The 107,322-nt window shown below is 40.9% G+C and overlaps 2 protein-coding genes across 3 annotated transcripts; both read right to left on the bottom strand.

The window, feature by feature from the left end:
• Nucleotides 1-3,721: 3,721 nt before the first annotated feature.
• On the bottom strand, nucleotides 3,722-6,541 carry DLX1 (distal-less homeobox 1). Of its 2 annotated transcripts, XM_049888988.1 has the most exons (3): nucleotides 6,063-6,541; nucleotides 5,224-5,423; nucleotides 3,722-4,058 (listed from the first exon to the last, which is right to left on the bottom strand). In XM_049888988.1, the coding sequence occupies exons 1-3, from the start codon at nucleotides 6,373-6,375 to the stop codon at nucleotides 3,804-3,806; spliced, it is 768 nt and encodes a 255-aa protein (XP_049744945.1). In that variant the 5' UTR covers nucleotides 6,376-6,541; the 3' UTR covers nucleotides 3,722-3,803. The 2 variants fall into 2 exon arrangements, with proteins under 2 accessions (XP_049744945.1, XP_049744946.1); XM_049888989.1 differs by lacking the exon at nucleotides 5,224-5,423 and having other exon boundaries at nucleotides 3,982-4,058.
• Nucleotides 6,542-11,514: 4,973 nt separating this feature from the next.
• On the bottom strand, nucleotides 11,515-98,380 carry METAP1D (methionyl aminopeptidase type 1D, mitochondrial). The gene is made up of 10 exons (XM_049887437.1): nucleotides 98,306-98,380; nucleotides 29,438-29,595; nucleotides 27,237-27,386; nucleotides 25,708-25,856; nucleotides 25,078-25,120; nucleotides 21,282-21,445; nucleotides 14,390-14,487; nucleotides 12,971-13,018; nucleotides 12,023-12,101; nucleotides 11,515-11,893 (listed from the first exon to the last, which is right to left on the bottom strand). The coding sequence occupies exons 1-10, from the start codon at nucleotides 98,343-98,345 to the stop codon at nucleotides 11,815-11,817; spliced, it is 1,008 nt and encodes a 335-aa protein (XP_049743394.1). The 5' UTR covers nucleotides 98,346-98,380; the 3' UTR covers nucleotides 11,515-11,814.
• Between the last annotated feature and the right edge of the window lie 8,942 nt (nucleotides 98,381-107,322).

The raw sequence follows: 107,322 nt of genomic DNA, 5'->3' as shown, positions 1-107,322 counted from the left end.
GTAGAATTGCAGAGATGGCAGCTCGCACCTATTTGATTTTTTTTTTTTTTTTTTTTTTTTGCTTTTCTCAATGCACAGCAAATTTGGCTTTCAGTGCGTTATCTCTTTTGTTAATGCAAAAAGATTCCCTGGGCGAAAAAATTGCTCATAATTACCAGAGAGATGGGGAAACTGCATTAGAATAAATAAACCTGAAATTACTGTAATTATGTTGTGTTTGATGGGCCCGGCTTGTAATCAAGAAGAGAATACAGTGAAATGATGCTGACCCTCTTGGGTTTGCAGCTGTACACGCACTTTGGGGTCTTTTTTTGCAGAAAAGAGTCATTTTGATAATCATTAAGCTGTGTGTAACCTATTTCAGAAGTGTTTTAAAATGAGGTTCACATTTTTTGAACAAGGGCAAAAAATCCCAAAATTGCATTTTGCCATTACAGACTCATACATAAGGTAAGGTTGTGTTTTCTAAGTGACAATTGCTAAGACATAATATTCAAAATCAGTATTTAATCATTATAATGAGGTATTGTTTAAATATAACCACCTTCAGATTATTCATAGTTTAATTAATATACTCATTATGAAAATCTTTGAATCAGATATTTGATGAACTACTTGTCAGTAACAAGGCAGCATTAATTAGGCCTATATTGAGATTAACATTTTTTAAAAGTACAACTGCTTATAATTATAATACAGCCTAACTAACGACCGCCTTCATTGAGCTAAAACTAATAATTTCTCTATTTGAACTGTTAGCAAGAGATTATTAAATTAGTATAAACTAATATCTCAAAGTATTAAAATCTGCTTGACCAGACAGATTTTGCCCGTGGCTTGAGGCTTTGGCCCGGCTGCCGTCTGGGGAACCCTACTCAGATGCGTGAGAGAAATTTCCCAAAACCTCCCCAGTGGCAAAGCCACACCTCGCAGGGGAAACTGAAGTTAGAAAGGCCCCCTCTCCCAGCTCCTCGAGTCCAGCCTAGAAAATCAGTTCATTTTCGTGTTTGAGGCCCATCCACTCGCCCGCATCCCAGTCTCCGTGGTTTGATCTCCCCTCTAGGGCTCCTGGTTCTGGGGGCCTGCAGGAGAGGAAAAGTCCCAATTCCTGGCCCGCAAGGTCCGGGACTCCATCACCTCACCACCTTCCCGGACCCCTTTGTCACCCTTCCCAGCCACTTCCTCCGCCCCTTTCCAAAGGGCGTCAGAAGGGCCCCGCGGATCTGATCTTCCACCAGCACCAACCGAAAAATGGGTGCTTGTCACAACACAGTTCACTACCATCCCTGCTCTGCGCCACACTGCGCGCCGGAAGGGGTCCCCCAAAAGGCGGAGGGCCAGCCCCCGCGGGAAGGCGAGTGCGGGAGTAGAGGAAACCAAGCAGCACAGCCTGTCCCGGACGGCAGCTTTCCTAAACTGCCTGGGCTCAGCTGACGGGTCTGAGGTTGGAGCTGGGCAGGGGTGCAGGGTCCCAGGGCGGAGAAAGGAGCCACAGCTGGTTCTAGCCGCCCCGGAGCCCGAGTTCTCTGCGCGAACTGACCAGAGCGCTCAGCTGGAGGTGCCCCATAGAGGCCTGGTTACGAGGCGGCTCTCTCGGGGTAGGAGTTCCAACGAGTCAGTCGAGCATATCCGCCCCTCCTTTGCCACCTCCATTTCTCAGGGAAGCAGGGAAGAGCCTGAATCCTGAGGCGAAATGGGCCTCCCCCTGGTCAACGGGCCCGGGTGGGGTGGGAGCAGCTACCGAAGGGCCGAAGTGAGATCCTGGACTGTCCCCCAGAGCCGACTGATTGATTGGGGGTTAGCTTGACAGGCGTGTCCTTCGATTTCTTCCTAGCCTCTGGTGATGTCCTTTCTGCTATGGGATACAGTGCCCTCCCGGAGAGCAAGAGCCAGGAGGCCTGATAGAGGCCGGGGCTAGGTATAAAGGCAATTGCTTCTGCTTCCAGACCTCGCCTGTTGTGGTTAGACGTTGGGGGTGCTGAAGTCTCCCAGACCAGCTGCCTTTGAACGCTGCCTTCATCCCCTCTCAGGCCGGCCTTGACCCATCCCCTGGGTTCCTGAACCCCAACTCTCTGCCTGTCAGACACCTGTTCCTGACCCCTCTTCTCCAGTTCCCTCCCCGGGTGGTCTCTCTCCAACTCAGGTGCGGATCAGACCCCTTGGGGGGTCGGGGGAGCTAAGTAAGAGGGAGAGGCCCAGTGGGGCTCAGGGGTCCATATTCTAAGGTGTCTAGGGCCAGGTAATCCCACTCTGGCCAGGCCACAGTAGTCGCCTGTCCAGATGCTACTTGTCCCCAGTGATAGCCCTTTGTGGTCCCTGGTGCCCTCTCGCTGGTACACAAGACAGCAGCTCTTTCTTGAAACCATAATTTTACTGTCTCAAAGAAACTTTATAACTTATTTACAAAGTTCTTTTTTTTCCCCAAGATACAAAGCAATAAGTTAACATTCTCAATATAAAACTAAACTTTGACATAGAGAACACAAAACACGGTTGATTTCAATTGATCACATTTTCCAAATTTCACAAGTAAAATGTCAAGATTCTCATTTCACAAAGCATCGGGTTTTACAGCCACACACAACAGAACGGAAAAAGGCTAAGCTTGTGCAACATGTTTACAGAAAGATAATAATAATTAATAACAATAATAATATGTACAACGATTAAATCCTGCACTGGAGACTGCGTTCAGGGTGGTGACTGGCATTATCCTGTGGTCGAGCCTCTGGGGAGTGTTTTAAAGCTGCTTTTGTCTTAATTTAAAGCCCACTGGATTAGGGAGCTCTCTCATGTCTGTCTGTTTTCTCTCTGCTGCCCGTCAGTCCTCTCTTTCTCCCCACGGAGGGAATAGAGATTTTCCTCTTTGCCCAGGCAAAGCGACCAAGCGTGTTCCTCCGGAGATGAGAAAATCATGTTGGCTTCATTTTTCTTTCTTTTATTATTTTTTAATAATACGGACATGTAAAAAATGCAAATCACTCGGCTCCAACCTCTCCATACCGGCGAAGTACAAAAGTTACTGTAAAAGTTAAAAATCACCATGTTCTCTTTATTCGTCCGGGTGAGTTTAAAGTAAAACGTGCGTTTGGACAGTGCGCTCCGCGCGCCCGGCGGAACAGCGAACTGGCGGGCACTCTGAGCCTCAGGCGAAGTCCATTTTTTAATAAATAAAACCCCTTCCCTCCAATGTCCCCCAGTTCCCAAACAAGCTACACAGGTGTCCAGGTAGAGCCCATAAGAAGGCCCGAAATGACACAACATCCTAGTATTCCCGAGCTGGGCGTCCCAGCGAACTGTGTACCCTTCGATCCAATGACTATTTGCAGAGGCCAAAGAATGAGGACGGTGAACCGAGGAGGACCTTGACTTCGTCAGCGCACAGACACAGAGCGAAAAGAGACAAGAGACAGGACAGAAAAGAGCTTTTGCTTTTTTCGACGTTGCTTTTGTTGTTCCTGATAGCCCCACAAATGCTATGGTCGGCGGGTCGGGTCGAGCGGGATGGTCTTGCCGCACCGGCTGTCTCCTCGCTGTACTGCGAGGCCGCTCTTCCTTGTCACCGCGAGGCGCAGGCCGGAGTTGGGACGAGGACACGGGCCGAGGGCGCCAGGGAAGTAGCCGGGCCGGACCGGTTGGGGCTAGGAGGCGGCGGGCGTCCTGCCTTTACTGTCCCTTTTTCCTTCCCTCTGGGCCCTTCTCCTTCGCACCCAGGGCACGCAGACAGGGTGGATGGACCGGGAGGCGGGAAGGGCCAGGCTGGGGGAGACAGGAAGGAGGCGGGCGGGTGCGGGCAGGCCACCTCACATGAGCTGGGGTTGCTGCATAGCTTCTTGGTGCGCCGAGGGGTACCACGAAGTGTAGCTGGGGATGTAGGAACCCGCGCTGCCGCCCGAGCCCTTTCCGGACGAGGAGTTGGGGTTCCAGCCCGGCGGCACGGGTGGGGAGCTGGCAGACAGGGCCCGGCCGTTGGCCAACGCACTACCCTCCAGAGCCGCCCCGCCCTGCTTCATCAGCTTCTTGAACTTGGAGCGCTTGTTCTGGAACCAGATCTTGACCTGCAAGAGCGGACAACAACGTGACTGGGGCTAGGGCCGCTGGGCCTAGCGAGGTTTCGGGGAAATAAGAAAGGGACCGCGGAGCGCCGGAGAGACGAGCCTCCGAGCCTCCGCTGCCCCGCTCGATCTGGAAGCTCCCTGAGCGCGGAGCAGAGACCCCCCAATAAAAGTCAAAGGCGCTGTGCCCGGGCCGCCAGCGGGGCCAGCAGGGGGGCGTGGTGGTGATGAGCTCAAGGCGGCCCAGGCCTTCGCTTGCCAGGGGCTCAGCCCCCGACCCCGGCGACAGTATGCAGAAGACGCAGCGCCAGCAGAACCCCGAGCGCCAGCAATTCCAATGCGTACACCAATAAAAGAATCGAAAACCTAGGAAGGAGTGGAGAAAATTTATTTGCAACGTGGGCTGCCTTCTCTTTGCACCGTCCTTTCTGCCCTTGAGTGAGTTGCGAGCTGGCTGAGGAGGCCACAGGGTTTTGTTGAACTTTTTTTGGACTCAAACCAACCTTTTCTTAAGATCTGTTTGCTCTCCCCAGCTCTGCTCCAAATCCCGGGCTGGACGTTGGTAACCCACGCCAACCGCGACCAGGGCACCCACGGGTCTCAGAGAAATCCGGGAAAGAAGGCCCCATTTCTCCTGCAGGGTCTGGGACTGGGAGGTGAGAGGGCGGAAGAAAGACCCTCCTCCCTTGCCCGGTGAGGAGGAGGAGGAGGGAGACAGGCGCTGGCCCTGAGGCCCCAAGTGATTAGCCCCACTCTTTAAAGGAAAAGGAGGGATTAAGCCCAGCGTCTATTGTTCCAGTTGTTCCGGCACGTGTGAACCCAAACAAAACGTCCCCAAACAAGATGTCCAGGGAAATCCTTCCTGTGCCCTAATCAGATTGTCCAGCGCCAGGGTGGGGAGGCCGGGTGACAGGCAGCGCAGAGTACAGGGCGCAGTGGCAGAGCCAGGGCACAGAGAATGAAGGAGGAAGAAGAGATGCCAGGGGCGAACGCATGTGCGTGTGTGTGTGTGTGTGCGCGCACACACACACACACGCACATACACACACACCCGCGCGCACACGCGCGCACTGATAGCCCAACCCTGAGGCCCAGGCAGCAGGAAATGAAGCCTGGGCGCAGGCCCGCCGCGGGAAGCCGGCGTGGTGGAGGGGCAGCAGCGAGGTACCTGTGTCTGCGTGAGTCCCAAGGAGGCCGCGAGCTCCGCCCTCTCGGGCAGAGCCAGGTACTGAGTTTGCTGGAACCTCCGGTTCAAAGCCTGCAACTGCAAACTGGAATAAATTGTCCTGGGTTTGCGGATCTTTTTCCCCTTGCCATTGAAGCGAACTTCACCGCCTTCCACCACCGTGCTCTTCTCGGAGTCCGCCCCTGGAGGGACAGCAGAAGCGGGGTCCTTTGTTAATGCGTGGGGCCGCTGTTAGTGCGGGAATCCGAGAGCTAGTGGCTACCAAGGGGTGGCGGAGGCAGGGGAGGGAAAGAACGCTCAAGAAATTCCGAAAGCCAGAGAAGGGTCCCGCAAAGTCCGAGGGCCCGCACCTGGCCGCTGCAGGCGGGCTGGGGCGGTTCCCAGGCGAGCGGCTCCTGCCTTTGCAGAGAAAGTTTGCTATTTTTGCAGGCGGTAGTTGAGGTTTAATTACCCTTAATTGCATACATTGTTTATAGCACTACGCAATAAATAATTACCGAGACTAATACGTGCACATGTGGGTTTCTGTTTTCCGGCGGGGCATTGTGTGCTCTGCGCACAGAGCCGCCCAGAGGCCCAGACAGTGCCAGGGGACGCTCTCGGATTTATCCTTGGCTGGATAGTTGTGAGTTGGGTGATTTTTTTTTTTTTTTAATTTCTGTGCTGTGACAAGGACCCAGAGGTTGATACCCGAAACCTCCGCTGCTCCCGCGCCCTCCCCACCCCCACCCATCTCTCTCTCCACCTCTCCCTCCTCTCTCTCTCATTCCCTCTCTGTCTTCGTATCTCCTCCTCTCCCTCTCCCCGGCGGGCGCACATACCTGGGTCCTCCAGGCGGCTCTGGGCCAGGCTGGCGCTGCCCGGGTAGGACTGCACGGAACTGATGTAGGGGCTGGACGCGTGGCTGCTGACCGAGTTGACGTAGGGGTAGCCCAGCGGTCGGGAGAAGGACGAGGCCGAGCTGTAGGCGCCGTCGGACTGCGAGTGACCCGCCGAGTGTAAACAGTGCATGGAGTAGTGCCCGTGGGACATGGGAGAAGGAGACATTTGCTGGTTGGGCGGCCCAAACTCCATAAACACCGCCTTGCCCGACACAGGGCTGTTGAGACTTTCTGGCATGGTGGTCATGGTCATCTCTTCTCGCGGGGTCTGGGTGTGGGTCTCTCTCTCCTCTGCTTCCCTTTTGGGGGTCTCTGTGTTTCTCAGGACAGGAAGGAACCCAATTTAAGCGGAACAGGGGTTTTCACTTTCCATTCATAAGAAAATGGAGTTTGTCTCTTTGAAAAGTCTAAGCATGATGCTGCCGAGCTCCCCAAACTCGCTTCAAAGCTTTGACTCAGCCAAGGTCATAAATATTCATAAGTTGGCGGAGCTGATTGGTCCGCTGTCTTGCATAATCACCGGGGATTGGTCCGAGGTGCTCCGGCTTGGCTGGACTAGAGCAAACAAGGCGGCCGGGCCTCGGGAGAGATGCGTCCACACTTCGCGGCCGGGGCTCTTCTGCAACAGAGCGCGCCTTGCGGGGCGCACAATGGGCTGCGGCGCCCGCGCCGGGACCTCCGCGGCCCGCGACTCTTCAGCCTCCCGCCTTCCCAGCGCAACTTCCTCCCCAGAAACCAACAGGCTGCTCCGCGCCACCACCCTCCCTTCTACTGCCCCCCCCTTTGCCCGCCCCCAGCGCGGAGAACCCGGGGCCGCTTCTCGCTGCCACCCGGCCGGGCGCTGAGCCTGGAGCGGCCCTGGAGAGTGGCCGCGGCCTCCGGAGCGGGGAGTCACGCACTGGGGTACGCCCGAGGCGGAAAACAGAGCGCTGTGATGTGGAGGGTCTGGGGCCTCGCGCAGCGCCCTCTTGGCCGCGCCTCCCTGGCCCCTGCCGCTCCGCCACATCCCTGAGGTCGGGTTTTGGGGCCCTACCCGCGAACTCACTCACTCGGTCGCAGAGCCGCCGACGCTCCCCGAGGCCCGCTAGCATTGCTCCCGGCCCAGCTGGCCACTGCAGCCCAAGACTGCACCGGTCTGATAAAAGCACTGCGCGCAGAGAGCCAGAAACCCGCGCTTCTCCTCCCAGGAAAGGCGGCCGCACCGCCTCCCCCCAACACACACCCCCTGTTTCCCTCCCAACCTTCCTCCGCCTCCCCCGCCCCTCCCCATTCCCTCTGCGCCTAGTGCCCCGCGCAGACTCGCCCTGAGGGTGCGGCGCCACGTGGAGTCCGGGGTTGGCTGGCTCAGTTCTGCTTGAGCCCGGGACTCCAGGTGGTCATTTTCCGGACTCTTGGGGTCAGGTGAGGGTGCCCGAAGTTTAGGAGCCCCTGGGGGACACCAGTAAGGAGCCCTGGTGGTCAGTGGTTAAGCGCTCTACCGCTAACAGAAAGGTGAGCGGTTCGAATGCACCAGCCTTTCCGCGAGAGGAAGATGTGGCAGTCTGCTTCAGCAAAGATTACACCCTTGGAAACCCTATGGGGGCAGTCCTACTCTGTCCTGTATGCTCACTATGAGTCGGAATCCGACAGCAAAGAGTTTGATTTGGGGGACACCGAAATCCGCGGCAAAATCAGGCCTTTGGTAGGCTCGCACATCTAATATGTAGACATGTGTCTCTTTGACGCCCAGCATCTTCCCGCCAGTGGCCCAAGCGGGCGCCACCGGCTTTGGGGGCAGGGCTGGTGGAGGCAAGAGCTGCCCCAGGGCCTTCTATCTTCTGGGGCACAAGGTACAGCAACGCACACAAACCCCTGCCCCACACACATACACAACCGCACCACCACCCCTGCGCGGTATGGCGCGCACCACGCTGGCTGGTAGGGGCTGTTGGTTCCCCATCCCGCCAGCCCCACCGTGAATCCCAAATTACTTTGTTAGGCAATTAGAAAGTGTTGATCATTATATCTTTCATAATTTAGCGGTGTGACTGGGAACAGGGAAATGATCTTGTGAAAGTTCACACGTGCAGATGTATTAGTTACCGATTCATTTGATTAAATGGTAGTCTCAAGTGCTCGGATCCGCAGCTGAAGTCTCCCCATTAGCATAACACTGATGTTTAATTTTCATACGCATAATTAGCCATATATTTAACACTAATAGCAACATGCAGCCTTTCAGCGTTAAACAGCCCGAGATTTGATCTGGCCTGAGCTGAACCTTCGTCACCGCACCTTCCCCTGTCTGGAGAGCGCAATGATCACAGTACAAACCTCTGTAATCAAGCACATTTTGGCAAACAGGGAACACCAATAAAAATGAACATTCAAAACAAATTACATCGGTGCTGTCGTTACAGACATTAGTGGAGGGGGGCTTCTCTCTTTTTTAACTTCAGTAAGCAGCTGCTGCTGCCCACAGAATTCCTCTTTGGCTGAAGGGTGCGATTCTGGTGGCAGAAATATTTCAGGGAGCGTGGTTGGAGCAAAAAGGAAAACAAAAGTAACGAAACAAAACAAGCAAGCAAACAAACAAAATCTTCCAAACCAATAACGGGTTTGCCAATATTTAAAGGTTTCCCCCCCTCCCCCCTTAATCACCGAACCACACGGCGAGGCTTTGTAGCAACAACCAACTAATGATTTCGCCACCAGACAACCCCCTCCGCTCGTCCTGATTTCCTGGTTGCGCTTGTGGTTTTAATTGCTCTTCCTAGTGCCTGTTTTGGGGTGTGGAGTGCCCTGCGGTGCGCCCGGCCCAGCCGTGCAGATGCCGCCCGGGCCCCGGCTATTCTGCACGCTCTTCCTGGGCCCTGCTCACGTAAGTGATCGTCTCGGCGGGCTCCGGGTCGGGGTTGGGACCTGGCTGGCGACTCCCAGTGCTCAGGGCAAAGCGTGAGGAAACCCGAGGGCCTGGCAGCTCAGGGCCAGTTTATTCTCAAGAATTAAAGGGCGGGGGAAGAGGAGAGAGGCGGCTGCACGTCGCGACTCCCCGGGCGCTCCGTCCCTGCACATCTGGAAGTGGGATCCAAGTCTTTCGCGTCGCGGGGGGCACGCCTGGCTCCTGAGCACAAAGACCCCCCATGCACCCCCTCGGTAGAGAGTTTCAGAATCTTGCTTATTTTTGGAAGTGAATTGAGTGTGAGCAAGGGAGTATCTACACTCCTGAATTATTTCTAAGCCCCGGAGAAGCAAGTGTGGGGAGGGGCGCTGAGCCGGGTTCCCCGGGGCTCCGAGTCTCCCCGCGTGGGCTTGCTACTCCATGCACGATCTTATCGCTCCTCTACCAGCCCACAGTACATTGGCACCCCCCTCGCGTTCAATGAGAGGACACCTGTTCCGAGACGCCGGCTTGCTTTGGTCTTTGCCGGTCCGAACTCTGAGAGGAAACAAAACTCTCCCTTATATCCCGCTAGCTCCGGATTCGGAGTAGGACTGTTGGAGACACTACCCAGGACCCTGTGCTTGGTGGTGTAGCTGTAGCCAAGTGTGGCTAGAAACCCGGCGGCCCCGGGGTGAGGTCTGGGGCCAGTTCAGCTGGCAGAGGGGGTAGGGAGGTGTGTATCAGGTATTTTTAAATCTGCTTCCTAATTTTAACCTCAAAGCATATTAAATGGAGTTCATTCTACTTCAAGTTTGTTTTCTACTGCTGCGTATTGGCTGGTGCTGGTGGAATATGTTTGTGTGCATGTATGTATACACATACATATATAAACTTTGTTAGTCACTTTAACAAATGGGACTATAAACATGTCCTACAAATATCCCCACCTAGGAATAATTGCTGCACAAGCAGCGTTTTACTCCAGCATTCGATAAAATCCTGTGGTCTCAATAAATTTGTTCTTGAGGAACCTCAGAGTAAACATATCTGCAGATAAGATTGGGCACTAATCGTTACAATCCCATTTTCCTTGGAGAGAAGTGAAGTCATCACCACAAATCTTTCCCAAGGCCAGCTGGGCCCTGTTCTTCTCTAGGGAATCCAGAGTGCTTCAGGTGGTCCCAGTCAATGGATCTTGGCCAACTCCTGAGCACCCCAAAAGTGTGTGTGAATCCCCAGCCCCTTCCTTGTCTTTTCCAGCTCTTAGACCCACTGTAATTGGAATCGCCGTTGCCCAAAATCTACATCCTTGGACGTAGAGAAACCGAGCTGGACAGTGTGGGGGCCGCCCAAGAAAAGTCCCGCTTTCAGGGTAAAGCTCAAAGTCGCCACTTTTCCTAGTGCCTTCATTGGCCCCAGTTCCTCCATCTCCTTCCTCACTATTCTGTCACAAAGATGAGCTGGCTGTAAGGTCTCCAATCACCGATGCCACCTGTCTTGGCAGTTACAGGTGCCCACATTTCCTTGGCATTTCTGCCCCCAAGCTGTTTTTAGTGGATGGCAACTTTGCAAAACCTGCTTCAGTAGAAACAAAATTTCGCATAACCACTGACCGCACGGACATTCACAGGACTTGCCCCTAAAACCACAGCCAGAGAGGGAAGTCTTCCCTGAGGCCAGCTTCTCTTCACCCTTGATCCTGGGTGTGAACAGATGCTGGGGAAGGGCGCGGAAAGGAAGGAACTGGCCATGAGAGATGCAGGGTGTGGGCTCTCGGGTTTCCTGCTCCTGAAGCGGGTTGGAGCTGCGGTTAAACTCGCCAGTTACAGCCTCAGTCAACTCGGCCCTTGCCCTCAAACGGGCCCGAGTCTCCTCTTTCTGGGATCCTTTGAGTCTCCAGAAAACCCAGCCATCACGGCCCTAGCAGCGTCCGGGTGCAGGTCAAGAGGGCCGGCCTGGCGGGGGCAGGGGGAGGTGGGGGGAGGTATCGGATTGGGAGCTAGACTGCCCGCTGAGCTGCCGGGCGCCGTTCACAACTGGGAGGCTGGGCTCACCCGCGCGTGTGGGGGAGGGTGAGGGGGAGAGGAGGGATAGTGTCTTAAATTTAACTTCTGCGATGGTCTTGCGAGGCTGGATGCGGCGAGAAAGGAGGGAGCTGCAGGGACCCCGGAACATCGCGCCTCCGGCTTGTGAACGTCCTTTGGAAAGGCCAGGCCCAGGGTTCCCAGCCAAAAGGAAATGTTTGTAACCAACGCCTCGGTTCGCGGGCGAGGATGTGGAAATGAACGGAAGGAATGGCAAGCAGGCGCTGACCCTCGCGAGCGCCCTTGGGCGGGCCAACGTGGGAACCCCACGGGGGAAAAACGATTTAAAAAAAAATTCCCAGCTAACAACGAGGCTCGGGTTTTTCTTTCGGTGCGTGCATGCGCCTGTGGAAAGTTCAGACTGAAAAATTAACCACCCACCCTCTCCCCCCAAATAACTGTCAGAGACACAAAAAGCGCAGGCACAATGGGTTTAAGAGGTGAACCTTTTTACTCCGGCAGAGTCAGGACAAGAGAAAGAGAGAAGACTACCCCACCCCTCCCGAAAACCCTCATCTCCAAAAGAGGGCGTCCCATTCCCCTGCATGGCCCGGGCGGGGCTTCAGCTCTGCGTCCCCAATTGTCCCTACTCCCCATCGCATTTGTCAAAGACGCTTATTAGGCGCCAGGTAGGTTACAGCCCAAGCCGCCGTTCGCCCGTGCCTTCTAAAAATTCTCCCGCTGGATTTCAACAATTTAGGGAAAAAAGGCGTCAGGTGGCCGCGCCCTTTGGGCAGCGCGCGTCTCAGGCCTCGTGGGGCAGTTTGGTCAGGATCTGCGCGCCCCCCGACGTGATGAGAACTGTGTGCTCGAACTGGGCAGACCTGAAACATACACCGCGGCAGTCAAGAAGCGCGAGAGCCCCGCGGGCCGGGAGCAACAGCTCTCCTGCGCCGCTGGGCGAGTCTTTGCTTCACATACAATTGAAAAGCAACAGGGCAGAAAGCAAACACCTTTGATCGTCTAGGGAGACCGCAGTCCATGCATCCTCCAGGACTTTAAATTCAGGGGATCCCTCGGTGATGATTGGCTCTGGAAGAGGGAAAATATTTACTGAGTGACCTCATCAGGTTCTTGTCAAACATTATTTCGGCTGATTATCAAAAAAGAGAATAAGAAGTGCCCCCCTCCCCACATGCTTCCCCCACGGATTCATGTTGTCATCTTGTAAGGGCTGATAGCTGATGTTGCTTACACAGTATACTACAAACCAAACAGTAGGAAGAGGAAACACTAAGGCATTCAAAAATGAATGAAGTTGCCTAGTTCGTAATTTTTTTAGAGAAAGAAGGGCATTTTAATCAAGCCTTAATTAGGACCCCGTGGATAACAACCACCCAAACACCAGTCCCTCTTATAAATACCAGCCAGTTTTTTTAAAAATTTGAATTTTTAAAACATACTCAAAATGTTCATTAATCAGCAAATAACAATTTTCTTATTTCGCTGTAATTGCTTCTCCATTAAGTCCCACAGTCAGAAATATGGTGCCTTCGTGCCCCTGGATGATTGGAATCTGGAGGTGACACCAATCACGCAACCAGCCAGGAACAGGAACGAGCGGCCAGAGCGCACAGACTACTTGCTGACAGGGAGCAAGGGACATAATCGCCACTAGTTACTAGATATTAAAGAAAAAACCCAAAACACAAAAAGTAAAACACCACATTATGCTGGTAACAGAATTAGAGGTGGGACAGCCGCCGTCTCCCAAATGTGTCGGTAAGTATCTGATGTCGGAAGATGGGCTCCAGGGTATTATATAATCAGATTTACTATGCATCCGAATTATTTAATTATGCTGATTGGCTTTATTAGTCCTCCACAGGACAGCCTAGCCTAGACCAGTGCGCCGCTTCCGCTTCAGGAGCCACCGCGGATGAGGCACTCTGGGCACTGACCTATGGTGAAGGCCATGCCCTCCTCCATGAGCAGGTCGTTGTCGTTTGCTGCAAAACAGAAGACATGGGGTGGGGAGAATGGAAATGGAAAATCAGGAGACAGAGAGAAACAGAAGGGAGGGTTGAGGTGGCTCAAAAACAAACAAAACAAAAACAAAAACAAACTCATTTCTTTTGAGGAAACCAGGAGGTGGAGGCTTCTAGACTTCTAAGTGGTGGTTACCACTGGGGTTAAGCACAGAGCTTCTGAGCCTCAGCTGCTGCCTTGTTTGCACATGGGGTCACACATCCTGGGAGGGGCCCAACAAGGCAGTCAAGGTCAGTTTAGGTGTTTCAGATACCTGCTAGGCGCCCCCCCACCCCCCCACCCCATACACACACCACACACACTGGCCTCACTGAGTCCTCTGTCTGGCCTCAGCCTCACCACCCACACCCCAAAGAGAAAGAAGTCAGGCTTCTCCAAGGCAGTAAATGCAACCTGAGGGCAGCCTCCTGGGTTCAAGTTAGAGCAGGAGGCAGGGACAGAGGGTCTGCAACTTCTGAAATAACCCCAGGCTTTGGGGCTGGGTAGGAAGCAGGGCTGAAAGGCCCTTCCTGCACTCCTGCCTGGTCAGGGCTCTGGTCTGAAGGGACTTCTGACCTGCTGGGTCTCCAAAGACCCTCCAGGGAGGGGTTCTAGGCAGTAGTTCCTTTAGGAACTGCCTTCCACACCACCAATGGATGGGTCTGTTTAGGGAAATGACTGACCAAGCCTCTAGGTCAAGGCGCAGGGACCAACTTTCCTTTGGTACCTGTCCAAGTCTGCCCCGGACCCCTTTAGGGGGTACTTCCTAGAGCTGCTTCCTACCCTAACTGAATCTTCCCACCCCTTTGGCTCACCCCTGACTTCTCACTGTAGGGGTGTACACCCAGGCAGTGAAAAACAGGAGGTTCTGGGGAAAGGACACAAGGGTGGGTATAATCTAGACATCACTAAAGAGTAAAAAGAGTACATGCTGCTAAATACATCAGCTGTCAACGCTGTGTAGGATGTAATGAAGTTTAACCACAACAGTCAGCGGTTAGAAAAGGGGGTAGAAGGTAGAAAAAGAAAAACAGAAAACAGTCATATGTACATGCTGCTGGGACATTGATGCAGTGGTGTTTTGTTTTCAGTAACTTTTTCTAGACAAATATCCCTTGTGCTTTCCAGCCACGCACCCTTCAGGAGAAGACAAAAAGCAAAATCTTATTTTGGGATCGAAACTGCTGGGCTCTAATCCAGTAACAGTAATGTGCTGGTTAAGATTAAATAGGCCTCCCTCCCCCCACCCTCAAATAATAATGTAGGCTCAAAGCCAGAGGAAGAGCTTCAGGAGTGAAACTGCTTTATCCCGACGCCTTTCAATAAATAGTTTCCCAAATTAACTTTCTTACCATGATGCCAAATTTCTGGATGTCCATGAAAGTAAGATCCTATTCCATGTCCAGTGAAATGTGGACAGACTTGCAAACCACTCTGATGAGTTATGTGGCTTTAAAAGTGACCAAACAAAATATTTAGATAAGCTTTTCATGCATGCTTATATAAAACAAAATCACTTTAAAATATTCTTTGAAAAAGAAAACTCAGATATAGTCCGATAACATTAATATGTTTTCATTATTCTGGAATAATTTTATTTCTGCTATCGTTTTAACAACTTCCTTTGGATTTATGAAATAAGAAGGTATGTGTTTAACACAATAATTTGCTTCATTTATCTTAGTACAGTATTCAGACCAGGCCACTTTTACACAAAAAATGAGCATGCATGCACACGTATACAGACACATATAAGCATAATGCAGGTCATAAAAACCTGCCTAGTTTTTGTGGGGTTTCACAAAAGGACTATGCAAATTACGACTGACTTGGGAGCCAAACAGAAAAAAAAATCACAATCTAGAAATGTGACTTCCTACTACTATGGTTCCTTTTGTTCTGGTTTATTTCAAAACACTGTACATTTTAGAAACAGACACACTCACATAGAAGATCTAATCTTTGCCAATATTCTTGAAACTCCAAAACATTGTGATCATTTAGGAGTTCTACTAAGAACTGCACCATTAACAAAACTTATAAAAAATGCTTTTTAATCACTATCGTACTAAGAGAAGCTAGTGTTTTGATTTCTAATTCTTAATGCTTCATTGGTTATTTCAATATGCAAATGTTTTGGGTTCCATTTATTGAATGAAATGAAATGTAGCACATAGCGTCCCACCCTAGAATCTTCACCTACAAGGCTGAAAAGCTGTTTTTGAAATCAGGTAAACGTGTTTATTTCTGGGAGCATTGGAAAGATAAGAATATATATACCATCACCCATTTATATTTTCATGTGGATGAAGGGCATAGTGCCCCTAACACTGACCATAACAACAGATCGTGATTTACAGGATCACTATTTTAATTCTGAACATAATCAAAGTTCTTAGATCCAAAATTAGAGTTTCTAGCAGACCCTAGGTTTAGTTTACCATGGACTCAATGGTTTTTAGCCAGCATCTCTGTATTTGTGTCTACATATAATTTTCCCTAAACATTTTTAATCTTCATCTACAGACCTATAAGATACTTTCACTTATACCAGGATATCAATATAACCAGCAGATGGGCAGCCTCTCATTTAGATTTAATTGCCATGTAACTAACAGTGCAAAAATAGGTAAACTATGCATATGTTCGGGACAGGAATGATGAGTCCTGTTTTTATCTCTTAAGTTGCCCTATGTGGTTATGGTTATTTCTGTGAGTCTTTGCGCTCTGGGTAAGAAGTATAACACCTTTTCCAAGGTGTTCTAGTTGTATCACACAATTTCTGATTATAAACTGAGGGTGGAAAGTAGATAGAAGATGGAAGAGGTATTAAATAAGACATAATCTCTATATATATTTGGAAGAATGAGTTCTACCTGAACTGTAAATTATGTTTGTTCAGCCCCAACAAACCTCAATGATTCTAAGAGCATTCAATATAAACGGTTCTCCTACTTTCTTTTCTTTAAACAAATAACAAAAAACAATTTTTTTTTTAATTATCGGTATTAAGGACTTAACTGATAGAGAAGGACATCATGCTTGGTAAAGTGGCAGATCAACAAAAAAGAGAAAGACCCTCCATGGGATGGACTGACACAGTGGCTGCAACAATGGGCTCCAACAGCAACGATTGTGAGCATGGCACAGGACTGGGCAGTGTTTCATGCTGTTGTACATAGGATCACTATGAATCAGAACTGACTCAATGGCACCTAACAACTGATTGGCAGGCGTCACACTTATATCTTAAATGTGTGTTACAACAGCAATCTTCATTTTAATTTCCGAAGAGAGGAGAGAAAGAAAGCCCATTCTGAGAAATGCTCCCCCCTCGTACCTCTCGTTCCTCTTCATAAAGGAACCTATGCAGTTACTAGGAGGCTAAGATATGAGTCCATTCTCCTACAGCAATTTACTCCCTGGAACCTATTGGAAATTTTGGTTATAAGAGTATCATAGAATGTATGTGTCAGAGGATTTCACAGCCGGGTGGAAAGAAGAAAAGCACAGGACACGGTTCCCTCAGTTCCTTGGCTGAGCACCATCTGCCCATCTCATATTTACTAAAACTAAAAGGCATAAAATCTCATTAATATTCCTAATTACTGCTTCAAGTCATGTCCCTTCTACTATTTTGGGACACTTGGGGAGCACATGATTCTTTACCTGATTTTAGGGTTTAATCTTACTTCATAGAGACAACTCCAGAGACTTGTAGTAGCAAATTCCAGTCCTCTGGCACTAACACAAGTATTGGTAACACTACTTCTGGCATGGAAAAGTAGGGCATACATGCCCCTCTTGGCTGGCATGGTGGGGAAAATGCGAACAGCTGAACAAGCAGGTGTACCCGAGAAGTACTCCCCAACACCAGCCATCGAAGCCATGACTTGTTTCTGAGCACAGTGGTCTTCTTGCCCTGGACATTTCTTTGATGAAATCTGCCCTCTTTTTTGCTGAAATCTACTGAAAAGAGCTCTCCAGGTATTAACTCTTCTGTTCTGATTTTCCTTAACTAAAAATTCTCTAAGACAGTACAACACCTACCTAGGAGCCTACGCACATTTATGATGTGAACCCCTTCATACAGAATACTTAGGGAGAAAGAGGAAAGGAAGTAGATACATAAAGGTAGTTTATAAACTAACTTTTAAATTCTATTGTAGTATTATACATTTCAGTTTTATTTATAGTTGAAAGGAAAATCTTTTAAGAAATTTCATCCTGTCCTGTGACCATTTTTTTCAATTCGTCCAGTGACCATTTTCTTGAGTTTAATTCCCTTTCAGGAGGCAGTTATATTCAATTGGAGTGTTTAGATAAATTAAATTACTTAGTATATTTCAACTACATTTTTATGACTAAGGATATGTTTTCCAGAGGAGTACTATATTTAAGTACATACTCTTATAAAGAAGCGAAAATGTACACAGAAATAGTTTTATTATTGTTTTTACATGAATCTCAAAGAACGCTAATCTCCAAATGGATCGCATCTCTAACTAAAGACTCTCGAGAGACATCTGACTTTGTAAGTTATGGAATTTCACTTTAAGCTTTCCAGATTTTTACTCTGAGCAGTAGTTTTTGACTGAAGGAACTCACAAGTTCAGGAATTCCTTCTAATGACAAAGAATGTTTAAGTACAATTAGTAATATTTTAAAGCCAACGACTGTTTTCCGAAAGAATGGTGCATTTTTTTTTGGTTGTTGTTTCAAACTGGATAAAAAATTACTGTATTTTTCTTACAACCGTGCTGAACTTTTATTTGAGGTTTTCTGTTTTTGAAAAGCAGACATGATGGATTGAAATAAAAGATAATTTATTGCAATGCTTACTTTCATGTGCTGAGAGAAGCAGTGTAATTGTAATTTACAGTAGCTGTCAAGAAAAATCCATCACAGATGACATTAAAATGACTTATTTTGCCTGAGCCACTTATTGTTTAAATGTGCATAATCTAATAGAAAGAGATTATTTTTTAAAATCTACTTTATATTGTTCTAAATTAATATCAAAACATACACTTATGAATTAAACATTAAAAACCATTTATTGATACTTTCCTCATGACATTTACAACGATAAATTTAAATTATTTTTGATGGAGCTGTCACATATTTGTGATGCATGAATCCACACATCCACAGTATTCTCACATGTACAAATCTTATCATCTAGAGATAATTACAAAAATACAGATTTAGAAATGTTTTAAAGCAAGTGGAGGTATAGCTAGTGCCACTGTAACCTACAGATCACTAGCCATCCCTCATAAAGCAGAAGGGCACACAGAAAACTCTTTTCGTTCAACTATTTTCACCGATATTTATTTCTTCAGAGGCATCACCCTATCTTTCAGGTTTCAGAGGAGAATTTCAAAATCTCCTGTAAAGCTCTCAAGGTTGTTGGCAACATAATAACACCAACAAAAGATGCTTGAATGTTCTTTTCATGGTGTATCAGCAGAGAAAGGCTATGCAAAAGATGGGGAATATCTTAAAATAAACTAGACGGAGTTGAAAGGTGTTTGTAAACCTTCAGTTTGTAATGATTCCAAGCACTTTTGGCTTAAAGGTGCCAACTGTTTATTTACTCACTTAAGATTTTGCCTGAATAAGAAAAGGCAAAATAATAGATGTCCAGAAACACTTGCTTTTAACATATCAGAACAAACATTTGTTAGAATCAGGGCCTGTTTCCTCCCAACGGCAGACATAAGCCGTTTAAATAATGAAATGTATTAGGGTAGAAGTAAAAAGTTCATTGTCTATTATTTTCCACATAGTGTTTGTAAGTGCAGTTGTTGAGACTGAGCAGGTTTTCAAAGGAGCTTGTACATGCAAATTTGTACTCCGTGAAAACTGACCTTTGCATCCAGATAGCTAAAATCCAATGTCACTTTCAATTCCACTCTTCTTCTTTCTTTCCTTTTTTTTTTATGTAGCTAGAATTAATGTAGTGAATATGTAATGAAATGCATTATCCTGCATGGAGATTTATCAGATTTTCTGACTGAATGCTATGCTTTGCTAGTACTAGCTGGAGTTCACCTGCATGTTGGTGTGGCGTGTGGCTCTTTTTTGTAAAGAGTTAAGTCGTACACAAAAAAAAGGGAACAAAGGTCAGCACCCAGCCGCCACTTGAATGTGAGATTTTTCTTTTTATTCCCCTTGATGTATACTAGGCTCTGTGTTATTAGTCTTAATGATGGAAAATTGTAGTGTTGATACAAATCTTTTTTTCAAAGTAGTAGGCGGGAGCTCCATTTGTTAGTAAGTTTTTTTGTGACTAAAAGCCACGGACAGTACATTTATGTAGCAGTAAAAGGCCTAGATGCTCTTTCCATAGCAGAGCTAATTATTCCTACTGTGACCTTACTGATCCAGCCTGTTCCTAGTACATCTCATCTGCACGCCTGTTCCTCTGTGTAGATGGTGTCAGAGAATATGAAAAACCCTATAATGAAACCATTTTCATGATGGAGAAAGGCTACTGGAGTTGCACTTGCTACAAAGAGGCTCAATTATATGAGTAATTGTGATAATTTTCTACATTCATAGCCTTCAATGGGGAAAAAAGAATGAGAGCCACAAAGGAAAATTACTTTAACAAGAAAGTACAGAGAGTAAAAATGGAAGAAGAGACAAAAAGGGGAAAAAAATAACCAGAAAAAAAGTTTAAAAAATAGATCTGGAGGGAGGAATAGCGAGACAGGGAGAACAACAGAAATGCTCAAAAGCCCATGTGCAGCTGTGTTGCACAATTAAATTGAATTTTTTTTTCTGCAGTTGATGAATGTGACTACTGCAAATGTGCCTCTGTAGTTAGCTATCATTTGTTGTTCCGTGACAGGAAAAGGATAATTACCTCTCAGAGAGAATCAAAGGCTGACATGCCCTTTAGACACAGCCATGAATGCAGAGCTCGATAGAATGCTTGAATAAGAATCTAGTGTTCTCTGCCCCCTTCGACTGAAGAATAAATTTTGTTAAAATGCAAGAGCACCACCAGTAAATTTGTTGAACCCTAGGTGTTCAAAAATATGAGGTGCATCTATCGACTCATCCCATTTGCAAAAATAAAACTGCATTTTGAATTCATTTCTATTATATTCATGGACAGTAAGATAGTGAGATATGCATTAAATTTCTTTTCCCAGTAGGGGTCTGATTCAACATTTCCTATGAAAGAACAGAGAGACACTATCCTTTTTTCCCAGGCTAGTTAGCCTATAATTTAAAACTGTCAAAAACACAATTTTGTTCAAAGTCTTCAATAAAAGCTTCTCAGATATAACCCAAAGAGATTTTACTAAAGTTTGATTCAGATACTGTTACAATATTTTTAAAGCTATAAATACATTTAACTGATATTTTGCTGCCTTTTTTCTTAAAGTATTTGAAGGCTTACGGGGGGGAAGGCAGCGTCTTTTCAAGGTGACTAAGCCTTCCATCCTTCAGGCAAATGGGAAGTATTCAATGATTCATATTAATGAGAACAGTACTTTAAAGGGAACCAATGTGGCCATCTTTAACAAAACTCTTTACATGCTTTTAAATGAAAACACACACTCTACATGTCTACTTCAGAAGAGTTATAGAAAAAACAAATCTTAGATAACAGATTACAAAGAAAAATCTTGAATTCAGAAAATACACATACACTCAAAAAGCAAGCACGGGCTATTGTGTGGAAAATAAGTGTAAACGGTAGTTTATAAGAAAAATGAACCAGAGCAAAAAATTTAAAAAAAGATCACTGTTTCAGACTGTTTGCTAATATACTAATTTGAAAAGTAGGCTTGCTTGAGCTAAGATTTTTTATCTTTGTATCACAGGGATATATTTTGCTTCATTTATTAAAATTTAGCTTTCTTCCTGTCTTACCATCCGAGGGCTGGAATATTTAGCCCCTTCTTAGGTATTCTTCCAGATTTGGTGTGATTTCAAGGAAAGCTGGTACACTACAGACCACTGTGTTGAGCTAAAACTAAAGCAGCCATATAAATATTGCTTGCGGTTCCTATAAGCTTTTTTGCTGACCCTGGTATAATTCACTTTTTTAAAACCCTTTTTTTTAACCTAGCTAACAACACTGCAGACTGGCAGTTCACATACTGATATCAGACTGAAATGATGGTTCTGAATCATAAAACATGTCATCAACTTTATACCAAGCCGCCAATAACCTTTGTACCATTTGCCAACCCTCCCTTTACTTGTCAGTGTAAGGCTTACCTGATTGTGTTTCCAATTACAGAGAAGGGAGCCCCTGCTCTGCAAGCTGCAATCGCTTCATCTCTACACCTCCTGGCAACCTCCACCAACTTTTTACCACAGTCATCCACATTGCCCACCAAAAATGTTTCAGACGTGTCTCCATGGTAGCCATTGTAATAGACCTAAACACAGGGAGAAACTTAAAAATATTCCCTTGTTTAAAACTCTGCTCTTCTAAAGTATAAAACTGTGTGTTCATTTATATATTTAGTAAATTCATGTGTTTCATCCTCCCGGGATTACTCTCGAGTTTACCTATAATAAAAAGATGTAGCAATACTGAAACCTGGCAGAAATTAAAAAGATGAAACCATGCAGTGATCCTGCAACATTTTTAAAAACAATGACTAGTATGGCTACTGCAGCATTGTGATTGGCAACAATACTGTAACGTTTTGATTCCTTACTTTAGTTTTCATAGACAACACTATACATGCAAAAATTTGTGACCAAAGATATTGACCTAGAATTGCCACAAGAGCTTTGGGGAACCAAGAATTAGTTAACATAGTAAAATGTTTCTTCAGCATCATGAAAGTTTACTAGATCTTTTATTTACCAGTTCTACACTTGGAAGTGATTTATAATGATGAGAAGAACTAAGACAGACATGTCAGTATTAAAACAGAAGAACTGAGGTCTAAGAATTGAAGTGGCTCAATACAGAAATGAAATATGTTAAGAAAAATCCTATGTCTAGAAATGAAATCTTAATCAAATGTTCCAGATAACAGTGTTAATAATAAACACTATGCATGGATTTTTATAGAATTAGAATATAACAAAACAAGCTTATGAGTAATTTTATCAATAATTTAGATCCTGGATAAGAATCAATGATTACCACACACTATAATAAATACAGAAGGCAGAGGAGACTGGTTGAGTATTGATCCTTGGACGTACCATGGAATTTGCTATTATGCATATTCTTCGTATCTACTTATTTTTCATATTTTTTCTTCCTCATGATATAGAATGCAGAAGCTCTTATAAAAATATATTTATCTGAGCTTTTGTCTGTTTTGATACTAAATTAATGTCTTAAATTGGTAAACTATTAAAAAATATCTCTGTGAGAAAAGTAGGGAACATCTTTATTATATCTTCCTTTTTTTTTAAATTTCATTGTGGTAAAATATATATAACACAACTTTGCCACTTTTAACTATTTTAAACGTACAATTTATGACATTAATTATATTTGCAATGTTGTACAACAATCACCACTATCCATTTTCAAAGCCTTTTCATCACCCCAAACAGAAATTCAAGACCCTTTAAGCAATAACCCCTCATTTCTCCCTCTCCCAGCCCCTGGTAACCACTAATATACATTTGTCTATTCTAGATACTTCATATAGATGGGATCGTACAATATTTGTCCTTTGATGTCATATTTTACTTAGTCTAATGTTTTCAAGGTTCATTCATGTATGAGAACTTCATTTCTCTTTATAGCTGAATAATATTTCACTGTATGTATACATTTCGTTTATCCATTCATCTGTTGATGAACATCTAGGTATACCATTAGAATTCTGACTATTGTGAATAACACTGCAGTGAACAATGGTGTATAAGTATCTGTCAGAGCTCCTGCTTTCAAGTCTTCTGGATATATACCTAAGAGTGGAACTGCTGGGTCTTATGACACATTTATGCTTAACTTTTTGAGGAAATCAAACCATTTTCCACAGTGGCTGTACCATTTTTACTTTCCCACCAGCAATGGGCAAGGATTATAATTTCTCCATGTTCTTGCCAACACTTATTATTTTCCATTTTTCTGATTGTTAGAAAATATTTTCTAAAATCTCTATTTGCCTTTTCATATTATTTGCTAGTCTTCAAAATGGCTACTTGGAAGATTCAAAATATATATGAATACAATATTTTCAAAAGTCTGTGACAGTTATCTGTGCTTACTGTTTGTACCTACAACCTATTCTTGTTTCGCACTTCATCTGTTTAACAAATATTTATTGAGCAACTATTCTGGGCATCACACAGTCTTTTTTTTTTTTTTAACATTCAACCTTCAGGGGGGAAAGAAGCCTATTTTCTTGGGATATAAAAGAAACATAAATAATTATAAAATGTAATGAGTATTTTCTGATAAAAGTATAGGATCTGATAATGGAGTCCTTCATTTAATAAAATATTTCATAAGAAAGACACTTCATTAAGCTACTGACCTACGTGTTTCTTTGACTCCTTTCTAGACACTTGAAAGTATTTTACTTTGCTTTTTGAGTTTTGCAACTGCGAAATCATCTGGATGTTAAAAATGAAATTGTTCATTAAAAGCCTTTAGGAAACATAGAAAATTGAATAGAGTATTCTCTTTGAACACACTGGAAGCAGCAGGGAAGAGTATGATGATTTCATTCAAAGCAGTGATATTTTATTAGGTGGTGATTAGGTGAGACAATAAAGGTAAAACCCTAAAATCAAATACAATCCAAAAGAAAAGTATATCATGAAAGAGACTTTATTTCAGGTATACTTCATAAAATACCTCCTTTGACATGAATTTGAGTTGGAAAGATACCAATAAGACATATGTAGAGCAAATGTTCAAGTATTCTAAGTAGGATAAAATGATACAGGAAATATCAGCAATAAAAGAATCTTGGGCTATACCTTCACACAAAATGATATGATGGAAAAAGGTTGAATTAATTTAAACAACTAAAAATCTGACTGACTTCAACTATTCAGTGACTATTTCTACCTCATCCCCACCCTTACTTGAGTTTCATGGTTTAGATACAAAATAATTATTACTAAAAATATGTCCTCATTAATAGAAACTGTAGTCCTTGAATGCTCCATCACAGCTAATTCTCATCAGATGTTTAATTTTTATTTATTTATTTAAAAGCTATTTATTCATCAACAAATGTATAAAATTTATGATCTACATACCCAAAGGCACAATTACAATTTAAAAAAAACAAAAACTACCAAAGCACAGATAATCCAAGTTTGAGAATGATGAAAGGCTAAGAAAATTAGAAAAGGTTAGTGCTTCTACAATGTGAAGTTCCTATGTAAAATTACTTAGGCTTGTTATTTAAAAGAAAGGCAATTAACCATTTGGTGAAAACTTAAGTTCACAGAGAAAACCACTCTGCTAGCATGTGTCGAGTTCAAGGCTCTCTATACCAGAAATGGAACACAATGTTACCTTCAGGGATTTTAATAAATCTAGGGAACACTGCTAGCAAAAGAGCTGCTGTCCAAATAGACTGACACACACACAGGCCAATGTAGCCCCTAATGACAGAGTAAGATAATGACAGGCCCCACTCAAAATCAGCAGGAAGAGGAAGATCAATCTTGGCAGAGTGAAGGAAAAATGCTGGCTTTCTTCATGTTAGCTCATCTCATACATATCTAGCTTCAGCAGCTGCCCAGTGCTGTGGTGCTCTGCATTAACTACACAGTGGATCAATAACAATTACACCTTCTCAAAAACATGACACATAGCAGGATTGGGTTGACATTTCACTTAGGCCAACATTGATCTCAGTGCATCTGATTCCAGCCCTAAATTCAACTCAGGCCTGGGTTTACTTGGAATAAACACAGAGTTAAAGACAAAAAAGGAAACCAGCTGCTTGCGTCTGGGTCTAGAAGTAAACAGCACTTCCATCGGTGCAGTTCACATTTTCAATCTGCTCTTCTTCCTGTTGCTACCAGCAATTCTGAAGTTGATCAAAGACTATTTTTTATATGATTTACTCACCGTGACATCAATGTTGATAATATCGCCATTCTGAAGAGGTCGACTGAAACATAAACAGAAAAAAAATGGTGACAGATAGACCTCAATAAAAGGAATATAAAAATAAAGGCCTAATGACCATTATCACAAAGCCCAATGAGTTCTCAATGATAATTTGGAGTGGAGGAGGAAAAAATGGGATAATCATGTCTAATCTTTAACTTTTGCTAGTCACAGTCATTTTTATAAGAAATACATAGTACAAACATACTGCCATTGTTTAAAAATCTCCTATTCTTAAAAAGATGTACTTAGTAGTTGCCTTAATTTTGCAAAGAGCCAAAACAATAGTTGATGACCAATATTTGCCAGCATTTGGATTTTTACCATTCATGTGGTTAAAATCAAGGAAGGTAGAAAAAATATTTAATGCACAACCATTGTTTTTGGATTACGTACTACTTTAAGAAACATGAAATGGCAGTGTTATGTCCACTTAGAAGCAAAGTGCCTCAAAATTTTTGCTTTACCGTAATCAACTTTAGAAGTTTGCAGGTGGGTTTCAATTAAACTGTCTTTCAGCATATGTTACAGAGCTTAGTTTCATGTTTTAGCTTTCAAAGGAACAATATATTATTAAGAAATGAATACCTGTCAGGAATACCATGACATAACACGTTGTTTACAGAGGTACAAACAGATTTTGGAAAACCTCCATAGCCTAGAGGTGAGGGATAGGCATTATGACTGATGATTTCCTGATGAACAAGAGCATCTATCTCTTCAGTTGTCATGTCAACCTAAAATATTAAATAAAGAAATTGTGTGGCGACAGTTGACACTTTCTATATTTATTGACTATGCTTACAGCAACAGCACTTCTGGATAAGATTATATAAATTTACTGCAATAAACGTGTGGACAGTATCTTAATTAATTATGATTAATATTAAAATCCTATATTGTGCTTTTTTACATTTATTTGGGTATATGATGGTGTTATCAACTATTAGGAAATGGACATTTCAAACTCGAGGGTCATTAAATCATCTGTGAGTCATTAAATGACATGACTGCCAATTTCAAAAATACATTCTTAGGCAATTCCTTCCTCTTCATCAGTGGTTAGCACCCTGGGCTACCTAAGGAATATAAATAAATGTTCAAAAGATACTCAGTTTAGATGAAAAAGCTTGAAAGTAGGTCAATCTATACCTATTTTCTCCATGAAACATTAACACAGGTTTTGCAACAGTGACGTGGAGATTATAAATCATTACTTTTAAAGCTGTGCCTGATACATTTTGTAGAGATTTGGTTTTCACTAAACTTGATTTCTTTAATGTCCAAATAAAGAAGGGAATTAAAAAAAAAAAGATTTTCCCCTCACTAGAATGTATACAATTGCCCCCAAACTAAAAGAAAATTAAAATAAAATTTTATGCAAGCATGAAAATTATGTCCATAAACTCATAAATCATTAAAAATTCTAAAACAAAAATAAACCCTTTTATTTAAAAATTATTTCTTCAATAATTTCCTTTGTGTTTTTTTATTTTCACAGTATGCTTAGCTATCTTGCTCTAACAAGTTTATTACACAGATGACCCCATAAAGGATTTCATCTTTGAGTCTCACTTCCTAAATCCTGCCCACTTTTTTGTGACTGCTGGCCATATCTTCTTTTCTGAACTTTATGTAGCAGGGTCTTTCAGATTAATTGTGAAAGAACTAAATCTTGTTGCACATAATTACGCTGTTATACTACCTACATCTCTGTGTACTTGGTCTGATCTTCTTTGCAGACATAAGGCAAGAAAGCAGGTGATAGAGGACGAGGTAGAGCAACTCTCCAGGCACACAGAAATAATGCAGTGAATAAAACGGAAGCTACAGGCAGGAGTAAATGGGCAAAAGTCAAAGCCGTCTGCCACTGATCAACTTGGACAGGCTGACTGAGCCAAAAGTTATGTCTAAAATTCGGTTACTTAAATTTGAATTTAGTACCACCTCTTGAATATAAATATAAAATAATAAAATCCCTTTTCCCTCATCCCAAAGCCTTATTTAATTTTTAATAGATTAGATGCACATAAAAGCAGGGCTAAAGGGAAAGGGAAGAAAAGAAGAGGGTTTGTTGTCCCTTGTGTAAGTTCTTCTGAGGCTTGGTGAAACATCACCTTTAAATTCTTCCCAGCCAGGAGGAGGACATGACGGGCCAGCTGACAAGCCTGACGAAGCCCTTGTATCTGATCTTCATTCTTAACTTCTATGCTGTCTCCCCAGTCGGGTACAATGCCTGTCGTCACATAGTCTGGCTTCTTTATGTGCTTGGGGAAAAAGGATTGAAAATGAAGATCAGAACCCAGTGCACGACAATGGGATCATTTTCTCGGACACGGCCTCCTGCTTCATGGAGCTCTGCCCTTCCTGCCGGAGCACCGACCTCCTTAAGCCAGCACAACAGACCCTCCAGGCTGTCCCTAGTTCCTTCCCCTGCCCTTTTGAACTTAACATTGCCTGTTAGTGCTGTCTCTGGATGGTCCCTTAACCCTACTGTGCTTTGAGTCAAGTTGGACTGAAGTAGACTTCTGGGTCAAAACAAACAGTATTTTTCTTTTCTTCCTCCTCCCAACCCCGTTAGAAACATATTGCCATTGATGAAAAATAGGGCCAAGCTTCCAAACTGCCAAATGGCCAATTAAGGGCACTTTCATCTTCTTACCACAAAGATGAAATTTATGCAAAAGATCACTCACAACACCCTCTCTGAATGAATATATGTAAAAGGGCTGGCTGTCAATTGAAGCCTATTACCCACACACTTTTCTTACACTTTTGGAACCATACCCAAACTAAGGGAGTGGGGGGGGGGGAGGGGAGATGGGGGTAGAAAGACTGAAAATTAAACAGCTTTCTTTTTTTTTCCAAGTACATCAAACTACCTAGAACAGTGCCATCATTTGCCAAATACAAAAAACAAAACAAAAACACCAAAACATTCAACTCTGATCACCCTTGTAGAATATTCTATACTACTTACTTAAATCCTTGGGCAGAATTCAGAAAACAAATAATATCTTATACACAGAGCTTCTTTCAGTTCCAAGATTTTGCACAGCTCTTTTTCACACTATTTATAGAAACTGCTACCCAAGCATTGTTGACTCGTACACAGTAAGGCTACACAGTAGTTTGGGATAGGAAGCTGAGGAAGATAACACTATTCAGAAACATCAGAGAATTCCGGAACGGCTGGGGTTAGGGATCTCGTCTTTGTGAAGCGCATCCTGCAGGATTTGAAGGCCTTGGCTTATTCTCACGTTCAGATGGGCGTTTCTGACGCTGGTACCGCCATAGCCTAGCTTCCCACAGCGCAGGTTGCCTCTCCAAAAGCTTCACCTCCAGAGCTCATCCCCTGAAGAGTCGGGTACACTATACTCAGCAATCTGGCAAGGTTATAGCTACAGGCAGAGGGGCTGTTGGGTCATCACTGAACTTCTAAAACAATACTTCGTCATCTCTCTGGACATTGTTTTTGCTTTTTGACTAAGAAAATAAATGTCAATTTTGTGAGTAATACCAAGTGCTGGCCCTCAATCTGATGGCTGGACCTCAACTGAGCAGGAATGTGCTCTGGGCTCTGGTGGCCCTTCTGCTTGTCAGTCTTTGCCATGAAAATGATCCACTCACCTTCAGAGAGTATAACATACTTAATGTGGGCTCACTGTAAAAAACCAAAAAGCTTAAAAAGGGAAAAGTAGGTAATCTTTTGTGACAAATTCATATATTTTTTAGCTATTCTTGTTCTTCCCAAATAATTCACACACCTCCTTTATACTGCATTTTGAAAAATGGACAGACTGCCTTTCTACAGAACTGTAAGCTCTGAAAAAAAATCAAGAATGCTCTGAGACATTTTATTTAATTTACACTAAAGAACGATTCAAAAACAGCACCATCAATAATGTGGAAACTGTAAGCGCAGACTTTAGAAAAATATCTAGTGTGCTGGTTTCAAGTAATCTCTCTTGAGAAATCTTAATTTTCCTCCAAAAAAGTTAGGAAACTACATATGCGTTGCTTTATCTTCATGTTAGAAATTTCATAAAGAAAATTTCATGATAGAAATTTTAATTCTAAATGGAGCTAAGCAGTTGTAAGCTCAGCCTTATTTTTTTATTTTGTAAAGAATTAATGTTACAGAATTATGGGATGTTAAAACTTCTCATATCAGGTGTTTGTGTTTTAAATCACAAACCAAATTTAAAATTCATGATTCAAATGCCCTAGAAATCAAAAGCGCAACAGCATTTGATTGCTTCTACAGTAAACCTTTATACCGGCCAGAAAAAGTAGCAGATAAGAGGCAATACAGTACCTTAGGGACTGGATGAGCTGGAGAAACTGCAGCTGGCAAAACTATACTGTGTGAAATATCTCTTTGTCTCCGGAAAAAGAAATTTCTTCTTTGTTGGCTGCCTGACTGCTTGTGTGAGTAGATGTGATTGAGTGCTGAAGAGAAAATTCTGTGACAACCTATGAGCAGAAATAAACATATTTTAAGTAAAAAAAACCCTAATATAGTGCTGCACTTTAAGATGCTGTGTTGTTACCTATTAAATTATTATTCTAATCCTTTACTGGCTCAAAAACGAAAAGCCCAAATATTAGAAAGGAAAGCAGTGGTATTCTGAGTTCTAGTACAATAGTAGCACAGCTTATTTATTAGCTAATACTATGTTTACATGAATGTTTGGCAACGGGAAACTCAACTCTAATGGGAAACACACATATAGAAACATCTGCTAAGCACTAGGTCTGTAAGACAAAACAAGACAAAAACAATTTCTTCTGTGGTACCTTACGTGGCAATGTCCAAGATGACCCTGGATTCAGGGCACTGTTTTGATGGCTTTATACTTTTTAAAGCCGTTTTCTTTTCAAGAAACATGGACAAATTGCCAGCTGCACTTTTTGCCCTCCATAGGATTACTACTCTGTGTTAAGTTCATGTGCAGTGAAGCATTATACTGAAATTCATTGTGATGAATGCTCAAGTGGGATAAAGACCAAATGGCAAAAATGTAGGGTGTAACCCCAAAAGAAAATGAACACAGGGTACTAAAATACCCACAATGGGAATTTAGAAGTATCTATCAAAATTTTAAATGCACATATCCTTGATTCAGTAATTCATCGTCCAGACTTGATCCTGTGGATATTATCATGAATGTGTGCAATGATGAATGTGTAAAGATGTACCCTCAGTGCAGCACTGTTTATAGTAGGAAAAAAAGGGAGAAACAACCTAAATGTCCATCAGTAGGGAACTGGTTGAATATATTATGCCGTACCCACAAAACAGAAAACTATGGAGTTTCTAAAAATAAGCTAAATCACATCTCTACGTATTGATATGGAAAGAGGTAACAATACATTGTCGGGGAAAAAAGGTGTTGAGCAATATGTATAAATAAGCCTACTAATATAAAAAAGGTCTACACAGTTATATAAGCTTGTATATGCCTATACAATTTCCAAAAATCAATATTCATCAACAGTGATTATTTTGGGAGCCTGTGATCAGGCTGGGTGTTGGGAGACTTTTTAATTTTCTTCTATGCTGTCACATTTTTTTAAAAACCATCTACTTTCACGACTTTTATAATTAAAACAATAGTTCAAAAAATTTTCAACATGCCACAACTGCATGACAGAACAGTTTGAAGGCAGATGGTCTAGATAAGGGGTCAGCAAACTACAGACCAAGGGCCAAATCTAGCTTGCTGCCTGTTACTGTACAGCCCATGAGCTAAAAATGAGTTTTATATTTATAAATGGTTGAAAAGCAAATTTTTGTGACATTATACTAAATCCAAATTTCAGTGCTCATAAATATAAGTTATTTGGAACATAGCCACACTTATTCACTTACAGCTGTCTATGGCTCCTTTTAAGTTATTGTTATGGATTGAACTGTGGCCCCCCTCCCCCAAATGTATGTCAACTTGGCTAGTCCATGATTCCCAGTATTGTGTGATTGTCCACCATTTTGTCAACTGATGTGATTTTCCTAAGTGTTGTAAATCCTACCTTTATGATGTCGATGAGGTGGGATTATGGGCAGTTAATGAGCCAGGACTCAATCTACAAGATTAGGTTGCATTTTGAGTTAATCTCTTTTGAGACATAAAACAGAGAAGCAAGCAGAGAGATGCGGGACCTCAAATCATCAAGAAACAAAAGGCAGAATAGTGCGCCCTTGGACCCAGAGTCCCTGCACTGAGAAGCTCCTTGACAGTGGAAGATTGATGATGAAGACCTTCCTCCAGAGCAGGCAGAGAAAGAAAGCCTTTTCCTGGAGCTGGTACCCTGAATTCGGACTTGTAGCCTCCTAGACTGTGAGAGTAAATTTCTCTTTGTTAAAGTCATCCACTTGTTGTATTCCTGTTACAGCAGCACTAGATAACTAAGACAGCTATAATATTAGGCAGAGTTGAGCAGTTGTGATGGAGACCATACAGCCCACGAAGGGTAAAATATTTACTATCTGGTCTTTTACAGACAAAGTTTGCTGACCTCTGGTCTAAAGAACTGGTTCTCAAAATATGGTACTCAGGCTGGCAGCATCAGCATCACATGGAAAAGAGATTCAGATACTCAGGTCCCTCCTTGATCTATTGACCCAGAAACTCTTGGTGAATCTGAGCTTTCACAAGCCCTCATGTTAATGCTGATGCCCACTCAAGTTTGAGAACCACTGGCCTAGAGTAACATTTCAGCTGTGAAACATAATGGGAACAGGCACTGCAGGTGAGTACTGACCCCCAAACTCAAGATGTCTAATTGAATTGGAAAAAGGCACTGACACAAAGCCCAATGATTCAGTGTCATAAGTTTCACTAAATTATGTTCTTCTGTAAAGTTGAATGTAACAATATTGAGTCAAACTTACAGAGGTGTTTTGGGTATCATTTTAAACAATTCTAAACGTCAGACGAAATGCCAGTAATATAATTGCTTTAAAAAAATTAATTGCTTGAGAGAGGCAGGTACATATTCCCTGAGGCTTGCGGAGTACAATACTTCCCTAAAGAAAACATCACCAGGCGAAGAATTGTCAGGTGGTACATGAGGGGCAGGCTGGTGTTCTAGGGAAAGCAGATCAGAAAGCAGAAGCATGGACTCTTGGCTCATCTCTACCCCTTGTTATCTGTGTGACCCTCAGCAAGTTTCCTCTTTCAAATCAGGTAAGAATTAATTGGAATAAGGTATGTCAAAGTGCCTCACATTTCGTGGTTGCCCAGTAAATGATAGTTTCCTTAAGAGTATTTGAGGAGTAAAACGGAGAACATGGCCTTCACTATAGTTTCTACTACTGGGCACATATTATGTGTCAGTTACTATACTGTTCTCTACAAACCATATTACTTTTCTCACAGGTATGAGAGAAAATGAGCTAACACATATAGAAACACTCAGAAAATGTAAAAAGCATCATAAGACGATTAAATTGCTATTATTAAATTGTTTATCCCAAAGTGGTGGTGGGTTGACTTAATCTATCCATTCTCTCAAGCCAAGCTCCCTTTGTTGACCAAATGCATGCCTCAGCAAGGTGGCTGACAGAAGCTAACAGGTCTGCAGATATGGAATGGAAAATCTGGGTCCCAGCTAAGGCAAAAGAAAGACTTACGTGAAATCAATCCAAGATTTGGGGGTGGGGGGCCCTAATTGCATCTCTAGGTAGGAGCATATACATAACACAAACTCAGTGTTTCCATTACAAGGGAAGTGCATATTATGATTACTATTAATAATGATAATAATAAAACTAGCAATGATTTAAAAAAAAAAAAAAGAAAGAAACCCTGTTGCCATCAAGTTGATTCAGACTCATAGCGACCCTATAGGACGGAGGAGAACTGCCCCATAGGGCTTCCAAGGAGTGGTTGGTGGATTCAAACTGCCGACCTTTTGGTCAGCAGCTAAGCTCTTAACCACTGTGCCACTAGGGCCCCAGTACAGAGAATAGTGGCTAATATTGAAATAGACACTTTCTTCCTGTTAAGCACAGTGCTAAAAAAATAAAAATAAAAGCCTAACCCACTGCCATCAAGTCGATTCCAACTCATAGTGACCCTATAGGACAGAGTAGAACTGACCCATGGGGTTTCAATAGCTGTAATCACAGTGGGTAATTTTTACAGAAGCAGGCTGCTACATCTTTCTCCTGTGGACAGGCTGGTGGGTTCAAACTTTCAACCTTTAGGTTAGCAGCCAAGTGCTTGACCACTGTGCCACCAGGGCTCCTAGCACAGTGCTAAGTGTTCTCTCTATATTATCTCTGGTCCTTACCAGCCCTGCTAGGTAGGCAGGCATTGGTTAACATCACTATTTTACAGATGAGGAACTAAGGCTCAGAAGAGTTATGTGAGTCCCCAGACTCACACCTCTGGTGAACAGTGAGCCCGCGCTCAAGCCCCCTAAGTCCAAATCCAATGGAGTCTCTGCCATTCCAAGCTGATTTCAACATGGTAGAGGGGCACTGTAAGGTCTATTAGCTAGCATGCTTTGCTGTATAATGAATGTGTTTTTTCAGGGATTAAATTTTGATCAAAAAATTTTTCTTCATCATGCAAAATGTAAATGCCATGGGACCAGCTAACATTTAGAATGAAGGTACTTTTCATGAAAATTCTTAGAAATGATCTAATTGGGAGGCATTGTGGTAGAGTGAAAATACCATGAGCTTTGAAATCAGACAGGCCTGAGTTACCAAGCCTTCTGAGCTCCACTTTCTTCACCGTTAAATAGGAACAGTAGTGCTTTCTCCACCACTGGCTACTGCAAGTGTTAGCTGAGAATACAAACGATATATGTAAACAATCTTACTCAGTTTTGATTCCAGGCTAGCGCACCTCACGAGCAGCCAGCACCCATCTGTCAATGGAGGGTTATGTGTTGCCATGAAGCTGAACAGGTTTCAGTGGTGCTTCCAGACTAAGACAGACTAGGAGGAAAGGCGTGGTGATCTACTTCCAAAAAATTAGCCAATGAAAACTGATCGTGGGGATGGTGCAGGATTGGGCAGTGTTCAGTTCTGTTGTGCAGGGGGTCACTATGAGTTGGGGGCTGACCTGATAGCAGCTAACAACTACAACATCATCTTAAAAAAAACAGGTGCTCCATGAAAGTTATTTTTTTTTTCCTTTCCCTTCTCAACTCCTCAATGCCTTTGCCTGTGGAGCCTCTAAATTTGTTCTTTCACTCAACGATGGCTTACTAACTCCTACTATATGCCATGCTCTAGACGCAGGGAATACAGTGGTGAACAAGATGATAAGATCCCTGCTGTCACAGAGCTTATGTTCTTTGTGGTGGGAGGCAGACAATAAGCAAGTAAACAAATACATCAGATTATACGGGATGGTGATATGCGTGATGAAAAAGTGCCACAGTGACATGGCATTGCCTGGCATCTTGGAGCCAAGGTTCTACACCTGGTCATTCCAAGAGCTAAAGTGTGTGGGCTTGAGCAACAACAGTGAACACTGACTGAAAGCTTACTGGTGCCAAGTTCTGTGCTGAGCGCTTGGTAGACCTAACTCACTGAGATACAGAAGGGTTAGGAAAATGAGGGAGTTGGACTTCACAACCTTTAAGGTCTTTTCTAGCTCTGATGTCCGTGCTTTCACTCAGCAGTATTTGCTTGAATATGCTACATCCCAGGAAATGGGGTGATGTAGCCTCCGATCAATTTCAGGACTCAGGATTTTTTTCAATGCGGCTGATTACATAAAAGAGAGATCCTCTTTATCAGTATTATCAAGTTCAAGTACACAGTCATTATAGGGGGAATCTTTCTATGTATTTAAACTTGAGGCATGACATCATCAAGAATCTACTAGGATATCCGGATGAGGCTTTTGAGACATCACTTTTAGGATGAACAGTGTTGCCAAGGTACCTGTCCTGCCAAATGAGAGACTCGCTGCTGAAAAGATGCAGGCACACCTACAAATGACTGGATGGCAACATTCTAAACATCAGGAATACAGCTTGAACGTATTCAATCTGTTGACAATTATGTTTCTGTAGTGTACTCAGCAATTCCAGTTTCATAAGATACTTTTGTATTTGAAGTGAAATCTTTTATTTCAATCTGATAAAAGACACCCTACAAATGTTGTCACAAGGTAACAGGATAATAAGGTACCACACCGTGTTTATTCCACTAACTATTCATTACAAACTGGAAAAAAAATTCTAATGTTTTCACAGGTGAAATGAAGAAATGGGCTTAAATCAACAAATGCTTTTACAAGATAATGGTCCTCTAATTAACCTGGCAAAAAAAAGGGAGGGGTTGGGGTGGGGGGGACGCCCTCAACCCTGTTTATCATATTGTCATTAATAAGTAGTAATTAACAAATTTTCCAACCACAGAGGGAGCACAATTAAAATCCCCAGTCCCCATTATATTCAGGGACATGGAAAGGACACCCAAATGGCTTCTAGGAAAAGTCTTTGGGTTTCCTATGCGTTTCCTTTCTTTATAAAAGCACTACCTTAGGAGTCCCTGCGTGGCGCTAGACTACTAACTGAAAGGCTGGTGATTGGAACCCACCAGAGGTGCCTCAGACAGCAGGCTTGGCAGTCTGCTTCCGAAAGGTCATGGCCTTGAAAACCCTACACAGCACAGTTCTACTTTGGAACACACGGGATTGCCATAAATTAGAATCAAGTCCACGCAATTGTTTTTTTTTTTTTTCCTCCTAGTATGTGCTTTATTATAACTACATCTAACTTCCATGTTGTTACCATCAATGTTACAACTTATTTGCTGCACCATGTTGATCATCAGAAGTGGGAGCACCAACCAGGCTCCCAACTGCCACATGGTAGTCTCTCTACTTCTGCACATCACTCACCCAGAAGCCACAGCACACCTTTTGTTAAACCTGTTTTGGGGAAACCAGACTCAGGTGTGTACTAACTACTGCAAGGACAAGTTGACTAATCCGAGTTTAGGTGACCCTGGTGGGAAATCACCACAAACCTCCGGAGAGAAAGAGAGCCCTGAGCAGCAAAGGATTGCTTTGTACTAATTTGCTCTTCAAAGAGATGCTCGTAGTAAGCGTTGTTACTGTTGATTATGTAACAAAAACTCTGAATAGGGTTCTCTCAGACAGTAAATCTATATGTTATTTGTTATGAATCCTACAATATTTACTGTCACCAAAGGTAATAACAAGAATTATTTTCAGTGTTGCAAAAATTCTATCAGCGCTTAGTTTGAGCCGAACACGGAAAATTATAGGCAACTGCTTCTCTCCCTCCGTGGAGGAGCACGCCATGCTGCCTGCATGTCTTTTTAAATTGCTATATGTCTTCTGGATCCTGCAGCAGATATTTCATAATTCCAATTTGTATTTGTAATGCGAATCTAGGGTATGGTTTTAAATATTTTCATATTCAACTATAACATCCATTTCTAAAAGCTGCATTTTATTTCCCTCCACAGATTAGGCCTGAAAGGTGGGATTAGAGATTTCGAGTAGGATGGAGGGAGGAATTCATTTTCAATAACTAATGTTGCTGCACACAACATGCCCTGTATTTATTGGCCTCTTACTCAGGGTCCACTTTAATTGTTATCTGCTCATGCATTCTATACCACATAATGAACCGCTTCCATTTCACCCACTGAGCACTGGCTTTTTATGTGCACCTCTACTAATGACCCTTAATTAAGTCAATTTTACCCTTGAAAATGCGAGTTTTCTTTTCGTCAACAAGTATTTTTAAGGGAGAGGTCTGAAGGAACTTTCAAAGAGACATTTAAAATGCTTATTATTTTAAGCAGTTGTAAAACTGAACAAAGTACATTTGTACTCAAGTGTGAGCTACCAACTCCTATATTTTTCATTGTACGTTTCCAGGGAGGCACTTTCCCCCTGCAGTATGTCATCAGTCCTCAGATATGCCACATTTCAGAGGTATCAAGTATCTCGGTAGAAAAACCACACAATAAGGTAGCCTGGCACTACTTTACGTTAGCTAACAATGTCAACCAGAGATAATATGTAATTTAAAAGACACTCTGTAAAATGTCTCGTTGAATATATTTTTTCGTAATGATCAGCAAATGCCAAAGTCTGGTAACAAAACTATTATTTATAGCATATTAACATCTAATTGATTTTACAAATGGAGGCAATTATTTTGGATGAAGGGAGGATTGCCTGCCAGATTTAAATGATTTATGATTACCAAGAAAACAACAATGTTCTGCTAATTCATTTTCAAATATGGTTCTTACACTCATTGATGATTTTAATTTTAAACCAAATGACCTGCTTAAATAATACATTAACTTTAAAAAAGGCAAATTTGTAACAACAATCTGAGATATTCTTAACTGCTTAAAAATGTTGCTTCCTACAGTAGGTTCAGAAGGGACCACATCACAGGAATACATTTTCAAGGTGCCGATTTAGAACCATGGAAAGATCACACTTCGTGAACTCCAGCCGATGATCCAGAGTGGGAGCGCAGGCTCTTACAGCACCGTCTGCCTCAGGACCAAAAGCCGTCACTGCAAACGCATCCACGCCTTCTGTTTCCTGACCTAAAACGTTGACTGCCCGCTTGATAGGTCTGATAACTTGCACGAATTAATAGTCTGCATCATTCAAGATAGCTCCCTTATTGATTTTTATAATCTACTACTAAGATGTACACAGTTCAAAAATAAACGAGGAAGATTGAAGGTTCCTTCCAATTTCGAGGAGACTCTAAAGCAGAAGAGAAGCTCGCATTTCACAAGAAATAACCTGTGCGTTTGTGGAAGGAGAAAAACAACTAGAGGAATGCCCCAGGCTGAAGCAGATACTGACTGGGCAAAGCTAAAGGACAAGGGCCCTTGAAACTAAACAAAAGCAAATTCAGTCTGTTGACAGATGTTGATTACATCAAAGCAACAAGGAACTCTCCCAACTCCCAATTTTTTTAAACAATTAATACCTCTCTCCAATCTACACAGTGAGGACAAAGTAAGATTTTTAGACCAATCATAATAAACATTATTAAGCTTGTTTTTGAAAGTTTCAGTTCAGTTAAAGACTATTCTAGTGTATTTTTTGCTATGGGCTTCTCCAAACAGTGGTTTATTCATTCCCATGGACATGTCTGGGAAGCCAAGCTGGCCATGCCATCAGCCCCTTACTTCCAGGGGTTAACTACTCTGGCTGCCAAATAAAATACAGAGCGAGCCATGTAATTATGGAGACAGTCAAAGGGCAGGCTCTATTTTGAAATCTATTTGCACAGACAAGGTCTTCCAATTGAGCTTACAGGAAACAAGCTGGTAGAGAGTCTCCTTTTCCCCAGATGCTTTCCACACTTTTTCTCCAATTCAGGAAATCATGGATATGGACACCATTCACCACTGCTTCCTGGATTTCAAGCTAAGATGCCATTACGGAGAGAAGAGTAGATCTGTTTCACAAACTATATATTAAAAAAAAATTTTTTTTTTTCTTTTGCCTAATTAACAGCATTTGGCAAGAACCCCTGGGTGATAAAGCTACAGTGTTTATCAAACAACATTTCTAAAGAGGATGCAGGCCCAGTTGTTAGGCACGTGTTGGAAAACAGACCATTTTCTTTAACTCTCAAAATAAAGTACATAAGTCTAAAATATACTGGCATAAATATTTGTCTCAAATACAGACTCTACTAGACATCCAACAGTGCTGTCCTTCAAGTTTTTTACAGCCAAGACTGCTAAAACAGTAACAAAAATTCTATAGAAATAAAAAGGAAATGTGTAAAATATTGTAAGTGGCAAAAAGAGAGTCATAATTCACTTTTATGCTGAAATATGATGAGTTACAACTTGTCCTAGTCGCTAAATTCTCTGAGTTGGCAATTTCTGAGGCTGCATCATTCTCAAATTAAAAAAGGATTAGGCCAGTACTACTTACAAAACTAAAAACTCAAATGAAGGTGCAATAGACACTAGTCTGTGAATGTCAGAACTCACCATCAAGCCAGAAACAAAAGCCTGGGAGAGTTCTGGTTCCAGAGAAGATGGGCTGCTAAGTCAGCGAGAGTCAGATTGCTTCTGGGGAGAGGATGGAAGCCTGAGGGCACCCTCTTCCAATAATAACAACATTCAAGACTGGTGCCCAGGTCACAGCAAAACACGACCTTCCCCCAGGCTCCATCAAGAAGCTGGCTCCATGTTACTCCTCCTTGTCTTGAAAAATTCATCAATAGCAACGGATAGAGTATAATGTCAATGATAAGTTCAGAAATGGTTTAGGAAGATACTCCATTTTGCTTTGTTACAAAAGCTAAACTCGATAATATGTGATTATTCATTAATGTACACCTCTGTACCCAGGGATCTGTGATTTAAACAAAGAGCATTCTCTACTTCTTGGGAAATAAAATCACCCCAAAATACTCTACGAACATAAATAAATGAACATATCTACTTAAGAAAGTAGATTCACGTTTGTGGTCCTAGGACAAAAAGTTCCTTTATGCTGGCCCAACTACAGCCAACTATAGGGGGGAGAGGTGCCAAAGATTATAGTAAGAACCCCAAAAATCTAACATCAAAAAAAGATCATTTTGTGGTTAAGTGGAAGTTACACAGAAATGATTAATTTGTAAAAAGAAATAGAGCTATTGTATGAAATGTCTCTATTTAAGATAAAAAATGTTTTCTTCAAAATTTTAAATCTAAATCCGTCTATATAATCATGAAAAAGTGAGTCATATTGAAATAGTATATGCTTAGCAAATCTCATTGTCTCTCAGCTAAAGTTTAGAGAAAAGCAGCTTTTTAGCACTTTAACAATACATATACTCAGGCAACTTCTTGGACAAAGAAATACTGTATCCTTCCAAGGGAAATAAAGGAGCTGTTTATTAGGACCGCGGTTAAATGTAATAATTCATTCTACTTGAGCCCTGTGAAAAATGTCATCAAAATATCATATTCTTTGCCAGATTTTCTGGATGCCACACTATCATTTAAAAACAGAATAAAAGACAAGTTCTGATGAGAGTTGCAGCACAAAACCAAACGCTCCATCAAAATAACAGGAATGCGTCTCACACAGCCCAGCTACCCAGGGAATGCGCGCTTCTGGGTTAACACAGAACATCTGGCAAATTTCAGCTTTCCACAGTTTCGCAAAAGAAAGATTCCTGTCACCTCACATGCTTTGGTTAAAAAAGAAGAAAACTGAAGATTTTATATTAAAGCACACAAATAAGTACCAGAAAGAGCAATTTCACAGAAATCACACATGGAATTTAATGTTAAGGAAAATCCATGGTTTGTTTGATTTTTTTCAACTGATATAGTAAGAAAGTTCTTTAATTCTTAAAAAAAATACTATTGTTATGTAAAACACTACTCAAAATATTATTTGTTTGGATTATTTGGACTAAAATACCTAATAACAACAGAGGATGTGGGGTTTATAGTTATGATCAAAAGCACAGCTTTAATATAAATATTTTCCTATTATATTAAAGTGTTTGAATATAGCTAGCATAATTTTAGTCTTCATCTTATCTTACAATAGTGTCAACTGAAGTCTATATACCAGCATGCTCTAGTTATATTGTCGGAGGTATTCCTTTCTTTCTTTCTCTTTTTTTGATGAGCCAGTTAAAGTTATTTATGCAAACAGTTGGTATAAAATAGCTCAGAGCTTTGACCAAAACTGCAGTATGGATAAAACAAACAAAAAAAAACCCCACTATAACTTAATACTTTCCTGAGAATGTTTTCACTATACAACTCTAAGCAAAAGGCATGAAATAAAATGTTTGCATATAAATCTTATAGTGGTATTTTGACAATTGTGGGAATTTTGTCCCTGCCCTGTAACCAGGCGAGAGGAGTGGTAGGTAGGTAGGTTGGTCAATAATCACAACCTAAAATACGAAAGCTCATCAGGAAAACAATGTATTTCCAAGCTTCTGCAGTTGAGACTACACAGATGCAAGACAATAGAAGCTCGGATCACTCACCAAAGAGTTATTTTCACAAGAAAAATAAAGAGAAAATATACAGTAGCCTCTTAAGTAAGAGAAAAAGCTCCAGATTTTTGAAGGCAGCTTTTTGGACTGACATAGTTACATTGCCACAAATAATTTTATATTCAATTCAACTGTGTAGATTTGGTTAACTATGCAAATGAGCAATCCCTTACTCCATAGCTTTAGCCATTAAAGCAAAAAGTATAATGCATTAAAATGGTACAGGCTTAAAAGGAGAGTCTTATGGAAGAAGCCTTCTTAAGTCTGGCCAATGTTATCTTCTTTTTTTTTTAACATGGATTCTCAACTATAAAGCTGTTATTTTTTTTGTACTAAATATTAAAAATAAAAATCAACACCAGCAACAACAAAACATGTACTCTTATCTGTATAAAACAAGCTGTTTCTCATATCTAACAACACAATTTCATCTGAAAACCTTAGCTAAAATGGGAACCTAATTTGCTGTGTAAACTTTAACCGAAAACACAATAAAATATTATACGTAAAAAAAAAGAGAATACTTTAGCTGACCAAGTTCAGTCAATTAGTAGAAGGACAAATTCACCATCTCATTTTTAAAGTCTTCAATATATCCACAATGCTGAAGTAATTGATGTATAAAATGTTTTGAAACATATTTATTAACTAATGTGAAATATATTGGAAACCCTGGTGGCACAGTGGTTAAGTGCTACAGCTGCTAACCAAAGGGTTGGCAGTTCGAATCCGCCAGGCGCTCCTTGGAAACTCTATGGGGCAGTTCTACTCTGTTCTATACGGTCGCTACGAGTCGGAATCGACTCAATGGCACTGGGTTTGGTTTTGGTTTGGTGAAATATATTGAATACTTTTTGAACTATATTTCTACCACAATAATACAAAAATAAAACTAACAACCAGATGCCCCCCAAAAACATAACTAATCTCTAGATAAAAAGGAAGTACTATAAACACTGGGTTTCTGGGGATAATGCAAAATGGTGTGAAATTTAAAAGAATTTATATTTTGCTTCTGAATGCACCATGGGATTTCCCTCCAAAAGATGTGCCTCCCTAATTATAATTAAAAAAAAAAAAAAAAATTAGTTGAGTTTAAATTGGTTTTCCTTCTCTGAGCACTAGTTGGTTTACTTAGACAAGTTAGTTAAATTCACTAAGCCTCAGTTCTCTCATCTGCTAATAGGGATACTTGTTCATCTGCTAATAATACCTTTCTCATGGAGTTGCTATGATTATATGACATGATGTATGCAAAGTGGTAAAAGGTAAGCACTCAATAAATGGCAGTTACTAACATTGGTTACCTGATGGTGGGAGGTCACTCTAAAATAAACTAACCATCATCAGTAGGTAGATACCAACATGAAATTTCAGAATGTGCCTTGGATAACCCACAAAACAAATAATTCACAAAGTAATGAAGAGATTACTCTAGGTTGGGTCCCAGAGCTGCTACTTACATACCACACTGTCCAAAGCATTTTGTCTCCCTACCTTCATCACAGGGCTACCCTGAACCACTGAATGAGATTAAACCAACCAAAAAACCAAATCCATTGCTGTTGAGTCAATTCCGAGTCATAGTGACCCTATGAGATTGCAGATGTATAAATACTTTACAAACTGGACAGCATCCTACAATTGCAGTGCACTAAGAGAAGGCTTAAAGTCAGTAGGATAAATCATGCACAGCCTAGGTTTGAGCTTTTTCTGAGAGTTCTAGGTGGGTCCTCTCTGGTACGCAGATAGCTAATGATGAGGTCTAAGGAAAACCACTTCCTCCATTCATAGGCATAAAAGACCCTGGCTTTTTTCAAGAATCATATCCTTCTAAACACATTAGTACATAGACTAGCCATTGCATTTGTACAAGGCATGGAATGAGAGAAACCACGTTATAGAAAGATTCTACTTTTTGGTGAAGACATCCCCTGTAAAGCTCGCTATCACAAAGAATTTTAAGAGTTAGATCAGAATTCTACTATTTTTATTCTGTTACTAAAAAGTATGCAGTCAATGTTGTGCTTATTCATAAATCGTTGCGTTGTCCTTGGTAACCTCCATAACTTAGAGTTTGTAACATATTGTCTTGGTGCACAATCTGTTTAATAGAAACAGTCTACCATTTACCATGCCTTATTGTTTAAATGTACCAAGAAGTCACCTTTGCATAAAAATTCCTGTTTATTAAACAGTGATACAGGAAGAGTTTATTTACATTTCAAGCACTACCAACATACATCATTTATGACAAAAAAGGCAAGCACTCCATAAGAAATGCTCAATCACTGTCAATCACAAACACTAAAATATACATAAACCAAAGCATGCTGTGTGAACTGTATTAAATTCAGCTAAACACAGAATTACCAACGGAACAAACAAAAAAACAAATAATTATCAGTGACTCACAGACCTATTTACCCAATATACAAAATAACTTGGAAAGGTGTAACCATGGAAACCTGATAGCCTAAATTCAGTGCCTTTACATTTTGCATTTACTTAAACACTATGCAAATGCTGTCTTTATAAATTTATTTAAAAAGATGTCAAAACTTATCTTTGTTATCTCATCATTGATCAAAATAGTTTCAACTAAAAATTAGTTGTCTTTAAAATTATTCAGAGACCAGTTTAATGAAACCATGATAAAAATATCAAACAATTTTTTAGCAAACTGTTATTTTCACAAATACTGATTAACAATTGAAAGAACTCAACTATGTAATAATAAATCCCCAAATAGTCAAGCAGTATTAAAACATGCTTTGACAAAAAGACTTTTCTAAAACTCAAACTGTTACATGCCACCACCTCCATTTCCTCTAATTAACTGCTAAAGCAGGAATGCTATTAGATGGTTCAGTTTGTAGGTGATTTTCATTGACAATTACCACTTAAATGGTTTAATATTTAATGCTATAAAATAGTTAGTCCAAATGTCTTATATTTTATTTCATAACCTAAATTAGTAAAACATTATTTTGTCGTTCACTGGCTCCCACACTTAAGATGTAATGTTCAGTGTGTATTTCATTATGTAGATGAGCAATGGATGTTGTTTGACATGACTTAAATGGGTCAACAGTATTTTCCTAGTCACATTAATCATTCAGACAGCTAGAATGAAAAAAAAAGGCCTTGAAAACTAAAACTAGAGAATCTATTCACACAAATGACACTCACCATTGGCGGGTTATCTAGGATGTGGTTAAGGAGAAGGAAGAGTTACAGATTTCAAACACATGTTTCATTATTTATTCAGAAACCACTTCAAGACTCTAGCTCTATTTTCAGAATCCAAGTGAACACCCACAGAGACAGATTTCTGAGATACCAAATTGTAACAAAACAAAACAAACACATATGCATTAGAAGGAAATCTACGAAAATTTTTGTCATTCAAGAAGAAAGAATAAAGTTTGGGGATCCCAGCTTCAAATAAGGCTGAGCCTCAAGGGTAAAGTCAGGACTACTGTACCTATAACAATATACAGCCACACAGATGCAGATACAGACCTCACTATGAATAACAATCCCGCCTTCACCTGCTAAGGAGTCCAAGGAAAGAAAAAAAAAAAAAGCAGGATTGTCTCTTAGAAATAGCTGCAAATCACCTTGCTCCAGCCCTGAGTCAAAGGAAATCATCTTATGAGGAACACAGAAATCAACAGATGTGAACATCTGAGAAATTTCAAAATCCACGAACAGCAAGCCTACAGTTTCCTTTTCCTTTCATTGTCATGACTGACTTGTACATTGGGTCTGATGGAGGGATGATTTGGTTTACATAACTAGTCAACATGCCCAAATACTATTCTGGACAACCATCCTACCACTTCGCTCCACACGAATCAGGTGCTAACAGCAGTTTCTATTCCCAATGATACCTATTTCCCTACATCCTCACATATAAAGGTATATATAATTGTGGTAAATATATAAAAAAAATTTTTTTTATTTGCCATGACAACAATCTTTACATATGTATAGTTCAATATTATGTTTACCATATTGTTCAACTATCACCCTTGAACCAATATTATTAATGTTTAAATCTTCATCAGACTGCTAAATGAAAATGGTATCTCAGCCTACTTATTCCACTCCTACATAAACACACACGAGACTTAAAAGTGGGGACTCAAACAGATCCGTGTACCCCAATGTTCACTGCAGCATTAATCACAACAGCCCAAAGGTGGAAACATCCCAAGTGTTCACTGACAGATGAATGGTGGTATATACATAAAATGGAACGTTATTCAGCCATAAAGAAAAATGAAGCTCTGGTACATGCTACAGCATGGATGAAACTTGAAAACATTAGATTGAGTGAAATAAGTCAGACACAAAAGGACAAATATTGTATGATCCCACTTATATGTACTATCTAGAATTGACAAATGTGTAGAGAACAGAGTATTAGCGGCTTACCAGGAGCTCGGGGGAGGAGGGAATGGGGAGTTACTGCTTAGGGGGCTGCGTTTCTGTTCAGGGTGATGAATATTTCTGGAAATAGTGGTGATGGTTACACAACATGGTGAAAGTAATTAATGTCATAAACTGTATACTTAAAAACGGTTAAAATGGCAATTTTTTGGTTATATATGTTTCACCCCCCCCCAAAAAAAAGATCATTAAAACTATAGCTCCAGAGCTGCTTAGAAATAACCACTATCAACTTGTTAGTATATATCTTTTTGCCTGTTTGCAATGATAAATCATGAAATCATACTTAAAAAAAAAATCTGATCCACAAGTAATAGCACAAAGGAGTTTTTTTTTTATCTTTGAAGATTTCAATAAGAAAATGTTTAAAAATTATTTGATCTACTACTAAAAAAAAAAAAAAAAAAAAAGCCTGTCCTAAATAATTCTAAGAAATGTAAGAGGTAGAAAGTTATTTTAAATCTGGAGCACTGTATTATGTGTATGTGTGTTTTCTGTTGCCACAGTGTCGATTCTGACTCGTAGCAACCCTATCGGACAGAGCAGGACTGCCCCATAGGGTTTCCATGGCTGTAATCTTTACAGAAGCTGATTCCCATATCTTAGTCCTGCAGATCGGCTGGTGGGTTCAAACGGCCGGCCTTACAGTTAGCAGCCGAGAGCTTAACCACTATGCCACCAGGGCTCCAACCCGACTACTTGCAAGTTTTAGTCACAAGTAGCAAACTGACATATATACATATATATATATATGTATATACACACACATATATGAACAGTCGCAGGACTGTAGCTGTTCAGTGGTGGAAATCGTAAAGTTATTCACACTATTCTAATTTGCAGTTCACAGCTACGTGTGCCTCTTGGGAGTAGTCCTGTGGCCCAGGATTTTAGCTGTTTGTACACTATGCAAGTCAAACTTGTGGCACACACTAGAGAACAAGAGAGAACTGGTTCTGGGTGCTTAAATGTTTGTGACTGCAGTATGATTTAAGGTGCTAGCTGGAACATGGACGTGTTTTGGGTTTGACTATCATGCTGATGTACAGAGGCAGGAAGCCTTCATGGAAGTTAAACATTGGAAGGGCTGGAGAAACACTGCAGAGTGAGTCAAGTTACATTCCCACCTTTGCTTTATAAAACCTTTGGTGGCAAGTAGATTTTTGCAGAAGGGTCTACGGTCCCTCTGGTAAGTTATTTTGGGGGTAATATATAAGTTGGAATTGACTCAACAACGGGTTTGGGTTTTATTGGTTTTTGGTATAAAATAGAAAGGCTATACATCCAGTAAATGGACAGACTATACTCATAACTAATGTTTCCACATTACCAAACGTACCCTGCTCTTAACTTCATTGGTGTGACTAGATGATGTTGACTTTATTGGTTAATTTGAAAAGCTGGCAATATTTGGGTTTGGTGATGACTAGCTTCAGAGCCTCAAAATATTATGTCACCCTAGTCTTTTTGCCTCTAGCCAACCAGAATGCCTGCAATTTTTAGTCACAAGTGGTAAACTGACATTGGCAATTTATGAGTTCTGCTGTATTAGTAATACGTTTCCTTTTAAATTATTCTAGCCTGTAGCCTGAAGCAGATTATAATTTTCATTCCTTTTGCCACACAAGTTTGTAGATCTACAAGTGATTCAGATAGCTGCATTAATATATTTCAAAGTTTTAGGTGGGTTGGTAAATAAAAGCCCTAGTTTAGTTCCACATGGGGCAAATGAAAAACAGATGAATTTTTTGTGTTGCTAAAATTTTAAACTATCTTGGCTAATTAAAATTTGGTTCTCATCACAGTGTGTCCATAGAAAATTATCTCCTATATTACTAGAGAAGTTTTTCACTTTAACCATCAAAAAATAAATGCAAATTGTACAATTTACTTGGAGCAGAGTGTTCAGGTAGCCAATGAGCTACACTATGGATAAAATCAGTTCCACACTAACAAAAATATATGGTGTTAGCTGTTGGGAACGCATTTTTTCTATGCAAACCATGTAGCTACGTTATCAGGCTAGCCCAGTAGCCTATAATACAACTGAAAAACTATGAGTTTGCAATGAAAATGTCTGGGTTCTATTTGCAAGCTAAGCTAAGAAACAATTCAGCTGCAGGTACTTAATATTTTAGCTACATTATAAACTTCCTGAGCTAGCCTGGGAATATTGCTGCCATTTATAACATGGTTTGTAAAAGAAAATGTGTTCCACATTGTTGGAGGATTACAGAAAGTGAAAATACCAGGGAGAAAGTCCATTTTACTCCCTCCTACCACCCATTCCCAGCCCCTTCCACTCAGACCCAACTGGGGGAGAGGATGGAGGCTGCGAATGTTCCTGAAAATACTAGAGAAGGGAAGGAGGACAAGTCCTGTCCCTTCCCATAATGCTCAGACCAGCATCAGAGCCCAGGATTGTCACGTACTTTCAGCTTCCTCGAACTTCTACAGCAAGTGAAAGAAAGCAAGTCTCTGTGTTCAAGTTCATCCAACCCACCTTACCTAACAGCACCAGAAAGAACATCTCTAGCCCTACCTAGCACAGCCTCTTTGAGACGAAACATGATGGCTCCGGAGGACTACTCTTCCTGTATCTAGAGTTCGCCAGTATGGGCAGGAAGTCTACATACTAAGTGTTATAACTTAGATGGTGCCAGTGGTGCTGGCCCATCCAGGTTTAGTTCTGGCTCTATGATCCAGCAAATTACTTAATCTCTCTCTGCCTCAGTTTCCTCATCTATAAAACGTGGAAATAACAATAGTAAAGATTGTTGTAAGGATAAAATGAGTTCATATGCATTCAGTGCTTATTAGCACAGTGTCTGGCACAGAGTGATTAATAAGTTGAGCTATACTCATTATAAGTTTAATATCACTATGAATGGACAGGACACAAAAATGTTCTTCCCTTTTTAGAGCTACATTATTTTTTCCTGGTCTCCAGAGTAGCAGTTATTAGAAAGATGCAATTTAGCAAGTAGACATCAATACTGAGTTTATGTACCTCTTAAATACCCTTCTACACATGCACACACAGACACACACACATACGAAAGAACCCAGACATTTAAACTACAAGTACATATGTAGAAAAAGAAATATGAGCAACAGACAACAGTAAACATTTTATCTATGCTGGTTTTACTAGTCATATTTTAAAAGAAAGCATTTTAAAAATCTGACATAACAAATATAGGTGAGCATGTGGGGCAACAAGAATGCTCACATACTGCTGGAGAGTCAATTTATACAACCACTCTGGAAAACTTTCTGTCAGTATGAATCACTAGTTTACTTGTAGGTATACATCTAATAGAAGTCCATATACAGGTGCATCAAAAGACATGCACAAGAATGTTTGTAACAGAAAAAAGTGGAAACAACCCAACTATCTACCAACAGTAGAATGAACAAATTATGGTAAATTCATAAATGAAAGAAGATGCCCATTTGCCCACTGTAGGAAACAACAACAAAAAAAACCAAACCCGTTGTAGTCAAGTCGATTCCAACTTATAGTGACCCTACAGGACAGAGTAGAAATGTCCCATAGGGTTTCCAGGAGCATCTGGTGGATTCAAACTGCCGACCTTTTGGTTAGCAGCCGAAGGCTTAACCACTGCACCACCAGGGCTCCAAAATGCAAGAATATTCAGCAACCAAAATGAATGAACTACAGCCGTAGACAACAACATGGATGTATATTTAAAGTATAATATTGAATCAAAAGAAGCCAGAAACAAAAAAAAAAGTATTTACTCTGTGATTGTATTTATATTAAATTCAAAAACAGGCAAAATTCGAGCCACATTGTTTAGGAATCTATACATAGAGGGTAAAACTATAAGGAAAAGCAAGGAAGTGAATACTGCTGAAGTCAGGATAGTGGTGAGGTGCTGGCAACGTTCTAATTTTTTTTCCTACCCATGTAGTAATTGGAAACCCTGGTGGCATAGTGGTTAAGTGCTACAGCTGCTAACCGAAAGTCGGCAGTTCGAATCCACCAGGAGCTCCTTAGAAACTCTATGGGGAAGTTCTACTCTGTTTTATAGGGTTACTATGAGTTGGAATCAACTCGATGGCAATGGGGTAATGAGTATATTATAATTACAGAAGTGTTTGATTTATAATCGCTCATTAAATTGTATGTTTGTTTTACATGTTTCTCTCTATATATTTCATTATGAAATGCTGGAAAAGAGAGAGGGAGAGAGGAAAGAAGGAAAAGAAAGGAGGTAGGGAGGAAAGGAGGAGAGAAAAAAGGGAAGAAGGGGACTGAAGGGGTGGAGGGAAGAGGAGGGGAACTAGAAAACAAATCAAAAAAAAAAAAAGAAAGCTTCCGAAACAATGAGGCTTCTGTATATTGTGATGAGAGTAATTTTAAATATTTACTTTAAATATTTATTAATATTTTAATATCGAGCAATTTTTAAATCAAGGAAAGTAAGAAATAAATAATTCATCCAATTTAAATTTACAGTGAAAAACATTAATAGGACAGTTGTCTACATTATATTTGTGACTAGTTTATGAGAATTTGTATTTGGAAATGCAAATTTAAAAAATGAATTCTTGAAGCACAATTAAAAAAAAAGAATTCTTATAATTACTGTATTACTACAAGCTAGTTAATAAACACCCTTGATGGCTCTGTAATTATATTCTTATTCCAGTGCTTTTTAATCTATATAAAGTAAATGAGAATACTATACAGTTTGCTGAAGCAGAGAAAAACCACTGAATTTTCTTAGCAGGAAAACTGCATCTTCTCAGAAGCTTTAAAATAAAAGATAAACAATATAAAACTGACATGTTTGTAGTAATGTACAAAGTAATTTCATTCATATTATTTTAATATGATCCAACAACCTGTGTAAGGTAAATGGGAAAGATATCTTTGCATCTCAGGCAAAAACCCCTGAGGCGCAAGGAAGTTACAGAATTTGCCAAGATCACAAAAGTTAAAAGTGGCAGGTCTGGGTTTCAAACTCAAGCCTATTTCTTTTTTTTAACTTTTTATTATAGAAGGTTTCAAACACACATAAAAGTAGACAGATTAGTTTAACAAACCCCCCTGTACCCACCACCCAGTTCACCGATTATCCACTCATGGCCAATCCTGTTTCATCTATAACCATCCACCTTCCTCACTCAATTATTTTGAAGCCAATTCCAGATATCCTATTCATGTGTAAATATTTCAGTATGTATATATGAAAAAAAATTTTTTTTTATATCTAAAAGATGAAGACGCGTTTTAATGATTTAACAACATAACATTATCACACCTAAAAAATTTAACAGTAATTTCTAAGGTCATCAAATATTTGATCAGTCTTCAGATACTCCCCTTTGTCTGACAATCTTTTTTTTTTTTTAATGGTTTGTTAAAATAGGGTACAAATAAGGTCTACATATTGGATGTGATTAATATGTTTCTTAACCAAAAAAGACCCAAACCTGTTGCCATCAAATCAGAATCCACTCATAGTGACCCTACAGGACAGAGTAGAATTGCCCCATAGGGTTTCCAAGGAGCACCTGGTGGATTCAAACTGCTAACTTTTTGGTTAGCAGCCTAATCTTTTAACCACTATGCTACTAGGGTTTTCATGTCTCTGAGGTTTGTCTTAATCATCGATTCTTTTTCTTTGTAATATATTTGTTAAAGAAATACATTGCTTGTTCCTAATATTTCTCACATTGTAGAATTTGCTAATTATGTCTCAGTGGTATCCCTTGAATTTCCTGTAAACTGGTAGTGAAACCTGGAGATTTCATCTGATTAAAGTTCTATGTTTTTGGAGAGAATATTTAGCGGGTGGTGGTGTGTTCTGTGTCATCAGGAGGGATCAGATGCTAGAGAAAGACATCATGCTTGGTAAGCAGAGAGTCAGCAAAAAAGACGGAGACCCTCAATGAGACGGATAGATGCAGGGGCTGCGACAATGGGCTCAAACACCACAACAATTTTAAGGATGGGCCAGGACAGGATACTGTTTCATTCTGTTGTACACAGGGTCGCTAAGAGTCTGGCACTTAACAACAACAAGGTGCGCTGTGACAGCAGTCTCTTTTTGTCATGTTAGCAGCCATTGATGATCGATGCTTAGCTTTGTTATTTCTTTAGGGGTTTGCAAAATGGTGATATTCTGTCAGTCCTTTTACAATCACTGGCAGAAATATTTCTATAGTTTCTTTCATCACCTATTTGATCATCCTGAGGATCGGTTCATACAGGAAAAGGAGGCTAAAGGCTTGATTCTTTCCCTAATCTTACCAGTTTTCAGAATAATGAGTTAAAAACCTTGTGTTCTGAACTACAAAAATCAGTGTTCTTAATCATATCTTAAATAAAACTTCTACCTAAAAGATTCTAATCTAAAATATTATCTATTTCTACCTAAATGACTTCATATGAAAGACTGGAAGTGAAACATAATTTTACTTTAAAATATAGTGGTCAGAATTCAGTAAAAGAGAAACATTTTACTAGTTTTTGTAATAAAGTAAAAAACAAAAACAGTAATCACTCAAACTTAATAAATCATGTATCTTCTCCATCCTTTGCTTCTCACACTTTGATTTTAGGGGTGGGTCTGAGAGATTAGTGACAAGACTGCAATTCGAAGGGGGAGGGGACTCAACTCCAAAAGGATTTTTTCTTTAAGAAAGAAACCCAAAACCAAAAGAAAACAGGTAAAATTAGCTATTGAAATTGAAATGCTCCCCACATCTGGCAGCATTTAGCTCCCCAAGGGCATGCTCAGTGCCCTGGGGCACAGTTACACATGTTTGACCAGCGGAGCAACAACAAAGGACACAGAGGGTATAAAAAGAGGCAGCAGGTAACCATCAGGCCAACCAAATGGCTCAGGCACTTTGACAAAACACACAATGAAGTAACTGGTTATTCCCATGGCTGAAAAGTCAATGGTGGAGAGCTTTATTTTAGGATTCAAATTTCACAACACGCCTCTTTAAGTCACTGGGTTACTTCCTTGTTTTAAGCAGGTCCACAAATCCTTTTCTTTCAGACACTTAGTGAAAAGCATCTGAGACAAGCTGTATAAAGCCACACTGTGTTCTTGCCAAGAACCCATGTGAGAATTCAACTGGGCTCTTTTCTGGACTCTACTCCTTTTTTTTTACTCCTAGACTGCGGAGGAAGAGAAGGTGCCAAGTTATTCCACACACATTCTGGCATCATGCTCAAAGAGAAATGTGCAGGAGGCAGAAAGAGTTCACGAATGACATCCTCACTTACAACTCAGATGAATAAGGTACTATCAGTTTCAAAAATGGCTCTCCCCCAAGTGGACATTTCATAATTACGAAGTAAGGTCTTTGCTATTCTCACAGTCTAAACCCTCCTTTTGGGGGCCGTTGGTAGGGGCAAGTTTCTCTTCTCTCCAACCTAGAATCCCCACCTTCTCCTCCTCTGGGGTCTCCACTGAAACTCATAACAACATACCCAGCCCATTTCTTCCGATTCAATCTTAGCAAAACACAGAAGCATTAACTTCTATTAAATTCAGGCTATATTTGGATACTTCCTTAACCTGAAGGAATGATTACAATAGTTGGAAATTTTAGGCTTCACAGCAGGCTGTAGGAGAAATATTTTCGGGCCAGTGGACCTTTCCAGTTATCTCAAAGTACACTACTTGTTAATCTATTTTATAGATAAGAACTTCTAGGGAAAAAAATAGTTATAAATGCCTTTAGCCCCCCCGCCCCATCCAGTGAAATATTTTTTTAAATGACAAGCACTTAAGATAAAATATTCCTTCAATCTTCACTCACCAATTTCTCAAAACTATACAACAGGAAGATGTTTTTAATGTATCATACATATACCCATTCATACATACATATGTGTGTTTAATTGTGAAATGAAGACATCCTTTAACAAACAGATCACATACAATTAACTATTTGGAGAAGCTAGGTATATTTTCATTTTTAAGTACAAAAAAGGAGTTAAATGCAAGCCTGTTTTAAGAAACAGACTATTTCCTGTTAATTGATGTTACTCCAGTGTTTTCAATTTAAGATAAAAGGCAGAAAGGTAATTGATGACTGCATTATGATTGCTCATGACTTTATTACAAACCCAGAGCATATCACGAATTTGAATTTAGAAAGATACCTTCAAATGATGAAGGCTGCAGCCAGCTTCAGGTATTTGGGTAAAGAATGCAGATGCGGTTTTGTCTGGGATCGCCCTTCCATAACGTGATAGCAATGTGCTGCCACACATCCTCAGAGCCTCTTACTTCTTGCCTGTTTTAATTCCTTTCTATTTTCTGCAATATGTTTTAACAATTGTAGGCTTAAATATGTGCTAAGGCAGAATCCACAAGTTTGAAGTATTTTTGTTGGATGTTTTTTCATTCATCTGCATTTTTGGAAAATGTCTGCTTGCCATAGATGTTCATACTTTGGGGGACTGTAAAGATCAGAAGATATATTCCCATCTCTGCTTTGCTGTAATATAGACAGTTTCTCCTATTCATGTTTTTACCTAGTGTTTATAAGCGGGCATTATAAGAAGATGCTGGAATTTTTGTAATTCAAGGGGTTTTAGGTATATATTTCCACAAAAATTAAATATATTTTAAAAGCAAATTAATAAACACATTTGTAATCCTTGACAATAGTAAAGTGTACTTTAGAAAAAATATTTTATTGTATTTAAGGTGAAAGTTTAGACAGCAAATTAGTTTCTCATTCAACAAACTATACACAAAGTGTTCCTTGACACTGGTTGCAGTTCCCACACTGTGCCAGCACTCTCCCCATTTCTGCCTTGGGTCCCCTGTTTCCTTTCCTCTGATTTTCCTGCCTCTTCCTGCCATCTCATCTTTACTTTTGGGCAAATGTTGCCCTTTTGGTTTCATGTAATTGTTCTACGGAGCAAGTTTTTTTCGGGTGTTGTTTATTTCATAGGCCTGTCTATTGCTTGTCTGGAAGGTGGTTTCTGGGAAGGGCTGCAGTTCCAAGTCAGAGGGGTGTCTTAGGGCTACACTCTCAGGGGTTCCTCCAGTCTCTCTCAGGCCAGTAAGTCAGGTCTTTTTTATAAATTTGATTTTTGTTCTACATTTTTCTTCTGCTCTGTCTGGGACCCTCTATTGTGACCCCAGGCAGAGCAGTTGGTAATGGTAGCCAGGCACCATCTAGTTTTTCTGGTTAAACTATACTTTTAAATATGACACATCCTCTGTGGATGGTTTCACAGAGAAATGGGAATATATGTGTGATGGTTTGAGCATTTCCTGTTTTACTGTCATTTGACTATGCATTTCTTGTTGAATTTTTATTCTTCTACTGTCTTCTTTTGTTCAGGCTGTGCTATATCTGCTGTTGTGTGCCATCGAGTTGATTCCGACTCATAGTGACCCTATAGGACAGAGTAGAACTGCCCCACAGGGTTTCCAAGGAGCAGCTGGTAGATTTGAACTGCTGACCTTCTGGCTGCAGCCTGAGCTCTCAACCACTTTGTCACCAGAGCTCTGTGCTATATCTAGAACACTAAAAATGACCTTGAAAGTTGCTTTAACAATAAATAACATGATTAAAGTAGCATACTAATCGGAAGTCCATGAGGAAAATCAAGAATCAAATTAGGATATGTTTTTAATGTTCTTAAATTATTAAAGTGAATTCTCCTTCATAATGGACATTAAAAACAAGCATTGTCCCTCTTAGGGGGAAAAATCCTTTTTTAACCCTAAGAAACTGATTTCCCACCACAGCTTCAAATTTTTACATCTCTAAATCTATTTGTCATACAGTTCACAGCAAAATAAGCTTATTTTTCTTTAAAAATCTTCCTTTCAGAGATGCCCATCACATACTGGTGAATGAAAAAGCACGTTGCAGATCATGTATAGCATGAGTTCATTAAAAGCACACACACGGAGGTTTGCACCTGGATAGAAAAAAGTCTAGGTGAGAATAATTACTAGGTTTTCCTGCTTAAAACTCTTCAGTGTTTGCCAACTGCTTTTAGAATATAATTTAAGCTTCTCATTAGAGCCTATGAGGCCCTGCGTGGTCTGGCCCCTGCCTACCTCTCTGGCTCCATCGCACTCCATCCCTCCATCACTCATTGCCCACTAGCCACAGGGGCCCCCTTTCTGTTCCACTGACACACTAAGTCCTTTCTTGTCTGCATTTGCTCTTTCACCAGGTTTTCACATCACTGGCTCATTCATATCCTCCAGGCCTCAGCTCAAATATCATTTCATCAGAGAGGTCTGCTGGGACCACTCTATCTAAGGTGGACTCCCCAGTTACTTGCTCCCTCTTAACTTTGTTTATTTCCTTCAAGGCATTTTCCCATTTTGTAGTTATCATGTTTATTTGTCTAATTGGGACTTACTGTCTCCCCTATCAGAATGTCAAATCCATGAGGTATGAAATCCCAGTACCTACCACTCTACCTGGCATATTCAATCACTCACCAAATCATGAGGCTTGCAGTTGTTAGGATCTGTCCCTTCCTTTCTTTAGGACTCTTCGGTCTGGTAAAATCCTTATTATTTGCACTTGGATTTTCTTCCTTTCAGAGTCTGATTTTTACAATTCAGGCTTCATTTTTTTTTTTCTCAATAAAGTTATCCACATGAGCAGACACTATAGTAGGTATATAGTTAATTCATTTGCTACCTGAAAAGCTGGGAATGAGAAAACATCATGACTTAAGGGTTTAGTACAAATGATAATTGAAGACAAATTCAAAATGAGGAGAAAGAATTTTTAAATTATTATGTAAGGCAGAAGGTAAAATATGTAAAACTTTAATTTACCTACAAGTTTTTAAGATGATACTTGATGCCTAAATCTAGACACAGTACTATATGGTTTCATGTGATAAGTTGAGAGTTTTCCAGTATTTACATAGGGCTTATTTATCATCAACACCAGTACTGGCTCAGTGTCTGGCATATAATTGGCAAGCAATATATGTTTGTTGAATGAGGGAATGAATCCATTCATTCTCAGTTCCTGGAGTCATCTTGTCACATCTAAACTAATTTTTCTAGGCCCCTCTACACAGCTCTGAAAGGGGAGACTGAGGTATGGGGAACTGATATGATTACTGTCTGTTCCTGATCCAGAAACCTTGTTTGCTTTCATAACAAAATAAATAAATATAGATATAAAAAGAACTCATCACCTTCCCCTCAGGATGGCACAGTGGTATAGAATTGGTGGCTCTGAATCACTTGTACTTACATAGTCAACTTACCTACAATAGCGATTTTACTATAGGGCCCCAAACTTTCTTGTTCAATAATGTGTTCGTTCATTCAACTTAACATGTCTCAGAAAGTGAAACAAATTTAAGGGGCACCAGGTTACTATAATGAGCTGCCACTCGTCTGTCGGCTTGTTGTACTGTGGTTGCTTGTGTGTTACTGTGATGCTAGAAGCTATACCACTGGTATTTCAAATACCAGCAGGGTCACCCATGGGGGACAAGTATCAACGGAGGTTCCAGACTAAGACAGACTAGGAAGAAGGACCTAGCTGTCTACTTCTGAAAAAACTGGCCAGTGAAAACCTTATGAAGAACAGCGGGACATTGTCTGATATAGTGCCAAAAGATGAGCCCCTCAGGTTGGGAGGTACTCAAAATATGACTGGGGAAGAACTGCCTCCTCAAAGTAGAGTCAACCTTTATGATGTGGATGGAGTAAAGCTTTTGGGACCTTGATTTGCTGATGTGTCACACTCAAAACGAGAAGAAACAGCTGCAAACATCCATTAATAATAAGAACATGGAATGTACAAAGTATGACTCTAAGAAAATTGGAAGTGGTAAAAAATGAAATGAAATGCTTGAAGATTGATATCCGAGGCATTAGTGAGCTGAAATTGACTAGTACTGACCATTTTGAATCTGACAAACATATGATCTACTATGCTGGGAATGACAAATTGAAGATAAATGGCATCACATTCATTGTCAAAAAGAACATTTCAAGATCTACCCTGAAGTACAATGCTGTCAGTGATAGGATAATACCCATATGCCTCCATGGAAGACCAGTTAAAACAACTACTATTTAAATTTACACACCAACCACTAATGCCAAAGATGAAGAAATTTAAGATTTTTACAAACTTCTGCAGTCTAAATTGATCAAACATGCAATCAAGATGCACTACTAGTTACTGGTGACTGGAATGTGTAAGATGGAAACAAAAAAGAAGGATCAGTAGCTGGAAAATATGGTCTTCATGACAGAAACAATGTGGGAGATTGCATGATAGAATTTTGCAAGACCAATGACCTATTCATTGGAAATACCTTTTTTCGATAACATAAATGCGACTATACAAGTGGACCCCACCAGATGGAATATACAGGAATCAAACTGACTACATCCGTGGAAAGAGACAATGGAGAAGCTCTATATCATCAGTCAGGACAAGGCCAGGCACTGACTGTGGAACAGACCATCAACTGCTTATATTCAAGTTCAAGGTGAAGGCAAAGAAAGTTAAAACAAGCCCATGACAACCAAAGTATGACCTAGAGTATATCCTGCTTGAATTTAGAGACCAACTTAGGAATAGATCTAATGCACTGAACACTAATGACCAAAGACCACAGAAGTTGTGGAATGACATCAAGGACATCATACATGAAGGATGCAAAAAGGTATTAAAAAGACAGGAGAGGAAAGATAAGACAAAAATGGACTTCAGAAGAAACTCTGAAACTTGCTCTTAAACGTAGAGTAGCTAAAGTGAATGGAAGAAATGACTAAGTAAAAGAGCTGAACAGAAGATTTCAAAGGGCAGCTCAAGAAGACAAAGTATTGTAATGAAATGTGCAAAGACCTGGAGTCAGAAAACCAAAAGGGATTACTGGGCTGAAGGCTGGGGACCATGGTCTTGGAAGACATCTAGTTCAACTGGCATAACATTTTATAAAGAAAATGTTCTTGGAAGCAACCAAGGTGCCCATCAACAGATAAATGGATGTATTATGGTATATTCACACAATGGAATACTACGCATTGATAAAGAACAGTGATGAATCTGTGAAATGTTTCATAACATGGAGAGAACTGGAAGGCATTATGCTCAGTGAAATTAGTCAGTTGCAAAAGGACAAATATTGTATAAGACCACTATTATCAGATCTTGAGAAACAGTTTAAACTGAGAAGAACACATTCTCTTGTGGTTACGAGAGGGGGGAGGGAGGGAGGGAAGGTAGGAGAGGAATATTTACTAATTAGATAGTAGATAAGAACTACTTTAGGTGAAGGGAAGGACAACACTCAATACAGGGGAGGTCAGCACAACTGGACTAAACCAAAAGCAAAGAAGTTTCCTGAATAAACTGAATGCTTCGAAGGCCAGTGAAGGAGGGGCAGAGGTTTGGGGACCACGGTTTCAGGGGATCTCTAAGTCAATTGGCATAATAAATTCTACTAAGAAAACATTCTGCATCCCACTTTGAAGTGTGGCATCTGGGGTCTTAAACGCTAGGAAGCGGCCATCTAAGATGCATCAATAGTCTCAATCCACCTGGATCAAAGGGGAATGACGAACACCATGTACACAAGGTAATAAAGAGCCCAAGAGACAGAAAGGGCTACATGAAACAGAGACTACATCATCCTGAGACCAGAAGAACTAGATGGTGCCCAGCCACAACCAATGACTGCCCTGACACGAAACACAGCGGAGGACCCCTGAGTGAGCAGGGGAACAGTGGGATGCAGACCCCAAATTCTCATAAAAAGACCAGACTTAATGGTCTGACTGAAGACTAGAAGGACCCCAGTGGTCATGGCCCCCAGACCTTCTGTTGGCCCAGGACAGGAACCATTCCAGAAGCCAGCTCGTCAGACATGGATTGGACCGGACAATTGGTAGGAGAGGGATGCTAGTGAGGAGTGAGCTACTTGGATCAGGCAGACACTTGAGATTATGTTGGCACCTCCTGCCTGGAGGGGAGATGGGAGGGTAGAGGGGCTTAGAAGCTGGCAAAACGGACATGAAAAGAGAGAGTGGAAGGAGGGAGAGGGTTGTCTCACTGGGAGGAGACTAATGGGGAGTATGCAGCAAGGTGTATGTAAGTTTTTATGTGAGAGACTGACTTGATTTGTAAACTTTCGCTTAAAGCACAATAAAAATTATTTAAAAAAAAGAAAATGTTCTATATCCTACTGTGGTGAGTAGCATCTGGTGTCTTAAAAATTTGTGAGTGGCCATCTAAGATACTCCACTGGTCCCACTCCATCTGGAGCAAGGGAGAATTAAGAAAACCAAAGACCCAAGGGAAAGACTAATCCAAAGGACTAATGGACCACAACTACCACAGCCTCCGCCAAGACTGAGTCCAGCACAACTAGATCGTGCCTGGCTACCACCACCGACTGCTCTGACAGAGATCACAATAGAGGGTCCTGGACAAAGCTGGAGAAAAATGTATAACAAAGTTCAAACTCATAAAAAAGGACCAGACTTACTGGTCTGACAGATACTGGAGAAACCCCAAGAGTACAGCCCCTGGACACCCTTTTAACTCAGTACTCTGGTCGCTCTTGAGGTTCACCCTTCAGCCAAAGATTAGACAAGCCCATTAAACAAACAATAATACATGTAGCTCAACCATGTATACAAGACCAAATGGGCACACCAGCCCAGGGGCAAGGATGAGAAGGCAAGAGGGGACAGGAAAGCTGGATAAAAAGAAATGGGAAACCCAAGGTGGAGAAAGGGAGAGTGCTGATACACCACAGGGTTGGCAACCAATATCACAAAACAATACATGTATTAATTGCTTAATGAGAAACTAATTTGTTCTGTAAATCTTCATCTAAACCAAAAAAAGAAAAAAAAAAAAGATTACAGCCATGGAAACCCTATGTAGCAATTCTACCCTGTCCTACAGGGTCACTATGAGTCAGAACTGACTCGATGGCACACAACACCACCACCTTAGCTATCAAACTTTCTCATGTCCAAAAATGAGTTTGGGTTATTCCTCCTGAAAGTGGGTTAAATAATTTTCACTAATTTTACTGAATATCAAGAAAAACAGGAAAATTGGGGATTTAAAAGCAGTGGCCAGGGGCACTCTCTCTGACATCAAGTAGTACTGAAGGAGGCACAAGCTCACGTGCTACACAGATACTGTTCCAGAAACCTTCCTCAGATAGTAAGCAATTTCAAAAACAACGTAAGATTAATATTCATCTACCCTGAGATTAGAAGAACTAGATTGTGCCTGGTTACTACTACTGACTGTTCTGATCAAGGTCACAATAGATGGAACCTGATAGAACGGGGAAAAAATGCAGAATTAGAACTCAAATTTTTTAAAAAGTCCAGACTTACGGGACTGGTTGAGACTAGAGAACTCTAAGACTATCACCCTGAGATATTCTTTAAACCTTGAGCCCAAACTACCCCGAGATCATCTTTTAGCAAAATAGCAGAGTGGCACACAAAATAAAGGATATTACTTATAAGAATGGTGCTGTACTAAAAAACCATCTATATGAGACCAAAAGGTCCACATTTACTCTAAAGCAAAGAGGAGACAATAACAGGGCAGGGGAACTAGAGTACGGGACACAGAACAACCAGCAGGTAATTAAAGAGGATGTTACACACTGTGAAAAATGTAACTAATGTCACCCAACAATTTGTACAGAGATTGTCAAATGGGAACCTAATTTACTGTGTAAACTTCCACCAAAAACACAGTAAAATATTATTTTAAAAAATAAGAAGAAAAAAACAAAACCAAAAGAGAAGAACATACTCAGTATTTCTCAAACTGAAAGAACGGGGAAAAAAAAAATCAAACCTCAAATTGCAATATTGAAGGATTCTATGGGCAAAATATTGAATGATCCAAGAATTATCAAAAGAAGACTGAAGGAATACATTGAGTCATTGTACCAAAAAGAACTGGTCGATGATCAACCATTTCAGGAGATAGCATATGATCAAGAAGTGATGGTATTGAAGAAAGAAATCCTAGCTGCAATGAAAGGCATTGGCAAAAAAACAAGCCTCCAGGAATTGACGGAACACCAATTGAGATGTTTCAACAAACAGATTCAACGCTGAAAGCACTCACTCGTCTAAGCCAGCCAACTGAAGGAGATCCATATTGTGCCCATTCCAAAGAAAGGTAATGCAACAGGATGTGGAAATTACTGAACAATACATTAATAACACACATAAGTAAAATTTTGCTGAAGGTCCTTCACATTGACGGGAATTGCCAGAAATTCAAGCTGAATTTGGAAGAAGGTGTGGAAGGAAGGATATCATTGCTGACATGAGATGGGTCTTGGCTGAAAGCAGAGAATACCAAAAAGGTGTTCACCTGTGTTTTATTGACTATGCAAAGGCATTCGACTGTGTGAATCATACAAATTATAAATAACATTGAGAAGAATGAGAATTCCAGAACACTTAATTGTGCTCACGAGGAACCTGTACATAGACCAAGAGGCAGTCGTTCAAACAGAACAAGGGAATACAGCATGGTTTAAAATCAGGAAAGGTGTGTGTCAGTGTTGTATTCTTTCACCATGCTTATTCAATCTGTATGCTGAGCAAATAATCTGAAAAGAACACAGCATCAGGATTGGAGGACAACTCATTAACAACCTGCGATATGCAGATAACACAACTTTGCTTGCTGAAAGTGAAGAGGACTTGGAGCACTTACTGATGAAGATCAAAGAATACAGCCTTGAGTATGGATTACACCTTAACATAAAGAAAACAAAAATCCTCACAACTAGACCAATAAGCAACACCATGATACCAAAAAAAAAGAACAACAACCCACTGCCCTTGAGTCAATTCTGACCCATAGCAACCCTACAGGACAGAGTAAAACTGCCCCATAGGTTTTCCAAGGCTGTAATCTTTACAGAAGCAGACTGCCACATCTTCTCCCATGGAGTGTCTTAGGGGTTCAAACCACCACCCTTTCAGTTAGAGCTGAGCACTTAACCCCTGTGCTACCAGGGCTCCTCATATCATGATAAACAGAAAATGCTGAAGTTGTCAACAATTTCATTTTACTTGGATCCACAATCAACACCCATTGAAGCAGAGTCAAGAAAGGAAACGATGTATTTGCATTGGGCAAATCTGCTGCAAAAGATCTCTTTAAAGTGTTAAAAAAAAACAAAAGTGTCACTTTAAGGACTATAGTATGCCTAATCAAGCCACGGCACTTTCAATCACCTCATATGCATGTGAAAACTGGACAATGAATAAGGAAGACTGAATTATGCCTTTGAATTATGGTGTTGGCAAATAATATTGAATAGACCATGGACTGGAAACCCTAGTGGTGTAGTGGTTAAGTGCTACAGCTGCTAACCTAAAGGTCGACAGTTCAAATCCACCAGGTGCTCTTTGGAAACTCTATGGGGCAGTTCTACTCTGTCTTATAGGGTCGCTATGAGTTGGAATCAACTCGACGGCAATGGGTTTGGTTTGGTTTGAGACCATGGACTGCCAGAAGAACAAACAAATCTGTCTCGGAAGAAGTACAGCCAGTATGTTTCTTAGAAGCGAGGATGGCAAGACTTCATCTCATGTACTTTGGACATGTGATCCGAGGGATCAGTCCCTGGAAAAGGACATGATGCTTGGTAAAGTGGGGGGGGTCAGCAAAAAAGAGGAAGACCATCAACAAAATGGATTGACACAGTGGCTGCAACAATGGGCTCAAACAAAGCAATAATTGTGAAGATGGCACAGGACTGGGCAGTGTTTTCTGTTGTACATAGTGTCGCTATAAGTTGGAACCAACTCGACGGCACCCAACAGGAACAACATATTTTAGAGATGTCTCCTAAAATATTAATAGATGTAATGATATATCTAAGATTTGCTTCCAAAACATCTGTGGAGAAGAGGGTACAGGGAGTGAATGAGTGTAGAGGTGGATCAAGAAAGTTGAAGTTGGATTTACAGACCACAACTACCACAGCCTCCACCAGACTGAGTCCAGTACTACTACATGGTGCCCAGCTACGACCACTGACTGCTCTGACAGGGATCACAATAGAGGATCCTGGACAAAGCTGGAGAAAAATACAGAACAAAATTCTAACTCCCCCCAAAAGACCAGACTTAACTGGTTTGACAGAGACTGGAGAAACACCGAGAGTATGGCTCCCAGACATCCTTTTCATGCAGTACTGAGGTCACTCTTGGGGTGACCTTCAGACAAAGATTAGACAGGCCCATAAAACAAACAATCATACATGTAGCTCAATCATGTATACAAGACCAAATGGGCACACCAGTCCACGGGCAAGGATGAGAAGGCAGGAGGGGACAGGAAAGCTGGATGAATGGAAATGGGAAACCCAAGGTCGAGAAGGGGAGAGTGTTGACATGTCACGGGGTTGGCAACCAATGTCACAAAACAATATGTGTATTAATTGTTTAATGAGAAACTAATTTGCTCTGTAAACCTTCATCTAAAGCACAATTAAAAAAAAAGAAAGTCGAAGTTGCCTTATAAGTCCATGAGAGTTCATTATTCTATCATTTCTTGTGTATATTTAAATTTTTCCATAACAAAATGGTAACAAAAATATGAGATTCTATTTGTTATTATAATACCCATCAAAACACACTTTCGCCAGTTCCCACGTGGTCCAGAAATCGCATCAGTATCACTTTGGATGCTTATTAAGTAAACTGCAGATTTTGAGGCTCTGCCCCAGACCTACTGATTCAGAAAATCCAGGTGTGGGATCTTGGAATCTCTATTTCAACAAACTCCCCAAATAATTTTTCCACACACTTAAGTTTGAGAGCCACTGGCTGGGCATTTTGTGTCAGATGTTATTCTTCACTGTCCAAGTGAGAAAATCAGAGAATAGAGAAAAATTAATTGGCCAGAGTTCACTTTAAGACTCTGAAGGAATTTAGACTTTTTGAGAGTCTCAAATCTTGACTTTCCAGTTTATTAAACAACACCAATTGAGCAACACAGCCTCATTAAAAAAAATATATTATCATTAGCTTTTAAAAGTTTGGTTCAAGTTCTACCAGAACCAATTTACCTTTTGACCCTTCAAGATTAAAACACACATGCACACAACGTAAGTATCACAAAGGTTCCCTAGAAGATATCTTTAAAAAAGAGGGCTCCATAGGGATGTAAAAGATAGCTTGGCATTCTGATAAAAGTAGAGGTGTTTATAGCCAAGCCCCTGGGATTTGGCTGAACGCTGAAAGCCCATTTTCATTTGATAGGTCCTTAGTCTGAGGTATATAGCAGAGGGGTCGCCTGCTTGCCGTTGGTGAAGATTATGTGCCAGGAAGCCATGTCCTTTTCTATGGTTAGGGTTCTGGAGGCCAATTTTTATCTGCCCAGGGAACTCTTTGGTTGGGCTGTGTGGTTTGGGTTTCTCAGTACTCTGCTCGTTTGTAAAGACACCCTTGGCTTCCATGCTTGGTAATGGTCTTTCAGCAGGTGACTAGAGGAGGTATGCAGTGGACACATTTTTCTATTTAAATGGCTACATTCACATCCTCCCTCCCTTTTTTGGTATTAATCCAAGTGGTCTGATTTTGAATAAAGTGGGACAATTAAAAACAGATACACAGATTCTTAAATGAGTAAAAATCAGTACCTTCATTTTTCCCCCAACATTTTATTATGAAACTTTTCAAACACACAGAAAAGTTAAAGAATTTTACAGTGAACATCCACATATTCGCTTACCTATATTCTATAATTAATATTTTACTATACTTGCTCTTCATCACATTTCTAAACATCCTACTATCAAGCAATCCATCTTTTTTAATACATTTCAAAATAGGTTGCAGAAACTCTTACCCCCTCCGCAAATATACTTTAGCATGCATATCATTAACTAGACTTCAACATGTGGTTCAAACCGTTAACAGGCTGAACTGTGAACCGAAAGGCTGGAGGGTCAAGCTACCCAGAGGTGCCTCAGAAGAAAGGCCTGGAGATCTACCTGAGAAAAATCAGCCATTAAAAACCCTATGGGGGAAAAAAAAAAAAAGCCCTATGGAGCACAGCGCTACTCTGGCACACATGGGGTCGCCATGAATTGCAGTGAAGTTAACGGCAAGTGGTTAATATTTGTTTACAGTTCTTTTTTATTTTTAAGTAAAACGTATATACCATGATATGGACAAATCTTAAGTGTCCCATCTGATGAATCCTGAGAAACTCATACACCTGTGTAACTAAAGGCCTATCAACATACAGACTGTTACCAACACCCCAGAAGTTTCCTCTCCTGACTTCTCACCAAATCCTCCTCCTCCCCCGGTACCTGTAGATGTGTGTGCTCTGACGGTTCCACACCATCTGCGGAGGTCAGGGACTGAAATTATTACAATACTTCCCAAGAGGGAAAACTTCTGCCTGAGAGAGATTAATCATTTTCTTAGATCACACTAATGTGATACGAGAACAACAGCCTCAGTTTCTGAATAGTCAGTTTAGTGCTCTTCCCACTTTATTCCAAAATTTCATTTCAAATCTTCAAAATTAAATTGAAATCAAATAGTGATTTCTGACTGTTTCTGAGCAAACAGACAATTTTCCCATAACCTTTTATCAAGGCAAACCTACAGGAATAGCTACTATGGAGAAAAAGAATCATCAATGCACATAAAAAGAGACTAAAAATAAGTCACACAGGAAATGTAATTATGTTTAATTACACTGAATCCTAATACTTTCCTTGCAATCATAAAAATAAAGGTTCGAAATACTTTCTAATGAAAGGAAAAGCCCCTAGTATATTATACAGCTAAAAATAATACATTCATTTAATATTTGAATTTTTATTATTGCTCCAAATCTAATACAACCCAGATTTCAAAAATTAGTGACTCTGAGACTGGAAGGGCTGACTCATTAGGGGGAGAGAAAGTGGGAGTATGGAGTAAGGTGTATATAAACTTATATGTGACAGACTGACTTGATTTGTAAACGTTCACTTGAAGCTCAATAAAAATTAAAAAAAAAAAAAACTAACGACTCTGCTCATTCTACTATCTTGTGCTCATGCAAGCAAAGGCAGCAATGTTACCAAGAATATTCTCAGGATATCTGAAAACTACCAATAAACAGCATTTTTTTCTCTTATTTGTTTAATAACTGCTGTCATTCTTTTTGTAGGCAGCAATCACAAGATGTCAAACAAATTCTACCTCCACTGTGGGTACTGTTAGATGTCTCTGCTTCTTTTTATTAAAAACAAAAATTTTCTCCTACATTAATTACCAATGCTGGAAAAGTGAGGCCGTGGCTGTGATGTTCACCAGCCTCTGGGCATGCAGAGGTGCAGCATAAGAAAACCACGGAGCAAATGCTAATGGCGGAACACATTTTTCTTTAACTCCCTTGGGGATCCAGCGACTCAACATCTTAGGTTCCCTTAACGGGAAAAGGAAGAGTGCAATGGGGGCAGGGTGGGATCATGTCTATCAGTCACAACAGTTCATCTGGGCCTGGATTCAGGTAGTATGCATGTCTAAATTCCATGATATATAGGCGCCACCAGGTAACAGGAGTGGTCAGGGAGCTTGCCAGAAACCTGTAACTCAAAACTAAAAAATGAAATTGAAAGACAACTTTAGCCAGGCAATTTCTGTCTTCGGGATGCAATAATGGCGAACTACAAAGTTTAAAAAACAGACAATTCCTTGTGTGTTTTAAAGTTTTTTTCTTCCTAACATGATACAACATATGGGCCAGAAAAACATACACAAATATTTTCAAACTTGTGTTTCAATACTGAACTGTGAAGTTTCAGCAGAACTTCCCCTCCACTTCTAGCCTTCTTTCTCTTCTCCACATTTCCCATGAAGACTTGGCCTGTGGCAGGGAGGGAGGCCGGTGAGGTCTTCAACGTATCCCGAGGGCAAGTACGCAGGGCGATGGTTATAGAGCAGACAGACGCCTGACCCTGTCCTGTCAATAAGCCTTCACCCCGACCTGCCAGGCCCCCGAGCCACTATTCTGTCTATCCTCTTCTCTAATTGCTCTAAAAACGACTCTTCATTTATAAGTACCTTTGCGTAAACACCCCACAGGAACTGACAATCATCAGAATTACTACGGGGTTTTAGTTTTTAAGCGCAAGCGTTTTTTCATTGTGGAAGGACTTCAAAAAGTTTCAACTGCTCTGCAAAACAAAACTCATCACTCTCTTCTCTTACTCTGCAGGTGACATTAATTTTGACTTGTAAGGCTATTTACAGTGAAACATTAGATCTTTTGATTAAGTTATTTAAAAGTATAGATGCATAAGTGATTTTTCCCCATAGAAACAGCTTGTTTCTCTTACTTCTAAGCACCCCGGAGAAGGGATAGTCCTGCGCTTCCTCATTCAGTATGAGGCTTCTTTAGCCCGATAATCTTTTTACCTAAATGTAAAAATCCAAACAAACAAAAAAATTAAAATGGGGAGGTACGATAAGAGGTTTTAGAGTAATGGTTATTATCAATTTTTTAATAATAAAATTAAATCAGACAAGCACAAAACACAAACTTCTTTTTACTGCTTTGTGGCTTAATTTTTCACCTTTGTTTCCTTCTATTTATATTAACATAATTTACTTTGGACTCCTTGTAAGCAATTCTCTATACCACTAAATTATTTCTCTCCTACTGACATGAGAGAGCCCTGTGGCTACTAACCAAAAGGTTGGCAGTTCAAATCCATCAGCCACTCCTTGGAAGCCCTATGGGGCAGTTCTACTCTGTTCTAAAGGATCACTTAGTCGGAATAGGCCCGATAGCAGGTTTTTTTTTTTTTTGGTACTGACATAGGTAATTGTCAATTTTATAAAAGGAAAACAGACCTAAATTTTGCAAATCATGGGCTCTCTTCTAATTGGGTATAAGTTAATTCTTCGTTTTACAGTATGGCTTATCTAACTAGCTCAAATTAAATTACTATTAATTTATTACTAAATACTGAGAAAGTAATAGACTCTCTTACTCCCTAAGCAACCCTGCCTACCCTACTCTATTTTTTTCCCATAGCACTTATTGCCTTCTAAAATACTCTTTACTTCTTTTGTTTATTAACTATGCAAGCTCCAGACAGAAGCCCTGATGGCATAGTGGTTAAAGTGCTCGGCTGCTAACCAAAATGTCGTGGTTTGAACTTATCAGCCACTCCATGAAAGATCTGAAGTTTGCTTCCATATAGATTTACAGACTTGGAAACCATATGGGGCAGTTCTACTCTGTCCTATAGGGTTGCTATGAGTCAGAATTGACTTGATGGCTGTGGGTTTGCTTTGGTTGTGCAAGCCCCATGAGGTTGGGGATATTTGTCTGTTTTGTTCATTGCATTCCAATTGACTAGAATAGTGTCTGGCACATAGTGAGCCATCAATAAGTAGTTTCAGAATAAGTAAATAAAAAGCTGAACAGATTAGGCAAACAACTCTTCTTGAAAAAAGTACCTTCTTTATTTATCTACCTTACTCCAAAGGAGTACTTGGGTGGTGTAAACGCTTAAGCACTCAACTACTAGCCAAAAGGGTGATTTGAACCCATTCAGAGGCGCCTTGGAAGACAGGCCTGGTGATCTGCTTCTGAAAGGTCACAGCCTTGAAAACCCTATGGAGCAGTTCTATTCTGCACAGGTGGGGTCTCCAAGAGTCGTAAATGACTTGATGACAACAACACCTTTACTCTGCATTTCAGTATAATATCTCACTGTGGCATGAAAGAACACTGCCTATGCAGTTTTTGTTTTTAATTAACTACCCAAAAGCTTTTCCCCCTTCCCAACACCAGTTAAATTCCAAGGGGGAAAAGCTTTGATATTTCAGAGTTGAAGTAGACCTTAGAAACCACTTAAAACTGAGATCTGAGCCTTCAGAATCCGCCAAGGAGTCTGTTGGAAATGCAGACTCCCAGGCCTCATCTCCCACCTACTGACTCTGAATCCCTATTTTCCACTAATTTATAGTCAAGAAGCGAAAATAAATACAAACTGATCAACCAATTGATGGTTATAGCGTTGGAGTTATGATCAAGATGTTACTGGAACAAAGAGATAATCTATATAAATCAAATTGTACTTTAAAGAATGAGCAGAAATTTATTGCTAGATGATTAGCGTGGCATACACATTTCCTAGAGACAAAATACTCTTTGTAAAATCTATAGCTGCTATAGCTTGAAGGAAGAGTGTCCATCCTAAGATGCAGGCTGAGGGTAAAAATATAAAGAGCTTTGTGTCCCAAAATAAGGAGTTTGCATATTATTTTGAAAACGATAAAAAGGCATTAAAGGATATTGCACAAGGAAAAGTCATAATCGTATTTAAATTTTAGACATACCTCGAGAAGGGACTGGCTGGGGTGGGGCAGACTGGAAAAGAAACTAAAAAGCTATGTGATAAGGAAGGGGACAAGCGACATGGGCCTGACCTAAAGTGATAGCTGAGTGGAAGAAGAGGTAGCAGTGACTGGGAAGTCACCCAGGAGGCAGAATCTATAGTGCTGTGTATGTAGATGATTGAGAAAGAGGAGTCTAGGAATTACCTCCTGCCCCAGGTTTCTGGCCTAAGGCCCTGGGTGAACGCTGAAGTCATTAACTCAAACAGGGAAATGGGGAGAAGTGAACTTTCCGGGCAAAGATGAAGAGCTCTGTTTTGGACATGTTGACACTGCAGTGGTTCTCAATGTGTGATTCCTCAGACCGCAGCATCAGCACCACCTAGGAACTTATTAGAAATGCAAACTTTCAGAGTTGGGGTAAAGCTCAAAAATCTTTTAACAAGCCTTCCAAGTAACTCTAACGTATGCTAAAGTTTGAGAACCACTGGGATACAGTAATGCCAAGTTCAGGTTGAGTTTGATTTATACAGTCATCAGTAAAAAAGTGGCAGCTGAAGCTAAAGGCCGCCAATGAAAAGACTCGCCTAAGGTCACATCGTATTAAATCCAGAGCTGAAGTTACCACTCCTTTTTCAGTCCTGTGTTCCTACCTCTGCACCACAGAAGGGTCTCTGAGTGAGCCTCTTCAGATAAAGAAAACATTTCTAGTACAATTCAACTTATTTGTTGTGTCTTAACAAGTTATCCCTCAAACCCTAACTACAATTCATTATTAGAGTCATGATATGCTCATAAATTTGTCAATGGTCATGGAAGTCAAGTTGCCTACCTTTGCTCTCTGTGGCACGACAACCCCTCTTATTCCTCAAGTATACATATTTTCTAATAATTTTTTTAAAAATTACTTTTCTGCTTTCTTATCTTAATCAGCACAGCAGGTCATCTGTCTGCCTTCATTATAAGCAGACACAAATTTATAGGACTCAATTCCATCTAGCATACCGAACCTTTTCATGCCAAACATCAACGTCAATGGCAATTACACCTCCCCCAGTCAGAATCAACTCAATGGCAATGGGTTTGGTTTTGGTTTACAGGACACTTTCTCTTATTCAATGATGTTAGGTATTTCAAACATCATAAAGAAAAAACCACCGATCACAGGTTCTCTTCTTTTCAATGTTTAAAAAGGAGCTATTTGAAGCTAGATCCTCAAATAATTTTTTTTTTTTTACATAAACAAACCAAATTCTTCCCCTAGAATTTTATAGACTTGCTTCCAATTATTACCTGTCTTAGGTTAGTATTAAAAGTTTTCCCTTATACTCAAGTAATGGTGTTACTCTTGGCATGACAACTAAATTTTGCTCATTTAGCAACTAGTTATTTAGTACTTACACTCTGTATAAAACCTTGTGTATTTACTATTCAGGGGGCACAGAAATTACTCATACACATCTCCTGCCCTAGATGATTTCATAATCCAGTAGTACAATAAGGTTACAGTGAAAATTATTACAGACGTAACAGCTCCTGGCACAAAGTAAGTGATGGGGGAAGAAATGATCATTTGGCACTAGGCATCGATTCCAACCTCCTCCTCAGCTGCCTTTCATACTGCAAAGGCTGGATAGCTGAAAACTATATTTCCCAGATCCTCCTGTACAGAGGTGCTACTTCTGAATTAGATTCCCATCCATGGGAGACTCACAAGTGCAAGGCGAGGCGGTGTCCTCGTTCCTATTGTTTCTGCTGTTCTGCTGAGCACAGCTGTGGAAACGTTAGGTCTTTCTGAAGCAGCACTGTAGCGTCTCTTTGGAGCTTTGTGAGTGGTGAGAAGCAGTTGGAGGTGGTGGCAGCTTAGCTTCCCTGACAGATCAGTCCCACCTGTTTCCCTGTGGGCCACTTCAGAACAGCTGTTTGAGAAGTTGCTCCTACAGGCTGTTCCAATAATCCCCCAACAATTAGTAAGAACCCAATTCCTATATTAAAGGTACTTCTACATGAAATAGCTAGGGGTGACTTCAATTTTCTACAATTGAATCTCAAATGAGAGGGTTCCAATATTGAGGGAAGGATGGGGGTGAGGGAGAAAGGAAGAGAGGGAAGGAGACCAAGAAAGGCTTTATAGAGAAGATGGTGTCTGAGACAGTCCCTGATATATAGATAGGATTTTGACAGAAACGAGGGGAAAGGGAACAGCATTCTAGGCTGAGGATAAAGTATGAGCAAAGGCATAGAGTTCTGAAAGTCCAGAGTACATTAAGGGATGAGTGGTCTGGTTTTTGCTAAAGTATTGAGTATGCTTATTTGGAAGAGTAAGCTTAAACCATACTCTGAGTAGTTTCAAGTGCTTAGGGTGAAGAGTTTAGATTTAGTTCAGCAAACAAAGTTTTTGAGTAGAAGAATGTCAATGTCAGAAATGATCCCTTAGGAAAATTAATACGGTAGAATGTACTGGGGTGGAGAATCAGGATATGGTATAGTTAGGAGGCTATTACAAGAGGACAGATGAGAAACAATGAGGAATTAACCTTTGTGATAATTTACAGAAAGTAAAAAAGGGGATAGACACAAGAAACTAAAGAGATACAATTTGTATAACTTGACAATTGATTAAACACATACAGATTTAGGAAAGGAGTCAGAGATGACTCTGAGGACAGTGGTGCCATTAACAGAAAGAGGGGACACAAGAGTAGTTGGTTTGGGTCAGGGAAGATTTAGCAGCAGAACCCTATGGCAGGGGGTCTAGAAGGCATTTAGAAATGCAGGGCTGGTGCTGAGGAGAGAAGTCAACCACAGTACATCTTGAACCTAATACCTGATCTAAGGTATTAAGTAAAAAGTAATCAACTATAAAGGCCTCCAACCTTTCTATAGGGTCGTTATGAGTCAGAATCGACTCGACGGCAGTGGGTTTGGTTTTAATCTTTCTAACTATTCCTCTTCCTTTTTTTTTTAGGGTTTCCTTTCTTTAAATATTAGTTTTTCTTTAGGGTCTGTCCTTGCTCCTCTTCTTCCCAAGCACCCCACCTTCCTCTAGGGAGCTTATATTGCCATCATGTGTTCGTGATCTCCAAATCTGTATCTGTAGCCCAGATCCCTCCCCTGGACTCTCCTGACCTGTTTATCTCCTCTGCTTACTGGAAATCTTCACTTGGCTATCCCCAGGCCCTTCGCACTCAACATGATCATATTCTTTTCGAAGCCTTGTCCTCCCTCCAGTGTTCTCAACGAATGGCACTACAATCCACTCAATTGCCCAAGCCAGAACCTGGGGCCACCTACCACTCGTCTCTTTCTGTCAGTGTCACCCTCAAATCCAAGCAATCACAAATCTGTGAGTCTACCTCACCAATATCTCCTGAAAACATTTACTCCTGTCTTTTTTATTCACACCATCCTGGTCCAGATCACCATCATCTTTCATAAAAAATTACTGTAATCACTTCCTCACTGACTTCTCAGCTTCCAGAGTCATTTTCCTCCAAACCATTCTTCTCCTGGAAGCCAGTGAGATCTTTATAATTTGAACATGTTACTCCTTGGCTTATAATTCTCACCTGACTCCCCAGCTGCCCTTATGATAAAGTCTAGACATCTTAACTTCATCAGTTAGCTTTTGTTGTGTAACAAATCACCTCAAAAATTTGTGACTTAAAACAACAAACATTTTTTATTTTTCATGATTCTGTGGTTTGGCTGGGTGGTTCTTCTAGTTTAGGCCAGCTCAGCTGACCTCTGTGGTAGTCAGCTAGAGGCATAGCTGAGGCTAGGTGGTCTACAGTGACCTCATTCACCTGTCTGAACGTTGGCTCAGTGTTAGCTGGCGTGATGACAAAGACTTAGCCATGTGTCTCTCACCACTCAACATGCTGAACTCAATGAGCTTGTAATCACGCTCATGGTGGAGGTCACAGATTCTCAAGGGTAGGAGAAAGCAAGATCCAATATGCAAGTACTTTTCAGGCCTCTGCTTATATCATCCCATTGGCCAGAGAAATTACATAATCAAGCCCAGATTCAAAGGATGGAAAAACAGACATGACCTTGATGCGAGGAGCTGCAAAGTCACACTGCAAAGGAGCATGCATATATGGAGGGGAAGAATCCGAGGCCTTTTGCAACCTATCATATTACAATACTTTACAAACCACTTATAATCTGGATTCTGCTTACCGCTTCTGACTTGTCACTCACAACCTGGCCCTCGCCCAAGGCCTTGTGGAGTAAATTCCTTAGGGCTGGAGTAAGTACCTTGTCGCTGTGCTTCCCAGCCCCTGTACATATTTGTCAGTGCCCTTCACTGGATTGTAAGTTCCTGGAGGGCAGCGACTATGCCTTTTTCTTACTGAAGCCCCAATGCCTGGCACACAGTAAGTGCTTGACACATTTCTGACTAGTGAAATTATCAGATATAAAGTATTAATTAGGGCAACAGTAAGTAGATTAAAGGAAGAAAGAACTAGGAATATGGACAAAATATGGTTCATAGGTAACATTAACAGTATTATCTTGCCCAAGATTTAACAGAAAAATAAAAGGATTTGCAGAAAATTAGACTTGAGGTTCCTTAGCTTTCATATTATCAAAAGTGGTAAGACCTGAGAATCATTTAACAAGTTGGGTAATTGCCACTGGGTAAAGGAAAAATAATTGAAAATTAGATGAGGGTTTTGCCCACAAAAGAAATTACAAAATGAAACAAAATGTGACAAGTTAAGGGCAATATTTTTGGTCAAGATATACCAAAATTCATTTCAGAAGTCAATAAAGACAGTGAACTAAACATGCCTCTGCTTTCACTGCCTCTCTTGTAAATTAAAGCAAGAACCTACAACATCAGAGAGAATAGGAAGGAAACAACAGGAAAAAAAAAAAAAAGATTGGAAGCTGGAAAGCAGATGAATACGATTTAGCCATCCCAAGGAAAAACTGAATCCTGTTCAGGCAGTGGAAAGAGGGGAGAATTTCAGAGTCAAATGGTGTCACCAGGTATCTCTAGAAATAAAGGTGAAATGGAGCTAACATTTGGAAGACTGGTTTTGAAATGTATTTAAGATACTATTAAATCCCTAGATCCCATACTCTAAAAAGTGGAATGACTGCCCATCTATCATTTTGGCAAAAGACTGGAAGATTATTCTCAGGTAAAAAGGAACACCAGAGCAGTAAAGGGTGGGGCACTGTGATGAATACAGGGGGATTAAGTGAATAACTGCACCTACCCCCCCACCTCTAAGCCCTCTCCCATTTAGCTTCCAGAATGCTAGTAGCCAGGTCTTCACCTTTTCAGGCAGGAGATGAGTCAAGCCTGCTCTAGAGATTCTCAATAGCCCAGGAAAAATGACCTAAAGAGGTTGATAACAAAGATTTCTCAGGATGATTGTCCAATCAGATTATTCCACAGCTCAGTGTGGACCCACAGTGAGCACACCCCCACCACCACTTGCTCAAAGTCGAAAAAAAGCAAAGAGAGAAACAAAAGTACAGAGAGTTCCTATACACCCTTCATCTAGTCTACCCTAATGTTAACATCTTACATAACCATGGTTTAATTACCAAAACCAGGAGGCTAACATTGGTAGAATACTATTAACTAAATTACAGACCTTACTCAAATTTCACCACTTTTCCCACTAATGCCCTTTTTCTTCCAGGGTCCAGTGCAGTATTCCACAGTGCATTTAGCTGTTAAGTCTTCTTAGTATTCTAAGATCTCATGACAGTTCCTCAGTCTTTCCTTGTCTTTCCTGAGCCCACTCAGCTTTTTAAATTTCTGACTCTTAAATAGAAGCAGACACCCATGCATTTCCAGATATCTGGGAAGGTTTTTAACATAAAAGATAAAGGTCAAACAAATTAGAAAAAAGAATGAAAGAAAGAAAAAAACTCAGCAAACAGTGTCTATTTCAAGATAAACATTTCTAAAAAATTTTTAGTAACATACTCAAGAGAACTATTGCAACCACAAAACAAGAATAAACTACTATTAAAAAAAAGAAACAACAACACTTTCAGGGAACAAAAGAGTCCTGGAAATTAAAAATATGGTAACAAAAATGAAAGCTGCTATTCTCTGGAATAAACTTGAGAAACTCTTTCAAAAATGGAGAGCAACAGAGAAAGTCCAGAGAGGATCTAGGCATTTAAACCAACAATTATACAAATGAACATTATGATTTTGAAATGTGATACCTGTTAGTGACATAGAGTTTTCCTGACTAATCTTTTTAATTTTTTATTGTACATTAGGTAAAAGTTTACAGAGCAAGTTAGTTTCCCATTTGATAGTTTGTATATAAAGTGTTCCGTGACATTGGTTTCTTCTCCCACAATGTGTCAGCGTTCTCCCCTCAGTCCTAGGTTCCCTGTTTCCTTTTGCCCTGATTCTCTATCCCTGTCTTTGCTTTTGGGCAAATGCTGTCCTTTTGATCTCACGTAACTGATTGTTCTAAGGGATGCGTTCTTCTCAGGTGTTACTGTTTATTTCATGGGCTTGTCTATGGTTTGGCTGAAAGGTGGTCTCCGGGAATGGCTTCAGGTCCAGTTCAGAAGGGTGACTTAGGGCCATAGTCTAGAGGGTTCCTCCAGTCTGTCAGAGCAGTAAATCTGGTCTTTTTTGTGAATTTGATTTTTTGTTCCACAGTTTTTTTCTCTCACTCTGTCCAGGACCCTCTGTTGTGATCCCAGTCAAGTGGTTGGTAGTGGTAGCCAGGTACTATCTAGTTCTTCTGGTCTTGGGTTCATGTGGTCCTTTAGTCTTTAAACTAATTGCTTCCTTGAGTCTTTGGTTTTCTTCATTGTCCTTTGCTTTCGATGGTAAAAGACCAATAGATGTAGCTTAGATTGCCACTCAGAAGCTTTTAAGACCCCAGACACTACTCATTAAAGTAGGATGCAGAACTTTATGAACTATGTTATGGCAATCGACACAGATGACCCCTAAGTCTATGGTCCTCCTTTGAGCCTAGGAATTTCATCCCACAAGGTATTTGGTTATGTCTAAGAAGTTGCCCTGACTGTGGCCCTAAGTGTGTGCTCTATTGTCTATATTAATATATAAACAGCACCTACGGTTATGTGTGTAGAAATTGACTGCAATCTTTACAGAAGCAGACCGCCAGGTCTTTCTCCTGGGGAGTGGCTGGGTGGAGCCAGTGGAGTATTTAACTATTTGCACCACAAGGGCTCCTTAAGACCGAACGGGAATTAGCCAAATGAAGAACTGGGGGAAAAGCAGTTCAAGCAGCAGGAACAGCATACGCAAAGATCCTAGGAAGAAAAAGGCTTAGAGAACTAGAGTAACTGAAATGCAGTCAGCAAACAGGAGTGGAGGGACTGGAGAGGCAAGGTGATAAGGCTCTTAGCCATCTGGTTTTCATGGTGAATGTAATGGAAAGTCAATGCTTTTTAAAGCCACTTGACTGCAGCCTGAAGAACAAATTGGAGAAGTATTTTAATGGACAGTATTTTAATGACCATTTAACAGTCCATCCCATCTTATGGATGTATCACAATTTACTTAATTATTTCCCTATTTTACTGGACATTTAGGTTGTTTACAGTTCTTTACTAGTATAAGCAACATTGTAATAAACATCCTTAAACCTAAATCTTTGCCAAGGTCTCTGATTTTCTGAATATGAATTTCTAGAAGTGAAATTAAATAATTGAGTTAAGAGATATAAGTTTTTGTGGGTTTTTAAAATGTTCTTTTAGCAAGAGTTTGCTCATTAAATATGAAAAAATCTACTTTGTAAAGTAGCTATCTTCCCACCTATTCAATTATATGATATCAATAGATTAGTTGCTCGAAAAAGATGAAAAAATTCTATCTGTACGCAAAAATTATCCCACTTATTTTCTTTTACAAACGGCAATCACTTATAGTCAAAAACCGAATATTATCCATCTTCTTGGTTGGGACAGACCACATTTAAAACAATCGACCTGCCAGCTAGCAGGCTGTGCTTCTGAATCAAATGACTATATGTTTGGGGCATCCTAAAATAATCCCAATGTAATGCAGTCTTCTAACTGTATGTGGTTTAACTTTTTCTCTAACAATAATTTTTTTGTTATAAATATATTCACGAATCAGAAAAAAAATGCCTTGTCAGACTATGTCTCCTAACAATGTGTGTGGTCACCACTGAGAGGCCAAGCAGAGCTTGTTTTGCTCTCTCTGCGGTTTCCTTCCCATTCTCTCTTTAATACACACATTTACCTCCTTTGTTCCTTACCTCAGTGACTGGTATCACCATGCATAAGCTCCTTCACCTCTTTCCCTACTTCTTCCCACTCACATTCTTTCTCTTTGAATACAAACCTCCTCACCCTCACACTCTTACATATTTTCTCATCAACTGCTGATCCTTTACCTTAAAATTCCCCCCTCTCCCACACTCCTTCACTCTCACTTTCATCTTCCCTTGTGCCCCTCAGACCTCTCACCTCTCCTTTCATCCACTCCAATAACTCCTGCCCCTGGCTGGACCTAGTTTAAGGAAAGGCTGCTGGTCTGGAAATCTGTCGAAGTGGCTGAGAGGATAATTGGGGCAGGGGTGTGGATGTATGGATGCTGGACATGAGGAGGCCAGGTGGCCAGCCCAGTTTCCCAGGCCTCTGTGGCAGGAGGGGGTAGCCTGAGCTAAAGGATGGGCTGGCTGAAGCAGGGGACGAGGCCATGTCCTGCTGCTCGACAGCCGGAGTGCACACACGCAAGCCACCCGGACATGCTCTGGGGCCTGGAAGGGGTCTGAGAGTTGCCTGTTGGACAAACCCTAGACAACTAATTAGGGTCTGCTCAAGGTCTGCTGCATAGAACATACTGTCTTTTAATTAGGCTAAATCCCCTGTTAAGAGTTGATGATTTTTCTCCCCTTAAATTTCCCGGATTTACAGGATTAGAAGAAAAACTAGATAAAAAAAAAAATAAGGATACTGAAAATCTGACACACACTGAACATTAGACTTCATGTTTTTTTATTCACTTTTGGAAACAAACCAGGTATTTGATGAACACTGAGGGACCTAGTAGGTATGCTTGATGAGGATTTGTACTGGGAAGGAATTTAAGATCAAGGTCAGGAGTGATTAATATGCATGCAGGAAGTCATCAACATTCAAACACAGCAATATGAATCTTATTAAATCTTCAATGGCTTCCTAATGCCTGAAGGAATTAGTGGTATCCTAATGATTAAAGCAACAACATTAAAGTAGAAAACAAAATTAGAAAATTAATCTGACCCCTATAAAAGAAGCTACCACAAAGTACCATTCCACTTAAACTGACTCTAAGACTGTCCTTAGCACCTGAGATTTTTCTTTAATGTAAAAAAATGTCGCCTTGTCTCCTGAGTTAGAAGGCTCTGCTGAAAAGTGACAGGGGATGGAGACCAAGGGCTTTTCTTTTTTAAATCTAGGTAATTGATAATCTTCAACAAGCTTCACAACTGGCAATCACGCTGCTATCTAGCTCTTTGCCGTCTCCCACTTACCCACCGCATCACCAAAGAACATCACCTCCTCCCACCGGCACAATCCTGTTGCACCTTCTCTCTATTGTGTTGCTCATACTTTTCTGATTGCAGAACCACTTCACTCAGCAAAGGAGCCCTGGTCGTACAGTGGTTAAACTGCTTGGCTGCTAACCAAAATGTCAGAGGTTCGAAGCCAGCCTCTCACAAGAAAGCTATGGCAGTCTCCTTCTATAAAGATTAAAAAATTACAGCCTTGGAAACCCTACGGGGCAGTTCTACTCTGTCACAATGAGTAGGAGTCTACTCAATGCAATGGGTTTGTCTTTTTTTTTTTTGGTTTGCACTTCGCATTGCACTGACCGGCTGCTATTCACAGAGCAGAAAGGTAGGGAAGAAATAACAGAAGACAAGACAAAGGAGTGATCTTTGAAATACCAATTTCCAGAGGGGCTGGTTTTCAGCAGCACCAGCTAGTTTGCGGAGAGTGAGGCGAGGGTGTTCTTTTCTCTCCTGACCTACTTCTATTTGATCTTATAGGAAAATTATAATCTTACTGATGACAGAGGCAGGGTGTGTGATGCCCCAAATTCAGAATCACCACAATGCTGAATAGAAGGGAAAACAAGGGTGTAACACAAAGACTCAGGATGAGAAAAAAGGGAATTCAAAAATTAATTTTCCTAAGTTAATTCAGTAAGTAATAAACTTTCTCCAATGAATGTTGTACAAATCTTTTAAAATTATGGTTTCCCCTCCTTGGGGGGAGGGAAACATCATTTTAGAAATGTCTACTCTTTCTATCAAAATGGAAGGTTTGGGAGGCAGAGCCAAGATGGCGGACTAGGCAGACGCTACCTCGGATCCCTCTTACAACAAAGACTCAGAAAAACAAGTGAATCAATCACATACATAACAATCTACGAACCCTGAACAACAAACACAGATTTAGAGACGGAGAATGAACTAATACGGGGAAGCAGCGATTGTTTCCAGAGCCTGGAGCCAGCGTACCAGTCAGGTATGGCACAAGCACAGAGACCTGCTCCACCCCCCTGAACTAACCCCGGGAGGGGGACCAGCCAGTTCCACGGGCGGCGTGGGACGCAGCCGGTAGGAGAAGTCCCCGGGAGGCAGTGACTGGTCTTGGAGCAGAAAGAGCAGCGTCCGAGCCGGGGAACCGTCCTGCAGGGATTTGGACTGGACGCAGGTACGGCATAAACACGGAGAGTTGCTCCACCCCCCTGAACTAACCCCGGGAAGGGGCCCAGCCGGGTCGCGCGGGCGGCGTGGGACGCAGCCGGTAGGAGAAGTCCCCGGGAGGCAGCGACTGGTATTGGAGCGGGGAGAACAGCGTCCCAGCCGGGACACTTGGTCACGGCACAAGCACGGGGAGCTGCTCCACCCATCTGAACTAACCCCGGGAGGAGGCCCAACTGGTTCTCGGGGGCGGCACGGCCACGTGGCTGGAGGGACGAGAAGTCCCCGGGAGGCAGCGACTGATTTTGGAGTCGAGAGTGCATGGTCCCAGTAGGGGAGCCTTGACGCTGGGCGTGGGGCTGGAAGCGGAGGATCTGACCATGACTCCAGCGGGCCAGACCCCCTGGGGGCAATCTCCACACAGCCAGCACACATAGGCGAGGCGCCCGCGGGAATCTCAGATATAATAGTCATTACAAGCAAAACAAGCAACTCTGGCTATATTCTGAGGTGCTACTCTCCTATCTCTCTGTTCCCTCCCCCACCCTCCCCAGGCGGCTTCATTAACATCTGAATAGCCTGAGCCAGAGGGAGAACTCTGATAGGCATCTGACTGCATTTTTTTTTTAGCGGATTTTCTGGAAAAACTAGTTTCCCAGTGATGGCTCGGAGACAACAATCCATATCAAACCACTTAAAGAAGCAGACCATGACAGCTTCTCCAACCCCCCAAACAAAAGAATCAAAATCTTCCCCAAATGAAGATACAATCCTGGAATTATCAGATACAGAATATAAAAAACTAATTTACAGAATGCTTAATAATATCACAAATGAAATTAGGATAACTGCAGAAAAAGCCAAGGAACACACTGATAAAACTGTTGAAGAACTCAAAAAGATTATTCAAGAACATAGTGGAAAAATTAATAAGTTGCAAGAATCCATAGAGAGACAACATGTAGAAATCCAAAAGATTAACAATAAAATAACAGAATTAGACAACGCACTAGGAAGTCAAAGGAGCAGACTCGAGCAATTAGAATGCAGACTGGGACATCTGGAGGACCAGGGAATCAACACCAACATAGCTGAAAAAAAATCAGATAAAAGAATTAAAAAAAATGAAGAAACCCTAAGAATTATGTGGGACTCTATCGAGAAGGATAACCTGCGGGTGATTGGAGTCCCAGAACAGGGAGGGGGGACAGAAAACACAGAGAAAATAGTTGAAGAACTCCTGACAGAAAACTTCCCTGACATCATGAAAGATGAAAGGATATCTATCCAAGATGCTCATCGAACCCCATTTAAGATTGATCCAAAAAGAAAAACACCAAGACATATTATCATCAAACTCACCAAAACCAAAGATAAACAGAAAATTTTAAAAGCAGCCAGGGAGAAAAGAAAGGTTTCCTTCAAGGGAGAATCAATAAGAATATGTTCTGACTACTCAGCAGAAACCATGCAGGCAAGAAGGGAATGGGACGACATATACAGAACACTGAAGGAGAAAAACTGCCAGCCAAGGATCATATATCCAGCAAAACTCTCTCTGAAATATGAAGGCGAAATTAAGATATTTACAGACAAACACAAGTTTAGAGAATTTGCAAAAACCAAACCAAAGCTACAAGAAATACTAAAGGATATTGTTTGGTCAGAGAACCAATAATATCAGATATCAGCACAACACAAGGTCACAAAACAGAACGTCCTGATATCAACTCAAATAGGGAAATCACAAAAACAAACAAATTAAGATTAATTAAAAAAATAAATAAATACACATAACAGGGAATCATGGAAGTCAATAGGTAAAAGATCACAATAATCAAAAAGAGGGACTAAATACAGAAGGCATTGAACTGCCATATGGAGAGTGATACAAGGCGATATAGAACAATACAAGTTAGGTTTTTACTTAGAAAAATAGGGGTAAATAATAAGGTAACCACAAAAAGGTATAACAACTCTATAACTCAAGAAAAACGTAACGACTCAACTAACATAAAGTCAAGCACTATGAAAATGAGGATCTCACAATTTATTAAGAAAAACGCCTCAGCACAAAATGGAAGGTTTGTGGGTAATTTTTACTTTCTTTTTTTACACATTTCTATAATATTTTACTGTTATGGCTACTAACCAAAAGGTTGGATGGAGGTTTGAGTCCACTCAGAGGTGCCTCGGAAGAAAGGTCTGGTGATCTATTTCCAAAACATCAGCCACTGAAAACCCTATAGAGCACAGTTCTACTCTGACACACATAGGGACACCATGAGTTGGGGGGCCGATTCAAAACCTGCTAACAACAATAACACCAACCAACCAAACCCATTGCCATCGAGTTGATTCCAACTCATAGCAACCCTATGAGACGGGGTAGAACTGCCCCATAGGGCTTCTAAGGAGTGGCTGGTGGATTCGAACTGCCAATCTTTTGGTTAGCAGCCAAGCTCTTAACCACTGCACCACCAGGGCTTCAACAACAATAATGTTGTTGCTGTTGTTAGGTGCCATCGAGTTGGTTCTGACACATAGCAACCCTATGCACAACAGAACAAAACACTGCCCGGTCCTGCGCCATCCTTACAATTGTTGTTATGCTTGAGCTCATTGTTGCAGCCACTGTGTCAATCCACCTTGTTGAGGGCCTTCTTCTTTTCTGCTGACCCTGTACTCTGCCAAGCATGATGTCCTTCTCCAGGGACTGATCCCTCCTGACATGTCCAAAGTATGTAAGACATAGTCTCGCCATCCTTGCCTCTAAGGAGCATTCTGGCTGCACTTCTTCCAAGACAGATTTGTTCGTTCTTTTGGCAGTCCATGGTATATTCAATATTCTTCGCCAACACCACAATTCAAAGGTGTCAACTCTTCTTCGGTCTTCCTTATTCATTGTCCAGCTTTCACATGCATATGATGGGATTGAAAATACCATCGCTTGGGTCAGGTTGACATCTTTGCCCTTCAACAGCAGATTTGCCCAATGCAATGTGTCTTTTGATTTCTTGACTGCTGCTTCCATGGTTGTTGATTGTGGATCCAAACAAAATGAAATCCTTGACAACTTCAATCTTTTCTCCGTTTATCATGATGTTACTCATTGGTCCAGTTGTGAGGATTTTTGTTTTCTTTATGTTGAGGTGTAATCCATACTGAAGGCTGTGGTCTTTGATCTTCATTAGTAAGTGCTTCAAGACCTCTTCACTTTCAGCAAGCAGGGTTGTGTCATCTGCATAATGCAGGTTGCATCATCCATGAAGAAAGCAAGAGGTCACTGAAAAGACAGGAAAGAAAGAAAAGACCAAGATGGATGTCAGAGGAAAATCTGAAACTTGCTCTTGAGGGTCGAGCAGCTAAAGCAAAAGGAAGAATTGATGAAGTAAAAGAACTGAACAGAAGATTTCAAAGGGCCTCTCGAGAAGACAAAGTAAAGTATTATAATGACATGTGCAAAGAGCTGGAGATGGAAAACCAAAAGGGAAGAACACGCTTGGCGTCTCTCAAGCTGAAGGAACTGAAGAAAATTTCAACCCTCGAGTTGCAATAGTGAAAGATTCTATGGGGAAAATATTAAACGACGCAGGAAGCATCAAAAGGAGATGCAAGGAATACACAGAGTCATTATACCAAAAATAATTAGTCGATATTCAACCATTTCAAGAGGTGGCATATGATCAAGAAGCGATGGTACTGAAGGAAGAAGTCCAATCTGCTCTGAAGGCATTGGCGAAAAACAAGGCTCCAGGAATTGACGGAATATCAACTGAGATGTTTCAACAAACAGATGCAGCGCTGGAGGTGCTTACTCGTCTATGCCAAGAAATATGGAAGACAGCTTCCTGGCCAACTGACTGGAAGAGATCCATATTTATGCCTATTCCCAAGAAAGGTGATCCAACCGGATGTGGAAATTATAGAACAATATCATTAATACCACGCGCAAGCAAAATTTTGCTGAAGATCATTCAAAAATGGCTGCAGCAGTATATTGACAGGGAATTGCCAGAAATTCAGGCCAGTTTCAGAAGAGGACGTGGAACCGGGGATATCATTGCTGATGTCAGATGGATCCTGGCTAAAAGCAGAGGACACCAGAAGGATGTTTACCTGTGTTTCACTGACTATGCAAAGGCATTCGACTATGTGGATCGTAACAAACCATAGATAACACTGCGAAGAATGGGAATTCCAGAACACTTAATTGTGCTCATGAGGAACCTTTACATAGATCAAGAGGCAGTTGTTCGGACAGAGCAAGGGGATACTGACTAGTTTAAAGTCAGGAAAGGTGTGCGTCAGGGTTGTATTCTTTCACCATACCTACTTAATCCGTATGCTGAACAAATAATACAAGAAGCTGGACTATATGAAGAAGAACAGGGCATTAGGATTGCAGGAAGACTCATTAACAACCTGCATTATGCAGATGACACAACAACAATAATAGTTAACGTTAATTAAAAGCTTATGTGTCATGTGTCAAGTATCATGTTAAGCTTTGTTGTGGCAGCCAGGCTTCAAGATGGTCCCCAGTGATCCCCACCTCCTGGTACTCATACCCTTGTGTAGTCCCCTGCCACACTGTACCAGGGTTGATCTACATAACCAACAGCATATGGCAGAAGTGATAATACGTTATTCTGAAATCAGGTTATAAAAGACTGCGGCTTCCTTCTTGGGCACTCTGGTTCTCTCTTGGACCACTAGTTCTGGAGGAAGCAGGCTGCCATGTTGTGAGCAGCCCTATGGAGAAGCCCACATGGCCAGGATCTGAAGTCTCGAGCCCATGAGGAACTGAAGTCTGCCAACTGCCACATGACTGATCTTGGTAGTGAGTCTTTCAGCCTCAGTCAAGTCTTGGGAAAACTGCAGCTCCAGGCAACAGCTCAAATGTAGCCTCATGAGAAATCCTGAGCCAGAGGCACCCAGCTAAGCCACTCCTGTATTTATGGCCCCATAAAAAATATCATAATAGGTGTTTGTTGTTTGAATGTTCATTTGTAACACAGCAATAGATAACTAATACAGCTATACATGCATTATTTCTTTCAATCCTCAAAACAGCTCAGTAAGTGGACCAAAAGCAAAGAAGTTTCCTGGATAAACTGAGTGCTTCGAAGGTCAGCGGAGCGAGGGCGGGGGTTTGGGGACTATGACTTCAGGGGACATATAAGTCAATTGGCAAAATAAATTCTATTAAGGAAACATTCTGCAGCCCACTTTGAAGTGTGGCGTCTGGGGTCTTAAATGCTAACAAGTGGCCATCTAAGATGCATCAATTGGTCTCAACCCACCTGGATCAAAGGAGAATAAAGAACACCAAGGTCACAAGATAATTATGAGCCCAAGAGACAGAAAGGGCCACATGAACTAGAGACATCATCCTGAGACCAGAAGAACTAGATGGTGCCCGGCCACAACCGATGACTGCCCTGACAGGGAGCACAACAGAGATCCCCTGAGGGAGCAGGAGAACAGTGGGATGCAGACCTCAAATTCTCATAAAAAGACCAGACTTAATGGTCTGACCGAGACTAGAAGAATCCCAGTGGTCATGGTCCCCAAACCTTCTGTTGGCCCAGGATAGGAACTATTCCCGAAGACAACTCATCAGACATGGAATGGACTGGACAATGAGTTGGAGAGAGATGCTGATGAGGAGTGAGCTACTTGTATCAGGTGGACACTTGAGACTGTGTTGGCATCTCCTGTCTGGAGGGGAGATGGGAGGGTAGAGAGGGTAGGTAACTGGCAAAACAGTCACGAACGGAGAGACTGGAAGGAGGGAGTGGGCTGACTCATTAGGGGGAGAGTAAATGGGAGTACGTAGTAAGCTGTATATAATTTTATATGTGAGAGACTGACTTGATTTGTAAACTTTCACTTAAAGCACAATAAAATTAAAAAAAAAATAGCTCAGTAAGGTAGGTACTCTTCTCACTCCATTTTACAAATAAGGAAACTAAAGCTTAGAGAGGTTAACTAATGCATCCAAGGTTCCACAGCTAGTAAGCGGCAGAAAGTAAGCGGCAGGGTCAGGATTAAAACCTAAGCAGCCTTAGCCACTGGAGAACCCATATTCTTAGCCACTGTTACACAGCCTTCCTCATATTACTTTTATAATCAGAAAATGTAATTAAAAGGTATTTTTATGCCTAGAAAAAGAAATTCCCACTCTTCTTTCACTCCTGTCTCAGAGGTAGAGGCCCCCTCCCTACTTCCGAGGGAATTTTCCCCCTTTCTTCCTGTTCCCTTCCATCTCTCTCAGGAAGCCCCTGATCCCTAGAATCTCTGGGGACCCTTCTTCCTTACCGATTTCCCTCCTTCCCTCTGACTATAAATGTATCCAGGGCCTCCTCTATTTAAAAAACAAAAAATATGTTCCCACAAAAACTTGTACACAAATATTGGTAACAGCATTATTCATAATAGCCAAAAAAGTAGAAATAACCCAAATGTCCATCAACTGATAAATGGATAAACAAAATGTCATATATCTATATAACGATATATTATTTGCCAGTAAAAAGGACTGAAGTACTGCTACATGTTACCACATGTATGAACCTTGAAAACATCACGCTAAGAAAAAGCAGCAATGAAAGATACAAACTGTATTATTCCGTTTATATGAAATGTCCAGAATAAGCAAATCCACAGAGTCAGAAAGTAGATTCATGGTTGCCCAGGGCTGGAGGAGCGAGGGGGATTGGAGACAGATCGCTAACTGGTATGAAGTTTTATTCTGAGGTGATGAAAATGTTCTAAGCTTGATGGTGATTACTGCACAACTCTGTGAGTATACTAAAAACCACTGAATTGTACAGTTTAAAAAGGTGAATTTACTTCAATAAAGTTTAAAAAAGAAAACCTTCACACTTCTCTGTCATAACTATTACCTTTCATTCTTCCTTCCACTGCTAAAATTTTAGTCTAAGTCACTATGACCTCCTAGTGGCCAAATTCACCTACCTTTTCTGAGTCATCCTGAAACTTCTCGCTGAGACTTTTCCTGACTAGGCTCCCCTCTTCTGCCAGCTACTTCTCTTCTGCTTTGATGGTTCCTTTCCTTCCTTGCATCCTCTTTCCCACAAGTTACCAGGTCCTGATGACTTCTCCTCTGTACCATTTCTCTAACATCCATCTCTCCCTTTCTGGCCCCCAGTCACTGCCCTAGTTCAGGCCCTTCTCACTTTATTTCCACCACTATCTCCTAACTGACTGCAATGGCTTTCGCCTTCCAATACAGCCAGAACCTTACCAGCAGCCGAATAAAATGGAGACATCTTCTCAGCTGTTAAAAACCTTCAGCAGTTACAACTGGACTAAACCAAAAGCAAAGAAGTTTCCTGAATAAACTGAATGCTTCAAAGGTCAGTGAAGCAGAGGCAGGGGTTTGGGGACCATGGTTTCAGGGGACATCTAAGTCATTTGGCAAAATAAAATCTATTAAGAAAACATTCTGCATCCTACTTTGAAGTGTGGCGTCTGGGGTCTTAAACGCTAGGAAGCGGCCATCTAAGATGCATCAATGAATCTCAACCCACCTGGATCAAAGGAGAATGAAGAACACCAAGGACACAAGGTAATTATGAGCCCAAGAGGCAGAAAGGGCTACATGAACTACAGATTACATCATCCTGAGACCAGAAGAACTAGATGATGCCCGGCCACAACCGATGACTGCCCTGACAGAGGACCACTGAGTGAGCAGGAGAACAGTGGGATGCAGACCCCGAATTCTTATAAAAAGACCAGACTTAATGGTCTGACTAAGACTAGAAGGACCCCAGCAGTCAGGGTCCCCAAACCTTCTGTAGGTTCAGGACAGGAAACATTCCCGGAGCCAACTCGTCAGACATGGATTGGACTGGACAATGGGTTGGAGAGAGATGCTGATGAGGAGTGAGCTACTTGCATCAGGTGGACACCTGAGACTACGTTGACATCTCCTGTCTGGAGGGGAGATGGGAGGGTAGAGGGGGTTAGAAGCTGGCAAAATGGTCACGAAAAGAGAGACTGGAAGGAGGGAGCGGGCTGTCTCATTAGGGGGAAAGTAATTGGGAGTATGAGTTTTTCAGTTTTTTTTTCGAGTAAGGTGTATTTAAGTTTATATGTGAGAGACTGACTTGATTTGTAAACTTTCACTTAAAGCACAATAAAAATTAAAAAACAAAAAACCTTCAGCAGTTTCTGCTGCCTATAAAACAAATCCTAGACAGCGGGACTGTACTTAACAAATAAATTTCAAGGAAAAAAGAGGAAAAGTGAACGTATAGATTTTTTTTAATATACAAGTTTCCCCCTGCTATCCAAAAGTAGAGTGTTCCTATGAAACATTCCATAAGCCAAAACAGTGTAAAGCAAAGAAGCAATTACCATTAATTTATACGAGAAAAATTTTTGAGTGTTTCCAGACCCAAAAAATAACCTACTAAATCATACCAAGTAACACATAAAATCTAAAATAACACTAACATATAGTAGAGCAGGAATGATATGAGAAATACACAACCTATATAAAGTAAAAATAATGTCACTGTTCTGGGTGTGCACTGCCTCCTTAATGGCTCACTGCAAAACAAACGCTGAACGCTATTTCACCTTTTTTTTGTAAACGCGAGAATCCTCTTTAGATTTCTTTCAGTGAGCGAAAACAGGTACTCATGTAGTTCTTTCACAAAAGTGAAGTGGTGTAAAGCAAACTTTGAATAGTGGGGGATACCTATACTTCCTCTTCCAGCTATGTTGGTGTAACTGGTATTGGAATTCGCTCCTGTCTTAAACAATTACAAAACTAGATAAAATATGTGAGTCAACTGTGTTTTGGCACTGGGCATTGGACAGGACATGACGGGGGATCTTGAAAGAAAAAGAAAAATACACAGGGTGAGCCCCACACTGTCCTCAGGTTTCTGCCTGGTGAACCTTCCCAACTACAGCATTGGGAGGTGGAGCCGTGTAAAAATGACATCGTATCAGACCTCTTCGTCTAACTTCAGGAGGGGAAAGGAGGATCAAGGTCAGCATCAGCCTAAAGCTGAATGCCATAAGATGGAGGTCAAACATACCTCCTCTCTCCAACCTTTTTACCAATTCTGGCATCAGCCACCCTCCCACAGCACTCTCTACTTCTCTTCTGGGCTTGATAATTCATTGTAGTAGCCACACAGAACTCACAGACCACAGTCACTATTATGGGGTTTATTAGGAAAGTAACAGGTTACAATCCAGGGTTAGGATCAACTTGGAAGTAACAGGAATGACTCAGGATACAGCTATTTAATCAGGACAGCTTCTTCTGGGCCATGCCCCCAGGCAGGCATCTCTCTCTCAATCTCTTGGCCCTCGGTCCCGCTTGGGAAAGCATTATAAAGCTCTTCAGCTCCTCTAATAAGTTCCAGGAGGCACCACACTCTGCCAGGAAGCCTCTAGTCCGAAGGTGCTCAGCTCTCTCACTCCCTGAATCCGCAAGCCTAGCCTGCCAGTCTCTGCTGTTGCCATCTTGTGATATCCCCAGTGTTACAGCTCTGTTTCCTGGGACTAGAAGGTTCTCAGCACAGTGACCCTGGGTCCAAAGGATGCACTCTACTCCTGGCTCTTCTTCTTGATGGTAGAGAGGTCCCCCTCCAACCTCTAGGATTTGCTCCCTTTAAGCCTAGTGAGATGACAAAACTGACTAATCCCCTACAAGGGTTCTGTGTACCTTATTTTCATTAGCAAAACTGTCCAAACCCCTTGGTTGGTCACAAGCAACTTATTTACATAGTCCCACTCAATCATTTTGTGGGAGCCACAAGACCATGGCTAGTAGGGCCATGTTAAAGCAGTTCACTGAACTACAAGCCCAAGCAGGGCACAGGCCCTTGTTGCTTAACTCTGGCTGCTGAAGCAGCTGGAATTTGTGGGGCAGGGTGCAGAGGAATTTGAGTCTTGGGTGACACTGTTTAAATTCTACTGATGAAGAGTTGCTGCAGGCTGAGAGCTGAATAGATTCCAGAGGTTGCAGTGCTAGAAGTTCCAGCCCAGGCAGAGTGGAGAGACCTGAGTCCCTCGGGCATTCAACTGAGTCCTCAGAAAGACTATGACTTAAGAGTAACAACTAGCAGAGCAGGGGTGGGCAAATTAAGGCTTGTGCACCAAATCTAGCTTACTGCCTGTTTTGTAAATAAAGTTTTATTGGAACATAGCCACGCTCATTTGTTTATATACTGTGTATGCTGTTTTTGTTCTACATTGACAGAGAACATATGGGCCACAAAAGCCAAAAATATATACTATTTAGTCCTTTACAGAAAAAGCTTGCCAACCTCTACAACAGAGTAAGGTCCGTACCCTAGGACTAAGGACAAAACACAAATATATCTACCCTAACAAAGAATAAAACCAAAGATGGCTGCATCAAAAGATGTGCCAGTAATTTCATTGCCTGCCAGAACAAAACTCATTTTAAAGGAAAAAAAAATAATCTCCATAAGATATCATCCATTATGGCATGCATATAAGTAAATATTGTATGACATGCGAAGCAAGAAAATTTGACCCACAATGAAGAAGAAGAAGAAAAAAAAGCAGTCAATAAAGCAGAAACAGACTGTGAGATAACCCAGATGATAGAATTAACACACGAGGACTTTAAAACAGCTATTATAAATATGTATGTTCATGCTGAATAGGCAAATATTTCAATACATATATTTTTTACACAATAACTCAAACAAAAATATATACATTAAAGTACTTAAAGAAAAAGATGGACATAATGAGTGAACAGGTAAGAATCTCAAAAGAGAAATGAAAACTACAAAAAAAATGGAAATTCTAGAACTGATAAGTGCAATACATAGAAAAAAAAGCTCTCAGTCTTTTAAAGATGCATAATGAAAAATTTACAGATAAAATGATATGATATCTGTGATATGTTTCAGAACAACCCAGCTCAGGCGAGGGTGGCAGGGGTATAGATGAAGCAAGAGTGGCTACAAATTGATGACTATTGTAATTAGATGATGGCCATATGGGAGTTCATTGTACTGTTCTCTCTACTTCTATGTATGCTTGACATTCTCCACATTAAAAAGCTGAAAAAGGAAAAAAAAAAAAAAAGTCCAACCTCTACAAGAGCAAGCGATTTTAACTGTATAACAAGATGTTGAAATGAAGTTCTGCATAAATATTACTCCTCTCCTATATTCATCAAATTCCCTACGATATGTAGTACCCACTCTGTGATGAATTTTCACAGATTTCACAGAGGGGCAGTTCACAAAAACTGTGAACATTTGGGTGAATGTCATTCTCTCTTTCTCTCTAGGTATCTATGTCTATACACTCAGACACACACATACACACAGATATGGATATTTGATTTTACAAAAAGGGATTATTATACTAAAGTATTCTATAGTTTGCTTTTTACAAACAATATATGTTGTGAACATTATTTCACGTCAACAAATACAGGTAACATCACCTTTTTTAATAGCTGCATAGCATTCATTATTGAGGGTCTACATGCCCTGTACATTCACTGAACTTTCATAACTTCAATGGGAGACATGAGTTATCTGTGTTATACAAAGTTGTTTCAAGCTGAAGAGCATTAGAGTATATATAGTTTTAGGGACACACATCACTTTAGGGACTTTAGGGCCATGATTTGATTCTAAGTCTGTCTTAATCTACCGTAGAAACAAGCCATATTATAATAGAGTTTGAATGTATTTTTTAAATGTATCATACAGCAAAAACCCATTTCCATCCTCTGGCTATCAACATGAATAGAATTTAACTAGGTCAGGGGAATCTCCTCAAAACTAAGGCTACATTTTCCTACAGAAGCTATGCAAGACAGTGAAGATCTCGGACCAGTTGACAAGTCTAAATTCATGATGTACAACAGCCCCTCCTCTACCTGGAGGTTATTTTTAAATAACCATTATCATAAGAGAATTCCCAGTGGAAGAATCGAAGACCTTAAGCAAGGGTCACAAGTGAACAAAAGCCCTTAGAAATACTTTTTTTATATTTGTTAAAATAAAATTATAAAAATAAGTAGACAAAATATTAGCAGCATTATATACATCTTAAATTATAGTAATGAGCATATATAAGTAAATTCCACTTATCCTTCTTTGATCATGAATCTTAAAGATGTTTCTTTCCCATGTTATCAATTACACAGATAGTTTACTTTGTTGCAGAAAATATGCATAGTAAAAGACATTTTCCCTCAGGTCTGGCCCTATCCAAACATTCAAGGCCTTTTGTACTTCACTTTTTTAACTTTTTTTTTTTCTGCCTTGGATAATAAAAATCATACCTGCTCAGTGTATAAAATTCAAATATATCAAGTACAAAGAAAGTAAAAATCAGTGCAATGCCACCATCTAGAAATAACAGCTATGAACAATTGAGTGAATATACCAGATACCTCTTTATGTATATACACATATAAGAAGACATAATGATATAATTACATAAATAAGATCATATTATGCCATCCTATATGCTGCCTTTTTCTCTCAATATATGTCAATAACTATAAACAGAACATCTACATCATCTTTTTTTAATGGTTACGTATTATTCCATTGCATGGAATTATTGGTGAGCCATAATTTATTTAACCATTCTTTTAAAACCTACTGGCATTTCAGATATTTCCCAGTTACTGTCATTATACAATTACATTCTTGTTCACACATCTTTGCACACTCAGCCTATTATTTTCTTAGGATAAATTCTTAGAAGCAGAATTGTTAGATAAAAGGTATGCATATTTTACACCTTGATACATATTGCTACACAGTCTTCTGGAAAAGCCAGGCTATTTTACACTCCCACCAACTGTACGTTTCTGCTTGGATGTCCTACTGGACTTGCCCCCATCTGCCCTTCCCTCCTCTCACAGGCTTCAGCTCCCTCAGTATGGATTGTAGAAAGATAGCAGGACTGTGCTCAAGTCCAAGGGTTTACTTTCATCAGCTCCCTTCATTTCTCCCATGGCTACACTGCCTAAATCTTGAGAATTTCTTTTAGATTTCTTCCCTTGCCCATTCCCAACCTCTTTTTTCTAATTATTTCCAATAAATGTGACTCGCAACTCGGGTTATCTGGAATGAATTTCTCACCACTGCCATAAAGGTACACAGAAGTAAATTGTCTTAAATTATTCTTGGAAGGAGATGGAATACAAGAAAGAAAGGAGTAGTAAAGTCCCTTAGCCTGTCACATGAAGAAAGATGACATTTAAGGACAAATTACTCTTTAGGCCTATCACATAACTTTTGTGCACACTATTGCTATAGGAAACTGCATTTTGAAGGCCTTTCATTCAGTTATGAAACTGAGTACCTACTATGTGCAGGCCCTGTGCTCCAGGCCCTGGGGAGACAGAGATGAAGAAGACAAGTTCCTTGCCTGTAAGCTCACATTCTAGCTGCGGAGATGTGTAAACAAATACTTTTGAGATAAGTGTACATATTTTATTACAGGGCAGTAAGTATTGTGATAAAGGTATGTTCTAAGTTCTATGTAAGTACAGTGGGTTAGTTCAGCCTGGGCAGAGACAAAGAAAACTTCAATGGAGAGATAGTATTTAAGTGTGGCCTTAAAGGATAAGTGGTTTGCCAGGTAAAAAGGGCTACTGCAGGCAGAGCAACACCCCGAGCAAAATTATGGAGTCCCACAAATGGTGCACCCTTGCAGAGGTATGAGGAAGAGGAACTGGCAGGAGACAAGGCTGAAAAGGTAAACTGAGGCCAGATTAGAAACAAGTTATTCTTCCATGCTATGAGGTTCAGACTTTATCTCAGCAATGAGGAGTTACTGGAGGCTTTTCAGCAGAGAAGCATCATAATCAGATCAGAATTTCAGAAAGACAGCTCTGGTTGCAGGGCAAAGGATGGATTAAAATAGAGACCAGTTACAAGGCCCCTGTCTAGGCAAGAGATGGTGAAGATTTATATTCAGGCCATGCAGAAAAACAGAGGGATCCAAGAAATGGAATTTACTGACCCACTAGACACAGAAGCTGAAGGAAATGGTGAGGTGCAAGAGAACTCAAATCCTTTCGCTTGGATACTGACTGGATGGCAATACCATCAATGGAGATACGGTACATCAGCAGAGCAGCAGCAGATGTGGAGGAAAAGAATCATTTCCACACTGAACATGATAAGTTTGAGGGGCCTGTGGGACATGTGGGAAGTCCCTGGGTAATCCAAATAATTAAGAACTCAACTACTAACTGAAAGGTTGGCAGTTCAAACCCACCCAGAAAAGGCGCCTCAGAAAACAGACCTGGAGATCTGCTTCCAGGTCACAGCCTTGAAAACACTATGGGATGCATTTCTACTCTGCAACACATGGGGTCACCATGAATCAGATGCAATAGCATTGGTTTTTTTTTTTTTTTGGTGGGACATACAGGAAAAGATGCCTAGCAGAAAGCTGCACTGGCATTGGCATCTCAGTTCTGGTGGATACACTATTGATTTTTAAAAATCATATAGAGTAGACATTCATTGAGGCAGATAAGTTGGCTTGGTAAACAAATAGATTAAGTAAGGAAGAGGGCTTAGGATAGAATCCTGGGGAACACTAATGTTTAGAAGCCTGGAAAATGAACTAAGTCTAGGAAAATCAGACAGGAGGTAAGCCAGGAGAGACTGGCTCATAAAAGATAAGGGATAAGAGTGTAAAGGAGACAATATGCCCCCTTCTCACCCGCCCCATCCCTTCCCCGGGCAAAGGATCTTGGGTAGTAGCTTCAGGAGCTAGAACAGGGATTCCGGTAAGGTGGGGGTTACCAGTGAGAGACTAAGCAAGGAGAGTTCCTAAGCCCAGTGGCAGAGATTCTGCACTGAGTGTAGGATTTCCTGCCAGTGCTAATAGCTGGGAATACTTTAGTCCTTAAGACTCTTGTTACCTTCTCTCTGGTTCCAAGAGACTGACCTGACTCTTCCCCTTTTCCACCATCACTACTCACAGTTTCTATCTATGCCTTAGCCTATGATGGAAAAGAATAAGTCTTAACAGTTTCTCAATTCAATAGGTTCCCATTAAATCTGAGCCATATTTATAAAAATAGATCTGTCTACAAAATAAATACATAAGACATGGTTCCTGTTCAACAAAAATTTACAATCTAGCTAGAGATGGGGATGGTGAGAAGAGGTAGGTAACTTCCATCTGTAGGGTATACTATGCTTAAAGCTACAAGCTGAAGAGTCATGAGAGAAACCTCATTGCCCTTTTTAAGAGGTTAAAAAAAAAAAAGTCTTCTTATATTCTAGGAGGGAAAGGTACACAAAGATGCTGATGATGAGTCCTGGTATACAAAGACCTGCAGTGGTTTGATTTATATCAATCTAGACGGGTGATGTCATGGATTGAATTATGTTCCCCCAAAAATACGTGTATCAACTTGGTTAAGCCATGATTTCCAGTACTGTGTGGTTGTCCTCCATTTTGTGATTGTAATTTTATGTTGACAGGATTAGGGTGGGATTGTAACACCACCCTTACTCAGGTCAACTTCCTGATCCAATGTAAAGGGAGTTTCCCTGGCATGTGGCCTGCACCACCTTTTATCTCTCAAGAGGTGAAAGGGAAGCAAGCAGAGAGTTGAGGACCTCATACCACCAATAAAGCAGCACCAGGAGCAGAGTGCATCCTTTGGACCCAGGGTCCCTGCGCCTAAGAAGCTCCTCAACCAAGGGAAGATTGAGGACAAGGATCTTCCTGCAGAGCCAACAAAGAGAGAAAGCCTTCCCCTGGAGCTGACACCCTGAATTTGGACTTGTAAGCTACTAAACTGTGAGAGAATAAATTTTATAGCAGCACTAGATAACTAACACACAGGTGGTAAGGGGGAAGAGTGAGGAAAGAGAAGCCTTCATGAACTTACCCTTCATTTCAGGCCTAGGGGCTAGGGAGCAGCTGGTACAGTGAAATGTCTTTGGTTTAAAACTAGCTGTGGATAGTCCATAAAGGGGGCTTTCCCTCATCCATCAAGACTTTTTGTTGATAACACATTTTTACTTCTTCTTATCAGAAGATCTGCCTCTTTGTTGCAGCACCACAGGATACAGCAGGATGAGTTATAGGAACCACTAACCTGGCCTGGCTTCTGGTGGTAGCTTTTCCCAAGACTGTCTGAAACACTATTTGTCAAAATCATAAGTGATTAAAAAAAAAAAAAAAGATTAGTATGTTATATTATTTTTATAATCTACAAAGAGATTATTCATATATGTATATTTTTCTCCTCCTTTCCCTTGTTTCCCCAGATCTTCCATACCATTACCTGTAGCACACAAAGACAAAGTCTAAATGCCATTATTTCTTGTCAAAAGAGGAAACAGAAAAGTAACTTGATTAATGAATAGAGTTGGAACTGGAGCCCAGATCTCAAGAGATGTAAATTTGCATCCTTTTCACAAGGCTGCCCTCTCATGTCTGCTTCTACTTTTCCATCCAATCAGTCCAAAATGCTCCCTTCATCACTTTCCCCTTATACCTCTCTCACCACAAATATTCCTGTGGCTCTTTACTCATCTCCACTAACACTGAAATACTGAGTTATATCCACCTATCAACCTCTTTGAAAATATATTCTTTACTTCTCACACAGACTCACCATACCTGCCCTAACCTGAACGTTGCACATTGATTTCTTTGGAGAGACCATGCCATGCAGTGTTACGTTCAAATACAGATTTTACATCTTATTAGTTATGTGACTTTAGCCATCCTACTTAACCTTTCTAGCCTCACTTTGTCTGCAAAGTGGGAATAATGCTAGCATATGTTAGGTGCTTAACACAGTACCAAGCACTCAAAAGGCACTTAATAAACAGTAGTTATTTAATAGTAAAATACTATTTACCTCACAGGATTGTTGTCCTACATGCCTGACATCTAAGTAGCCTGTCAAGAGTGTTAGTTCCCCTCTTCCCGCTGTCTTTAAAGCAACTTCCTAGTTCTTTCCAGCAAAGATTCAGAACCAACAAAGATTTCTCTATTCAGCTGCAGCAGTTGTACATTTACTAGAATCTTACCACTCACACATAATAAAACCTATTTAGAGCTATACAGACATCATTTCTCCTCTCCTTAACTTTAAAATTCTGGAAGAGAATAATCACACTTCGTATCTTCCCAAAAGACAAATTGTACCACGTCAAAAGAAGAGTTGTAAAGAAAGCAACTGGTGGGTGTCCAGGCGCATTTCAGGGTTACCTTAGGTTTCACTGCTCCGCAGCTGTAATAAGTAAGTTTGCTATACTAATCACACAATTGAAGGAGGGGGTGAAAACCCACTTCAGACAATATCCCGTAATTCAATTTCCCTGGATTCAGTTGAAAGGTAAAATCTGGTTCAAAGGTGTGACTGCAAGTAGGTAGCACGCAGTGACGTGGTCCAGGCGAGTGAGGCGTGAATAAATATGAGTCTGTGTTCCTGCGGCGTGTAAATATGTCATCGTATGTCTGCGCGTCCATAGCACTGAATGTACCTTTGTGTGCAACGGTGTGTCTGAGCGCGGTGTGCACTCTCTTGAGCCCCGATGCGTAGGGAGTGAGCAACCGTGCGGACCCCCACGGGCCTGCCCTCAAGGTGCTTACCTCTGCTGAGGAGCAGGTGGATGCCGCTGGGCGCCGCCATGTTGTCGCCGGTCACGTGGTTACGAGCTTTCGCTCTCCACCCCGCCCCGCCCCGGCCTCAGGAGCAGTCCAGTCGTAGCCCCGCGGAAAACCCGAGGCGCCGAGGCAGCCCGAGGGAAGTGCGCGTGCGCGCGGCGGGCTGCCTGCGGGTGCCCTGGCGGGGGAGCGGCTCCGGCACTGGGGCCAGCCGCGGAGCCTGGGGCCGGCCGAGCCCGCTCCGGCCGCGAGAGGCGGGCTCCAGCCGCGGCTTGCGCGCGCGCTCCGAGCTCCTGCGTCCAGGTGGGATGGAAAAAGCCTGTCAGGTAAGCGTGGTATCCAGTATTTATACCATCAACATTTTGGTGCATGGAAACGTGAAGTTGGGAGGAAAACATAAAGCACAATCTAGCGTTCAACATAGTACTCTGCGTCTGCCACTTTGTTGCAAATTATTTCCCTGGATTCAGTTGAAAGGTAAAATCTGGTTCAAAGTCACCAGCTGCCCCCTGGCTGCCCCAGAATCTACATTACTCAGCAGAGACTCCAGACAAGACAGGATCTGTGCGCGGCTGCATAATCTATTCTAGGTACCCCAGAGACTTTTCTTTCTCCAGGGACACCTGCCGCTCGGCGGTGTTGACTGGAGTCGTGATCCTAAATTTGACGTTTCAGAATGAGAGGATAACACCTGTCAATTGCGCTGCCAAGAGATGAAGCCTACAGAAGGCCAATTATGAGTCAAGTGAGGGAGCCGAGGTATCCCTAGTGATGACGGTGCCCATATTTACCAGTCCCACTGATCTTACCTGCGTTGTGGGGTAGATTCCCATCCTGTCACGGGCCAGGTGTTATTCATCTTAGTAGCCTCGGTGCCCAGCACAGAACCTGGAGCCGGAGAAATGTTTGGTGAAGGAACTGAACTCTCCATGGACCCAGTCAAACCAAGAAAGTAAAGTTTCCTGGACTTTAAATGCCTTAGGGTCACTATGAGTCAGAATCAACTCCATGGCAACTACCAACAAAGATTGATAAGGAGTCTCGTGAATGTGTGTGATGTCTCCTAATTAATTTTAAAAATTAATTTAACTACATACTCTGTGAAAAATCCAGACAATTCAGAAATGAATAAAGGAAAAAGAGCAAGTCCCCTTCCTCACTGTCTCTACATATCACAATTCCACTCCCCCGTTAACCACTGTGTGCATCATTCCAGACCTTTACCTTTTACAGGCAAGCATTTGTAAATACACATATTTAAAAAATTGAATCATACACCTATTATAACTTCCTTTTCACACTCATTGTGAATGTCAAATCTTAGAACACTTAGCTCAAGCTCATTCTTTTCAATGACCACATAGTCTCTTAAGAATGATTTTGCCAATTCATTAGCAGTCACATGCTGTACTTCTTGGAGACCCAGTTTTATATACTTTTGGAATGCCTTGAAAGATACATAATGTTCTCCACTGAGATAAATAAGATGTACAGGTTTGAGAATGAAGTGTATTCCTACTGGCTACTTCAAGCCCCACCTTTTTAAAATTCAGATCAATGCCAGGGAGAGGGCTTTTGAATGATGGCAAATCTGTCTTCTGTATAACTGAAGACAGCAATCCGAGTGCAGCAAAGGAGCCAGAGAGTTAGCTAGGCACAGAGTCTCAGGAAGTGTGTGTGTGTGTGTGTGTGTGTGTGTGGTGGGAACCTAGAAGTCCCTAGAGAAATGTCACAAGGCATAAGCCCAATTTCAAACACGTCTAAAATAGAACACGCATTCATGTGACTCAGCTCAGCAGTCTAGAAGGAAAAAGAAAAGGAAAAGGGAACACTTCGATGACTCAGGGGGCACCGGCATAGTGAAACCCAGTGAGGAAATCACTGACAAGTTCAGTACAGAATGTGGATGTCTAGGCTGAGCTAGAAATGAAGCAGGTGTGAATTTGCACAGGTGATAGCTCATTTGGCGAGCCTTGATTTGGCTTATCTCCTCCCATATCCTTCTGATGCTAGAAGGATCAAAAGTTGCCAGCTTTGGTTCTCCAGAATCATCACTTTATGAGATATATGCGTACTAACCAACAGGCTAGACCACTGACATCTAAGATCCCTACGATTCTCACATTCTGTGATCCTGGGCATTCAGAACATGAGAATGCTTTTATTTAGATGAGTAACCACTAATGAGTCACTTCGTCTCTATTTCATTTCTGCCCATCTTTCCACCTGTGAAATTAAGGTTAATTATGCTATGGTACTTCACTGATTCAAATCTCACCATTATTCAGATTTGGAATTTGGATTTGGAATTCTTGAATAAAAAGTTGAATACTTTTTTCCAAAACCAGGGTTCAAGTAATAAAGGATCATTTCCTAATACTTCAGTTTCCGTGTCCAACAATTCAGTCTTGAATGTTAAACTACTTTTATTGTTATATTATTTTATATGTCTTTTGCCTTGATTCTTAAAAGATAATGTGCTCATTAGCATTTAAAAATACTTTTATCTTTGTTTACAAAAGAAATAAATCAGGAATTCCGATGTTCATATTTTCAAAGGCAATTTTCCCTTCCTCCTTCTTCTACTTAATGGTATTTTATTATAGGCATAAATCATATAAGTTTTTCAAAAGTTGTGTTTTATTATATAGGTTTCTATCATGCATGTATTGTGTTTTAATTCAATATTCATGTTTTTAAGATGCCATAAGGGATTATGTGACATGAAGTAAATCCCTTTGAAAATAAATTGTGTTTTGTAATGCATCATCCTGTAATTCGTTCCACAAGTTTAGAATTTTATATATTTATTAGGCGTGCCTATAATGAAACATACTTTAAAAGTAGGGTATAAAATAAAAACTAAGATGCTTAAATGTCTATAGAAAAAAATTGTTATATGTGAACACGTTGAGCTCGCTGGGGAAACTGGTGCCCTGGGACCTGCACAGCTTTAGCGCGCTTGCCGTCTCTTTTTTATGTGTTTTTTAGTGAAGGTGTACAAGGCAAAACAGGTTCCCATTCAACAATTTCTACACATAATGTTCAGGAACATTGATTACCTTCTTCATATTGTGTCGACATTCTCATTATCTCCGTTTTAGTTTCTCCACTTCCATTAATTTAGTCTTACTGCCCCCAAACTTCTCATCTGTGCTTTAGAGTAACTGTTATCCATTTGGTTTCATATGGATAAGTTTTAAAAGAGCCCAGTTCTCAAGGGTAAAATTCTTTACTTTTTGAGCTAACCTGCTATTTAGTTAAAAGGTGTTTTCGGGGGATAGTTTCTGTTCAAGCTTTAAAGAATATCTCAGGGTTTAATAGTCCTGGGAATTCTTTCACTGTCAATGGGTCCAGTAAGTCTAGAAGGCTCGTCATCTTGACTGAGGTGCCTTCTTTCCCCCTTCCTGACCCTGCTTCTTGATTTTGCTATCTAAATCAGAAAAATTAGTCTTTCGATTTGATTTCAGGATCATTTCTTAGCATTTTACCCTGTGGCTTGAGAAGAATATTCTCAGTCTTGTCCTCTAATTTGTCCAGTTTTATTGTAAGGAGATACTTTTATTTATTTACAGTTTTTTAAGTCAAATGAACATTCTTTCCATGAGCTAGGAGTCTTGCATAAATGTAATTTGCACATAAAACAAGGACCTGTCTTGGTAACTGATTGTTAAAGTTAGGGTCCAGCTTCAAATGATTATATGTTTAGGCAGAGAGTTTCCAGGATGCTGTCTTAGCCAACTTGCTTGCAGAATGTCATGTTTCCTGTACCAATCATTTGAGACAATCATGGACGTGTTACTAGATAATTTAGGGGTACTTGCAGAGAAAATGTGTAAATACCCCACGTTTGGTCGGGAAAAGTAATGCCATATATGACATAGTTCGTGAAAAATCATTGTTTTTTTTTTTTGCTGCCCTGACCCGTTTCCTTGATCTATAGCAGTGGCAATGCCAAAAGGGAGTGGGGGGGGGGGAGGGTGGCTCCATTCACAGAAGGGCAGAAAGGCAAAAAGTTTCCAAGGGAATTTAGCAATCAACCAGCTAATCAATAAATATGTAAGTGCCAACTTTAGTTGTGGTTGTCTGTCCTGTGTCTCCCATTTTTGATCGGTCTAATAACATTTTCTCAGTCATATAATTCCAAAGCAAATGAGACTTTCAGTCACACCTCTACTCCAACCAGATTACCCTACCTGAGCTCCTACATTGAAATTTGGAAGATTGCAGGGATCTATGGCCGTTTGTAGTCATAACCCAAATAGGCTCAGCAAATAGCATGTTGCACCCTCCTGGGCAGGTTATCAGGAAAAGGAGAGCAGAATGGGACCAGGCAAGGCTAACTTAGTTGTAGGGTAAGACCAAAACATTGGTTGTTCCAAGGGAGATGCTGGTCTCAGGCCCAATCTAGCCAACATCCATTTTGAGCTGGTTCAGCCTTTTGCTCAAGATATTGTGGGAACCTGGGATGGAAAGGGAAAGTGTCCTGTCACATTGTGGGGCTTGCAACTGATGTCAAAATTAAAAAAAAAAAAAGATATTGTGGGAGATTTTAAGCAGTGGCAATGCTTCAGAATAATAGCATATCCACTTTCAGAGCAGTGGCTAACCTGGAATGGCGTTGGGGTAGTGGGGTGGAGGTGGTGTGGGGAAGAGCAGGAGGGTGTCCCACACCCCACTTGCTGGTGCATCAGAGCTCTCTGATGTGCTGCTTGCTTTGGTCAGAGTTGGCTTTGGAACCATAAAAGGTTGAGGGACGAGGCTTCTCTGACCTCATCTCTTGGCACTGGTTCTGAGGGAAGCTAGCTTAAAGCAGAAGTGTGCATTTGCCCCCCTGGAATCTAAATGGAATTTGTACTATTAGAGGCTGCTATCTATTCCCAAATCTGTAAGCCCTGGAAAAGGAGCACCTGCTTATATGCTTCTGGAGAGTGAAGAAGCCCATTCACAGAAGGGCAGAAAGGCAAAAAGTTTCCAAGAGAATTCAGAGATCAACCAGCTAATCAATGCGTATGTAAAAGCCAACTTTGTGCTTCTAGGAGGTAGGATATTTTCTTTGTTCTTAAGAAACAAACTGGAAAGCTGAGATTTACATGCTTGGAAAATTGTCCCTGAAGATGGACTAAACTATACCCTTGAGACAATAAGGCTAACCTTAGGAGCAACGCCAGGTGTAAGCGGTCAGATTCTGGCCATTCCTGGCTGCCGAGAACTGAGGAAAATAATGAACTTGAATTATGTAAATTCCCAGGAAATTGTACTTGTTGAATCTCCTCTACATTCTGCAAATATGAAGATAAGAGAAAGGGAAATAATGCATCGCTAATCCACTCTTGTAAGAGAAAGGAAAATGCTCTCTTGATCTTATTGGAATTAAGAAAAAAAAATCTGTCTTTGGTTTTTATTTTCTGTTTATACGTGTAAACACATGTGTACATATTCTTCTTTGAAGAATATTCCAAAAATGCAGAAATGTATGATAGCGAGAGTGGAAGTCTCCCCAGAAAAACTCCCCCCAGCTAGCCCGTTGGCAAGTTGATGTATATTTATCCAGATTGTTTTTTCCTTTGCATATACATGTGCTGGACTTTCTAAGGTAAAGCACCAATTTTTACCATGACTGGTCACACATCTATACAGAATAAAAGACAGCAGACCAGACAGATCCCATGAAAAAGGACAATAAGCCCAATATTACCTATGTCTTTATTGCAGTCTGCTCTGCATTCTCTTTTCCTTTTTTACCTTCACTCTCACTTGTTTCCCTCTTTAATCTTTTCCACTCTTCAATAAGTTACTTATTTTACCATTTTTTTCCTTTCCTGAAGTGATAGTATATTCCTGATTATTTTCTCATCTTTTTTCTATCTTTGCAAATTTTTTTGCTAGATTTATGATTCTGTTTGCTGCTTAATTCTTAGTGTGTTTGACTGAAAGTATATAGTCCTGTAGGATTGTGTGAGGCCAGTCCATATGGAGAGTGGTTGGATCATTAATATCAGAGGTTGGAAAATTTTGTGATTTTTGATATTTCCTACCTATAAGGATGAAACAGTACTTGTTGGTCAGTTAACAGTTTTACAAAATAGACTGCAGTGAGAATCTCCAAAGTGGAGATTATGAAATAAGAAGGGATTTAATAATAGAAAAAATGAGTTGTTCCTCCCTTTCTCCCCTCCCACTCTCCGCCTCCACTCCCCAGACTGGCTGACAAACTAAGCAGTAGTGCGTTTCTTAACTTCTTCTCCTCTCTCACTCAACAAATTCTATATTCAAGACTGAGACTGTTGGAACAAACAAGAGGGCAGATGCTGCCACAACCTCTCTTTTCATTGCGCTGAGCTCCTCTGTGCTCACCCTAGTCCACTTTAACCCAGAGAATAACCTATCTGGAGAGCATTCTCCTCATCTGAAGCACGCACAAACATCACTGCATTTCTTTTGCTTGATAAAGGATAAAAGAAAAAAAGCTGCAGCTGCTCTGGGAGCAGACAGCAAACAAGCCTCACTCGGGTCACCCCCACGGCCTTCACAAAGAGGGATTCAGAAAGCCGGGCAAACAAATATGTACAGCCCAAGACTTCTGCACAAACTCACCTGCCAAAATTATTAATTAAACCTTTAAAGAGCTTGTTGGGTGAACTGCGAGTCTAACCAAAGCACATTTCCCAACGGGTCTTTTATTAAGAAGGTAGAGAGAGAATAGAGTTGAAGAACTGGAAAGGGCTTCAAAGATCACCTGATTCAACTCTGACCCTACTGTTAGAGACTGAATTGTGTCGCTCCCTCCAAAATATGTATTGTAAATCCTAACCTATGCCTGTGGTTATAATCTCGTGTGGGAATAGGTTGTCTTTGTTATGTTAATGAGTCAGGATTAGTGTAGGGTGTGTTTTGAGTGAATCTCTTTTGAGATATAAAAGAGATTAAAACAGGCAAGCCAGAGAAGCAGAGATAAAAAAAAGATAGGGGAGAGAAATGCCAAGCCACATGAAGATTGCCTAGGAGCAGAAGCTCGAAGAGACAAAGACCCTGCTCTGCAGCCAAGAGAAAGAAAGCCTTTGCCTAGAGGTGGCACCCTGAATTTGGAATTCTAGCCTCCTAAACTGTGAGAAAATAAATTTCTTTGTTAAACCACCCATTTATGGTATTTCTGTTACAGCAGCACTAGATAACTAAGACACCTACCCCTCCCAATTTTAAGATTAAGACAGTAAGGCCCAGAAAGGCTGTAGGAGGAAAGATTCACCCCTTTTCAACCTTATATAATGCTGGAGGTTTTAAAATATATTTTTTACAAGACATTTATAAGGCACTGCTTGTAGCATCTTACACAGAATAGCTGTTTAGATATTCATAAGGGATGGCATTACACTTTTATTGCATTATGTTTTTCCCCAGGGTTAATGGAAAGCTTGAAAAATTATGACATGTAAATTTTCAAAGCTCTGGTTGTACATTTAGTGTCTGTTGATTCATAGAATGGGGCGGGGAGGGGTGGGGGGAGAGGGTTGGTCAAAGATGGAGACAATGTACTTTTGGTAGCAGATTTTCCCCAAATTTGTCATTTGCCAAATAAGGTGCACATTAACCTGTGAGTCCTTTGAGAATCAGTTTCTAAATAAAAGGATTGAGTATTGCTCTCTTTTTGCCATTGGTGTAAAGAAAACCTGTTCACTCCCTTTTCTTTCTGCTTTGTTTGTGGAAGTCAAGCTGAGCATTCTGTTTAAAGGTGCCACTTGTCTGCTTCAGGTAAACTTCTATTTTAAAAGTTTCCTTGCTGTACAGTTGTATTTTATTTGACAATTATATAGAACATCAGTTGTCGAACAATAGAGTAATATTATTTAAACAAAATTTTATATCAAAGTAATATGCATATAGTTAAAAAATGCAACTATAACAAGGCTTACAATGAAAAACAATAGTCTCCTATCTACCCTTTCCCAGTCCGATTCCATATGCAACCACTTTGAAATGTTTTTGTTTTTAGTTACTACTCAAAGTCACACCAGCTATAGTTTATTATATCTGGATTCTTTCTTGTACAGACTTTTTTTCTGGAGCTCATGATTGCCTTTTCTAATTTGGACAAATTACTTTCTTAGACATGTTATTCAGTGGCCATCCTGAGATTCCTTTTTATTGGACTCAGATTAGTTTTACTATTTCCTGTACTCTGAACCTTCATGCTTTTGAATTTCATCTTCATGTTATTAAAATAAATCTGTAAGTATCTTCATCAGAAAGTGTACAAGGTTTAAGTTTTCTTGTTTCTTAGGTTTCTAAAACCACCTATTTTGCACTCACACTTGATTGAGAGTTTGGATATAAGATTCTAGATTCAAAATAATTTTAGCATCAGAACTTTGAAGATATTCTTCCACTGCAGTATGGCTGATAATCTAATGCTATTCTAATCCACCCCTGCTACCTGCGGGTTCCCTGTATTAGGATCTTTATTTTATCCTCAATGTTCTGGAATTTTTTTTAGTTTAGCCTAGGAGTGGTTCTTTTTCAGGTAAATGATATGGTGGGCAAGAATCCAAGAGACTCATAACTGCCTGTGTTAAAACCCTTAGTCTGCCACTTGACTAGCTACATGATCTTGGGTAGGATAACCTCCCTAGGCCTCACTTGAGGAAAGTACCATCTGTCTACCTTGTAGGGTTGTTATGAGAATTGAGTTAACTGATATAACTACCTAGAAGAGAGTAGGTGCTCAATAAATGTTAGTGATGATAATTTCATCTTGCTCAGCTTTCAGTGAGGTCTTTTTTTTTTTTCCCAAATTTATTTATTTATTAACTTTTATTGAGCTTCAAGTGAACATTTACAAATCAAGTCAGACTGTCACATATAAGTTTATATACACCTTACTCCGTACTCCCACTTGGTCTCCCCCTAATGAGTCAGCCGTTCCAGTCTCTCCTTCAGTGACAATTTTGCCAGCTTCCCTCTCTCTCTATCCTCCCATCTCCCCTCCAGACAGGAGATGCCAA

Source organism: Elephas maximus, chromosome 6, assembly GCF_024166365.1.
Source record: "Elephas maximus indicus isolate mEleMax1 chromosome 6, mEleMax1 primary haplotype, whole genome shotgun sequence".
NCBI lineage: Eukaryota > Metazoa > Chordata > Mammalia > Proboscidea > Elephantidae > Elephas > Elephas maximus.
The sequence above is the reverse complement of the archived record's forward strand: the minus strand, read 5'-3'. Positions and strand labels throughout refer to the sequence as shown.

Coding starts and splice junctions, on each gene's coding strand:
- DLX1 (XM_049888988.1), bottom strand. CDS start 6,375: ATGACCATGACCACCATGCCAGAAAGTCTCAACAGCCCTGTGTCGGGC. Junction 5,424..6,062: donor GAGCCGCCTGGAGGACCCAG/GTATGTGCGCCC, acceptor CTGTCCCTCCAG/GGGCGGACTCCGAGAAGAGC. Junction 4,059..5,223: donor TGGGACTCACGCAGACACAG/GTACCTCGCTGC, acceptor CCGCTCTTGCAG/GTCAAGATCTGGTTCCAGAA.
- METAP1D (XM_049887437.1), bottom strand. CDS start 98,345: ATGGCGGCGCCCAGCGGCATCCACCTGCTCCTCAGCAGAG. Junction 29,596..98,305: donor CCACCTGCTCCTCAGCAGAG/GTAAGCACCTTG, acceptor TTCTGCTCATAG/GTTGTCACAGAATTTTCTCT. Junction 11,894..12,022: donor GTCTCCCTAGACGATCAAAG/GTGTTTGCTTTC, acceptor TGTATGTTTCAG/GTCTGCCCAGTTCGAGCACA.